Here is a 140,401-nt window from a genome sequence, read left to right as displayed (position 1 = left end):
AGCGGAGTTTGTGGAAGAGCGCTCCGGAGAATCTCTGGTTACCACACAATCTGCCGCAGCCTCCTATTGATTTCATTGTGAGTGCAGCGGAGTTTGTGGAAGAGAGCTCCGGAGAATCTCTGGTTACCACACAATCCGCTGCAGCCTCCTATCGATTTCACTGTGAGTGCAGCGGAGTTTGTGGAAGAGCGCTCCGGAGAATCTCTGGTTACCACACAATCTGCCGCAGCGTCCTATTGATTTCATTGTGAGTGCAGCGGAGTTTGTGGAAGAGAGCTCCGGAGAATCTCTAGTTACCACACAATCTGCCACAGCCTCCTATTGATTTCATTGTGAGTGCAGCGGAGTTTGTGGAAGAGAGCTCCGGAGAATCTCTAGTTACCACACAATCTGCCACAGCCTCCTATTGATTTCACTGTGAGTGCAGCGGAGTTTGTGGAAGAGAGCTCCGGAGAATCTCTGGTTACCACACAATCTGCCGCAGCCTCCTATTGATTTCACTGTGAGTACAGCGGATTTTGTGGAAGAGAGCTCTGGAGAATCTCTGGATACCACACAATCTGCCACAGCCTCCTATTGATTTCACTGTGAGTGCAGCGGATTTTGTGGAAGAGAGCTCCGGAGAATCTCTGGATACCACACAATCTGCCACAGCCTCCTATTGATTTCACTGTGAGTGCAGCGGATTTTGTGGAAGAGAGCTCCGGAGAATCTCTGGATACCACACAATCTGCCACAGCCTCCTATTGATTTCACTGTGAGTGCAGCGGAGTTTGTGGAAGAGAGCTCCGGAGAATCTCTGGATACCACACAATCTGCTGCAACCTCCTATTGATTTCAATAAGAGGTGGAGAAATGACAGTTTACGACACGTTTCTTCCTCCAGTTTAAGGCAATGGGAGGCTGCGGCGGATTCCGCTGAAATATAGCGCGTGTTGCTTAATGTTTCCTCTCCAGGCTTTTTCCTAGCGCAGATAAATGTAAGCAACATGCGCTATATTTCAGCGTCATCTGCTGCGGCCTCCCGTTACAGACATGCGCCAGATCTGCATTTCTGCCGTACCAGGGGATCTCTCTCCTGCGGAATTCACGGGTCTCCCATTGAAGTGAATGAGATGTGGATTCCACCAAAGAAACCGCTACTTCATGGTGTGAAAGAGCCCTGACAGCTGCCATGCTGTGCAGAAACCGCTACTACGTGTGAAGGAGCCCTGAAAGCTGCCATGCTGTGCAGAAACCGCTACTACGTGTGAAGGAGCCCTGACAGCTGCCATGCTGTGCAAAAACTGCTACTCCGTGTGAAGGAGCCCTGACAGCTGCCATGCTGTGCAGAAACCGCTACTACGTGTGAAGGAGCCCTGACAGCTGCCATGCTGTGCAGAAACCGCTACTACGTGTGAAGGAGCCCTGACAGCTGCCATGCTGTGCAGAAACTGCTACTACGTGTGAAAGAGCACTGAAAGCTGCCATGCTGTGCAGAAACCGCTACTACGTGTGACGGAGCCCTGACAGCTGCCATGCTGTGCAGAAACCGCTACTACGTGTGAAAGAGCACTGACAGCTGCCATGCTGTGCAGAACCGCTACTACGTGTGAAAGAGCACTGAAAGCTGCCATGCTGTGCAGAAACCGCTACTACGTGTGAAGGAGCCCTGACAGCTGCCATGCTGTGCAGAAACCGCTACTACGTGTGAAGGAGCCCTGACAGCTGCCATGCTGTGCAGAAACCGCTACTACGTGTGAAAGAGCACTGACAGCTGCCATGCTGTGCAGAACCGCTACTACGTGTGAAGGAGCCCTGATAGCTGCCATGCTGTACAGAAACCGCTACTACGTGTGAAGGAGCCCTGACAGCTGCCATGCTGTGCAGAACCGCTACTACGTGTGAAAGAGCACTGAAAGCTGCCATGCTGTGCAGAAACCGCTACTATGTGTGAAGGAGCCCTGACAGCTGCCATGCTGTGCAGAAACCGCTACTACGTGTGAAAGAGCCCTGACAACTGCCATGCTGTGCAGAAACCGCTACTACGTGTGAAGGAGCCCTGACAGCTGCCATGCTGTGCAGAAACCGCTACTACGTGTGAAAGAGCACTGAAAGCTGCCATGCTGTGCAGAAACCGCTACTACGTGTGAAGGAGCCCTACGTGTGAAGGAGCCCTGACAGCTGCCATGCTGTGCAGAAACCGCTACTACGTGTGAAGGAGCCCTGACAGCTGCCATACTGTGCAGAAACCATTGCTACGTGTGAAGGAGCCCTGACAGCTGCCATGCTGTGCAGAAACCGCTACTACGTGTGAAAGAGCCCTGAAAGCTGCCATGCTGTGCAGAAACCGCTACTACGTGTGAAAGAGCCCTGAAAGCTGCCATGCTGTGCAGAACCGCTACTACGTGTAAAGGAGCCCTGACAGCTGCCATGCTGTGCAGAAACCGCTACAACGTGTGAAGGAGCCCTGAAAGCTGCCATGCTGTGCAGAAACCGCTACTACGTGTGAAGGAGCCCTGAAGGCTGCCATGCTGTGCAGAAACTGCTACTACGTGGGAAGGAGCCCTGAAAGCTGCCATGCTGTGCAGAAACCGCTACTACGTGTGAAGGAGCCCTGAAAGCTGCCATGCTGTGCAGAAACTGCTACTACGTGTGAAGGAGCCCTGAAAGCTGCCATGCTGTGCAGAAACCGCTACTACGTGTGAAAGAGCCCTGAAAGCTGCCATGCTGTGCAGAAACCGCTACTACGTGTGAAGGAGCCCTGACAGCTGCCATGCTGTGCAGAACCGCTACTACCTGTGAAAGAGCACTGACAGCTACCATGCTGTGCAGAACCGCTACTACGTGTGAAAGAGCACTGAAAGCTGCCATGCTGTGCAGAAACCGCTACTACGTGTGAATGAGCCCTGACAGCTGCCATGCTGTGCAGAAACCGCTACTACGTGTGAAGGAGCCCTGAAAACTGCCATGCTGTGCAGAAACCGCTACTACGTGTGAAGGAGCCCTGACAGCTGCCATGCTGTGCAGAAACCGCTACTACGTGTGAAAGCTGCCATGCTGTGCAGAAACCGCTACTACGTCTGAAGGAGCCCTGAAAGCTGCCATGCTGTGCAGAAACCGCTACTACGTCTGAAGGAGCCCTGACAGCTGCCATGCTGTGCAGAACCGCTACTACGTGTGAAAGAGCCCTGACAGCTGCCATGCTGTGCAGAAACCGCTACTATGTGTGAAGGAGCCCTGACAGCTGCCATGCTGTGCAGAAACCGCTACTACGTGTGAAAGAGCCCTGACAACTGCCATGCTGTGCAGAAACCACTACTACGTGTGAAGGAGCCCTGACAGCTGCCATGCTGTGCAAAAACCGCTACTATGTGTGAAGGAGCCCTGACAGCTGCCATGCTGTGCAGAAACCGCTACTACGTGTGAAGGAGCCCTGACAGCTGCCATGCTATGCAGAAACCGCTACTACGTGTGAAGGAGCCCTGACAGCTGCCATGCTGTGCAGAAACCACTACTACGTGTGAAAGAGCCCTGAAAGCTGCCAAGCTGTGCAGAAACCGCTACTACGTGTGAAAGAGCCCTGAAAGCTGCCATGCTGTGCAGAACCGCTACTACGTGTAAAGGAGCCCTGACAGCTGCCATGCTGTGCAGAAACCGCTAATAGTGTGAAAGAGCCCTGAAAGCTGCCATGCTGTGCAGAACCGCTACTACGTGTAAAGGAGCCCTGACAGCTGCCATGCTGTGCAGAAACCGCTACAACGTGTGAAGGAGCCCTGAAAGCTGCCATGCTGTGCAGAAACTGCTACTACGTGTGAAGGAGCCCTGAAAGCTGCCATGCTGTGCAGAAACCGCTACTACGTGTGAAAGAGCCCTGAAAGCTGCCATGCTGTGCAGAAACCGCTACTACGTGTGAAGGAGCCCTGACAGCTGCCATGCTGTGCAGAAACCGCTACTACGTGTGAAAGAGCCCTGACAGCTGCCATGCTGTGCAGAAACCGCTACTACGTGTGAAGGAGCCCTGACAACTGCCATGCTGTGCAGAAACCGCTACTACGTGTGAAGGAGCCCTGACAGCTGTCATGCTGTGCAGAAACCGCTACTACGTGTGAAGGAGCCCTGACAGCTGCCATGCTGTGCAGAAACCGCTACTACGTGTGAAGGAGCCCTGACAGCTGCCATGCTGTGCAGAAACCGCTACTACGTGTGAAAGAGCACTGACAGCTGCCATGCTGTGCAGAAACCGCTACTACGTGTGAAGGAGCCCTGACAGCTGCCATGCTGTGCAGAAACCGCTAGTACGTGTGAAGGAGCCCTGACAGCTGCCATGCTGTGCAGAAACCGCTACTACGTGTGAAAGAGCACTGACAGCTGCCTTGCTGTGCAGAACCGCTACTACGTGTGAAAGAGCACTGAAAGCTGCCATGCTGTGCAGAAACCGCTACTACGTGTGAAAGCTGCCATGCTGTGCAGAAACCGCTACTACGTGTGAAGGAGCCCTGAAAGCTGCCATGCTGTGCAGAAACCGCTACTACGTGTGAAGGAGCCCTGACAGCTGCCATACTGTGCAGAAACCGCTACTACGTGTGAAGGAGCCCTACGTGTGAAGGAGCCCTGACAGCTGCCATGCTGTGCAGAAACCGCTACTACGTGTGAAGGAGCCCTGACAGCTGCCATACTGTGCAGAAACCATTACTACGTGTGAAGGAGCCCTGACAGCTGCCATGCTGTGCAGAAACCGCTACTACGTGTGAAAGAGCCCTGAAAGCTGCCATGCTGTGCAGAACCGCTACTACGTGTAAAGGAGCCCTGACAGCTGCCATGCTGTGCAGAAACCGCTACTACGTGTGAAAGAGCCCTGAAAGCTGCCATGCTGTGCAGAAACCGCTACTACGTGTGAAAGAGCCCTGACAGCTGCCATGCTGTGCAGAACCGCTACTACGTGTGAAGGAGCCCTGACAGCTGCCATGCTGTGCAGAAACCGCTACAACGTGTGAAGGAGCCCTGAAAGCTGCCATGCTGTGCAGAAACTGCTACTACGTGTGAAGGAGCCCTGAAAGCTGCCATGCTGTGCAGAAACCGCTACTACGTGTGAAAGAGCCCTGAAAGCTGCCATGCTGTGCAGAAACCGCTACTACGTGTGAAGGAGCCCTGACAGCTGCCATGCTGTGCAGAAACTGCTACTACGTGTAAAGGAGCCCTGAAAGCTGCCATGCTGTGCAGAAACTGCTACTACGTGTGAAAGAGCCCTGACAGCTGCCATGCTGTGCATAAACCGCTACTACGTGTGAAGGAGCCCTGACAGCTGCCATGCTGTGCAGAAACCGCTACTACTTGTAAAAGAGCACTGAAAGCTGCCATGCTGTGCAGAAACCGCTACTACGTGTGAAAGCTGCCATGCTGTGCAGAAACCGCTACTACGTGTGAAAGAGCCCTGAAAGCTGCCATGCTGTGCAGAAACCGCTACTACGTGTGAAAGAGCCCTGAAAGCTGCCATGCTGTGCAGAACCGCTACTACGTGTAAAGGAGCCCTGACAGCTGCCATGCTGTGCAGAAACCGCTACTACGTGTGAAGGAGCCCTGAAAGCTGCCATGCTGTGCAGAAACTGCTACTCCGTGTGAAGGAGCCCTGAAAGCTGCCATGCTGTGCAGAAACCGCTACTACGTGTGAAAGAGCCCTGAAAGCTGCCATGCTGTGCAGAAACCGCTACTACGTGTGAAAGAGCCCTGAAAGCTGCCATGCTGTGCAGAAACTGCTACTACGTGTAAAGGAGCCCTGAAAGCTGCCATCCTGTGCAGAAACTGCTACTACGTGTGAAGGAGCCCTGACAGCTGCCATGCTGTGCAGAAACCGCAACTACGTGTGAAAGAGCCCTGACAGCTGCCATGCTGTGCAGAAACCGCTACTACGTGTGAAGGAGCCCTGACAGCTGCCATGCTGTGCAGAAACCGCTACTACGTGTGAAAGAGCCCTGACAGCTGCCATGCTGTGCAGAAACCGCTACTACGTGTGAAGGAGCCCTGACAACTGCCATGCTGTGCAGAAACCGCTACTACGTGTGAAGGAGCCCTGACACCTGCCATGCTGTGCAGAAACCGCTACTACGTGTGAAGGAGCCCTGACAGCTGCCATGCTGTGCAGAAACCGCTACTACGTGTGAAGGAGCCCTGACAGCTGCCATACTGTGCAGAAACCATTACTACGTGTGAAGGAGCCCTGACAGCTGCCATGCTGTGCAGAAACCGCTACTACGTGTGAAAGAGCCCTGAAAGCTGCCATGCTGTGCAGAAACCGCTACTACGTGTGAAAGAGCCCTGAAAGCTGCCATGCTGTGCAGAACCGCTACTACGTGTAAAGGAGCCCTGACAGCTGCCATGCTGTGCAGAAACCGCTACTACGTGTGAAAGAGCCCTGAAAGCTGCCATGCTGTGCAGAACCGCTACTACGTGTAAAGGAGCCCTGAAAGCTGCCATGCTGTGCAGAAACCGCTACAACGTGTGAAGGAGCCCTGAAAGCTGCCATGCTGTGCAGAAACCGCTACTACGTGTGAAGGAGCCCTGAAAGCTGCCATGCTGTGCAGAAACTGCTACTACGTGTGAAGGAGCCCTGAAAGCTGCCATGCTGTGCAGAAACCGCTACTACGTGTGAAAGAGCCCTGAAAGCTGCCATGCTGTGCAGAAACCGCTACTACGTGTGAAGGAGCCCTGACAGCTGCAATGCTGTGCAGAAACTGCTACTACGTGTAAAGGAGCCCTGAAAGCTGCCATGCTGTGCAGAAACTGCTACTACGTGTGAAAGAGCCCTGACAGCTGCCATGCTGTGCAGAAACCGCTACTACGTGTGAAGGAGCCCTGACAGCTGCCATGCTGTGCAGAAACCGCTACTACGTGTGAAAGAGCACTGACAGCTGCCATGCTGTGCAGAAACCGCTACTACGTGTGAAAGAGCACTGAAAGCTGCCATGCTGTGCAGAAGCCGCTACTACGTGTGAAAGCTGCCATGCTGTGCAGAAACCGCTACTAAATGTGAAGGAGCCCTGACAGCTGCCATGCTGTGCAGAAACCGCTACTACGTGTGAAAGAGCCCTGACAGCTGCCATGCTGTGCAGAAACCGCTACTACGTGTGAAGGAGCCCTGACAACTGCCATGCTGTGCAGAAACCGCTACTACGTGTGAAGGAGCCCTGACAGCTGTCATGCTGTGCAGAAACCGCTACTACGTGTGAAGGAGCCCTGACAACTGCCATGCTGTGCAGAAACCGCTACTACGTGTGAAGGAGCCCTGACAGCTGTCATGCTGTGCAGAAACCGCTAATACGTGTGAAGGAGCCCTGACAGCTGCCATGCTGTGCAGAAACCGCTACTACGTGTGAAAGAGCACTGAAAGCTGCCATGCTGTGCAGAAACCGCTATACGTGTGAAAGAGCACTGAAAGCTGCAATACTGTGCAGAAACCATTACTACGTGTGAAGGAGCCCTGAAAGCTGCCATGCTGTGCAGAAACCGCTACTACGTGTGAAGGAGCCCTGACAGCTGCCATGCTGTGCAGAAACCGCTACTACGTGTGAAGGAGCCCTGACAGCTGCCATGCTGTGCAGAAACCGCTACTACGTGTGAAGGAGCCCTGACAGCTGCCATGCTGTGCAGAAACTGCTACTACGTGTGAAGGAGCCCTGACAGCTGCCATGCTGTGCAGAAACCACTACTACGTGTGAAGAAGCCCTGAAAGCTGCCATGCTGTGCAGAAACCGCTACTACGTGTGAAGGAGCCCTGACAGCTGCCGTGCTGTGCAGAAACCGCTACTACGTGTGAAGGAGCCCTGACAGCTGCCATGCTGTGCAGAAACCGCTACTACGTGTGAAGGAGCCCTGACAGCTGCCATGCTGTGCAGAAACCGCTACTACGTGTGAAGGAGCCCTGACAGCTGCCATGCTGTGCAGAAACCGCTACTACGTGTGAAAGAGCACTGAAAGCTGCCATGCTGTGCAGAAACCGCTATACGTGTGAAAGAGCACTGAAAGCTGCAATGCTGTGCAGAAACCATTACTACGTGTGAAGGAGCCCTGAAAGCTGCCATGCTGTGCAGAAACCGCTACTACGTGTGAAGGAACCCTGACAGCTGCCATGCTGTGCAGAAACCGCTACTACGTGTGAAGGAGCCCTGACAGCTGCCATGCTGTGCAGAAACCGCTACTACGTGTGAAGGAGCCCTGACAGCTGCCATGCTGTGCAGAAACCGCTACTACGTGCGACGAAGCCCTGAAAGCTGCCATGCTGTGCAGAAACCGCTACTACGTGTGAAGGAGCCCTGACAGCTGCCATGCTGTGCAGAAACCGCTACTACGTGTGAAGGAGCCCTGAAAACTGCCATGCAGTGCAGAAACCGCTACTACGTGTGAAAGAGCCCTGACAGCTGCCATGCTGTGCAGAAACCGCTACTACATGTGAAGGAGCCCTGACAGCTGCCATGCTGTGCAGAAACCGCTACTACGTGTGAAGGAGCCCTGAAAACTGCCATGCAGTGCTGAAACCGCTACTACGTGTGAAGGAGCCCTGACAGCTGCCATGCTGTGCAGAAACCGCTACTACATGTGAAGGAGCCCTGAAAGCTGCCATGCTGTGCAGAAACCGCTACTACGTGTGAAGGAGCCCTGAAAGCTGCCATGCTGTGCAGAAACCGCTACTACATGTGAAGGAGCCCTGAAAGCTGCCATGCTGTGCAGAACCGCTACTACGTGTGAAAGAGCACTGAAAGCTGCCATGCTGTGCAGAAACTGCTACTACGTGTGAAGGAGCCCTGAAAGCTGCCATGCTGTGCAGAAACCGCTACTACGTGTGAAGGAGCCCTGAAAGTTGCCATGCTGTGCAGAAACCGCTACTACGTGTGAAGGAGCCCTGAAAGTTGCCATGCTGTGCAGAAACCGCTACTACGTGTGAAAGAGCCCTGAAAGCTGCCATGCTGTGCAGAAACCGCTACTACGTGTGAAAGAGCCCTGAAAGCTGCCATACTGTGCAGAAACCGCTACTACGTGTGAAAGAGCCCTGACAGCTGCCATGCTGTGCAGAAGCTGCCGTGTGTCCTACGATATAGTTCACACTGTTCTGGAAATAACCAGATCCATTAGTGAAGCGTGTGAATGCGGCAATGTCAGTCTGCAGCGTTGTGTATGGGAGGTTCGGGGTCTGCGGCGTTGTGTATGGGAGGTTCGGGGTCTGCGGCGTTGTGTATGGGAGGTTCGGGGTCTGCAGCGTTGTGTATGGGAGGTATGGGATCTGCGGCGTTGTGTATGGGAGGTTCGGGGTCTGCAGCGTTATGTATGGGAGGTATGGGGTCTGCAGCGTTGTGTATGGGAGGTTCGGGGTCTGCAGCATTGTGTATGGGAGGTATGGGGTCTGCAGTTTTGTGTATGGGGCCTGCAGCGTTGTGTATGGGAGGTTTGGGGTCTGCAGCATTGTGTATGGGGTCTGCGGCGTAGTGTATGGGAGGTTCGGGGTCTGCGGTGTTGTATATGGGGTCTGCAGCGTTGTGTATGGGAGGTTTGGGGTCTGCAGCGTTGTGTATGGGGTCTGCGGCGTAGTGTATGGGAGGTTCGGGGTCTGCGGTGTTGTATATGGGGTCTGCAGCGTTGTGTATAGGAGGTATGGGGTCTGCAGCGTTGTGTATGAGAGGTATGGGGTCTGCAGCGTTGTGTATGGGAGGTATGGGGTCTTCAGCGTTGTGTATGGGAGGTATGGGGTCTGTAGTGTTGTGTCTGGGAGGTATGGGGTCTGCGGTGTTGTGTATGGGAGGTATGGGGTCTGTAGCGTTGTGTCTGGGAGGTATGGGGTCTGCGGTGTTGTGTATGGGAGGTTTGGGGTCTGCAGCGTTGTGTATGGGAGGTATGGGGTATGCGGCGCTTTGTATGGGAGGTTTGGGGTCTGCGGCATTGTGTATGGGAGGTATGGGGCCTGCAGCGTTGTGTATGAGAGGTATGGGGTCTGCGGCGTTGTGTATGGGAGGTATGGGGTCTGCGGCGTTGTGTATGGGAGGTTCGGGGTCTGCGGCGTTGTGTATGGGAGGTTCGGGGTCTGCGGTGTTGTGTATGGGAGGTTTGGGTTCTGCAGCGTTGTGTATGGGGTCTGCAGCGTTGTGTATGGGAGGTATGTGGTCTGCGGTGTAGTGTATGGGAGTTTCGGGGTCTGCGGTGTTGTATATGGGGTCTGCAGCATTGTGTATAGGGGAGGTATGGGGTCTGCGGCGTTGTGTATGGGAGGTTCTGCGTCTGCGGCGTTGTGTATGGGAGGTATGGGGTCTGCAGCGTTGTGTATGAGAGGTATGGGGTCTGCAGCGTTGTGTATGGGAGGTATGGGGTCTTCAGCGTTGTGTATGGGAGGTATGGAGTCTGTAGCGTTGTGTCTGGGAGGTATGGGGTCTGCAGCGTTGTGTATGGGAGGTATGGGGACTGCAGCGTTGTGTATGGGAGGTATGGGGTCTGCGGCGTTGTGTATGGGAGGTATGGGGTCTGTAGCGTTGTGTCTGGGAGGTATGGGGTCTGCAGCGTTGTGTATGGGAGGTTCGGGGTCTGCGGCGTTGTGTATGGGAGGTTCGGGGCCTGCAGCGTTGTGTATGGGGTCTGCGGCGTTGTGTATAGGAGGTTCAGGGTCTGCGGTGTTGTGTATGGGAGGTTCAGGGTCTGTGGTGTTGTATATGGGGTCTGCGGCATTGTGTATGGGAGATATGGTGTCTGCAGCGTTGTGTATGGGAGGTATGGGGTCTGCGGCGTTGTGTATGGAGGTTCGGGGTCTGCAGCGTTGTGTATGGGAGGTATGGGGCCTGCAGCGTTGTGTATGGGAGGTTCGGGGTCTGCGGTGTTGTATATGGGGTCTTCGGCGTTGTGTATGGGAGGTATGGGGTCTGCAGCGTTGTGTATGGGAGGTATGGGGCCTGCGGCGTTGTGTATGGGAGGTATGGGGCCTGCGGCGTTGTGTATGGGAGGTATGGGGCCTGCGGCGTTGTGTATGGGAGGTATGGTGTCTGCAGGATTGTTTATGGGAGGTATGGGGTCTGCAGCGTTGTGTATGGGAGGTATGGGGTCTGCAGCGTTGTGTATGGGAGGTATGGGGCCTGCGGCATTGTGTATGGGAGGTATGGGGCCTGCGGCGTTGTGTATGGGAGGTATGGGGTCTGCGGCGTTGTGTATGGGAGGTATGGGGTCTGCGGCATTGTGTATGGGAGGTATGGGGACTGCAGCGTTGTGTATGGGAGGTATGGGGTCTGCGGCGTTGTGTATGGGAGGTATGGGGTCTGCGGCGTTGTGTATGGGAGGTATGGGGCCTGCAGCGTTGTGTATGGGAGATTCGGGGTCTGCGGCGTTGTGTATGGGAGGTTCGGGGTCTGCAGCGTTGTGTATGGGAGGTTCGGGGTCTGCGGTGTTGTATATGGGGTCTGCGGCGTTGTGTATGGGAGGTATGGGGTCTGCGGTGTTGTGTATGGGAGGTATGGTGCTGCGGCGTTGTGTATGGGAGGTATGGGGTCTGCAGCATTGTGTATGGGAGGTATGGAGCCTGCGGCAATGTGTATGGGAGGTATGGTGTCTGCAGCATTGTGTATGGGAGGTTCGGGGTCTGCTGCGTTGTGTATGGGGTCTGCGGCGTTGTGTATGGGAGGTATGGGGCCTGCGGCATTGTGTATGGGAGGTATGGGGCCTGCGGCGTTGTGTATGGGAGGTATGGGGCCTGCGGCGTTGTGTATGGGAGGTATGGTGTCTGCAGGATTGTTTATGGGAGGTATGGGGTCTGAAGCGTTGTGTATGGGAGGTATGGGGTCTGCAGCGTTGTGTATGGGAGGTATGGGGCCTGCGGCATTGTGTATGGGAGGTATGGGGCCTGCGGTGTTGTGTATGGGAGGTATGGGGCCTGCGGCGTTGTGTATGGGAGGTATGGGGTCTGCAGCGTTGTGTATGGGAGGTATGGGGTCTGCGGCATTGTGTATGGGAGGTATGGGGCCTGCAGCGTTGTGTATGGGAGGTATGGGGTCTGCGGCGTTGTGTATGGGAGGTATGGGGCCTGCAGCGTTGTGTATGGGAGATTCGGGGTCTGCGGCGTTGTGTATGGGAGGTTCGGGGTCTGCAGCGTTGTGTATGGGAGGTTCGGGGTCTGCGGTGTTGTATATGGGGTCTGCAGCATTGTGTATGGGAGGTATGGGGCCTGCGGCAATGTGTATGGGAGGTATGGTGTCTGAAGCATTGTGTATGGGAGGTTCAGGGTCTGCGGCGTTGTGTATGGGGTCTGCGGTGTTGTGTATGGGAGGTATGGGGTCTGCAGCGTTGTGTATGGGAGGTATGGTGTCTGCGGCATTGTGTATGGGAGGTATTGTGTCTGCAGCATTGTGTATGGGAGGTATGGTGTCTGCGGCGTTGTGTATGGGAGGTATGGGGCCTGCAGCGTTGTGTATGGGAGGTTCGGGGTCTGCGGCGTTGTGTATGGGAGGTATGGGGTCTGCAGCGTTGTGTATGGGAGGTTCGGGGTCTGCGACGTTGTGTATGGGAGGTATGGGGCCTGCAGCGTTGTGTATGGGAGGTTCGGGGTCTGCAGCATTGTGTATGGAAGGTATGGGGTCTGCGGCGTTGTGTATGGGAGGTAAGGGGTCTGCAGCGTTGTGTATGGGAGGTATGGGGTCTGCAGCGTTGTGTATGGGAGGTTCGGGGTCTGCGGCGTTGTGTATGGGAGGTATGGGGCCTGCGGCGTTGTGTATGGGAGGTATGGGTCTGCGGCGTTGTGTATGGGAGGTATGGGGTCTGCGGCGTTGTGTATGGGAGGTATGGGGTCTGCGGCGTTGTGTATGGGAGGTATGGGGTCTGCGGCGTTTTGTATGGGAGGTATGGGGCCTGCGGCGTTGTGTATGGGAGTTATGGGGCCTGCAGCGTTGTGTATGGGAGGTATGGGGCCTGCGGCGTTGTGTATGGGAGGTTCGGGGTCTGCGGCGTTGTGTATAGGAGGTTCGGGGCCTGCAGCGTTGTGTATGGGAGGTATGGGGTCTGCAGCGTTGTGTATGGGAGGTTCGGGGTCTGCGGCGTTGTGTATGGGAGGTTCGGGGTCTGCGGCGTTGTGTATGGGAGGTTCGGGGCCTGCAGCGTTGTGTATGGGGCCTGCGGCGTTGTGTATGGGAGGTTTGGGGTCTGCGGCGTTGTGTATGGGAGGTATGGGGTCTGCAGCGTTGTGTATGGGGCCTGCGGCGTTGTGTATGGGAGGTTCGGGGTCTGCGGCGTTCTGTTTGGGAGATTCGGGGTCTGCGGCGTTGTGTATGGGAGGTTCGGGGTCTGCGGCGTTGTGTATGGGAGGTTCGGGGTCTGCGGTGTTGTGTATTGGAGGTTCGGGGTCTGCGGTGTTGTATATGGGGTCTGCGGCGTTGTGTATGGGAGGTTCGGGGTCTGCGGCGTTGTGTATGGGAGGTTCGGGGTCTGCGGCGTTGTGTATGGGAGGTTCGGGGTCTGCGGTGTTGTGTATGGGAGGTTCGGGGTCTGTGGCGTTGTGTATGGGAGGTTCGGGGCCTGTGGCGTTGTGTATCGGAGGTTCGGGGTCTGCGGTGTTGTATATGGGGTCTGCAGCGTTGTGTATGGGAGGTATGGGGCCTGCGGCGTTGTGTATGGGAGGTATGGGGCCTGCGGCGTTGTGTATGGGAGGTATGGGGCCTGCGGCGTTGTGTATGGGAGGTATGATGTCTGCAGGATTGTTTATGGGAGGTATGGGGTCTGCAGCGTTGTGTATGGGAGGTATGGGGTCTGCAGCGTTGTGTATGGGAGGTATGGGGCCTGCGGCATTGTGTATGGGAGGTATGGGGCCTGCGGCGTTGTGTATGGGAGGTATGGGGTCTGCGGCGTTGTGTATGGGAGGTATGGGGTCTGCGGCATTGTGTATGGGAGGTATGGGGACTGCAGCGTTGTGTATGGGAGGTATGGGGTCTGCGGCGTTGTGTATGGGAGGTATGGGGTCTGCGGCGTTGTGTATGGGAGGTATGGGGCCTGCAGCGTTGTGTATGGGAGATTCGGGGTCTGCGGCGTTGTGTATGGGAGGTTCGGGGTCTGCAGCGTTGTGTATGGGAGGTTCGGGGTCTGCGGTGTTGTATATGGGGTCTGCGGCGTTGTGTATGGGAGGTATGGGGTCTGCGGTGTTGTGTATGGGAGGTATGGTGCTGCGGCGTTGTGTATGGGAGGTATGGGGTCTGCAGCATTGTGTATGGGAGGTATGGAGCCTGCGGCAATGTGTATGGGAGGTATGGTGTCTGCAGCATTGTGTATGGGAGGTTCGGGGTCTGCTGCGTTGTGTATGGGGTCTGCGGCGTTGTGTATGGGAGGTATGGGGCCTGCGGCGTTGTGTATGGGAGGTATGGGGCCTGCGGCGTTGTGTATGGGAGGTATGGGGCCTGCGGCGTTGTGTATGGGAGGTATGGTGTCTGCAGGATTGTTTATGGGAGGTATGGGGTCTGAAGCGTTGTGTATGGGAGGTATGGGGTCTGCAGCGTTGTGTATGGGAGGTATGGGGCCTGCGGCATTGTGTATGGGAGGTATGGGGCCTGCGGTGTTGTGTATGGGAGGTATGGGGCCTGCGGCGTTGTGTATGGGAGGTATGGGGTCTGCAGCGTTGTGTATGGGAGGTATGGGGTCTGCGGCATTGTGTATGGGAGGTATGGGGCCTGCAGCATTGTGTATGGGAGGTATGGGGTCTGCGGCGTTGTGTATGGGAGGTATGGGGCCTGCAGCGTTGTGTATGGGAGATTCGGGGTCTGCGGCGTTGTGTATGGGAGGTTCGGGGTCTGCAGCGTTGTGTATGGGAGGTTCGGGGTCTGCGGTGTTGTATATGGGGTCTGCAGCATTGTGTATGGGAGGTATGGGGCCTGCGGCAATGTGTATGGGAGGTATGGTGTCTGAAGCATTGTGTATGGGAGGTTCAGGGTCTGCGGCGTTGTGTATGGGGTCTGCGGTGTTGTGTATGGGAGGTATGGGGTCTGCAGCGTTGTGTATGGGAGGTATGGTGTCTGCGGCATTGTGTATGGGAGGTATTGTGTCTGCAGCATTGTGTATGGGAGGTATGGTGTCTGCGGCGTTGTGTATGGGAGGTATGGGGCCTGCAGCGTTGTGTATGGGAGGTTCGGGGTCTGCGGCGTTGTGTATGGGAGGTATGGGGTCTGCAGCGTTGTGTATGGGAGGTTCGGGGTCTGCGACGTTGTGTATGGGAGGTATGGGGCCTGCAGCGTTGTGTATGGGAGGTTCGGGGTCTGCAGCATTGTGTATGGAAGGTATGGGGTCTGCGGCGTTGTGTATGGGAGGTAAGGGGTCTGCAGCGTTGTGTATGGGAGGTATGGGGTCTGCAGCGTTGTGTATGGGAGGTTCGGGGTCTGCGGCGTTGTGTATGGGAGGTATGGGGCCTGCGGCGTTGTGTATGGGAGGTATGGGTCTGCGGCGTTGTGTATGGGAGGTATGGGGTCTGCGGCGTTGTGTATGGGAGGTATGGGGTCTGCGGCGTTGTGTATGGGAGGTATGGGGTCTGCGGCGTTTTGTATGGGAGGTATGGGGCCTGCGGCGTTGTGTATGGGAGCTATGGGGCCTGCAGCGTTGTGTATGGGAGGTATGGGGCCTGCGGCGTTGTGTATGGGAGGTTCGGGGTCTGCGGCGTTGTGTATAGGAGGTTCGGGGCCTGCAGCGTTGTGTATGGGAGGTATGGGGTCTGCAGCGTTGTGTATGGGAGGTTCGGGGTCTGCGGCGTTGTGTATGGGAGGTTCGGGGTCTGCGGCGTTGTGTATGGGAGGTTCGGGGCCTGCAGCGTTGTGTATGGGGCCTGCGGCGTTGTGTATGGGAGGTTTGGGGTCTGCGGCGTTGTGTATGGGAGGTATGGGGTCTGCAGCGTTGTGTATGGGGCCTGCGGCGTTGTGTATGGGAGGTTCGGGGTCTGCGGCGTTCTGTATGGGAGATTCGGGGTCTGCGGCGTTGTGTATGGGAGGTTCGGGGTCTGCGGCGTTGTGTATGGGAGGTTCGGGGTCTGCGGTGTTGTGTATTGGAGGTTCGGGGTCTGCGGTGTTGTATATGGGGTCTGCGGCGTTGTGTATGGGAGGTTCGGGGTCTGCGGCGTTGTGTATGGGAGGTTCGGGGTCTGCGGCGTTGTGTATGGGAGGTTCGGGGTCTGCGGTGTTGTGTATGGGAGGTTCGGGGTCTGTGGCGTTGTGTATGGGAGGTTCGGGGCCTGTGGCGTTGTGTATCGGAGGTTCGGGGTCTGCGGTGTTGTATATGGGGTCTGCAGCGTTGTGTATGGGAGGTTCGGGGTCTGAGGTGTTGTGTATGGGAGGTATGGGGTCTGCAGCGTTGTGTATGGGAGGTATGGGGTCTGCAGCGTTGTGTATGGGAGGTATGGGGCCTACAGCGTTGTGTTTGGGAGGTTCGGGGTCTGCGGCGTTGTGTATGGGAGGTTCGGGGTCTGCAGCGTTGTGTATGGGGTCTGCGGCGTTGTGTATGGGAGGTTCGCGGTCTGCGGTGTTGTATATGGGGTCTGCAGCGTTGTGTATGGGAGGTTCGGGGTCTGCGGCGTTGTGTATGGGAGGTTCAGGGTCTGCAGCATTGTGTATGGGAGGTATGGTGTCTGCAGCGTTGTGTATGGGAGGTTTGGGGTCTGCGGCGTTGTGTATGGGGTCTGCGGCGTTGTGTATGGGAGGTATGGGGTTTGCAGCGTTGTGTATGGGAGGTATGGGGTCTGCAGCGTTGTGTATGGGAGGTATGGGGTCTGCGGCATTGTGTATGGGAGGTATGGGGCCTGCGGCGTTGTGTATGGGAGGTATGGGGCCTGCAGCGTTGTGTATGGGAGATTCGGGGTCTGCGGCGTTGTGTATGGGAGGTTCGGGGTCTGCAGCGTTGTGTATGGGATGTTCGGGGTCTGCAGCGTTGTGTATGGGAGGTATGGGGTCTACGGCGTTGTGTATGGGAGGTATGGGGTCTGCAGCGTTGTGTATGGGAGGTTCGGGATCCGCGGCGTTGTGTATGGGAGGTATGGGGTCCGCGGCGTTGTGTATGGGAGGTATGGGGTCTGCGGCGTTGTGTATGGGAGGTTCGGGGTCTGCGGCGTTGTGTATGGGAGTTATGGGGCCTGCAGCGTTGTGTATGGGAGGTATGGGGCCTGCGGCGTTGTGTATGGGAGGTTCGGGGTCTGCGTCGTTGTGTATAGGAGGTTCGGGGCCTGCAGCATTGTGTATGGGAGGTATGGGGTCTGCGGCGTTGTGTATGGAAGGTTCGGGGCCTGCAGCATTGTGTATGGGAGGTATGGGGTCTGCGGCGTTGTGTATGGGAGGTTCGGGGTCTGCGGTGTTGTGTATGGGAGGTTCGGGGCCTGCAGCGTTGTGTATGGGGCCTGCGGCGTTGTGTATGGGAGGTTCGGGGTCTGCGGCGTTGTGTATGGGAGGTATGGGGTCTGCAGCGTTTTGTATGGGGCCTGCGGCGTTGTGTATGGGAGGTTCGGGGTCTGCGGCGTTGTGTATGGGAGGTTCGGGGTCTGCGGTGTTGTGTATGGGAGATTCGGGGTCTGCGGCGTTGTGTATGGAAGGTTCGGGGTCTGCAGCGTTGTGTACGGGAGGTATGGGGCCTGCAGCGTTGTGTATGGGAGGTTCGGGGTCTGCAGCGTTGTGTATGGGAGGTTCGGGGTCTGCGGCGTTGTGTATGGGAGGTTCGGGGTCTGCGGCGTTGTGTATGGGAGGTTCCGGGTCTGCGGTGTTGTATATGGGGTCTTCAGCGTTGTGTATGGGAGGTATGGGGTCTGCAGCGTTGTGTATGGGAGGTTCGGGGTCTGCGGCGTTGTGTATGGGAGGTTCGGGGCCTGCAGCGTTGTGTATGGGAGGTTCGGGGTCTGCGGTGTTGTGTATGGGAGGTTCGGGGTCTGCAGCGTTGTGTATGGGAGGTTCGGGGTCTGCAGCGTTGTGTATGGGAGGTTCGGGGTCTGCAGCGTTGTGTATGGGAGGTTTGGGGTCCGCAGCGTTGTGTATGGGAGGTTCGGGGTCTGCAGCGTTGTGTATGGGAGGTTCGGGGTCTGCGGCGTTGTGTATGGGAGGTTCGGGGTCTGCAGCGTTGTGTATGGGAGGTTCGGGGTCTGCGGCGTTGTGTATGGGAGGTTCGGGGTCTGCAGCGTTGTGTATGGGAGGTTCGGGGTCTGCAGCGTTGTGTATGGGAGGTTCGGGGTCTGCGGCGTTGTGTATGGGAGGTTCGGGGTCTGCGGCGTTGTGTATGGGAGGTTCGGGGTCTGCAGCGTTGTGTATGGGAGGTTCGGGGTCTGCGGTGTTGTGTATGGGAGGTTCGGGGTCTGCAGCGTTGTGTATGGGAGGTTCGGGGTCCGCAGCGTTGTGTATGGGAGGTTCGGGGTCTGCAGCGTTGTGTATGGGAGGTTTGGGGTCCGCAGCGTTGTGTATGGGAGGTTCGGGGTCTGCAGCGTTGTGTATGGGAGGTTCGGGGTCTGCGGCGTTGTGTATGGGAGGTTCGGGGCCTGCAGCGTTGTGTATGGGAGGTTCGGGGTCTGCGGTGTTGTGTATGGGAGGTTCGGGGTCTGCAGCGTTGTGTATGGGAGGTTCGGGGCCTGTGGCGTTGTGTATGAGAGGTTCGGGGTCTGCAGCGTTGTGTATGGGAGGTTTGGGGTCTGCGGCGTTGTGTATGGGAGGTTCGGGGTCTGCGGCGTTGTGTATGGGAGGTTCGGGGTCTGCAGCGTTGTGTATGGGAGGTTCGGGGTCTGCAGCGTTGTGTATGGGAGGTTCGGGGTCTGCGGCGTTGTGTATGGGAGGTTCGGGGTCTTCAGCGTTGTGTATGGGAGGTATGGGGTCTGCGGTGTTGTGTATGGGAGGTTCGGGGTCTGCAGCGTTGTGTATGGGAGGTTCGGGGTCCGCAGCGTTGTGTATGGGAGGTTCGGGGTCTGCAGCGTTGTGTATGGGAGGTTTGGGGTCCGCAGCGTTGTGTATGGGAGGTTCGGGGTCTGCAGCGTTGTGTATGGGAGGTTCGGGGTCTGCGGCGTTGTGTATGGGAGGTTCGGGGCCTGCAGCGTTGTGTATGGGAGGTTCGGGGTCTGCGGTGTTGTGTATGGGAGGTTCGGGGTCTGCAGCGTTGTGTATGGGAGGTTCGGGGCCTGTGGCGTTGTGTATGAGAGGTTCGGGGTCTGCAGCGTTGTGTATGGGAGGTTTGGGGTCTGCGGCGTTGTGTATGGGAGGTTCGGGGTCTGCGGCGTTGTGTATGGGAGGTTCGGGGTCTGCAGCGTTGTGTATGGGAGGTTCGGGGTCTGCAGCGTTGTGTATGGGAGGTTCGGGGTCTGCAGCGTTGTGTATGGGAGGTTCGGGGCCTGCGGCTTCATACATCTCGCGGACACTCCCAGTAGAATTTCTTATCTGGAGGAAGGAATGTGTCTTGCTGGAACCTGTCTCCTCCCGGTCCCACCCTCTACTGCTCTGTGCATAAAGCCTCCACCTTTCTCTGCAGCTCCAAAGTGACAGGAAACAAGCTGCAGGTAATGAAGCTTTGTAGTGACCTAGAGAGACCTTGTGGCGTCTCCTCTGCGCCATTGTGGCTTTGTGGCTTCCCGTCTGTCGCGGTGTCCTTCCCTGCGTCTGTCTGTCCTGCTGTCCTCTGCTGAGTCTTCAGAACCTGTCATGCAGCTTGTCACCGTGCAGGGGGTGGGGGAGGCTGCAGGTGTGGACATGGATTTAGTCTGTATCGGCCCTAATAAGGGTTATCCTATGAAGTCATCGCTATGACGGGATATTTAGGCCACGTTCACACCTTTAGTATTTGTAGCACTTTTCCTCTGATTGTTCCTCTTCTGAGTTTGGATTCCTAATCCTGCGTGAACGTGTCCTACATGTAATGACCCCAGTGCTTGTGACTATTAGGTCATAGCTGCTACAGTCTTGTGAATAGATCTCCACTAGTCGGGTCATTTACTTGCCTAAATGCTACATACCCTCTGGTTCCTCCTATTCTGGGGTATCCGGCCCTGGCGTCCCCTATGGGGGTCTCACGGTGGTATTTGTCCACCCCTGCAATCATGAGAGCTTACTAGCCTCAACTGTACAATGTATAGAAGGAAGGTTTGGCAGCAGTATCCTTGTGTAACAAGTAGACTATTGGAGGCGTGAAGACTTTTGCAGCAGTGATGGTGTTTAAAAAGTTGCCAAAAAGTAATTCTTCGCCTCCAGTGCAAAAGTGGAGAGATCATTTTATACAGATTTAGATTTATTTAAAATGCACCAAACATTGTGCGACATTTTGATAGATTTGGCACAAATTAGCCAACATGACTATAAGCGTCTCCAATGGCCGGTGACTCCCGAGCACCGGGGAACGGCGGAGGAGCTGCAGATCCTGCTGATTGCAATTTAATGTTTCTTCAATGGTTATTCTTCTGCAGTTGTGAACTGGGAATCATGGAGCCAGCAAAGAATATAGTGAAGATTGCAATCCAGATGATGGGCGCATACCCTCAACTTATCGAGCTTAACCAGGTGAGCATGCAGATGTAGCTCGGATACATGCGATACCACACGGTCAATGGTAAAACTCTCCAGCATGGCACTCAGAGATCTCAACGTTAGGACTCTTCCAGACATCTGTGACCAACAGTCCGATCTCAGACCACCATGCACAGACTGGCCGCGCGTCTCCCGAGTGAGACAGCTTCATATATTTCTATAAAGCTTGGCTCAGGAGACGCACGGCCAGTCCGTACATTGTGATCCGAGAGTCAACCAATGATCAGAGGTGTCTGAAGGAGCCCTTACACAAAATCGGACATCTCCAAGGTTATGAACTGACATTTAGTCATCACTTTATTCATTACATTTGTTGTATAGGAGACATAATCCATAACGCAGTGGCATACAAACGTTTGGGAACCCCCGGTCAAAATGACTATTATTGTGAACAATTAAGCAAGTTAAAGATGAACTGATCTCTAGAAGGTATAAAGGAAAAGATGACACATTTCCTTAGTATTTTAGGCAACAAAATTAAAATCATTTTCATCTTTTACATTTTAAAATGAAAATGTGCTGATGAAAAAGTTTTGGCACCCTGCATGGTTATTACATAGCAGCACCCACTTTGGCAAGTATCACAGGTAGTAAATGCTTTTTGTCGCAGCCAAGAGTCTTTCAATTCTTGTTGGGAGAGTGGATTTTCATCCATTCTTCCTTGGAGAAGTCTTCCAGTTCTGTGAGATTCCTGGCTCGTCTTGCATGCACTGCTCTTCCTTGGAGAAGTCTTCCAGTTCTGTGAGATTCCTGGCTCGTCTTGCATGCACTGCTCTTCCTTGGAAAAGTCTTCCAGTTCTGTGAGATTCCTGGCTCGTCTTGCATGCTCTGCTCTTCCTTGGAGACGTCTTCCAGTTCTGTGAGATTCCTGGCTCGTCTTGCATGCACTGCTCTTCCTTGGAGACATCTTCCAGTTCTGTGAGATTCCTGGCTCGTCTTGCATGCACTGCTCTTCCTTGGAGACGTCTTCTAGTTCTGTGAGATTCCTGGTTTGTCTTGCATGCTCTGCTCTTCCTTGGAGACGTCTTCCAGTTCTCTGAGATTCCTGGCTCGTCTTGCATGCACTGCTCTTCCTTGGAGAAGTCCTCCAATTCTGTGAGATTCCTGGCTCGTTTTGCATGCACTGCTCTTCCTTGGAGATGTCTTCCAATTCTGTGAGATTCCAGGCTCGTCTTGCATGCACTGCTATTCCTTGGAGACGTCTTCCAAATCTGTGAGATTCCTGGCTCGTCTTGCATGCACTGCTCTTCCTTGGAGACGTCTTCCAGTTCTGTGAGATTCCTGGCTCGTCTTGCATGCACTGCTCTTCCTTGGAGACGTCTTCCAGTTCAGTGAGACTCCTGGCTTGTCTTGCATGCTCTGCTCTTCCTTGGAGACGTCTTCCAGTTCTGTGAGATTCCTGGCTTGTCTTGCATGCACTGCTCTTCCTTGGAGAAGTCTTCCAGTTTAGTGAGACTCCTGGCTTGTCTTGCATGCTCTGCTCTTCCTTAGAGATGTCTTCCAGTTCTGTGAGATTCCTGGCTCGTCTTGCATGCTTTGCTCTTCCTTGGAGATGTCTTTCAGTTCTGTGAGATTCCTGGCTTGTCTTGCATGCACTGCTCTTCCTTGGAGACGTCTTCCAGTTCTGTGAGATTCCTGGCTCGTCTTGCATGCTCTGCTCTTCCTTGGAGAAGTCTTCTAGTTCTGTGAGATTCCTGGCTTGTCTTGCATGCTCTGCTCTTCCTTGGAGAAGTGTTCTAGTTCTGTGAGATTCCTGGCTCGTCTTGCATGCGCTGCTCTTCCTTGGAGACGTCTTCCAGTTCTGTGAGATTCCTGGCTTGTCTTGCATGCACTGCTCTTCCTTGGAGATGTCTTCCAGTTCTGTGAGATTCCTGGCTTGTCTTGCATGCGCTGCTCTTCCTTGCAAAAGTCTTCTAGTTCTGTGAGATTCCTGGCTTGTCTTGCATGCGCTGCTCTTCCTTGGAGAAGTCTTCTAGTTCTGTGAGATTCCTGGCTTGTCTTGCATGCGCTGCTCTTCCTTGGAGAAGTCTTCCAGTTCTGTGAGATTCCTGGCTTGTCTTGCATGCGCTGCTCTTCCTTGGAGATGTCTTCCAGTTCTGTGAGATTCCTGGCTTGTCTTGCATGCTCTGCTCTTCCTTGGAGAAGTCTTCTAGTTCTGTGAGATTCCTGCCAGTGACACAAGTTGCTGATTAGCATCAGGGCTCAGTTTTTGTCGCAGGCTTATTTTCCTTTGAACCACCTCTGTGTTTGCGTCCTGCAGCCACTGACCAAAACTGAGGCAGCAGTGTTCCACCTTTTGAGCAGGACATTTTCTCTTTCATTTGTGTATTTGCACCACTTCCGTGTGTGTCCTGCTGCCACCGAGCGCTTATCAGTGACACATCACTGATTGGTAGCCACGCTCAATTTGTGGTACATGACTTATTTTTTTTGTTATTTGTTTACCTTGTGACATTGATTGTTATTTTATCGTCAGCACCACTTCTGTGTGTTCAACCTGTGGCCGCCATGGTCTGATCACTATTGGGTTAAGAAGGTGAAGAAAATTCCCATGAAAATCTACAAACTTTATTGACATGCATTAAAAATGGGAATCAAACAAAAACCCCGTTAAGAGAATAAAATTGTTACTGGATGAGAAGGGTTAAGGGATATAGTACAGCACACAATTTGATTCCATGCATAGTGCCAAAGAAGCCCCTAATATGCTCCAGCAGCAGCACAGGAGACACTGGAGCAGCAGCAACACAGGAGAACCTGGAGCAGCAGCAACACAGGAGACCCTGGAGCAGCAGCAGCACAGGAGACCCTGGAGCAGTAGCAACACAGGAGACCCTGGAGCAGCAGCAGCACAGGAGACCCTGGAGCAGCAGCAGCACAGGAGACCCTGGAGCAGCAGCAGCACAGGAGACACTGGAGCAGCAGCAACACAGGAGACCCTGGAGCAGCAGCAGCACAGGAGACCCTGGAGCAGCAGCAGCAGCACAGGAGACCCTGGAGCAGCAGCAGCAGCACAGGAGACCCTGGAGCAGCAGCAGCAGCACAGGAGACCCTGGAGCAGCAGCAGCAGCACAGGAGACACTGGAGCAGCAGCAGCAGCACAGGAGACACTGGAGCAGCAGCAGCAGCACAGGAGACACTGGAGCAGCAGCAGCAGCACAGGAGACACTGGAGCAGCAGCAACACAGGAGACACTGGAGCAGCAGCAACACAGGAGACACTGGAGCAGCAGCATCAGCACAGGAGACTGGAGCAGCAGCATCAGCACAGGAGACACTGGAGCAGCAGCATCAGCAGCACAGGAGACACTGGAGCAGCAGCATCACAGGTGACACTGGAGCAGCAGCAGCAGCAGCACAGAAGACACTGGAGCAGCAGCAGCACAGGAGACACTGGAGCAGCAGCAGCAGCACAGGAGACACTGGAGCAGCAGCAGCACAGGAGACACTGGAGCAGCAGCAGCACAGGAAACACTGGAGCAGCAAAAGCAGCACAGGAGACACTGGAGCAGCAGAAGCAGCACAGGAGACACTGAAGCAGCACAGGAGACACTGGAGCAGCAGAAGCAGCACAGGAGACACTGAAGCAGCAGAAGCAGCACAGGAGACACTGGAGCAGCAGAAGCAGCACAGGAGACACTGGAGCAGCAGAAGCAGCACAGGAGACACTGGAGCAGCAGAAGCAGCACAGGAGACACTGGAGCAGCAGAAGCAGCACAGGAGACACTGGAGCATCAGCATCAGCACAGGAGACACTGGAGCAGCAGCAGCAGCAGCACAGGAGACACTGGAGCAGCACCAGCACAGGAGACACTGGAGCATCAGCACAGGAGACACTGGAGCAGCAGCAGCACAGGTGACACTGGAGCAGCAGCAACACTGGAGCAGCAGCAGCACCACAGGAGACACTGGAGCAGCAGCAGCACAGGAGACACTGGAGCAGCAGCAGCACAGGAGACACTGGAGCAGCAGCACAGGAGACACTGGAGCAGCAGCACAGGAAACACTGGAGCAGCAGCACAGGAGACACTGGAGCAGCAAAAGCAGGACAGGAGACACTGGAGCAGCACTAGCACAGGAGACACTGGAGCAGCACCAGCACAGGAAACACTGGAGCAGCAGCAACACAGGAGACACTGGAGCAGCAGCATCAGCACAGGAGACTGGAGCAGCAGCATCAGCACAGGAGACACTGGAGCAGCAGCATCAGCAGCACAGGAGACACTGGAGCAGCAGCATCACAGGTGACACTGGAGCAGCAGCAGCAGCAGCACAGAAGACACTGGAGCAGCAGCAGCACAGGAGACACTGGAGCAGCAGCAGCAGCACAGGAGACACTGGAGCAGCAGCAGCACAGGAGACACTGGAGCAGCAGCAGCACAGGAAACACTGGAGCAGCAGAAGCAGCACAGGAGACACTGGAGCAGCAGAAGCAGCACAGGAGACACTGAAGCAGCACAGGAGACACTGGAGCAGCAGAAGCAGCACAGGAGACACTGAAGCAGCAGAAGCAGCACAGGAGACACTGGAGCAGCAGAAGCAGCACAGGAGACACTGGAGCAGCAGAAGCAGCACAGGAGACACTGGAGCAGCAGAAGCAGCACAGGAGACACTGGAGCAGCAGAAGCAGCACAGGAGACACTGGAGCATCAGCATCAGCACAGGAGACACTGGAGCAGCAGCAGCAGCAGCACAGGAGACACTGGAGCAGCACCAGCACAGGAGACACTGGAGCATCAGCACAGGAGACACTGGAGCAGCAGCAGCACAGGTGACACTGGAGCAGCAGCAACACTGGAGCAGCAGCAGCACCACAGGAGACACTGGAGCAGCAGCAGCACAGGAGACACTGGAGCAGCAGCAGCACAGGAGACACTGGAGCAGCAGCACAGGAGACACTGGAGCAGCAGCACAGGAAACACTGGAGCAGCAGCACAGGAGACACTGGAGCAGCAAAAGCAGGACAGGAGACACTGGAGCAGCACTAGCACAGGAGACACTGGAGCAGCACCAGCACAGGAAACACTGGAGCAGCAGCACAGGAGACACTGGAGCAGCAAAAGCAGGACAGGAGACACTGGAGCAGCACTAGCACAGGAGACACTGGAGCAGCACCAGCACAGGAGACACTGGAGCAGCACCAGCACAGGAGACACTGGAGCAGTAGCAGCACAGGTGACACTGGAGCAGAAGCAGCAGCACAGGAGACACTGGAGCAGAAGCAGCAGCACAGGAGACACTGGTGCAGCAGCAGCACAGGTGACACTGGTGCAGCAGCAGCACAGGTGACACTGGAGCAGCAGCAGCACAGGTGACACTGGAGCAGCAGCAGCACAGGTGACACTGGAGCAGCAGCAACACAGGAGACACTGGAGCAGCAGCAGTAGCACAGGAGACATTGAACCAACAGCAGCAGTACAGGAGACGCTGGAGCAGCAGCATCAGCACAGCAGACACTGGAGCAGCAGCATCAGCACAGGAGACACTGGAGCAGCAGCATCAGCACAGGAGACACTGGAGCAGCAGCATCAGCACAGGAGACACTGGAGCAGCAGCACAGGAGACACTAGCGCAGCAGCAGCACAGGAGACACTGGAGCAGCAGCAGCAGCACAGGAGACACTGGAGCAGCAGCAGCAGCACAGGAGACACTGGAGCAGCAGCAGCACAGGAGACACTGGAGCAGCAGCAGCACCACAGGAGACACTGGAGCAGCAGCAGCACCACAGGAGACACTGGAGCAGCAGCAGTAGCACAGGAGACACTGGAGCAGCAGCACCACAGGAGACACTGGAGCAGCAGCAGTAGCACAGGAGACACTGGAGCAGCAGCAGTAGCACAGGAGACACTGGAGCAGCAGCAGCACAGGAGACACTGGAGCAGCAGCAGCACAGGAGACACTGGAGCATCAGCATCAGCACAGGAGACACTGGAGCAGCAGCAGCACAGGAGACACTGGAGCAGCACCAGCACAGGAGACACTGGAGCATCAGCACAGGAGACACTGGAGCAGCAGCAGCACAGGTGACACTGGAGCAGCACCAGCACAGGAGACACTGGAGCATCAGCACAGGAGACCCTGGAGCAGCAGCAGCACAGGTGACACTGGAGCAGCAGCAACACTGGAGCAGCAGCAGCACCACAGGAGACACTGGAGCAGCCGCAGCACAGGAGACACTGGAGCAGCCGCAGCACAGGAGACACTGGAGCAGCAGCAGCACAGGAGACACTGGAGCAGCAGCACAGGAGACACTGGAGCAGCAGCAGTACAGGAGACACTGGAGCAGCAGCACAGGAAACACTGGAGCAGCAGCACAGGAGACACTGGAGCAGCAAAAGCAGGACAGGAGACACTGGAGCAGCACCAGCACAGGAGACACTGGAGCAGCACCAGCACAGGAGACACTGGAGCAGCACCAGCACAGGAGACACTGGAGCAGCACCAGCACAGGAGACACTGGAGCAGTAGCAGCACAGGTGACACTGGAGCAGAAGCAGCAGCACAGGAGACACTGTAGCAGAAGCAGCAGCACAGGAGACACTGGTGCAGCAGCAGCACAGGTGACACTGGAGCAGCAGCAGCACAGGTGACACTGGAGCAGCAGCAGCACAGGAGACACTGGAGCAGCAGAAGCAGCACAGGAGACACTGGAGCAGCACCAGCACAGGAGACACTGGAGCATCAGCATCAGCACAGGAGACACTGGAGCATCAGCATCAGCACAGGAGACACTGGAGCAGCACCAGCACAGGAGACACTGGAGCATCAGCACAGGAGACACTGGATCAGCAGCACAGGTGACACTGGAGCAGCAGCAACACTGGAGCAGCAGCAGCACCACAGGAGACACTGGAGCAGCAGCACCACAGGAGACACTGGAGCAGCAGCAGCACAGGATACACTGGAGCAGCAGCAGCACAGGAGACACTGGAGCAGCAGCACAGGAAACACTGGAGCAGCAGCACAGGAAACACTGGTGCAGCAGCACAGGAAACACTGGTGCAGCAGCACAGGAAACACTGGAGCAGCACCACAGGAGACACTGGAGCAGCAGCAGCACAGGTGACACTGGAGCAGCAGCAGCACAGGTGACACTGGAGCAGAAGCAGCAGCACAGGAGACACTGGAGCAGAAGCAGCAGCACAGGAGACACTGGAGCAGCAGCAGCACAGGTGACACTGGAGCAGCAGCAGCACAGGTGACACTGGAGCAGCAGCAACACAGGAGACACTGGAGCAGCAGCAGTAGCACAGGAGACACTGAACCAACAGCAGCAGCACAGGAGACACTGGAGCAGCAGCTGCACAGGAGACACTGGAGCAGCAGCAGCAGCACAGGAGACACTGGATCAGCAGCAGAGGAGACACTGGAGCAGCAGCATCAGCACAGCAGACACTGGAGCAGCAGCATCAGCACAGGAGACACTGGAGCAGCAGCATCAGCACAGGAGACACTGGAGCAGCAGCATCAGCACAGGAGACACTGGAGCAGCAGCATCAGCACAGGAGACACTGGAGCAGCAGCATCAGCACAGGAGACACTGGAGCAGCAGCATCAGCACAGGAGACACTGGAGCAGCAGCATCAGCACAGGAGACACTGGAGCAGCAGCAGCAGCACAGGAGACACTGGCGCAGCAGCAGCACAGGAGACACTGGAGCAGCAGCAGCACAGGAGACACTGGAGCAGCAGCCCAGGAGACACTGGAGCAGCAGCACCACAGGAGACACTGGAGCAGCAGCAGCACCACAGGAGACACTGGAGCAGCAGCAGCAGCACAGGAGACACTGGAGCAGCAGCAGTAGCACAGGAGACACTGGAGCAGCAGCAGTAGCACAGGAGACACTGGAGCAGCAGCAGTAGCACAGGAGACACTGGAGCAGCAGCAGTAGCACAGGAGACACTGGAGCAGCAGCAACACAGGAGACACTGGAGCAGCAGCACAGGAGACACTGGAGCAGCAGCAGCAGCACAGGAGACACTGGAGCAGCAGCAGCAGCACAGGAGACACTGGAGCAGCAGCACAGGAGACACTGGAGCAGCAGCAGCAGCACAGGAGACACTGGAGCAGCAGCACCACAGGAGACACTGGAGCAGCAGCAGTAGCACAGGAGACACTGGAGCAGCAGCAGCACAGGAGACACTGGAGCAGCAGCAGCACAGGAGACACTGGAGCAGCAGCAGTAGCACAGGAGACACTGGAGCAGCAGCAGTAGCACAGGAGACACTGGAGCAGCAGCAGCAGCACAGGAGACACTGGAGTAGCAGCAGCAGCACAGGAGACACTGGAGTAGCAGCAGCAGCACAGGAGACACTGGAGCAGCAGCAGCACAGGAGACACTGGAGCAGCAGCAGCACAGGAGACACTGGAGCAGCAGCAGCACAGGAGACACTGGAGCAGCAGCACAGGAGACACTGGAGCAGTAGCACAGGAGACACTGGAGTAGTAGCACAGGAGACACTGGAGCAGCAGCAGTAGCACAGGAGACACTGGAGCAGCAGCATTAGCACAGGAGACACTGGAGCAGCAGCAGCACAGGAGACACTGGAGCAGCAGCAGCACAGGAGACACTGGAGCAGCAGCAGTAGCACAGGAGACACTGGAGCAGCAGCAGTAGCACAAGAGACACTTGAGCAGCAGCAGTAGCACAGGAGACACTGGAGCAGCAGCAGCACAGGAGACACTGGAGCAGCAGCACAGGAGACACTGGAGCAGCAGCAGCACAGGAGACACTGGAGCAGCAGCAGCACAGGAGACACTGGAGCAGCAGCAGCAGCACAGGAGACACTGGAGCAGCAGCAGCACCACAGGAGACACTGGAGCAGCAGCACAGGAGACACTGGAGCAGCAGCAGCACAGGAGACACTGGAGCAGCAGCAGCACAGGAGACACTGGAGCAGCAGCAGCAGCACAGGAGACACTGGAGCAGCAGCAGCAGCACAGGAGACACTGGAGCAGCAGCAGCACCACAGGAGACACTGGAGCAGCAGCAGCACAGGAGACACTGAAGCAGCAGCAGTAGCACAGGAGACACTGGAGCAGCAGCGGTAGCACAGGAGACACTGGAGCAGCAGCAGTAGCACAGGAGACACTGGAGCAGCAGCAGTAGCACAGGAGACACTGGAGCAGCAGCAGCACAGGAGACACTGGAGCAGCAGCAGTAGCACAGGAGACACTGGAGCAGCAGCAGTAGCACAGGAGACACTGGAGCAGCAGCAACACCAGAGACACTGGAGCAGTAGCAACAGCACAGGAGACACTGGAGCAGCAGCAGTAGCACAGGAGACACTGGAGCAGCAGCAGCACAGGAGACACTTGAGCAGCAGCAGTAGCACAGGAGACACTGGAGCAGCAGCAGTAGCACAGGAGACACTGGAGCAGCAGCAGCAGCAGCACAGGAGACACTGGAGCATCAGCATCAGCACAGGAGACACTGGAGCAGCAGCAGTAGCACAGGAGACACTGGAGAGTGGAAGAATGCCCATGGAACAACCCTCAGCGATGGCAGATTGTAGCCATGTAGCAGGGGACACATAATAATCAGTCCATTCAGCGCAGAACTGAGCACCAGAGGATACATCGGGCATACACAATGAGAAGGAAAGACACTCACCATCCCATGAGAACAGTCTATGGCCTGGCACACACCTGTACATGATGTCTGTATATGTGAGGGCCGGCTAGGCACCTACTGCCAGGATCATGGTACTGAACCTGCTTTTGCTTTGGCTAGACACCCCCTTTTAAGATTTTGGTGCTGATTCCTCTCCAGATGGACTCCCCCCTTTTAAGATTTTGGTGCTGAATCCTCTCCAGATGGACTCCCCCTTCCAAGATTTTGGTACTGAATCCTCTCCAGATGAACTCCCCCTTCCAAGATTTTGGTACTGAATCCTCTCCAGATGGACTCCTTCTTCCAAGATTTTGGTACTGAATCCTCTCCAGATGGACTCCTCCTTCCAAGATTTTGGTACTGAATCCTCTCCAGATGGAGACCGTCTTGCTAACATCCTAGCACTAAACCTTCTCCTGCTGGTCATCCTTTAGCCAAGATTCTGGTATTAAATCCTCTCTTCTGGAATAGCAGCAGACGAAAAATTCAAATAAGACAAAATATGTAATTACCCGTTAACACGAGTCGATAATCGTGGAATGACAATTTTCATGAATGCTCATTCCTAATAATTGCCAACCAAGCACAAATTGTATTAGCCACTTTGCTGTCCTCACCATTGCTTGCCAGCATTTTACAAACAAGTAAATAAGCAGCAAACGACTTGAATTGGTTGGTACGTATTACTATCCTGAAATTGGCTCATGTAAATGGCTATAAAGCTGATTCCTGGATTATCAGCTGGTATAAAATGGCCATTAGCGCTGCGGATTATGCAGCGGGGGGGGGGGATAAGCCTGAAGAATGTGACCGGGGGGAATGGAGCTAAGACATTTAGCTGGATGTATGATGAGGGCTTCTCGGTGAGGGTGCTGATGATGATATGAGCTATTGCTTTGCAGATTGTCCATCCTCGGATGAGCTTCATAGCTGCTGCTGCCGATGATGAATAAAGCGTCTGATGTTTGTTAATTGCGCATGTTCTATTTCTTACTCATGTTTTATTCTCAGTAATCCTAATCTCGGACTCTTCGTTGTCACCTTATTCTGTCTGTTTTTCAGAGTAAACCCCTGTCAGCGGTTCTGAAGGACGTGTGTGACGCGTAAGTGATGGGACTTGTGGGGCGTCAGTATTGGTCACATACATGTCTATTTGCAGACAGTTGCACTCTGCAATGCTAAAGCATGCAAACCATGAATGTCAAAATCTAGGCACGCATTACTGCTAAAGGGAATCTAGGGAAAAGTGAGATATTTAACTCAAAAATGGCCATCTCTATATCTGCTGTGAGGTAGTGACCACCTATGTCATAAGCAGCCGCTATGTACCGCAGTGGAGGAGGTCCAATGTAAAACCTGAAATGTTTACTATGGGACTTAAGGCTTCTTTACACGTTACAATTTGGTGTGCCATCACATTAGCGATCGCACCCGCCCCCATCATTTGTGCGGCACGGGCAATTTCTTGCCCGTGTCGCACAATCCTGTAACCCCCGTCACACGTACTTACCTTCCAAACGACCTCGCTGTGGGCGGTGAACATCCACTTCCTGAAGGGGGAGGGACATTCGGCGTCACAGCAACGTCACACAGCGGCCGCCCAATAGAAGCGGAGGGGCGGAGATGAGCGGGACATAAACATCCCGCCCACCTCCTTCCTTCCGCATTGCCGGCGGGACGCAGGTAAGCTGTGTTCATCGTTCCCGGGGTGTCACGTGTGCTGCCTCGGGAACGATGAACAACAGAACGTTCGATTTTTAGAAAATGAGCGACATGTCAGCGATGAACGAGAAGATGAGTATTTCTGCTCGTTCATAGCTGTCACACGCGACGATATATCAGACGATGCCGGATGTGCGTCACTACCGACGTGACCCCGACGACATCTTGTTAGATATATCGTAGCATGTAAAGCCCGCTTAAGTCTCGTTAAATGCGTTATGGACCAGGTGTACAATAGCGATGTGTTGGTCGTGAACGATCCAACATAAAGATCCGGCTCCCTGTTGTGACTGACAGGAGTCAACAGTGTGAGCCACTAAAATCTCTAAACTGCTCTTTTCGACACTGAAACCCCGCCCACCCGCTGCTAAACTCTGCCTACTCAACAATCTAATTGGTCACTTGTAAGTGGGCGGGTTTTGGCGGCGTTACTATAATCTTAAATATCTGTTCACCTGGGGTGAACACATGTAATAAGGAGCCGAGAACGATCTGAAAGATCCGGCTTTTTGGTGAGCGGAGCCATGGGAACCGGATCACCAAAAAGAGCCGGACTGTCCATCACTAGTGTACAAGTTGTCAGAGTGCTGGGCGGCTCTGGCTGTTGTCATACCTCCACCCATGGGTGTGCCTGGTGTGATATATGAGACTGTCTGTTGGCCACATGGTCTCTGGGTGCTTGGAAACAGTTCAGTTCCTGTAGGCCCCCTGTGTGCAGACCATGTGGGTTTACAGCCAGCTGCAGACTTCCCTGGAGGTTGTATACTGGCCGCGGTCAGTGAGTGGACACTGCTATACTTCCACTGGGATACTGCTGTGTAGTGATGTGTCGGTCGCTAACGATCCAACACAAAAGTGGGTTTTACACACAGCGACATCGCTATCGATGTCGCTGGTGAAAGCACCCGCCCCCGTCGGTTGTGCATCACGAGCAAATCGCTGCCCGTGGCGCACAACATTGCTAGGACCCGTCACACATACTTACCTTCCTAGTGACGTCGCTGTGGCCAGCAAACCGCCTCCTTTCTAAGGGGGCGGTTCGTTCGGCGTCACAGCGGCGTCACTAAGCGGCCGACCAATAGAAGCGGAGGGGTGAAGATGAGAGGGCCGAACATCCCGCCCACCTCCTTCCTTCCTTATTGCGGGCGGCCGCAGGTACGGTGTTGTTCCTCGTTCCTGGGGTGTCACACGTAGCGATGTGTGATGCCGCAGGAACAACGAACAACCTGCGTCCTGCAACAGCAATGATAATCGGGATTAGAACGACGTGTCAACCATGAACAATTAGGTGAGTAATTTTGATCGTTAACGGTCGTTCCTGCGTTTCACACGCAACAACGTCGCTAACGAGGCCGGATGTGCGTCACAAATTCTGTGACCCCCAACGACATCTCGTGAGCGATGTCATTGCGTGTAAAGCTCCCTTAAGATTCGTCTCCCTGCTGTGACTGATAGGAGCCGAATCCCCGGTGAGAGCCACTAAATTCTCTTAAGGCCAGAATCACACTTGCTAGTGCCTCGCGTGAGTCTCTCATGGTAGAACCCGGCATGGCCGCACACTATGCATACAGGAGCGTCTGAGCTGCATAGAGATACATGCAACCGACCCGCTCCTGTCTTGGGAGTGTGCGGCCATGCCGGGTTGTACCATGAGAGACTCGCGCGAGAAACACGCGAGGCACTAGCAAGTGTGATTCTGGCCTAACGGCTCTCATTGGGAATAAATTTTGGTGTTTGGTGGGCAAAACCACCCCCACCCACCTGAACAAAACCCCGCCCACTCTGCAAATTAATTGGCCCGTTATGAGTGGGCGGGGATTTGGCGGCATTAACACTAGATTAAATATGTGTTCAACTGCAGTGAACACATATTTAACAGAGAGCCATGAATGATCCGAAAGAGCCGCCTCTTTTTGGTGAGCGGAGCCATGGGAACTGGATCACCAAAAAGAGCCGGACTACCCATCACTACTGCTGTGTGGGAATTGTATCCGAGGCCATGCGGGCGTACCCCCGGATGAAACAGACTGTAGGTCATATACGTTTCTGTAAAGCTGGAGGAAGGCTCATGTTTGTGTTACGCTACTTTCACACTTCAGTGTTTTTCCATCAGTCACCATCCGTTGCCTTGAGAAAATACGTAATCCTGCAACAGATTTTACAGTTTTTTCCCCATAGACTTGTATTAATGACAGATTGTGACTGATGGCCTTACATTGCATCCACCGCGTGCCGGATCACTGGTAGAATGACTGACCCTCCGGCAGAAGGAACTGACACTGTAACGTTTTTTTGGAGCGTCAAAAAAACGCACTGCGCAGGATTCCGTCCCAAACCGTCACGAGGTATAATGGCTGTCTATGGGGCTGGATTCTGCCATGTTCTACTGAGCATGCCCAGTATGTACACAGTCACATTGCGAGGCTCCAGATAGGGATATTCCACACACAATTTTAGCTATAACAACATCTATTCTGCCCCTTTCTCTACAAACTGTCACAGATGTCCTATGAAAACGCAGTAACAAGTCACCAAAATGTCTGGCACTCCCATTGGGCTGTACCAAAAACAAACGGATCATGACAGATCCATCGTAAAACGGACGCACAACGGATGTAACGGACGCTGACGTATCAGTTATTTCACAGGATTCCTGTGAACTGAATCCTGGGAAATAACACATCCATTGCGTCCGTTGACAGCTGAAAAACGATGGATCCGTCACAAAGAGAGACCTGACAGATTTGAAACGACTGAAGTGTGAAAGTAGCTTAAACCAATTGGACTGTTTAAATAGAAAACCGTTCCTGTGTTCTTAATCTAGCAGCCAAACAAGTGTCCCCCATTACGTTCAGGGAGCGCAGCCTCACACCGCCACCATACAGTGACTGCTTTGGAAGAAATCTCCTGGTCTTCATCCATAACAGTTCTTTCACGATTATACATTTTTATGTAACTGATTTTGTTCTCTTATCACCTTCATCTTAATATTTGTGATCTGAAAAGTATACAATCATGTGGAAAGATGCTCCCACATCACTCAGGACGCAGATCTTAAATCCTCAAATTAGAGAGCAGCAATGATTGTAGCACAGAGAGAGATGATCAGTAAATGTTCTGCCAGTAACAACAGTCGCAATCAGTAGGACGTGCACCGGCCATCGCTGTGAATGACTTCAGTACATCTGCGGCCTCAGGACATCACTAGTCTCTAACAATGCTCTGGGGGGATTTTGGTCCACTCTTCTTCCAGTCTCTTCCACAGGACATCACTAGTCTCTCACACTGCTCTGGGGGGATTTTGGTCCACTCTTCTTCCAGTCTCTTCCACAGGACATCACTAGTCTCTCACACTGCTCTGGGGGGATTTTGGTCCACTTTTCTTCCAGTCTCTCCACAGGACATCACTAGTCTCTCACACTGCTCTGGGGGGATTTTGGTCCACTCTTCTTCCAGTCTCTTCCACAGGACATCACTAGTCTCTCACACTGCTCTGGGGGGATTTTGGTCCACTTTTCTTCCAGTCTCTTGCACAGGACATCACTAGTCTCTCACACTGCTCTGGTAGGATTTTGGTCCACTCTTTTTCCAGTCTCTTCCACAGTTCTTTGACTCTTCTGGGTTTCTTGGCCATAACTGTCACCAAGGATTTTCCAGAGGTTTTCTATTGGGTTTAGATCAGGACTCTGGGCTGTGGCCATTTCATTGTTTCCAGGATCTGCTTTCCCCAATTTGCTGTGTGACAGGGGGCATTGTCCTGCATGAAAATTGCTGTCTGATTGATAAATATGGTGCAAAGAGGGGCGTGGCCAGCAGGCAGCATGAGCGGTCGCATCTGAGAGCAGCTCCGCAGTCCGACGCTGATATATACTATTAATCCTGCCGAAATTGGTGCCTAAATACACCTCTGGATTACCTGTGGTGCGGTGAGCATTCGGATCGGTACCATGAGTAGAGGTCGCAGCGCAGCGGCGGCTGAGAAGCTGAAGAAGTTTGCTCGGGACTCCCAGCAAGATGGCGCCGGCAAGCAGGCAGAGCGGGAATCCAGTGAGGCGGAGGAGGAGGAGAGCATGGAGGCCGGATCCAAGGAATCGCAGGAGCTAACCTTACAGCAGGTTACGTCGCAGTTACTTGCAGCGATCCAGGATTCAAAAGTGTCGCTGACGGGTAAAATCGAGGAGGTTAAGATTGATGTGGGTCTCCTCCGGCTGGACTTGCAAAACCTGAGAGAGCGGGTAAAGGAGACCGAGCAGCGGATCTCCACGCTGGAAGACGACGCAAGAGCGACGCCGGGCAGACTGTCCTCTCTGGAAAGCGTGGCAAACAACTGGGCGCAGAGGGCTGATGACCTGGAAAATCGCCTGCGTCGTAATAATTTAAGAATTCTAGGGATGCCGGAGAGGGCAGAAGGGAGCGACCCATGTAAGTTCATGGAAAAGTGGCTCTCCGAAACTTTCCCTGATGCGACGCTGTCAGCGGCATTCGCCATAGAAAGAGCTCACCGGGTACCGGCCAGACCTCCTCCTCCGGGAGCGCAGCCTAGACCTCTCCTGGCCCGACTGTTGAGCAGCAGAGATAGAGATGCGATCCTTGGTGCGGCGCGGCGCAAGGGCCCGATTTTACACAACGCCACCATATTGATCTTCCCTGATTTTCTCTGCGTCGCTCCAGAAAACGAGGGCATCCTTCATTCAGGTGAAAAAACGCCTCAGAGAGCATCAAATTGCTTACTCCATGATCTTCCCAGCCCGTCTTAGAGTGGTTCATCAAGAGCGATCCCTGTTCTTTCCTTCTCCTGCGGAAGCGGATGACTGGATCAACACATTGAAGAGGAAGCGCTGATGCGTCACGGTCATGGGCGCTGCCTGGAGGGTCGCGGTTGTGATGGCGTCGCGGTTCTGATTCACTTATCTCATCCTCTTTGGAGCAAGGTCGGTGATGCGACTCCAATCCTTGGGACGTTGTGTTTGAAATTACTGTTGAGATCACTTTAGGATCATCCTATGCAGGTACTCGGCGTCCCTCGATTCTGAAGGCGCGAAAGACTCTTGTTTGTTTCATCCCTCCTGGCATGTGAGTGGAGCGGGACCGCAATTGCGTTCGCGTCCTGATCTCATGGTCCCTGTTAGTTGAGAAGTTGATGATCTCATCTGGAGACGCTGGTGCGCTTGTGGCCTTCCCGGAGGCATGAGAGTTTCCGGATGTGTCTATTATTGGTTTTCCATTGAACTGGCCTCCGGGTTTGGCCCTCGTCGTAGGCGGATGGCTGCGGCGTTCTCCGGGATCATTGCTTAGCCCAGTCTGCGCTCCGGATTACTCGTCGCTGGTGGGGCCGGACCGAGATGACACCAAACGGGACATGGGTCAGACCGCTGTTGCGACGCCCTGAACTCCTTCATGCGATCTTGTTTTATCCTATACTTTTTTGGATCCAAATTGGAACTCTACTTTGGGCTCGCAGTATTGGCAACGCACTTCAGTTCATAATGTTGAATTTTGCTCTTTTAGTGCGATATTAAGTTTCTAAGGTTACCAGATGTCATAATATCCTACAGTCTAAGATTACCTGCCAATCCTTCTTCTATCTCCTTCACACTCCCATCTCTTCCCCCCCCTCTAACTCCCTATCAGCATAATTCCTCATCCCCCTTCACTTCGCCCCCCTACTTCCTCATTGTTCTTTCTCTTTCCCCTCAGTCTCCCCACTTTTTATCCATCTCATATCTCTATATTCCTTCTCTTGCCCCCGCTTTATCTCCTATTCTAATTTCTCTCCTTTTCTCTTTCTCTCTTCTACCCTATTTTTCTTTCTTCCTCCTTACCTCCCTCTTCTCCCCCTTTTCTTTTTTTTTTTTTTCTCTCTCCTCTTTTTCTCTCTCTCTATCCTCTTCTCTCTCTTTCTCTTACTTCTCTCCCATCTACTCTTGGTCCCTTCACTTATGCACGATTAAAGGCTATGCTGCAGGGTAATTCATTTATTGGACTGCAGGAGAAGCTCAAGTCCTTGTTTGAGGACACCCCCATACCAAGTACACCATCTAGCCACGTTGGTTCACCCTAGTCGTTGCTAGGGAAAATCTTTCCTGGTCGCACTACTGGACCAGTTCTTGTCGGTTGTGTGTGCGCAACCGATAATTTGTATTTAAGGGTACGTTTACCCAAGTTCTACTGTAGGTTAAGTTTTTGACATTTTTCTAGCAATTCAGCAAGTGGCATCTTTCAATGGCTTTAAGCTTGATGACATGGAATGTTAGAGGACTGGGCACATCCAGGAAACGGGCGGCAGTATTCGCCCATATCAAAAGATCCAAAGCTCAGATTGTGTGTTTACAAGAGACCCATTTATTGTTGGACACCACTAGAGTGCTTCAAAAGCCTTGGGTTCAATGGTCAGCTCACTCTGTTCATTCCACATATTCTAGGGGAGTATCGGTACTAGTCCACAAAGCACTGCGGTGGGACCCGGGTAAGATTTTAAAGGATACTGATGGGAGGTATGTGTTTATCCAGGCTCACATCGATGGGGTTATGATAGTGATCTTAGCCATATACATCCCCCCTGCAATGGGAATCTCGATTCTATATGAGGCGGCTAAGTTTGCCTCACAATTCCCACAAGCCTTGGTGCTCTGCATGGGGGACTTCAATTTGATTAATAACACGGGACTGGACAGATTCAACACCCGACAGGTCCCGATCTCCCCCACGATACAAACTAGATTGAGTATATTCTTACAGGAAGTGGGATGGCACGATATGTGGCGGTTTTTTAACCCAGCACTGAGAGAATATACATGTGATACTCCAGGGAAAAACTCATTATCTCGAATTGATTACATCTGTGGAAATGAAAGAGTCTGTGCCCATATACAATCGGTCTGTCATTTGCCCAGATCAGTGTCAGATCACTCTCCGGTATTTGTAGGCATTAAATGGGAAGGATGTAAATCTCATAAATTGTCAAGGAAAATTAACCCTTGGTGGCTGTCACTCTTTGGTGCCAATGACAGGATTCCTGATCAGCTTAGGGCATACACGGAAATGAACTCCGTGGAAGAGAATCACTCGGCCTATTGGGACGCGCTTAAGGCGTATCTGAGGGGATGCTGTCACTCCTCTATCTCCTATCACAAGAAACAGGCGGCCAAAGAGGAGGAGGAACTGGCCACCCAAAATAGAGTGCTTGAACATAGATTCACCTCGGACCCCTCTGAGGAAAACAGATCTCAGTGGCTTCAGGCTGGGAGGAAATATCTGTTGTATTTGCAAGATAAGGCTAAGAGACATGTATTCTTCACGAGCCAGAGGTATTTTGAGCAAGGGAACCAATCCAGTAGCTTACTAGCGTTCTTGGTGCGTCAATCCAATAGCCCACCTGCGGTCCTTAAGATCAGAGACCCTCGTGGCGAATCAATTACTTCCGTCAATGGTATATTGGAGGTGTTTTTGGACTTCTATAGGAACCTGTATGAGTCCAGGCTGACCGTGTCAAGGGAGGAGATTGTTGAGTACTTATGAGATCTGGAGTTTCCCAGGTTGACTTTGGCTCAGAGATCGGACTTGGATGAGCCCATTAGTATGGAGGAGATGGTGGAGGCGATGAAGACCCTCAATAAGGGTAAGGCGTCTGGGCCAGACGGACTCCCGATTGAGATCTTTGACAAATATCGGGGGGAGCTGGCCCCAGCCCTCCTGGAAACGGTTGAGGCTTCGTTCCGCAAGGGACGGTTGCCTGATTCCTTTTATGAGGCAACCATTGTCCTGCTATTGAAACCAGATAAGGACCCATTGGATTGTGGCTCGTACAGACCGATCTCTTTGTTAAACTCTGATTATAAAATTCTTACCAAAATTCTAGCAACTAGACTCAACAAAGTGATCTCCTCTATAGTACATGAGGATCAGTCGGGATTCATCCCGGGTAGGAGTACCTCGGATAATCTGAGGAGAGCGCAGGTGGTCTTACAGATGGGCACCAAGTTAGAGGAGGATTGGGCTCTGGTCTCCCTGGATGCGGCCAAAGCCTTCGATTCTATAGAATGGCCATACCTGCTGGAGGTGCTGCGGGCATTTGGTTTCGGCAACGAATTTATCAGATGGATTGAGATCATATATAAAGCTCCATCTGCTAACATTCAGGTGGGTGGCGGTGTGTCGGAAACTTTCCCTTTGGGGAGGGGAACCAGTTAGGGATGTCCCCTATCCCCTCTCCTGTTCGCTCTTGCCATGGAACCGCTGGCGGTGCGCATTCGAGCGGACCCAGTCTACCGGGGGGTGAGACATAGTAAGGGAGATGAACGGTTATCTTTGTACGCAGACGACTTGTTACTGTTTGCATCTGATCCGGATTCCTCCATTCCTAGAGCCGTGCAATTGATAGATCGATTTGGGGAGTTCTCCGGTCTGTCAATAAACTGGTCAAAATCGTACCTCCTCTTTCTGTCTCGGCACAGAGAGGATCTGGTGCACGACCACATATGCAGGGTGCCGGTGGTGGATCATTTTAAATATCTCGGAATTATACTGGCGGGAAGCCCTTCGGAGATGATAGCGAGAAATATTGCCCCCTTATTATCATACTTCGGGGAGAAATTTAATAGATGGAGCCAACTCCCGCTATCAGTGGCGGGAAGGATTAACCTCCTTAAAATGATAGTGCAACCAAAGTGTCTCTATATTACCCAGCATGTATTTGTACAGATTCCTCGCTCTTTCTTCCGGTCCCTGGAATCTTTAATGATTACCTTTGTCTGGGGTACGTCCAGATCAAGGGTCCAATTGGCCAAATTACAAAGACCCAAGGATATGGGGGGTATGGCCCTTCCTGATCTTTATATTTACTATCTGGCCGGACAATTGAAATATTTGGGTCCATGGACACTCCCCCGGGTTGGGGGTTCTCCGGAGGGACTTCTGGCAGAGTTCACAGGTGTGGATCTCCTGTGGCCGTTACTGACGGATCACAGGAAGGCCCCTGAGGGTCGTGTCCTCCCGATGCACAAATTGGGGGCCAGGATCTGGAAAGAGGCTAAAGCCGTATTTGGATTTCATGATGTACCAACTGAAACGCCCATATGGGATAACTTGGACCTTCCACATTTTTGTGGGTTGCCGGGGTTTGGTGAATGGAGGAATCGCGGAATAATCTCCCTGGGATCACTGGTCCGGGATGGTGAACTCCGCCCCTTTGCACAACTGCGGTCAGAATTCGACTTGCCGGAATCTCATGGGTTTCAGTATCTCCAGATTAGGCACGCCTTTCGAGCTCAGTTCTCTGGCCGTGGGGTTAGATTCTCTTCCTTCCCAGTCATTGGAATTATTAGATCACAGGGCCCTGGTGGTCTTATTTCTAAACTATACTCCTCCCTCATCCGGGCCAAGGCTATGAATAATCCTCTTTCTGTCTGTGAGAGGTGGAGTGCCAGGATCCCTGAAATTGATGACGTAGTGTGGGACGACATTGTCGAATCCCACACGTTGGTCTCTCCTGCTGTTAACAATAGACTGAACCAATTATATATAATACACCAAAGTTATATTACTCCCCAGAGACTGAACAAAATGAAAAAGCTGAATAATTCGGTGGGGATGGGCTGTCCGAGATGCGGGAGAGATGGTGCTGATTTTTGGCACATGATATGGGACTGCCGAGTCATTCTCTCCTATTGGAGTGAGGTTGTAACGACTCTTTCCGCCATACTTCAAAAAGCGGTTGCTATGTGCCCAGTCCTGTGTCTATTTGGGGTGGTAGATGTACACTCCTGGTCCCAAGATGAGAATTTATTAATAAAAAAGGTCCTTTTTCTGGCCCGGAAGGGCATTATACTAAATTGGATGAGCACTCATCCCCCAACTAGAGCCTCTTGGATCGCATTGGTAAATGCTATAATCCCGTCTGAACAATTTGTTTATAAGACAAGAGGCTCTTCAACTAAATTTGACAAAATTTGGGGTAGATGGATGAGGTCGCCCTTGACTGGCGGATCTCCTGGTTCTCTTGCTGATAACCTACAATCGGTATTATCGCAATAATAGCCAGTAGTGCCCCGGTAGGCAGAGAGGAGACACATGTGATTCATGATACACTATATCAGGGATACCACAAGTTCCCCGAAACTTGAGTTGCACTCTCCTGGATAATATGGGTTTCTTGCCTTAAGATGGATGTGTCCCGCGAGCTAACACCTTTGCTATATTTGATGCTTTATGGATATGCTGAAAGTAATGGACGCTGATTTGATTGTTGCTGCTATATTCTCCTGATGACCAACCAGTTTACATGTACTCTGTTTTACTGTACAATTTGCTGATTTATTCTTCAATGTAATGTATTACTTACCTTTCAATAAAACGAGTTTAAAAAAAAAATGGTGCAAAGAAGCTGTGATACCAATGTGATATGACTGAAGAATGAGTGTGATTAGATAGGAATCCTAGTCAAAAGATAGTGATCACAGGTCTTATTTGATCCATCCAAACTCAGTATCAGAGAGATGTCCTCTGGTTGACCCGATTTCACCATGATGAAGAGTATGTGTTAGCAGGTCTTGAACAAACCACTATTATGAGGAAGGAACGCTTACAGTTCAACATATGCAGGAAACTAGTGGTTAATTATCAACATGTGTAGGAAGCTAGCGATGTAAAATTCACAGCTCATTGCAACATATGCAGGAAACCAGAGGTTAAGCTAGCAACATGTGTAGGAAGCTACTGGTGCCCACAGCAGCATGTGGTCAGGTTATATGACCATGACTCAGCAATCACATGCTGGTCACCAATTGCAATACTCAATGCACACGACGACCACAATGTACGAAGTTTGGTATAAAAATACAGGGCTCGCTCAGTGAGACAGGGACATTTCCAGGATGCTCAAAGTGGACGCACTGCGCCTGTAATGCAGAGGCCGGGTTGTTTTCCTTCTCACTAATCGAGTCCCTCCGATGAGGAAGGAATGCTACAACATATGGTAATGTTGATGCATATTTCTGTTATTGTATAAGATTCTATGACTATAAAGTAGTGCTAATGCCTATGTACCATTGATATTCATGTGCTATTAAAATAAATAATATCTTGCTATAAAGAATCTTAGTATTCGTGCCTGATTAGGATAGCAGTGAGCGCTTCGTAAGTACAGGCTTTCAGCCCTTTTTTAGGAGAATTTAGCAAGACATAAATCATAAGATGTGTCCCATGAGGTGACTTGCTTTGGTCATGGTGGTGTCATGTGAGCTACTTATATCAGAGATTCTTGATGTGGCTGACTGTCCTCTACTCTTCTGTAGGTGGAATATCAGCAGCTCCGAGCTGTACGCTCTGCAGTACGTGGACGGACATCAAGCCTACATCACTGAACTGGTGAGGAATGAGCAGACGGGAAGGAAAGTGGGAAAAGTCCAACAAAGCAATGCAGGCTCTGACCTAAGTAATGGGAATATTCCTTATCCTGAATTTTATCTTCGCCTCACAGAACAGAATGGAAATAAAGAACGGCAGCATCCTGAAACTGACCACCTCTCCGGTGAGAGAAAATGGCAAATCCTGACTGCCAGAATTCACCCACTACTGGGGAGCAAAATGTCACATACCTCAAAGAAACAACCGGAAAAAATGGCTTCACTACTACACATGAGAGAACTGACTGATCCTCTATATACTATACTATACATGACCTATCCTCTACACACTCCACCACCCAGGAGAGCTGACAGATCCTCTATAAACTACACTATAAGGGACATATCCTCTACATACTCCACCACCCAGGAGAGCTGACAGATCCTCTATATACTACACTATACAGGACATGTCCTCTACATACTCCACCACCCAGGAGAGCTGACTGATCCTCTATATACTACACTATACAGGACCTATCCTCTACACACTCCACCACCCAGGAGAGCTGACAGATCCTCTATAAACTACACTATAAGGGACACATCCTCTACATACTCCACCACCCAGGAGAGCTGACAGATCTTCTATATACTACACTATACAGGACATGTCCTCTACATACTCCACCACCCAGGAGAGCTGACAGATCCTCTATATACTATACTATACGGGACATATCCTCTACATGCTCCACCACCCAGGAGAGCTGACAGATCCTCTATAAACTACACTATAAGGGACATATCCTCTACATACTCCACCACCCAGGAGAGCTGACAGATCCTCTATATACTACACTATACAGGACATGTCCTCTACATACTCCACCACCCAGGAGAGCTGACTGATCCTCTATATACTACACTATACAGGACCTATCCTCTACACACTCCACCACCCAGGAGAGCTGACAGATCCTCTATAAACTACACTATAAGGGACATATCCTCTACATACTCCACCACCCAGGAGAGCTGACAGATCCTCTATATACTACACTATACAGGACATGTCCTCTACATACTCCACCACCCAGGAGAGCTGACAGATCCTCTATATACTATACTATACGGGACATATCCTCTACATGCTCCACCACCCAGGAGAGCTGACAGATCCTCTATATACTACACTATACGGGACACATCCTCCACACACTCCACCACCCAGGAGAGCTGACAGATCCACTATATACTACACTATACAGGACATAGCTCTCCTGGGTGGTGGAGTATGTAGAGGATATGTCACGTATAGTGTAGTATATAGAGGATCTGTCAGCTCTCCTGTGCGGTGGAGTATGTAGCGGATATGTCCCGTATAGTGTAGTATATAGAGGATCTGTCAGCTCTCCTGGGTGGTGGAGTGTGTGGAGGATATGTCCCTTATAGTGTAGTTTATAGAGGATCTGTCAGCTCTCCTGGGTGGTGGAGTATGTAGAGGATGACAGATCCTCTATATACTACACTATACGGGACATATCCTCTACATACTTCACTGCACAGGAGAGCTGACAGATCCTCTATAAATTACACTATAAGGGACATATGCTCCACACACTCCACCACCCAGGAGAGCTGACAGATCCTCTATATACTACACTATACACGACATATCCTCTATTTACTACACTGCACAGGAGAGCTGACAGATCCTCTATATATTACACTATACGGGACATATCCTCTATATACTACACCGCACAGGAGAGCTGACAGGTCCTCTATATATTACACTATACGGGACATATCCTCTATATACTACACCGCACAGGAGAGCTGAGAGATCCTCTATAAATTACACTATACAAGACATATCCTCTACATACTCCACCACACAGGAGAGTTGACAGATCCTCTATAAACTACACTATAAGGGACATATCCTCTATGTACTACACCGCACAAGAGAGCTGACAGATCCTCTATATACTATACCGCACAGGAGAGCTTGTAGAGCTGTAGGGGGAAAAAGTGCAATAGGGTCTTACCCGGTATGAGGGTAGAGAGACAGAAAGAGGTACACTCACCTGGCAGGGTTCTGCAAGTCACAACTATTTATGATCGCATGTGAGTGCCTTTTTGTGGTTTAGCAGCGGCCCCGGAATGCAGTGTATAATATACAGGTCAGGTAAAGAGAAAACCGGTGTATATGCCGCGCTAAAAACCACTGATGCTGTAGGTGAAAAGGATTTCCTTTATTTCATAATTCTACGCGTTTCAGAGACATCTCCGTCTCCTTCCTCAGGAAAAGAAATCATATTACAAAAAAGGGGCAGCAGAGCCTATATAAAGGAAAACCAGTAGCCAAGTAATATGATTTCTTTTCCTGAGGAAGGAGACGGAGATGTCTCTGAAACGCGTAGAATTCTGAAATAAAGGAAATCCTTTTCACCTACAGCATCAGTGGTTTTTAGCGCGGCATTTAAACCGGTTTTCTCTTTACCTGACCTATATATTGCACAGGAGAGCTGACAGATCCTCTATATACTACACTGCACAGGAGAGCTGCCAGATCCTCTATATACTACACTATACAGGACATATCCTCTATATACTACACAGGACAGGAGAGCAGACAGATCCTCTATATACTACATTATACAGGACATATCCTCTATATACTCCACCACCCAGGAGAGCTGACCGGTCCTCTATATAGTACACCCCACAGGAGAGCTGACAGGTCCTCTATATACTACACTATACCGGACATATCCTCTATATACTACACCGCACAAGAGAGCTGACAGATCCTCTATATACTACACTGTACATTAGAGTTGACAGATCCTCTATATACTACACTATACGGGACATATCCTCTATATCCTACACTGGACAGGAGAGCTGACGGATCCTCTATATACTACACTGCACAGGAGAGCTGACAGATCCTCTATTTACTACATTATACAGGACATATCCTCTATATACTACACTGCACAGGAGAGCTGCCAGATCCTCTATATACTACACTATAAAGGACATATCCTCTATATACTACACAGGACAGGAGAGCTGACAGATCCTCTATATACTACATTATACAGGACATATCCTCTACATACTCCACCACCCAGGAGAGCTGACCGGTCCTCTATATACTACACCCCACAGGAGAGCTGACCGGTCCTCTATATACTACACTATACCGGACATATCCTCTATATACTACACCGCACAGGAGAGCTGACAGGTCCTCTATATACTACACTATACCGGACATATCCTCTATATACTACACCGCACAGGAGAGCTGACAGATCCTTTATATACTACACCGCACAGGAGAGCTGACAGATTCTCTATATACCCCACCGCACAGGAGAGCTGACAGATCCTCTATATACCACACCGCACAGGAGAGCTGACAGATCCTCTATATACCACACCGCACAGGAGAGCTGACAGATCCTCTATATACTACACCGCACAGGAGAGCTGACAGATCCTCTATATACTACACTATACCGGACATATCCTCTATATACTACACCACACAGGAGAGCTGACAGATCCTCTATATACTACACTATACCGGACATATCCTCTATATACTACACCGCACAGGAGAGCTGACAGGTCCTCTATATACTACACTATACCGGACATATCCTCTATATACTACACCGCACAGGAGAGCTGACAGATCCTTTATATACTACACCGCACAGGAGAGCTGACAGATTCTCTATATACCACACCGCACAGGAGAGCTGACAGATCCTCTATATACCACACCGCACAGGAGAGCTGACAGATCCTCTATATACTACACCGCACAGGAGAGCTGACAGATCCTCTATATACTACACCGCACAGGAGAGCTGACAGATCCTCTATATACTACACTATACTGGACATATCCTCTATATACTACACCACACAGGAGAGCTGACAGATCCTCTATATACTACACTATACCGGACATATCCTCTATATACTACACCGCACAGGAGAGCTGACAGATCCTTTATATACTACACCGCACAGGAGAGCTGACAGATCCTCTATATACTACACTATACCGGACATATCCTCTATATACTATACCGCACAGGAGAGCTGACAGATCCTCTATATACTACACTATACCGGACATATCCTCTATATACTACACCACACAGGAGAGCTGACAGATCCTCTATATACTACACTATACCGGACATATCCTCTATATACTACACCGCACAGGAGAGCTGACAGGTCCTCTATATACTACACTATACCGGACATATCCTCTATATTGTCACGGCCAGGTGTACGGGCAGGCCCAGGAGGTGGATCCACTGGACCGAACTCCTAGATGGTAGGAAAGAGTCCGGCAGCTGGAACACTAGAAACAGCAGAACAGTCCTTGCACACGGGAATAGCGGAGAAGTCCCTGGGACCACAGAGTTATGGGTGGTAGTCCGGGTGACGCAGCTCAGGTTCGGAAGCCGAGATGATGTCAGGCGGGGTCCGGAACCTTGGGAGCAAGATGACGGGTCACCGCAGGGATCCGAGATGGTGCGGACTGTCAGGATGGCAGAAGGACAGCGTTCGGGGTTCAGGATACGGCAGACTGGATGGCGAGGCAAGCACGGCTCTACAAAGAGAGATAGGTGAGTACATGCACTGAAACACCAGGAGACCTGACTCCTAGCTTAGGGAACACGAAGATCAGGCCCCGCCCCCTTGGACAATACACCCCTTTATACCCTGTACCTGATTAGCCTCATTACCTGTTAATGGACGCTGGCCCTTTAAGAAAGGGTCAGTGACCGCGCGCGCGCCCTAATGCGCATGCGCGCAGCCCGGGTGCCAGAAGCCAGGGAAGGAGGCTGAGAAGAGGACGCAGGGGAGCCGGCCAGGGCCTGGGAAGCCGTCGGGCGCCGTGATCGGGGACCAGGGGGCCTGGGAAGGACGGGGACCGGAGGCTGGAGAGCGGGGAGCGTGGCAGGTGAGCCGGGGAGCGGGGCTGAGGACCCGGGGAGCGGAGCAGGGGACCCGGGGAGGGAAGCCAAGGACCCGGGGAGCGTGACAGTACCCCCCCCCCCACGCCCCCCTCCCCGCAACCGGGACATGAAGGCACGGATCAGAGGAGTGCCCACGTTCTCCCTGGGCTCCCAGGACCTATCCTCAGGACCATACCCCTCCCAGTCCACCAGGAAGAACTGACGACCTCGAACGGTCTTCATGGCCACGATATCCCTTACCGCATAGATGTCGTCATCGGCAATAGGTGGAGGAGCCGGACAGGCAGCAGCGGAGAAGGGACCAAGGACGACCGGCTTGAGCAGGGAGACGTGGAAAGAGTTGGGAATCCTCATCGTGGCCGGGAGCTGTAGCTTGTAGGAGACCTCATTGATCTTGCTGAGGACCTTAAACGGCCCGATGTAGCGAGGACCCAGCTTGTAGGTAGGTATCTTCAATCGGATGTACTGGGAAGCAAGCCAGACCAGGTCACCAGGAGAGAAACACGGAGGGTCCAGACGCCTCTTGTCAGCGTGTTTCTTCATCCGCTGGGAAGCGCGTCCAAGGGACGCCTTGACAGAGTCCCAAATGGTAGCGAAGTCACGGGCTACAGTATCAGCCGCAGGGACATCCGAAGAAGGGGATATAGGCAATGGAACGGAGGGCTGAAGTCCGTAAACGACATGGAAGGGAGATTTGGAGGACGACTCACTGATATGGTGGTTATGTGAGAATTCAGCCCAAGGCAGAAGCGTGGACCAGTCGTCGTGATGGGCGTTGACATAGTGACGTAAGAAGGATGTCAAGATTTGATTGACCCTCTCCACTTGGCCATTAGACTGAGGATGGTAAGCAGAAGAAAAGTCCAGAGTCACTCCCAGATGCTTGCAGAGCGCCCTCCAGAAGCGGGAGGTGAACTGAGTTCCTCTGTCGGACACGATGTGGGATGGAAAGCCATGCAAGCGGAAGATGTGATGTATATAGGCTTCCGCGAGTTCCTGAGCAGAGGGCAGTCCGGCCATAGGGACGAAGTGAGCCATTTTGGAGAACCGGTCCACCACGACCCATATGACTGTGTGTCCGGAGGATAATGGCAAGTCCGTAATAAAATCCATCGCTATGTGTTGCCACGGAACTGAGGGTATAGGCAGAGGCAGAAGACGGCCATAGGGCAGGTGTTTGGGCGTCTTGTTCCTGGCACAAGAGGAGCAGGCAGAGACATAAGCAGCGACGTCCGTGCGAAGGGATGGCCACCAGTAATGGCGTACAATCGCACCCCATGTTCTCTTCTGGCCTGCATGACCGGCTGTTTTGGAGGCATGACCCCAGTGTAACACTTTTTGCCTGTCAGTCTCAGAGACATAGGTCTTCCCGGGCGGTATCTGGGCCAGAGTGACAGGAGCCACCGGAATAATCTTGCTAGGAGGGATGATAGGTTGGGTAGTCTCTTCCTCCTGCTCCATGGGCACGAAAGACCTAGACAAGGCATCAGCGCGTACATTCTTGTCCGCGGGTCTGAAATGGAGCTGGAAGTCAAACCTGGCAAAGAATAAGGACCACCTGGCTTGCCGTGGGTTCAGTCGCTGAGCGGACCGCAGGTATTCCAGGTTCTTGTGGTCCGTGTAGATAATCACGGGGTACACTGCTCCTTCCAGGAGGTAGCGCCACTCCTCCAGAGCCAGTTTGACCGCCAATAGTTCTCGGTCACCGATGGTGTAATTACGTTCCGGCGCTGAGAAGCTCTTGGAGAAGAAACCGCAAGTCACCATCTTGCCGGAGGAGGATTTCTGCATGAGCACTGCTCCAGCCCCCGAGGAGGAGGCATCCACTTCCAAGGTGAACTGGCGGTTTAACTCCGGACGGTGGAGTACAGGAGCGGAGGCAAATGCTCGCTTCAGGGAGCAAAACGCGGCGTCGGCCGCAGGTGACCAGTCCTTTGGATTAGCCTCCTTTTTGGTCAAAGCGGAGAGAGGAGCAGTCAGGGCAGAGAAGTGAGGGATAAACTGGCGGTAGTAGTTGGCGAATCCCAGGAACCGTTGGATTGCCTTCAGTCCAGAAGGAGGAGGCCAGTTGAGTATGGAGGAGACCTTCTTTGGATCCATCTGCAGTCCAGTGCCCGAGATGATGTATCCCAGGAAAGGGAGAGAAGACTGCTCAAAGACGCACTTCTCATATTTGGCGTAAAGACGATTCTCCCTCAGTCTTTGCAGAACCAGCTGTACGTTCTCTCTATGGGTCTGGAGGTCCGGAGAGAAGATAAGGATGTCATCCAGATAAACTACGACACAGACGTAGAGGAGGTCCCGGAATATGTCGTTCACCAATTCTTGGAAGACTGCTGGTGCGTTACACAGGCCGAAGGGCATCACGCAGTATTCATAGTGCCCATCGCGAGTATTAAACGCGGTCTTCCATTCGTCCCCAGAGCGGATACGAACTAGGTTGTAGGCACCCCGAAGATCCAGCTTGGTGAACACACGGGCTCCTCTGAGCCGGTCGAACAATTCGGGGATGAGCGGCAGAGGGTACTTGTTTTTGACGGTGATCTGATTTAGACCCCGGTAGTCGATGCATGGGCGTAGGTCACCCTCTTTCTTCTTCACGAAGAAGAAGCCTGCTCCCGCAGGAGAGGAGGATCTCCGGATGAATCCTTTTGCCAGGCTCTCTGTGATGTAGGTAGACATGGCCCTGGTTTCGGCCGGAGACAACGGATATATCCGTCCTCGAGGTGGTGTTGTTCCTGGGAGCAGGTCGATGGCACAATCGTAGGGACGGTGTGGCGGAAGTACCTCAGACTCCTTCTTGTCAAAAACGTCTGCGAAGGACCAATAGGCCGAGGGCAGTTCCGGTAGGTTCTCTGGAACCGGAGGTCGTCGGATAGGTTGTATGGACTTCAGACACTTCTCATGACAAGCAGAACCCCATCGGGTGATTTCGCCAGTACCCCAGCTGACTGATGGTTCGTGTGTCCGCAACCAGGGAAGTCCCAGCAGGATCTGGTGGGACATGTGTGGAAGGACGTAGAGAGTGATGTTCTCGGTGTGCAGGGCACCGATACGCAGTTCGACCGGTCTGGTGACCCAGGAGATGGTATCAGAGAGGGGTCTCCCATCCACAGAGGCAATCACTAGGGGCTTCTCGAGTAGAGTAACAGGCAGCTGGTACTTGTCCACCGTGGCCTGCTGGATGAAATTGCCTGCTGCTCCAGAGTCGAGGTATGCCTCAGCCGTGAAGCGCGTCTCTCCCGTTGACACTTGCACAGTCCACATAACCGGGTCTGAGAGAGTCCCAGCACCTAGGGTGGCCTCTCCTACCAACCCTAGGCTTTGGAGTTTCCCGGCCTTTCCGGACAGGAGCGTAGGAGGTGAGTATCCTCTCTGCAGTAAAAGCAGAGGCCCTTGGCGAGCCGCTCTGCTCGACGTTGTTCAGATTGCCGTACTCGGTCGATCTGCATGGGCTCGTGGACGGGAATCCCAGCTGTTGATGACTGCGATACGGAGGGCTTCTGTGGAGGAGGGGAATGTCGTACCGGACGTCTCTCCCGAGACAGCTCTTTGGAGCGCTCCTGAAAACGAATGTCCACTCGAGTTGCTAGGGCAATCAGGGCATGTAGGGTGGAGGGCACGTCACGACCCGCCAACTCATCTTTGATGCGACTCGAGAGTCCTTCCCAGAAGGCGGCTGTTAGGGCCTCATTATTCCACCCGAGTTCAGAAGCCAACGTGCGGAAACGGATGGCGTATTGGCCCACCGTCAGTGTTCCTTGACGTAAGCGGAGGAGGGATGAAGCAGACGCAGAGGCGCGTCCCGGCTCGTCAAAGGTGCTGCGGAAGGCCTGCAGGAACTCTTGAAGATCCTTGGTCATAGGGTCCTCCTTCTCCCACAACGGGTTCATCCACGCCAGTGCCTCGCCCTCCAGGTGAGACATGATGAAGGCGACCTTGGCTTGGTCGGAGGCAAACAGATGTGGCAGCTGCGTGAAGTGGAGGGAGCATTGGTTTATAAACCCCCTGCAAGTCTTGGGATCTCCGGCGTACCGGGGTGGTGAGGCCAAACGCAGTCTGGAAGCATCCGAAGAAGCGGCCACGGGAGTGGGGGACGTGGCTTGACTAGTGGCGGCTTGGGATGTTGTAGACGTGACTGCCGCTTGTAGCATGGTCAGGCGGGTGTCTACGGAAGTCATGAAGTTCAGCATGCGGGTCTGGACTTCACGCTGGCGTTGGAGTTCCTCTTGCAAGGCCGCTAGTGCTGCAGCGGGATCCATGGCCTGATCTTACTGTCACGGCCAGGTGTACGGGCAGGCCCAGGAGGTGGATCCACTGGACCGAACTCCTAGATGGTAGGAAAGAGTCCGGCAGCTGGAACACTAGAAACAGCAGAACAGTCCTTGCACACGGGAATAGCGGAGAAGTCCCTGGGACCACAGAGTTATGGGTGGTAGTCCGGGTGACGCAGCTCAGGTTCGGAAGCCGAGATGATGTCAGGCGGGGTCCGGAACCTTGGGAGCAAGATGACGGGTCACCGCAGGGATCCGAGATGGTGCGGACTGTCAGGATGGCAGAAGGACAGCGTTCGGGGTTCAGGATACGGCAGACTGGATGGCGAGGCAAGCACGGCTCTACAAAGAGAGATAGGTGAGTACATGCACTGAAACACCAGGAGACCTGACTCCTAGCTTAGGGAACACGAAGATCAGGCCCCGCCCCCTTGGACAATACACCCCTTTATACCCTGTACCTGATTAGCCTCATTACCTGTTAATGGACGCTGGCCCTTTAAGAAAGGGTCAGTGACCGCGCGCGCGCCCTAATGCGCATGCGCGCAGCCCGGGTGCCAGAAGCCAGGGAAGGAGGCTGAGAAGAGGACGCAGGGGAGCCGGCCAGGGCCTGGGAAGCCGTCGGGCGCCGTGATCGGGGACCAGGGGGCCTGGGAAGGACGGGGACCGGAGGCTGGAGAGCGGGGAGCGTGGCAGGTGAGCCGGGGAGCGGGGCTGAGGACCCGGGGAGCGGAGCAGGGGACCCGGGGAGGGAAGCCAAGGACCCGGGGAGCGTGACATATATACTACACCGCACAGGAGAGCTGACAGATCCTTTATATACTACACCGCACAGGAGAGCTGACAGATTCTCTATATACCACACCGCACAGGAGAGCTGACAGATCCTCTATATACTACACCGCACAGGAGAGCTGACAGATCCTCTATATACTACACTATACTGGACATATCCTCTATATACTACACCACACAGGAGAGCTGACAGATCCTCTATATACTACACTATACCGGACATATCCTCTATATACTACACCGCACAGGAGAGCTGACAGATTCTCTATATACCACACCGCACAGGAAAGCTGACAGATCCTCTATATACCACACCGCACAGGAGAGCTGACAGATCCTCTATATACTACACTATACCGGACATATCCTCTATATACTATACCGCACAGGAGAGTTGACAGATTCTCTATATACCACACCGCACAGGAGAGCTGACAGATCCTTTATTTACTACACCGCACAGGAGAGCTGACAGATCCTCTATATACTACACTATACCGGACATATCCTCTATATACTACACCGCACAGGAGAGCTGACAGATCCTTTATATACTACACCGCACAGGAGAGCTGACAGATCCTTTATATACTACACCGCACAGGAGAGCTGACAGATCCTCTATATACTACACTATACCAGACATATCCTCTATATACTACACCGCACAGGAGAGCTGACAGATTCTCTATATACTACACCCCACAGGAGAGCTGACAGATCCTCTATGTAATACACTATACGGGACATATACTCTATAATCCTACACTGGACAGGAGAGCTGACAGATTCTCTATATACTACACTGCTTAGGAGAGCTGACATATCCTCTATATACTACATCGCACAGGAGAGCTGACAGATCCTCTATATACTACAGTATACCGGACATATCCTCTATATACTACACCGCTCAGGAGAGCTGACAGATTCTCTATATACTACACCGCACAGGAGAGCTGACAGATCCTCTATATACTACACCACACAGGAGAGCTGCCAGATCCTCTATATACTACACTATACGGGACATATCCTCTATATACTACACTGGACAGGAGAGCTGCCAGATCCTCTATATACTACACTATACGGGACATATCGTCTATATACTACACCACACAGGAGAGCTGACAGATCCTCTATGTACTACACTATACGGGAAATATCCTCTATATCCTACACCGCACAGGAGAGTTGACAGGTCCTCTATATACTACACTGGACAGGAGAGCTGACAGATCCTCTATATACTACACTATACCGGACATAGCCTCTATATACTACACCGCACAGGAGAGCTGACAGATCCTCTATATACTACACTATACGGGACATATCCTCTATATACTACACTGCACAGGAGAGCTGACAGATCCTCTATATACTACACTGGACAGGAGAGCTGACAGGTCCTCTATATACTACACTATACGGGACATATCCTCTATATACTACACTGCACAGGAGAGCTGACGGATCCTCTATATACTACACTGCACAGGAGAGCTGACAGGTCCTCTATATACTACACTATACGGGACATATCCTCTATATACTACACTGGACAGGAGAGCTGACGGATCCTCTATTTTTCCTTATGGCAGCTATGGGTTCAGTAATTGTTGCCCGGTGATTGTTGTCCTTTTCTCCATTGTAGGATAAGGAGGCGAGCAGCTTGTGTCAGGGGGTTCAGAGTCACAATGTGGACGTGAGATCCGAGTCTCTGAAGAAGCTGGCGGTCCTGTCCTGTGATGTCACATTCGCTCAGGAGTTCATTAGTCGCGATGGCCTGCAGGTTCTGTCTCGGGCAGTTGAAGATGAAGAGGAGTAAGGTTCAGTAAATTAGGACAGTAATCTGTCGCCATCACGTCACTGATGGTTTACACCAAGGTCTAGTTATGAACTGTCGATGTAGCTCTCCCCCTGACCCAATAATCATTTTTATTTCTATCGCGTCAACATATTCCTTTATAACTCAGGATGTACTTGTATAAACAATATCAGACATTATGGGATAACACACAGCTCAACATCTACCAACAGCAGTGAGGGTCCTGCCCGCAAAATAGAGGAGGAACCAAAGGTAAAAGGGACCCGGCTATCATCATAATAAACGGGCATTCGGTCACCGGCCAGAACTGTGAGAGCTTTGTGTGTAAGGCCAGCTTTACACGTGTCAATTTCGCATATGATATCATATGCGATCGTAACCGCCCCCATCGTATGTGCGGTACGTTCAATTTGTTGAATGTGTCGCACAAACGATTATTTGCTATCACATGTACTTACCCTTCCATATGACCTCGATGTGGGCGGCGAACATCCACTTCCTGGAGTGGGAGGACGTTCGGCATCACAGCGACGTCACGCGGCAGCCAGCCAATAGAAGCGGAGGGGCGGAGATGAGCGGGATGTAAACATCCCGCCCACCTCCTTCCTTCCGCATTGCCGTCGGGAGCCGCGGGACTCAGGTAAGCTGCTGTTCATCGTTCCTGGGGTGTCACACACTGCGATGTGTGCTGCCTCGGGAGCATTGAACAACCTCACGTTCAATTTTTAGCAATTGAACGACGTGCGTGCAATGAACGTTTTAATGTTCAATCGCAATCGCACGGAGGTTTCACACGCTACAATATAATTTACGATGCCAGATGTGCGTCACTTACGACGTGAACCCACCGACACATCGTAAGATATATTGCAGCGTGTAAAGCCCGATTAAGAGTGATAAGTTTATATTGGATTTTATTGTGGATGGGGAACCAGTGCAAAGACTGGCACATGGTGGCGGCATTAGTGTAGCAGCTGGACATAAATATGTTCCTGGCTGCTGCATTCAGGGTAGGTTGGAAAAGGAAAAGTTTAGTAAGAGGGAGACCGAACAGTAATGAGTTGCAGGAGCGAGAATGAATCAGAACAGTAAGAGCTTATAGAATTAAAGATTGTAACTTCTTTTTTTGATTTTGTCTGTCTTCAGTGGGGTTCACTTATATTTTGATATCACCTATTATCATCCCCTAAGGGGTCCCTCTCTTCTTTGGTCTTATTAGTAAGAGGAGAGTGATTAGGACTGAACCCACTCCTAGGGCAGTGACTGTGGCAGCTGACCCTCAGGACAGGGACACAAGGAAAGACTCAGGTGCAGGCGGGTACAGTCTCTACTGCAGACCTGTGCAACTGGGATGACTAAGGCAGACAGGACAACTGGAGCAGACAGGTACGATGGACACGATAGGGTCTGACAGGTATGGGAAGGCGGACACAGGTATAGGTAACTGGACATGAGCACAGGACCTGACAAGTAGCTAGCAGATATGTAGACTAACTAACTAAAGGTGTTGCACAGGCACCTCCCCTACTGGGAGGATGCCTTAAGTACCTGTCGCGGGTGGAGGGGATGCGCTCGCCACGCTCGGGTCCGGGGCTTCTGCTGCTGCTGCTCGGTGGCTCGAGCGGTGGGCCGGACCCGGGGACTCGAGCAGCGCTCCTCACCCGTGAGTGAAAAGGGATGGTTTGTTTGGGGAGAGAGTTCGTGACGCCACCCACGGGACGTGGTGATGATGGCACCACCGCTGCTGGTGACGGGGATCCCTGGAGAGATGGTAGGGAGCAACTAGGATGTTGTCCCCTCCGTGGGTAGGGGTTGGTGATCCCGGGGCCCAGTGGTATAACGGGGAGGCTGGATGGCTGGGGTGCAGGGTTGCAGGGGCAGCGCGGCATGGTGCCGGATGGCACTGGTGTACTCACTCAGACAATCAATCACAGAGTCTCTGGTAAACCAAAATGGCCGGATGGACGGGTCCCGCAGCCGGCTGCAGTGTTGTTGTGCTCTCCCCGGACGGCTGATGGTGGCTGTCTTTCCCTGCACCTGTTAGAATGTTCTGACTCCTGTGGTTGCCCACCGGTAGTCCGCTCCCCGGCGTATAGGTGCCATAGGAGCCCGTTTTGCCCGCAGGCGATGGCCCTTGGATCTCTAGCCTGTGGCGGTGGCTGTATATCCTCTCGGTGTGGACTTTTGCCTTATGTCGGGTCTTGGTTGTTGGGAAACCCCTGGGGTTCCTGTCACACTCGGATTTGACTATTGTCGGTGGCTCCAAGCCTGGTCGGGGTCCGATGGCCCTGCCTGTGTGCTTAACTTCACTCCGCTCCCCGATTCGGTACCGGTGGGCCACCGCCCAACCGCAGTCCTACGGTTCCGCAGAGATCCATTAACTCCTGCAGACGGCTACCACCGTCTGCCAACCTTGCTGTCAGTGCCTGGGCTCCAACCTAGACACTTGCAGTTTCTGACTTCTCACTTTCACCTCCAACCTCTAACTCCTCACTCCTCCACTCCTAAACTGAACTGACTGCTTTTCCCGCCTCCAGGCCTGTGAACTCCTCGGTGGGTGTGGCCAACCACCTGGCTCCGCCCCACCTGGTGTGGACATCAGACCCTGGAGGCAGGCAACAAGCGTTTTTGTCTGGCTGCTGTAACTGTCTAGGGTGGGGGTGTGTGTATGTTATGTCTGTGACTACCTGGCTAGTCCAGGGCATCACATACCTAGTGCATCTCAGCCATAGGCTGAGGGGCATTTCCTTTACGAGGAGGGCAGGTGTGCACCCCAAGCCCAAACAGGCCCTGGGAGGAGGAGACAGAGGAGCACAAGGACGGCCATGGGAATGCAGGGGAGGGTGCAGTCAGGCTATGGCGGTGAGTCAGCGTCCCTGCTATGGAGAGGCAAGGTAGTGCGAGGATGCCGGCGCTACATCACAACCACAACAGTAAGAGGAGGGGATCCAGCACTGAACACTGAGGAACCCCGATAGTAAAAAGAGGAGACCTAGGAGTGAACCCTGAGAACCCGCAATACTATGAGGAGGAAACCTAGGACTGAGCCCTGAGGAGGCACAACAGTAACAAGAGGGGGCCTAGGACTGAACCCAGAGAAATCATGACAGTAGGAGAAGGAAACCTAGGATTTAGCCATGAGAAGCTCCAACAGTTGAAGGAGGGGACCTAGAACTGAACACTGAGGAACCCTGACAGTTAAAGCAGGGGACCTAGGACTGAACACTGAGGAAGCCCAACAATAAGAGGAGGGTCTTAGGACTGTACACTGAGGATCCACGACAGTAAGAGGAGGGGTCCTAGAATTGAACCTTAAGGAACCTCGACAGTACGAGGAGGGGCCTAGGACTGAACACTGAGGAACCCTGACAGTAAGAGCAGTATACAGCATGATATCATTAAGTACAGTCCATGTATGCACCCACTGACCGTATACACCATGGTATCATTATGAACAGTCCATGTGGTTCACCCATATAGGAGAGGCCTCCATCCCGTGTAATATAGGAGAGGCCTCCGTCCTGTGTAATATAGGAGAGGCCTCTTCCTGAAAGAATGAAACCAGTGTATGTGTCCATGGAGTCTGCCATACTCTAGGCAATATGACCCCAGAATCATAGAGGAGCTCTGCATGGAGTCTGCCATACTCTAGGCAATATGACCCCAGAATCATAGAGGAGCTCTGCATGGAGTCTACTGTACTGGAGGCAATATGACCCCAGAATCATAGAGCAGCTCAGCATGGAGTCTACTGTATTGGAGGAAATATGGCCCCAGAATCATAGAGCAGCTCAGCATGGAGTCTGCCATACTCTAGGCAATATGACCCCAGAATCATAGAGGAGCTCTGCATGGAGTCTGCCATACTCTAGGCAATATGACCCCAGAATCATAGAGGAGCTCAGCATGGAGTCTGCCATACTCTAGGCAATATGACCCCAGAATCATAGAGCAGCTCAGCATGGAGTCTGCCATACTCTAGGCAGTATGACCCCAGAATCATAGAGGAGCTCAGCATGGAGTCTGCCATACTCTAGGCAATATGGCCCCAGAATCATAGAGGAGCTCTGCATGGAGTCTACTGTATTGGAGGAAATATGGCCCAAGAATCATAGAGCAGCTCAGCATGGAGTCTGCCATACTCTAGGCAATATGGCCCCAGAATCATAGAGGAGCTCTGCATGGAGTCTACTGTACTGGAGGCAATATGACCCCAGAATCATAGAGCAGCTCAGCATGGAGTCTACTGTACTGGAGGCAATATGGCCCCAGAATCATAGAGGAGCTCAGCATGGCGTCTGCCATACTCTAGGCAATATGACCCCAGAATCATAGAGGAGCTCTGCATGGAGTCTGCCATACTCTAGGCAATATGACCCCAGAATCATAGAGGAGCTCAGCATGGAGTCTGCCATACTCTAGGCAATATGACCCCAGAATCATAGAGGAGCTCAGCATGGACTCTGCCATACTCTAGGCAGTATGACCCCAGAATCATAGAGGAGCTCAGCATGGAGTCTGCCATACTCTAGGCAATATGACCCCAGAATCATAGAGCAGCTCAGCATGGAGTCTGCCATACTCTAGGCAGTATGACCCCAGAATCATAGAGCAGCTCAGCATGGAGTCTACTGTATTGGAGGAAATATGGCCCCAGAATCATAGAGCAGCTCAGCATGGAGTCTGCCATACTCTAGGCAATATGACCCCAGAATCATAGAGGAGCTCTGCATGGAGTCTGCCATACTCTAGGCAATATGACCCCAGAATCATAGAGGAGCTCAGCATGGAGTCTGCCATACTCTAGGCAATATGACCCCAGAATCATAGAGCAGCTCAGCATGGAGTCTGCCATACTCTAGGCAGTATGACCCCAGAATCATAGAGGAGCTCAGCATGGAGTCTGCCATACTCTAGGCAATATGGCCCCAGAATCATAGAGGAGCTCTGCATGGAGTCTACTGTATTGGAGGAAATATGGCCCAAGAATCATAGAGCAGCTCAGCATGGAGTCTGCCATACTCTAGGCAATATGGCCCCAGAATCATAGAGGAGCTCTGCATGGAGTCTACTGTACTGGAGGCAATATGACCCCAGAATCATAGAGCAGCTCAGCATGGAGTCTACTGTACTGGAGGCAATATGGCCCCAGAATCATAGAGGAGCTCAGCATGGCGTCTGCCATACTCTAGGCAATATGACCCCAGAATCATAGAGGAGCTCTGCATGGAGTCTGCCATACTCTAGGCAATATGACCCCAGAATCATAGAGGAGCTCAGCATGGAGTCTGCCATACTCTAGGCAATATGACCCCAGAATCATAGAGGAGCTCAGCATGGACTCTGCCATACTCTAGGCAGTATGACCCCAGAATCATAGAGGAGCTCAGCATGGAGTCTGCCATACTCTAGGCAATATGACCCCAGAATCATAGAGCAGCTCAGCATGGAGTCTGCCATACTCTAGGCAGTATGACCCCAGAATCATAGAGGAGCTCAGCATGGACTCTGCCATACTCTAGGCAATATGGCCCCAGAATCATAGAGGAGCTCTGCATGGAGTCTGCCATACTCTAGGCAATATGGCCCCAGAATCATAGAGGAGCTCTGCATGGAGTCTGCCATACTCTAGGCAATATGGCCCCAGAATCATAGAGGAGCTCTGCATGGAGTCTACTGTATTGGAGGAAATATGGCCCAAGAATCATAGAGCAGCTCAGCATGGAGTCTGCCATACTCTAGGCAATATGGCCCCAGAATCATAGAGGAGCTCTGCATGGAGTCTACTGTACTGGAGGCAATATGACCCCAGAATCATAGAGCAGCTCAGCATGGAGTCTACTGTACTGGAGGCAATATGGCCCCAGAATCATAGAGGAGCTCAGCATGGAGTCTACTGTACTGGAGGCAATATGGCCCCAGAATCATAGAGGAGCTCAGCATGGAGTCTACTGTACTGGAGGAAATATGGCCCCAGAATGATAGCGGAGCTCAGCATGGAGTCTACTGTACTGGAGGCAATATGACCCCAGAATCATAGAGCAGCTCAGCATGGAGTCTACTGTACTGGAGGCAATATGACCCCAGAATCATAGAGCAGCTCAGCATGGAGTCTGCCATACTCTAGGCAATATGACCCCAGAATCATAGAGCAGCTCAGCATGGAGTCTACTGTACTGGAGGCAATATGACCCCAGAATCATAGAGCAGCTCAGCATGGAGTCTACTGTACTGGAGGCAATATGACCCCAGAATCATAGAGCAGCTCAGCATGGAGTCTGCCATACTCTAGGCAATATGACCCCAGAATCATAGAGCAGCTCAGCATGGAGTCTGCCATACTCTAGGCAATATGACCCCAGAATCATAGAGGAGCTCAGCATGGAGTCTGCCATATTCTAGGCAGTATGACCCCAGAATCATAGAGGAGCTCTGCATGGAGTCTGCCATACTCTAGGCAATATGACCCCAGAATCATAGAGGAGCTCTGTATGGAGTCTGCCATACTCTAGGCAATATGGCCCCAGAATCATAGAGGAGCTCTGCATGGAGTCTACTGTACTGGAGGAAATATGGCCCCAGAATGATAGCGGAGCTCAGCATGGAGTCTACTGTACTGGAGGCAAAATGACCAGAGAATCATAGAGGAGCTCTGCATGGAGTCTGCCATACTCTAGGCAATATGACCCCAGAATCATAGAGGAGCTCTGCATGGAGTCTGCCATACTCTAGGCAATATGGCCCCAGAATCATAGAGGAGCTAAGCATGGAGTCTACTGTACTGGAGGCAATATGACCCCAGAATCATAGAGCAGCTCAGCATGGAGTCTACTGTACTGGAGGCAATATGACCCCAGAATCATAGAGGAGCTCTGCATGGAGTCTACTGTACTGGAGGCAATATGACCCCAGAATCATAGAGCAGCTCAGCATGGCGTCTACTGTACTGGAGGCAATATGGCCCCAGAATCATAGAGGAGCTAAGCATGGAGTCTACTGTGCTGGAGGCAATATGACCCCAGAATCATAGAGGAGCTCAGCATGGAGTCTACTGTACTGGAGGCAATATGACCCCAGAATCATAGAGGAGCTAAGCATGGAGTCTACTGTACTGGAGGCAATATGGCCCCAGAATCATAGAGGAGCTCAGCATGGAGTCTACTGTACTGGAGGCAATATGACCCCAGAATCATAGAGCAGCTCAGCATGGAGTCTGCCATACTCTAGGCAATATGACCCCAGAATCATGGAGGAGCTCAGCATGGAGTCTACTGTACTGGAGGCAATATGACCCCAGAATCATAGAGCAGCTCAGCATGGAGTCTGCCATACTCTAAGCAATATGGCCCCAGAATCATAGAGGAGCTCTGCATGGAGTCTACTCTACTGGAGGCAATATGACCCCAGAATCATAGAGCAGCTCAGCATGGAGTCTACTGTACTGGAGGCAATATGACCCCAGAATCATAGAGGAGCTCTGCATGGAGTCTGCCATACTCTAGGCAATATGACCCCAGAATCATAGAGGAGCTCTGCATGGAGTCTGCCATACTCTAGGCAATATGACCCCAGAATCATAGAGGAGCTCAGCATGGACTCTGCCATACTCTAGGCAGTATGACCCCAGAATCATAGAGGAGCTCAGCATGGAGTCTGCCATACTCTAGGCAATATGACCCCAGAATCATAGAGGAGCTCAGCATGGACTCTGCCATACTCTAGGCAGTATGACCCCAGAATCATAGAGGAGCTCAGCATGGAGTCTGCCATACTCTAGGCAATATGACCCCAGAATCATAGAGCAGCTCAGCATGGAGTCTGCTATACTCTATGCAATATGACCCCAGAATCATAGAGCAGCTCAGCATGGAGTCTGCCATACTCTAGGCAATATGACCCCAGAATCATAGAGGAGCTCAGCATGGACTCTGTTGTACTCGAGGCAATATGACCCCAGAATCATAGAGGAGCTCAGCATGGAGTCTACTGTACTGGAGGAAATATGGCCCCAGAATGATAGCGGAGCTCAGCATGGAGTCTACTGTACTGGAGGCAATATGACCCCAGAATCTTAGAGCAGCTCAGCATGGAGTCTACTGTACTGGAGGCAATATGACCCCAGAATCATAGAGGAGCTCAGCATGGAGTCTACTGTACTGGAGGAAATATGGCCCCAGAATGATAGCGGAGCTCAGCATGGAGTCTACTGTACTGGAGGCAATATGACCCCAGAATCATAGAGCAGCTCAGCATGGAGTCTGCCATACTCGAGGCAATATGACCCCAGAATCATAGAGGATATCAGCATGGAGTCTGCCATACTCGAGGCAATATGACCCCAGAATCATAGAGGATATCAGCATGGAGTCTGCCATACTCGAGGCAATATGGCCCCAGAATCATAGAGGAGCTCAGCATGGAGTCTGCCATACTCGAGGCAATATGACCCCAGAATCATAGAGGATATCAGCATGGAGTCTGCCATACTCGAGGCAATATGGCCCCAGAATCATAGAGGAGCTAAGCATGGAGTCTACTGTACTGGAGGCAATATGGCCCCAGAATCATAGAGGATATCAGCATGGAGTCTGCCATACTCTAGGCAATATGACCCCAGAATCATAGAGGATATCAGCATGGAGTCTGCCATACTCGAGGCAATATGGCCCCAGAATCATAGAGGATATCAGCATGGAGTCTGCCATACTCGAGGCAATATGGCCCCAGAATCATAGAGGAGCTCAGCATGGAGTCTGCCATACTCGAGGCAATATGACCCCAGAATCATAGAGGAGCTCAGCATGGAGTCTACTGTACTGGAGGCAATATGACCCCAGAATCATAGAGGATATCAGCATGGAGTCTACTGTACTGGAGGCAATATGACCCCAGAATCATAGAGGAGCTCAGCATGGAGTCTACTGTACTGGAGGCAATATGGCCCCAGAATCATAGAGGAGCTCAGCATGGAGTCTACTGTACTGGAGGCAATATGACCCCGAATCATAGAGGAGCTCAGCATGGAGTCTACTGTACTGGAGGCAATATGGCCCCAGAATCATAGAGGAGCTCAGCATGGAGTCTACTGTACTGGAGGCAATATGGCCCCAGAATCATAGAGGAGCTCAGCATGGAGTCTACTGTGCTGGAGGCAATATGGCCCCAGAATCATAGAGGAGCTCAGCATGGAGTCTACTGTACTGGAGGCAATATGACCCCAGAATCATAGAGGAGCTAAGCATGGAGTCTACTGTACTGGAGGCAATATGACCCCAGAATCATAGAGGAGCTCAGCATGGAGTCTACTGTACTGGAGGCAATATGGCCCCAGAATCATAGAGGAGCTCAGCATGGAGTCTACTGTACTGGAGGCAATATGGCCCCAGAATCATAGAGGAGCTCAGCATGGAGCTCCTAATACAAAGGCATATCCTCCTCCCACATCCCGACATATCACATGGTGGTTCTGCTCCTCACTATCCTCATGTCTCTTCTGTTTTCAGGCGTGGGGAGGTGATGTGTCACATCCTGAGGGCCATCTCGGAGCTGATGGAGCACGGCTTTGTGTCCTGGGAGACTTTCAGCACAACATTCATACGAAAGGTACACACAAATTTCAGAGACCACCAGATGGGCAGCACGGTGGCTCAGTGGTTAGCACTGCAGTTTTGCAGCGCTGGGGTCCTGGGTTCAAATCCCACCAAGGACACCATCTGCAAGGAGTTTGTATGTTCTCCCCGTGTTTGCGTGGGTTTCCTCTGGGTTCTCCGGTTTTCTCCCACACTCCAAAGACATACAGATAGGGAATTTAGATTGTGAGCCCCAATGGGGACAGTGTTCCTGATGTATGTAAAGCGATGCGGAATATGTTAGCGCTATATAAAAATAAAGATTTTTTTTTTATTTAGATGAAAAAACATGGGGGCCTTGTGGAGAGAACTGGGGAACATTACTGGGCCAGCATTTCTCCATGGCCCCGTCATCTGAACTAACTGAAACATACAGGGTGGTTTCAAAAAATTATGCAAAATTAGTGTTATGTTGTAACCTATGAAGACACTATGTATCCAGTGTTACCTAGCCACCACAAGTGTTCACGGTGATTTCCAGTGGTGACCCAGCAGATGTCCCGGGGTCGTCCAATGCCGTTCTGCCGCGTACCAGCATACCTTCAGATATGGACTGCACTGTCAGTAAGAGACTAGAGAGAGCCATTCCAGCAGACGGGGAACTTTATTACCAAAGATACAGTGGGTATGGAAAGTATTCACACCCCCTTTAAATTTTTCACTCTTTGTTTCATTGCAGCCATTGGTCATTTTTTTTCTCATTAATGTACACTCTGCACCCCATCCCCTATCTTGAAAGAACCCCCCTTCCCCCAGAAATGTAGAAATTTTTGCAAATTTATTAGACAAAAAAACCTGAAATATCACATGGTCATAAGTATTCAGCCCCTTTGCTCAGTATAACACATGGTGATAAGTATTTAGCCCCTTTGTTCAGTATAACACATGGTCATAAGTATTCAGCCCCTTTGCTCAGTATATCCCATGGTCATCAGTATTCAGCACCTTTGCTCAGTATATCCCATGGTGATAAGTATTCAGCCCCTTTGCTTAGTATAACACATGGTCATAAGTATTCAGCCCCTTTGCTCAGTATATCACATGGTGATAAGTATTCAGCCCCTTTGCTTAGTATAACACATGGTCATAAGTATTCAGCCCCTTTACTCAGTATATCACATGGTGATAAGTATTCAGCCCCTTTGCTCAGTATAACACATGGTGATAAGTATTCAGCCCCTTTGCTCAGACACTCATATGTAAGTCACATGCTGTCCATTTCCTTGTGATCCTCCTTGAGATGGTTCTCCTCCTTCATTGGAGTCCAGCTGTGTGTAATTACACTGATAGGACATGATTTGGAAAGGCGCACACCTGTCTATATAACACCTCACAGCTCACACTGCATGTAACACCAAAAGAGAATCATGAGGTCAAAGGAGCTCAGAGACAGAATTGTGGCAAGGCACAGATCTGGCCAAGGTTACAAAAGAATTTCTGCAGTTTACAGGGTTCCTAAGAGCACAGTGGCCTCCATAATACTTAAATGGAAGAAGTTTGGGACCAGCAGAACTCTTCCTAGGCCCGGCCGTCCAGCCAAACTGAGCAATCGTGGGAGAAGAGCCTTGGTGAGAGAGATAAAGAAGAACCCCAAGATCACTGCGGCTGAGCTCCAGAAATGCAGTAGGGAGATGGGAGGAAGCTCCACAAAATCACATATCACTGCAGCCTCCACCAGTCGGGCCTTTATGGCAGAGTGGCCGACGGAAGCCTCTCCTCATGCAAGACATATGAAAACCGCATAGAGTTTGCAAAAAGCACATGAAAGATCCTAGACTATGAGAAATAAGATTCTCTGGTCTGATGAGATGAAGATAGAACTTTCTGGTGATAATTCTAAGCGGTATGTGTGGAGAAAACCAGGCACTGCTCATCACCTGCCCAATACCATCCCCACAGTGAGACATGGTGGTGGCTGCATCATGCTATGGGGGCAGGGACAGGACGACTGGCTGCAATTGAAGGAAAGATGAATGTGGCCAAGTACAGAGATTTCCTGGAAGAAAACCTCCTCCAGATGCTCTGGACCTCAGACTTGGCCGAAGGTTCACCTTCCAACAAGACAATGACCCTCAGCACACAGCTAAAATAACAAGGGGGCGGCTCCGGAACAACTCTGTGACCGGCCCAGCCAGAGCCCTGACCTAAACCCAACTGAGCATCTCTGGAGAGACCTGAAAATGGCGTCCACCAATGTTCACCATCCAACCTGATGGAACTGGAGAGGATCTGCAAGGAAGAATGGCCGAGGATCCCCAAATCCAGGATCCCAAGAAGAGTCATGGCTGTACTAGCTCAAAAGGGAGGCGTCTACTCAATACTGAGCAAAGGGGCTGAATACTTATGACCATGTGATATACTGAGCAAAGGGGCTGAATACTTTTGAACATGTGATATACTGAGCAAAGGGGTTGAATACTTATGAACATGTGATATACTGAGCAAAGGGGCTGAATACTTATGAACATGTGATATACTGAGTAAAGGGGCTGAATACTTATGACCCTGTGAATTTCAGTTTCTCTTGTTCAATAAATTTGCAAACATTTCTACATTTCTGTTTTGTTCTGTCAAGATTGGGGGATGGGGGCAGAGTGTACATTACTGAGAAAAAATACCAAATGGCTGCAGTGAAACAAAGAGGGAAAAATGTAAAGGGGTGTGAATACTTTCCGTACCCACTGTATATTTACTAAGAAAATTGCTGGTCAATACTTATTTCACCTGCTGTATGGATCTGATCTAATCCCAGTGACATGTAGGCATCTCCTCTAATCCCAGTGACATGTAGGCGTCTCTTCTAATCCCAGTGACATGTTGGTATCTCCTCTAATCCCAGTGACATGTTGGTATCTCCTCTAATCCCAGTGACATGTAGGTGTCTCCTCTTATTCCAGTGACATGTAGGCATCTCCTCTAATCCCAGTGACATGTAGGTGTCTCCTCTAATCCCAGTGACATGTAGGCGTCTCCTCTTATTCCAGTGACATGTAGGCGTCTCCTCTAATCCCAGTGACATGTAGGCATCTCCTCTAATCCCAGTGACATGTAGGTGTCTCCTCCTGTCCCAGTGACATGTAGGCATCTCTTCTAATCCCAGTGACGTGTAGGCGTCTCCTGTAATCCCAGTGACATGTAGGCATCTCCTCTAAACCCAATGACATGTAGGCATCTCCTCTAATCCCAATGACATGTAGGCGTCTCCTCTAATCCCAGTGACATGTAGGTGTCTCCTCTAATCCCAGTGACATGTAGGTGTCTCCTCTAATCCCAGTGACATGTAGGTGTCTCCTCTAATCCCAGTGACATGTATGTGTCTCCTCTTATACCAGTGACATGTAGGCATCTCCTCTAATCCCAGTGATGTGTAAGCGTCTGCTCTAATCCCAGTGACATGTAGGTGTCTCCTCTAATTCCAGTGACATGTAGGTGTCACTTCTTATTCCAGTGACATGTAGGCATCTCCTCTAATCCCAGTGACATGTAGGTGTCTCATTTTATTCCAGTGACATGTAGGCATCTTCTCAAATCCCAGGGCATGTTGGCTTCTCCTTTAATCCCAGTGAAATGTAGGCATCTCCTCTAATCCCAGTAACGTGTAGGCATCTCCTCTAATCCCAGTGACATGTAGGCATCTCCTCTAATCCCAGTGACATGTAGGCATCTCGTCTAATCCCAGTGACATGTAGGCATCTCCTCTAATCCCAGTGACATGTAGGCATCTCCTCTAATCCCAGTGACATGTAGGCATCTCCTCTAATCCCAGTGACATGTAGGCATCTCCTCTAATCCTAGTGACATGTTAGCATCTCCTCTAATCCCAGTGACATGTAGGCATCTCCTCTAATCCCAGTGACATGTAGGCATCTCCTCTAATCCCAGTGACATGTAGGCATCTCCTCTAATCCCAGTGACATGTAGGCATCTCCTCTAATCCCAGTGACATGTAGGCATCTCCTCTAATCCCAGTGACATGTAGGCGTCTCCTCTAATCCCAGTGACATGTAGGTGTCTCCTCTAATCCCAGTGACATGTAGGTGTCTCCTTTAATCCCAGTGACATGTAGGTGTCTCCTCTTATACCAGTGACATGTAGGCATCTCATCTAATCCTAGTGACATGTTAGCGTCTCCTCTAATCCCAGTGACATGTAGGCGTCTCCTCTAATCCCAGTGACATGTAGGTGTCTCCTCTAATCCCTGTGACATGTTGGCGTCTCTTCTAATCCCAGTGACATGTAGGTGTCTCCTCTAATCCCAGTGACATGTAAGTGTCTCCTTTAATTCCAGTGACATGTAGGTGTCTCCTCTTATACCAGTGACATGTTGGCGTCTCTTCTAATCCCAGTGACATGTAGGCATCTCCTCTAATCCCAGTGACATGTAGGCATCTCCTCTAATCCCAGTGACATGTAGGCATCTCCTCTAATACCAGTGACATGTAGGCGTCTCCTCTAATCCCAGTGACATGTAGGCGTCTCCTCTAATCCCAGTGACATTTAGGTGTCTCCTCTTATTCCAGTGACATGTAGGCGTCTCCTCTAATCCCAGTGACATGTAGGTGTCTCCTCTAATCCCAGTGACATGTTGGTACCTCCTCTAATCCCAGTGACATGTAGGTGTCTCCTCTTATTCCAGTGACATGTAGGCATCTCCTCTAATCCCAGTGACATGTAGGTGTCTCCTCTAATCCCAGTGACATGTAGGTGTCTCCTCTAATCCCAGTTACATGTAGGCGTCTTCTCTAATCCCAGTGACATGTAGGTGTCTCCTCTTATTCCAGTGACATGTAGGCATCTCCTCTAATCCCAGTGACATGTAGGTGTCTCCTCTAATCTAGTGACATGTAGGCATCTCCTCTTATTCCAGTGACATGTAGGTGTCTCCTCTAATCCCAGTGACATGTAGGCGTCTCTTCTAATCCCAGTGACATGTAGGTGTCTCCTCTTATTCCAGTGACATGTAGGCGTCTCTCTAATCCCAGTGACATGTAGGTGTCTCCTCTAATCCCAGTGACATGTAGGTGTCTCCTCTAATCCCAGTGACATGTAGGCGTCTCCTCTTATTCCAGTGACATGTAAGCGTCTCCTCTAATCCCAGTGACATGTAGGCGTCTCCTCTTATTCCAGTAACATGTAGGCGTCTCCTCTAATCCCAGTGACATGTAGGTGTCTCCTCTAATCCCAGTGACATGTAGGTGTCTCCTCTAATCTCAGTGACATGTAGGTGTCTCCTCTAATCCCAGTGACATGTAGGTGTCTCTTCTAATCCCAGTGACATGTAGGTGTCTCCTCTTATTCCAGTGACATGTAGGCGTCTCTCTAATCCCAGTTACATGTAGGCGTCTTTTCTAATCCCAGTGACATGTAGGTGTCTCCTCTTATTCCAGTGACATGTAGGCATCTCCTCTAATCCCAGTGACATGTAGGTGTCTCCTCTAATCCCAGTGACATGTAGGCGTCTCCTCTTATTCCGGTGACATGTAGGCGTCTCCTCTAATCCCAGTGACATGTAGGCGTCTCCTCTTATTCCAGTGACATGTAGGCATCTCCTTTAATCCCAGTGACATGTAGGTGTCTCCTCTAATCCCAGTGACATGTAGGTGTCTCCTCTAATCCCAGTGACATGTAGGTGTCTCCTCTAATCCCAGTGACATGTAGGTGTCTCCTCTTATACCAGTGACATGTAGGCATCTCCTCTAATCCCAGTGACGTGTAAGCGTCTGCTCTAATCCCAGTGACATGTAGGTGTCTCCTCTAATTCCAGTGACATGTAGGTGTCACTTCTTATTCCAGTGACATGTAGGCATCTCCTCTAATCCCAGTGACATGTAGGTGTCTCATTTTATTCCAGTGACATGTAGGCATCTTCTCAAATCCCAGGGCATGTCGGTGTCTCCTCTAATCCCAGTGACATGTAGGCATCTCCTCTAATCCCAGTAACATGTAGGCATCTCCTCTAATCCCAGTGACATGTAGGCATCTCCTCTAATCCCAGTGACATGTAGGCATCTCCTCTAATCCCAGTGACATGTAGGCATCTCCTCTAATCCTAGTGACATGTTAGCGACTCCTCTAATCCCAGTGACATGTAGGCATCTCCTCTAATCCCAGTGACATGTAGGCATCTCCTCTAATCCCAGTGACATGTAGGCATCTCCTCTAATCCCAGTGACATGTAGGTGTCTCCTCTAATCCCAGTGACATGTAGGTGTCTCCTCTTATTCCAGTGACATGTAGGCATCTCCTCTAATCCCAGTGACATGTAGGTGTCTCCTCTAATCCCAGTGACATGTAGGCGTCTCCTCTTATTCCAGTGACATGTAGGCATCTCCTTTAATCCCAGTGACATGTAGGTGTCTCCTCTAATCCCAGTGACATGTAGGTGTCTCCACTAATCCCAGTGACATGTAGGTGTCTCCTCTAATCCCAGTGACATGTAGGTGTCTCCTCTTATACCAGTGACATGTAGGCATCTCCTCTAATCCCAGTGACGTGTAAGCGTCTGCTCTAATCCCAGTGACATGTAGGTGTCTCCTCTAATTCCAGTGACATGTAGGTGTCACTTCTTATTCCAGTGACATGTAGGCATCTCCTCTAATCCCAGTGACATGTAGGTGTCTCATTTTATTCCAGTGACATGTAGGCATCTTCTCAAATCCCAGGGCATGTCGGTGTCTCCTCTAATCCCAGTGACATGTAGGCATCTCCTCTAATCCCAGTAACATGTAGGCATCTCCTCTAATCCCAGTGACATGTAGGCATCTCCTCTAATCCCAGTGACATGTAGGCATCTCCTCTAATCCCAGTGACATGTAGGCATCTCCTCTAATCCTAGTGACATGTTAGCGACTCCTCTAATCCCAGTGACATGTAGGCATCTCCTCTAATCTAGTGACATGTAGGCGTCTCCTCTTATTCCAGTGACATGTAGGCGTCTCCTATAATCCCAGAGACATGTAGGCGTCTCCTCTTATTCCAGTGACATGTAGGTGTCTCCTCTAATCCCAGTGACATGTAGGTGTCTCCTCTAATCCCAGTGACATGTAGGCGTCTCTTCTAATCCCAGTGACATGTAGGTGTCTCCTCTTATTCCAGTGACATGTAGGCGTCTCCTCTAATCCCAGTGACATGTAGGTGTCTCCTCTTATTCCAGTGACATGTAGGCATCTCCTCTAATCCCAGGGCATGTTGGCGTTTCCTCTAATCCCAGTGACATGTAGGCATCTCCTCTAATCCCAGGGCATGTTGGCGTCTCCTCTAATCCCAGTGACATGTAGGTGTCTCCTCTTATTCCAGTGACATGTAGGCATCTCCTCTAATCCCAGTGACATGTAGGTGTCTCCTCTTATTCCAGTGACATGTAGGCATCTCCTCTAATCCCAGGGCATGTTGGCGTCTCCTCTAATCCCAGGGACATGTTGGCGTCTCATCCACAGGTCTTTCTTTGTCTTTGTCAGGTGGTGACCTTTGTGAACCTGAATCTGATGCTTGTGGAGATCACCCGGTTGGCGCTGATCATCCTGGAGAGTGTGGTTCAGAGTAACACCACGCTGGGGACCTTGGTCAGACAGGAGGTTCCTCCGGATAGACTCCTCGCCCTTCTGCAGCTGTACGGCTTTTTGTGATGAGAATGAGGCTTATTAGAGAGACGTGTTTCTGGCACATGGCGCAGGTCCTCTCTGTAGACTCAGGCTTTTCTGCTGTCTTGTAGACCCGATCAGGAGACACAGATTAAGGTGATGGCGCTCCTTGTGGCCTTACTACAGACGGTCGGGGGACGCGACAGAGCGGTAAGACACTGCTTGGATGTGTGCTCGTGTTCTTGTCACCTACTGTAACCGTCTGATCTCATTTACCAGGAAATGCTGGAATATCTGTGGAAGAAGAGTATGAGGCAGTTTATCCATAAGGTGAGCTCTGCAGGCATGGAGGGCGGCAGTGCGCTAGACCCCGGTCCAGATGGGCGTTTTATGTATTTCAGAGCATTATCCATGGCTGGCCACAACTTGGGGATGAAATGCGTCACTACCTGTATGTGCTGCAGTGTCTGAGCCTGGGCCTGCTGGACGGACGGATGAGAATCGCCATGGATCCCAACGATGCGGTAAGACAAAGCTCACCTTCTATATTTTACCCATTAGATCCATGAGGGTCGGCCTAAATTCCTTACATTGCTCACGTCTGACGATAACAAGAATCTAATAGTGGTCACAAATCCCTCAAATCTTCATTCATACAGTATTCATACAGCGTGAACTGTGTCACATTTGTTACGTTACACCCACATACGTAAAGGTATTTGTGGAGACACGGGGCTCAGTGGGCGCTCTTGTCCACTAAAACCCGCCGCCTTTAGAAAGACAGCGTGGCTCAGGGCTCATCCCAACTGAACGCCGGCCTCCTTAACCGTGGGCGTAACACTACTCAGACAACACAGGGTGAGGGAACCACAATAATTAGACTTTATTGGATCCCCAAACAATTAACGGCACATAACACATAACCAGCAAAACACACAAATGTAACCGGCAACAGAGTCTCACCCTTCCGCTGGCTCACCAGGGATTAAGAATGTCCATGCCTCACAGGTTCCAAGCTGTCTGAGGTCTGAAAAGTCTGTAACAGGTGACTGAACTGTCCCAACCTGAGTGTCCTCCTTAGGTAGTCCTGGGTTGATGATAAAATCCTGGCAGCCGGAGTCGAAATGCCTAGGCTGTGGATATGGTCTCCAACCGGGTCCGGAGTCCCTAGATTGAAGCCATAAGATATCCTGATCCTCTAGTCAGCTCCAAAGAGCTTAGACTGGATCCATCAGCATCCATCAACAACCCCTGGTGGCTTAAAGAAGTCCTTTTTATAGCCACAACCTTCCACTTGGATACACTGCGTCCTCATCGATTGGTTGGACAAGATTGCTTCTCCCATTGGAGGAATTTCAAGCTGCATGGACAATGTTCATTTAAATGATGTGCATAGAAAGACTGAGGGTGTACATGTAAACTGGGAGTCACCGACTAGACAATGACTACTAAGGTAATCACATTAGCAATACACAACTACAATACAATGGTTACTGGAAATGTCTGGAGAACAATACCTCTGGCTTTCAATGGCCAACACAATTACATTGAGTCAACAAGAGTCTTGTAAAAACAATGAGGGACTTATTTTAAGAAACTTTAACCCATGAGAGTCCATGTCGTTACAGTATTGTATAGGGATTATCTGTGATATTTAGCGGTACTTCTCACATAGCGAGATCGCTGCTGAGTCTCAGGTTTTGTGACGTACCAGTGACCTTGTGAAGCCCCGAGAACGCTGTGTCGGTGCATTACCTTCAGGGACTCCACTCGGCTGGATCTGGTCACAGGTAGGAGATCTTCTTCTTGTCGTGACGCCACTCTCAGTATTGCGGCCAGTAGGGACCGCCACTGCAGGTTGAGGGTCGCCTGGGGCTGATGGTATGTGCAGTTAGTTGGAATAGCCTCCTGAGAGTGAGGCAAGCCCCAGGGCCCGATGTAGGTGCGTAGTACCACAAGGCGCAGAATAACTCCACACAGGCAGAATGTCTTTCAGGGTTTTTACTCACTTCAGGTGGCAGGGTGAGTAACCCGGGCGTAGCTGGGATGAACCAGGCGGGAACCAGGTGTCCTTCAGGCTGACTTGTGAGGGTGACTACTAACTCGCCTTCCTTAGCCCTTGGTGGTTTGGGGTGACCCCGACTTTGAGTCCCTATGGGGGTCACCCAGGGAAGTTGCTGAAGCCTCACTCCCCTTCGTTTGCCGTGTGCTTGTTGCCTGGGCCAGATCACTCCAGCTTCTTGCCTCCTGTGAGCTATGGGCCCTAACTGTGGCTACGTGGCTGCGGCTTTTTGTGGTGTTGTGGCGTGGGCTTTGAGAGCCCCACACCGGCAGGTTTAGCAAAAGAAAGCTGGATCTATCTCCGCTTCGGGATCTGCCGCCCGTTTGGGCCTGGTTCTCCCTAGCAGTCTCCTTACTTCCCACTCCGTGCTCTTCTCTCTAGCTGAGATGGGTTTCGGGTAGCACTCCTAGTTGACCGTTCTCCCCCGTCAGTAGCCACTGCGCGGGCGCTGTTAGACAGCAACAGCCCCACAGGTCTGCTCCTCACTGAGCCCTATGGAGTTCGGCTCTAACTGACTCACTGCCCCTCCTCTCCTGTTCTTGCCTACGCCACCTAGCAACCAGCTTCTCTTACCACACCCCTTGAGAGGAGATGGAGGCTTTTGGCCCCCTCCACTATTCCAGTGAAGGTCAAGGCTTTTCCCCCTCCTGGGATCCCCAGGGGTCCTCTCATGGGTACATGTGTGAGAGCTGATTACTATGCGCCTGTGTTCCACACCCCGGTCAGCCTTCTGGATTACCTGTATTGTACTGTCTCCAGCATGGGTGCAGTACTCAGTGGTGCCTGACTAGGTCAGGGGTGCCACATTCCCCCTTAGTTATCACCAGCACGTCCTCGGGCTGCAAGACAACATTTTAAAATGCATAAAACATTAAAACATGTAAAACATTTTTAAAAGCACCAGGTACCATACATCACCACCCTCCACCCACAAGTCCGTTAACCCACCCAAAACCCTTTCACGTTGGCCGCGGCTTCAGCCACTTCTGGCAGGATGTAGAGGCGGCTTTCATGGGCTGGTGGTTTCAGGGTATACCTGGCTTGGTGGATCCGCGCCTTCAGCCTCTTCTGGCAGGATGCAGAGGCGGCCTCCACAGTTGGTGCTGACCAGGTACCCTCTTTGTGGTGGAGAGCCAGGCCCCATAAACAGGCATGCTCTCTGGTCGCAGGTGAGCCAAGGCCCTATATACGGACGGGCTCCTCCTGGTTGCAGACGAGCCAAGCCCCTAAACAGGCTGACTCTGGTGGTGGTGGTGCCCTTTTGGTGTAACTATTTACACTGCGAGAGTTTGTGGCTATAGCCAGTTCATAGCCTTAAGGTTTATGGTTTTCTCACAATAGTTTTTGTGGGCACATGCTTAAACGTAAACGTTGCAAAACAAACTTTTCAAAACTTTAACTTTCTAACTGCTGACTTCTTACTTTCCTTTACTCCTCCATTTCAGGGCTTTGGCCTGTTGGGCTGCGGCACCTGCTGCTTTCTTGCTCTTTGTCGTCGTCTGAGGTAGTTTCATCTGTAGGTTCCTTGTCTCTGCTTTCTCTATCTTCATCTGTTTCCTTTCCTGTATCTGTTTCTCTTTCCTGTAGCATGGGGTGGCTGTAAGGTTTGCTGGTACATAGTGCTACGTCAAGCGCGTACAGTCCTCTTTCGCCTTGATGCATGGTAAACTGTACTGAATCCCCCATCTTTAGGTTTCTGCCAGGGTGTCCTCTAGGCAGATGAGCGCTCACATCTCTTCGGTTGACAAATATCCCTTCCTTCACACCAGGTGCTACAATGAATCCATATCCACTTCTCAAATTGAAATCCTCCACTACTCCTCTGCAAAGGGGTCCTCTGACCTGGGCTTTGGCTCTTCTCAGGAACCTTTTCTCCTGTAGGTCTCTGGCTGTGACTTCTCTCTGCTCTGGAGACTGTGGTGCAGGGGACAGCGTTGTTCTGTTGCGACGCCTGGTCTTGCGGGCTGGGTTCTGCTGGGCTGTTACCTCAATGCCTGCAGGGCCCCAGGTGAGGTTTCTGGGCTGGTCTTCATCAGCAGACGGTGTCAAGTCCTCCTCATCCCAACGGGAATAGGGTAACATCTCCGGCTCTGAGTATTGCTCCACTGCCGGTGGCTCCGGAGTCAGCTCCTCAGCTTCCTGGCCTCCTCTCCCCCTTAGTTCTTCTTGGCACTCCTTTGGTGGCAGTGCTGGGGATGGGCTTTCTTCAGCAGGCTCAGGCAGGGGACTCTTTGGCGTGGTTGCTGCAGGGATTGCTGGAATCCTCTTGGGGGTGTGCGGAGGGAGCATGTACCGGTCCACCAACCATTGTGGAAACTTGGCCTCCATGTCAGCCTTCAGCCGCCAGTATTCGGGGTCCTCCCCCAGCGTGGGCTTTCCAGCAGGGACCTCTTTGGACTGGGGAGCGGTGTCTGCTCTGGCCTTGCAGGCCGGGGTAAATGGTGATGCAATCTCTTGGCGGGCCGCGCCCTGTATGGCGGCGACCTGGTCTTGGCGGGCCGCGCCCGGCATGGCGGCGGCCTGGTCTTGGCGGGCCGCGCCCTGTTTGGCGGCGGCCTGGTCTTGGCGGGCCGCGCCCTGTATGGCGGCGGCCTGGATCGGCGTCGCAGCTGCGATGGGATCTGTGCAGGCTGGGCTGGGCGTCGCTGCAGGGACCGGGTCTTGGTGGGCCGAGCAGGGCATCGCTGCGGCGGCCGGGGCTTGGCGGGCCGAGCAGGGCATCGCTGCGGCGGCCGGGGCTTGGCGGGCCGAGCAGGGCATCGCTGCGGCGGCCGGGTCTTGGCGGGCCGAGCAGGGCATCGCTGCGGCGGCCTGGGCTTGGCGGGCCGCACCTGGCGTGGCTGCGGCCTGGCTCAGCGTCGCCGCGCCGGGCGCCTCTTCAGGGACCGCGGGCGTGGCAGCAGGGGTCGGGGCATCCGGGCCGGCAGGGGTAATACTGGACTCACCCATCGGTGGCAGCATCGGGGTCTGAGTCGTCGCCGTCCGGTCTGGCACTCGTCGTGCGGTTCCCCTCTCATAGGCCTGAACCGCGGCAGCCATCTCCAGAAGTTCCATACGTTCTTCTCGGATCTGCTCCACGACCCGGGTCTCCAGTCGGTCGCAGAACTGGGCCAGCTCCCGATACCACCAGGCAGCGGAGCCCGGTTCTGGATTTCTGCGGTCAGACGCCATTTCTTCTGCGCCCTCTTCTGCACGACTCTCCAGCTGTGGACTCGCCGTTGCCTCTAATAGCAAGCTGTTCAGTTTCCGCTCTGCCTCTTTCAGCAGCTCCTCTCCCAGCAGCAGGCTTCTGGCTCCCTTTCTGTCCCGACGTCTCTGGACGCTTCCACTCTCATAGCTGGCAAGGTCAGAACTCTGCAGGGGATCTCTGGGTAGCCACACCTCTTCGTGGGCGGTAACTTCTTCCAGCGCGGGCTGCTGTTGTTTTTCAGCGCGCTTTTCATGGTGGCAATATGGCGGCGCTTCCAATTTTTCAAGCGGACCGCCCAGGCACATGGTCACCTGTCTGAACAGGTCTAGTCCTTATCCTGTTCGTGACGCCAGATGTGAAGCCCCGAGAACGCTGTGTCGGTGCATTACCTTCAGGGACTCCACTCGGCTGGATCTGGTCACAGGTAGGAGATCTTCTTCTTGTCGTGACGCCACTCTCAGTATTGCGGCCAGTAGGGACCGCCACTGCAGGTTGAGGGTCGCCTGGGGCTGATGGTATGTGCAGTTAGTTGGAATAGCCTCCTGAGAGTGAGGCAAGCCCCAGGGCCCGATGTAGGTGCGTAGTACCACAAGGCGCAGAATAACTCCACACAGGCAGAATGTCTTTCAGGGTTTTTACTCACTTCAGGTGGCAGGGTGAGTAACCCGGGCGTAGCTGGGATGAACCAGGCGGGAACCAGGTGTCCTTCAGGCTGACTTGTGAGGGTGACTACTAACTCGCCTTCCTTAGCCCTTGGTGGTTTGGGGTGACCCCGACTTTGAGTCCCTATGGGGGTCACCCAGGGAAGTTGCTGAAGCCTCACTCCCCTTCGTTTGCCGTGTGCTTGTTGCCTGGGCCAGATCACTCCAGCTTCTTGCCTCCTGTGAGCTATGGGCCCTAACTGTGGCTACGTGGCTGCGGCTTTTTGTGGTGTTGTGGCGTGGGCTTTGAGAGCCCCACACCGGCAGGTTTAGCAAAAGAAAGCTGGATCTATCTCCGCTTCGGGATCTGCCGCCCGTTTGGGCCTGGTTCTCCCTAGCAGTCTCCTTACTTCCCACTCCGTGCTCTTCTCTCTAGCTGAGATGGGTTTCGGGTAGCACTCCTAGTTGACCGTTCTCCCCCGTCAGTAGCCACTGCGCGGGCGCTGTTAGACAGCAACAGCCCCACAGGTCTGCTCCTCACTGAGCCCTATGGAGTTCGGCTCTAACTGACTCACTGCCCCTCCTCTCCTGTTCTTGCCTACGCCACCTAGCAACCAGCTTCTCTTACCACACCCCTTGAGAGGAGATGGAGGCTTTTGGCCCCCTCCACTATTCCAGTGAAGGTCAAGGCTTTTCCCCCTCCTGGGATCCCCAGGGGTCCTCTCATGGGTACATGTGTGAGAGCTGATTACTATGCGCCTGTGTTCCACACCCCGGTCAGCCTTCTGGATTACCTGTATTGTACTGTCCCCAGCATGGGTGCAGTACTCAGTGGTGCCTGACTAGGTCAGGGGTGCCACAACCTCATCAGCGATCTCGCTGTGTGTGACAAGCAGCAGCGAGCGGAGCCCTGCTGCGAGGTCGCTGATCGTGACAAAACGATCAGGACCATTTTTTGCTTGTTGGTCTCCCGCTGTGCAGCAAGCATCGGCGTGTTTGACCAACAAGCACCAAGCGTCAGACTGGCTACTGGAGGAATCTCCAGTAATGCCAGGCCTGAATTCAGTTACCTGCGTTGCACTCCAGAGCTCTCACCTAAGCTCCAGACTGCAGCCTAGACTGCACCGCGAGCGCCGAGTGATTGATTCCCCGGCGATTGCAGCCTAGACTGCACCGCGAGCGCCGAGTGATTGATTCCCCGGCGATTGCAGCCTAGACTGCACCGCGAGCGCCGAGTGATTGATTCCCCGGCGATTGCAGCCTAGACTGCACCGCAAGCGCCGAGTGATTGATTCCCCGGCGATTGCAGCCTAGACTGCACCGCGAGCGCCGAGTGATTGATTCCCCGGCGATTGCAGCCTAGACTGCACCGCGAGCGCCGAGTGATTGATTCCCCGGCGATTGCAGCCTAGACTGCACCGCGAGCGCCGAGTGATTGATTCCCCGGCGATTGTAGCCTGGACTGCACCGCGAGCGCCGAGTGATTGATTCCCCGGCGATTGCGGTTCAGTTCATGACAGCTGAAGACAGGCTGGGCTGATCTCCAGAGCTCTCACCTGAACTCCGGATTGCAGCCCGGCCTGTCCACAGCTGTTATAAACTGAACCGCAATCATCGGGGAATCATTCACACAACACAGAGCAGTCCTGCAAACTCTGAGATCAGTCCAGGCTGCAGCTGAGAGCTCCAAGTGCAATGCAGGTAACTGAATCCAGGCCTGGCATTACAGGAGAGTCCTCCGGTAGCCAGTCCGACGCTCGGAGCGCCCGTTCTGAATGAGCCGTCGTTACACGGGTCGCTAGTGGCTGGTAGCTGATCTCTGATCGCTGTAGAGATCTGCCTGATTGACAGCTCACCAGCAACCATGCAGCGACGTTCCAGCGATTCCTGCCAGGTCGACTCGCTGGTCGGATCGCTGGTGTGTCGCTACATGTAACGGGACCCTTAGGCTCATGTCTGGAATAACCAGGCGCTGCAGACCAGGCGCTGCAGACCAGGCGCAGAGTTATGACTGCGTGATATCACAGAGAACATTTCCTCTTCATACTTTTAGGAACAGAGACAGCAGCTACAGAATCTGCGACTAGTGGCTTTTCCAAATGAAGTTGACGAAGGCGGACATATGACGTCGGAGCGACGTCGCTCTCTCTCTGCCAAAGAATTCCGCAAACTTGGATTTACGGTGAGTTATTCTGTGCAGAATCCTGAAAGTCGCCATTCTAGTGCTCCTCACAAATCCTATTACTTTACTGGCTTTCCTTCCTTCTCATGTTGTCTCATCCAAGTCTTTGAACCATTCTAGAATATTTGGTCCTGGAAATTGCAGCAATTCTATGGCAGCTAAACATTAATACAATTTCAGTATTTGTGATGGGATCATTAGGAACAGTAGAGCCTAAACTGACCCTCAGGCTAGGGGAACCCATCGCCAGCCCTGATCCAAAAGATACGCCTGAAGGTGATGGTGTTTGGGCTGCCTTCCTTACCCTAGCTCCTGAATAACCCTGGTCTAGTGTCTCCCTCCCTCCACCCAGGAGAGCGCCGGGACAGGAGTGATTAATCCCACAACAATAAACAGATGGGGGAACCAAAACTCAACTCACATCAATCACTCACAGAGGTATATAGAGTACGAGCTCAGGAAGAAACTAAAGCAAGGAAATAATCAGACACTATGGGTTACTTTGCACGCTGCGACATTGCTAGCCGATGCCAAGCGTGATAGTACCAGCCCCAATCGCACATGCGATATCATGGTAATAGCTGCCATAGCGAACATTATCGGTACGGCAGCGTCACACGGACTTACCTGCCTTTCGACGTCGCTCTGGCCGGCGACCCGCCTCCTTCCTAAGGGGGCGGGTCGTGCGACGTCACAGCGACGTCACACAACAGGCGGCCAATAGAAGCAGAGGGGCGGAGATGAGCGGGACGTAAACATCCCGCCCACCTCCTTTCTTCCGCATTGCCGTCGGGACGCAGGTAGGAGATGTTCCTCGCTCCTGCGGCTTCATACACAGTGATGTGTGCTGCCGCAGGAAAGGGAACAACATCGTACCTGCGGACGCACCGACATTATGAAAATGAACGACGTGACACAGATCACCGATTTTTGACTGTTTCACGCTTGTTCATCTTCTCTCCTAGGCTTTACACATTGCGACATCGTTACCGGCGCCGGATGTGCGTCACTTTCGATGTGACCCCAACTATATCGCAGGTGCAAAGTACCCCTTAAGGTACCGTCACACTAAGCGACGCTCCAGAGATCCCACCAGCAACCTGACCTGGCAGGGATCGCTGGAGCGTTGCTACACGGGTTGCTGGTGAGCTGTCATACAGGCAGATCTCACCAGCAACTAGTGACCAGCCCCCAGCCAGCAGCGACGCGTGGAAGCGATGCTGCCCTTGGTAACTAAGGTAAATATTGGGTAACCAACCCGATATTTACCTTGGTTACCAGCGCACACCGCTTAGCGCTGGCTCCCTGCACACCTAGCCACAGTACACATCAGGTTAATTACCCGATGTGTAGTCTGGCTATGTGTGCAGGGACCAGGGAGCCGGCACTGGCAGCGTGAGAGCGGCGGACGCTGGTAACTAATTTAAATTCGGGTAACCAAGGAAAGGGCTTCTTGGTTACCCGATATTTACATTGGTTACCAGCGTCCGCAGAAGCCGGCTCCCTGCTCACTGCACATTCAGTTGTTGCTCTGTTGCTGTCACACAAAGCGATGTGCGCTTCACAGCGGGAGAGCAACAACTAAAAAATGGTCCAGGACATTCAGCAACAACCAGCGACCTCACAGCAGGGGCCAGGTTGTTGCTGGATGTCACACACAGCAACATCGCTAGTAACATCGCTGCTACGTCACAAAAGTCGTGCCTCAGCAGCGGTGTTGCTAGCGATGTTGCTTAGTGTGACGGTACCTTTAGAGAACACAGAAGCTCACCAGCAGCTGGACATCAAAGTGCAAGGACCGGGCTTACTTAAAGCTATCATCGGCATGGGAGAACAGGCTCCATCAGATTAGAAAGGGAGGAGGCGACCATGATAGGTCTCCTGCATCGTGTGACTCAAGCAGTAATCCACAGGCTATCAGAAATTAACTTCTGCAAGCCTGATTACCAACAAGACTAGCCCCTAAACACTATGTCTCTCAGTCAACATAGTGTTACCCAAAAATTACAGTTTGCTGATCCCTAACTAAAGACTATTAACCCCTTCACGACCTTGGACGGATCTATCCATCAAGGATCGTGTCCCGTTAAGCCCTGCCCCCTGCCGCGGGCAGGCGGCGGCGGTCGGCACACATATCAGCTGTTTTCAACAGCTGACATGTGTGCCTGTATGTTGCGAGTGGAATCGCTTCCACTCGCAACATTTAACCCCTTAAATCTTGCTGCCAAAGTCTGGCAGCGAGATCTATATGTGCACGGCCATGTTTTTTACTTACCGCCACCCCCACCGGAAGTCACGTGAGTGATCACGTGACGTTCGGTGGTTGCTATCGTAGCACAGGGTCATGTGATGACGCCTGCAGCTACGAAGTTTCACTTTCGTTTTTCCTCGGCACGGAGCAGAGGGAAACCGGAAGTGACTGAATCTGATGTTTACAGCTGTATAGCTGTGATCAGCAGATAGATAAGAGCAATCGGATTGCTGATCGCTATTGCCCCCTAGGGGGACTAGTAAAATAAAAAAAAAAGAAAAAAAAAGTTTTAAAAAATAAAAAAAAAAAACAAAAAACCTAAAAGTTCAAATCACCCCCCTTTCACCCCATTGAAAATTAAAGGGTTAAAAAATAAATAAATATACACATATTTGGTATCGCCGCGTTCAGAAATGCCCGATCTATCAAAATATAAAATCAATTAATCTGATTGGTAAACGGCGTAGTGGCAAAAAAATTCCAAGCGTCAAAATTACGTTTTTTGGTCGCCGCATGTTTTACGCAAAATGCAATAACAGGCGATCAAATGTAGCATCTGCGCAAAAATGGTACCATTAAAAATGTTAGCTCAAGACGCAAAAAATAAGCCGTCACTGAGCCATAAATACCGAAAAATGAGAACGCTACGTGTTTCGGAAAATGGCGCAAAACATACGCCACTTTTATTGGACAAACTTGTGAATTTTTTTTAACCCCTTAGATACAAGTAAACCTATACATGTTTGGTGTCAACAAACTCGCACTGACCTGAGGCATCACATAGATACATCAGTTTTACCATATAGTGAACACGGTGAATAAAACATCCCAAAAAACTATTGTGCGATCACACTTTTTTTGCAGTTTTTCCACACTTGGAATTTCTTTGCTGTTTTCCAGTACAATATATGGTAAAACCTATGGTTTCATTTAAACGTACAACTCGTCCCGCAAAAAACAAGCCCTCATATGGCAAGATTGACGGAATAATAAAAAAGTTACGGCTCTCGGGAGAAAAGGAGCAAAAAACAAAAACGCAAAAACGGAAAGTGCCCGGGGGCTGAAGGGGTTAAAACATAACTTTTAATTAACTATTGATTAGAACACATTTGAAAACACGTACTGTGCAGAGAGTAGTACACCAATAAGCCAGAATCATACTGCGAGATGATCAGTATTTATGGCCGCGGACCACTATGGTTAATATTAATTCCCCCGCACTAGGAATGCTAATAAAATTCTGCCTCCGGGGGGCTACAGCCTGAAGTCTTTTATTACTATTATTATTATTATTATTATTATTATTATTATTATTGAGATTGTTTGGAGCACCCAGCACCTGGATCAGTCACCTTTATATTCCCTTCTGTAGGATCTATCCTTCCAGCACAGACTCGCCTGCCTTCAGAATACACATATAGGGAGTTGTGGGGTTAAATAAATATTGTTTTTTCTTTCTTAACAACCGATCACCCACAATCTGCACAACTTGAGCAGTTGAGATGCAGGTGAGAGGCGCAGGTGAGAGACACAGGTGAGAGGCACAGGTGAGAGACACAGGTGACAGGCACAGGTGAGAGGCACAGGTGAGAGGCACAGGTGAGAGACACAGGTGACAGGCACAGGTGAGAGGCGCAGGTGAGAGGCACATGTGAGAGGCACAGGTGACAGGCACAGGTGAGAGGCGCAGGTGAGAGACACAGGTGAGGCGCAGGTGACAGGCACAGGTGAGAGGCGCAGGTGAGAGACACAGGTGAGAGGCACAGGTGAGAAGCACAGGTGATCGGCACAGGTGAGAGGCACAGGTGAGAGGCGCAGGTGAGAGGCACAGGTGAGAGGCGCAGGTGAGAGGCGCAGGTGAGAGACACAGGTGAGAGGCACAGGTGAGAGGCGCAGGTGAGAGGCGCAGGTGAGAGGCGCAGGTGAGAGGCACAGGTGAGAGGCACAGGTGAGGCGCAGGTGAGGGGCACAGGTGAGAGGCGCAGGTGAGAGGCGCAGGTGAGGCGCAGGTGAGAGGCGCAGGTGAGAGACACAGGTGACAGGCACAGGTGAGAGGCGCAGGTGACAGGCACAGGTGAGAGGCGCAGGTGAGAGACACAGGTGAGAGGCACAGGTGAGGCGCAGGTGACAGGCACAGGTGAGAGGCACAGGTGAGGCGCAGGTGAGAGGCGCAGGTGAGAGGCGCAGGTGAGAGGCGCAGGTGAGAGACACAGGTGAGAGGCACAGGTGAGAGGCGCAGGTGAGAGGCGCAGGTGAGAGGCACTGGTGAGAGGCACAGGTGAGGTGCAGGTGAGGGGCACAGGTGAGAGGCGCAGGTGAGAGGCGCAGGTGAGAGGTGCAGGTGAGAGGCGCAGGTGAGAGACACAGGTGAGAGGCACAGGTGAGAGGCACAGGTGAGGCGCAGGTGAGAGGCACAGGTGAGAGGCACAGGTGAGAGGCACAGGTGAGGCGCAGGTGACAGGCACAGGTGAGAGGCGCAGGTGACAGGCACAGGTGAGAGGCGCAGGTGAGAGACACAGGTGAGAGGCACAGGTGAGAAGCACAAGTGAGAGGCACAGGTGAGAGGCACAGGTGAGGCGCAGGTGAGAGGCGCAGGTGAGAGACACAGGTGACAGGCACAGGTGAGAGGCGCAGGTGACAGGCACAGGTGAGAGGCGCAGGTGAGAGACACAGGTGAGAGGCACAGGTGAGGCGCAGGTGACAGGCACAGGTGAGAGGCACAGGTGAGGCGCAGGTGAGAGGCGCAGGTGAGAGGCGCAGGTGAGAGACAGGTGAGAGGCGCAGGTGAGAGGCGCAGGTGAGAGGCACAGGTGAGAGGCACAGGTGAGGGGCACAGGTGAGAGGCGCAGGTGAGAGGCGCAGGTGAGGCGCAGGTGAGAGGTGCAGGTGAGAGGCGCAGGTGAGAGACACAGGTGAGAGGCACAGGTGAGGCGCATGTGAGAGGCGCAGGTGAGAGGCACAGGTGAGAGGCGCAGGTGAGAGGCGCAGGTGAGAGGCGCAGGTGAGGCGCAGGTGACAGGCACAGGTGAGAGGCGCAGGTGAGAGACACAGGTGAGAGACACAGGTGAGAGGCACAGGTGAGGCGCAGGTGACAGGCACAGGTGAGAGGCACAGGTGAGGCGCAGGTGAGAGGCGCAGGTGAGAGGCGCAGGTGAGAGGCACAGGTGAGAGGCACAGGTGAGAGGCGCAGGTGAGAAGCACAGGTGAGAGGCACAGGTGAGAGGCACAGGTGAGGCGCAGGTGAGAGGCGCAGGTGAGAGGCGCAGGTGAGGCGCAGGTGAGAGGTGCAGGTGAGAGGCGCAGGTGAGAGACACAGGTGAGAGGCACAGGTGAGAGGCACAGGTGAGGCGCATGTGAGAGGCGCAGGTGAGACGCACAGGTGAGAGGCACAGGTGAGAGGCGCAGGTGAGAGGCGCAGGTGAGAGGCGCAGGCGAGGCGCAGGTGACAGGCACAGGTGAGAGGCGCAGGTGAGAGACACAGGTGAGAGACACAGGTGAGAGGCACAGGTGAGGCGCAGGTGACAGGCACAGGTGAGAGGCACAGGTGAGGCGCAGGTGAGAGGCGCAGGTGAGAGGCGCAGGTGACAGGCACAGGTGAGAGACACAGGTGAGAGGCACAGGTGAGAAGCACAGGTGAGAGGCGCAGGTGAGAGACACAGGTGACAGGCACAGGTGAGAGGCGCAGGTGACAGGCACAGGTGAGAGGCGCAGGTGAGAGACACAGGTGAGAGGCACAGGTGAGGCGCAGGTGACAGGCACAGGTGAGAGGCACAGGTGAGGCTCAGGTGAGAGGCGCAGGTGAGAGGCGCAGGTGAGAGACACAGGTGAGAGGCGCAGGTGAGATGCGCAGGTGAGAGGCGCAGGTGAGAGGCGCAGGTGAGAGGCACAGGTGAGGGGCACAGGTGAGAGGCGCAGGTGAGAGGTGCAGTTGAGAGGCGCAGGTGAGAGACAAAGGTGAGAGGCACAGGTGAGAGGCACAGGTGAGGAGCATGTGAGAGGCGCAGGTGAGAGGCACAGGTGAGAGGCGCAGGTGAGAGGCGCAGGTGAGAGGCGCAGGTGAGGCGCAGGTGACAGGCACAGGTGAGAGGCGCAGGTGAGAGACACAGGTGAGAGACACAGGTGAGAGGCACAGGTGAGGCGCAGGTGACAGGCACAGGTGAGAGGCACAGGTGAGGCGCAGGTGAGAGGCGCAGGTGAGAGGCGCAGGTGAGAGGCACAGGTGAGAGGCACAGGTGAGAGGCGCAGGTGAGAGGTGCAGGTGAGACACTGCACTCGCCATTACCATCTGGAGTCCATACTCGCTGAGCTCAGTGCTATCTCATCTCCCATTCCCTCAGTTTTTTCCACATTTATTTCTGGGTACAGAATGTCGCTGGAGAGATGTTATGTGGATGAGTGTCTTTTCCCAGTGGCCGCCCAGGTCCTGTCCTCACCTCACTGATGACTCCACACTAGCTTTACGTGGTTCTGTGTCTCTCCTGCAGTCACCGGCTGTATCTGTCAGTTAATACTTGGAACAGTATTTCATCGTCACACAACCCACAGGATATTTTTTCCTTCTCAATATAAAGAATCCAGACATTAAAGTCAGGAGTAGGTCACTATGGACGTGTGTGATGTCATATATTGTGTATGTCATGTATCGTGTGTGTCATGTATCGTGTGTGTTATGTATCGTGTGTGTCATGTATCGTGTGTGTCATGTATCGTGTGTGTCATGTATCGTGTATGTCATGTATCGTGCGTGTCATGTATCGTGTGTGTCATGTATCGTGTGTGTCATGTATCGTGTGTGTCATGTATCGTGTGTGTCATGTATCGTGTGTGTCATGTATCGTGTGTGTCATGTATCGTGTGTGTCATGTATCGTGTATGTCATGTATCGTGTGTGTCATGTATCGTGTGTGTTATGTATCGTGTGATGTCATATATCGTGTGTGTCATGTATCGTGTGTGTCATGTATCGTGTGTGTTATGTATCGTGTGTGTCATGTATCGTGTGTGTCATGTATCGTGTGTGTCATGTATCGTGTATGTCATGTATCGTGTGTGTCATGTATCGTGTGTGTTATGTATCGTGTGTGTCATGTGTCGTGTGTGTTATGTATCGTGTGTGTCATGTATCGTGTGTGTCATGTATCGTGTGTGTCATGTATCGTGTGTGTCATATATCGTGTGTGTCATGTATCGTGTGTGTCATGTATCGTGCGTGTCATGTATCGTGTGTGTCATGTATCGTGTATATCATGTATCGTGTGTGTCATGTATCGTGCGTGTCATGTATCGTGTGTGTCATGTATCGTGTATATCATGTATCGTGTGTGTCATGTATCGTGTGTGTCATGTATCGTGTGTGTCATGTATCGTGTGTGTTATGTATCGTGTGTGTCATGTATCGTGTGTGTCATGTATCCTGCGTGTCATGTATCGTGTGTGTCATGTATCGTGTATATCATGTATCGTGTGTGTCATGTATCGTGTGTGTCATGTATCGTGTGTGTTATGTATCGTGTATATCATGTATCGTGTGTGTCATGTATCGTGTGTGTCATGTATCGTGTATATCATGTATCGTGTGTGTCATGTATCGTGCGTGTCATGTATCGTGTGTGTCATGTATCGTGTATATCATGTATCGTGTGTGTCATGTATCGTGTGTGTCATGTATCGTGTATATCATGTATCGTGTGTGTCATGTATCGTGTGTGTCATGTATCGTGCGTGTCATGTATCGTGTGTGTCATGTATCGTGTGTGTCATGTATCGTGTGTGTTATGTATCGTGTGTGTCATGTATCGTGTGTGTCATGTATCGTGTGTGTCATGTATCGTGTGTGTCATGTATCGTGTGTGTCATGTATCGTGTGTGTCATGTATCGTGTGTGTCATGTATCGTGTATATCATGAGAAAATTACTTTCCAGCACATACACCACCATGATAACCCAATTACACCATCATTTATATCCGTGACATGGTGTGTGACATAATAGGACCATGGAAAAATCGCCAGCCAACAACACACACAGGAAAAGAAGCGATCAGACTTCCAGTACAATTGATAAATATTTATTGTGAGCAATTAGATAAGGCACAGTGACAAGCATACAACAGAGGTGCACAATCCGGTGGGACCAATGTGGATTGTTGGGAAAGAAGGAAAGGATAGTAAACAACCCCCAATCCGTATCACAGTGGTTACTCAGAACCTAATGTGATAGTTGTATACTCCAGGAGTACTCAATAGGCTGATCTCCATATCACATTGGTTACTATGAACCTAATATGCCAGTTGGGACTCAAGGAGTATACCATAATCAAAAGCTCCCATGTGAGACAATACCACTATTAAACCCCAATGGTAGTGTAGTGTTGTATAAGGAGTTGTGAACAACTTACCAGGGAAGGAGTCACAGGTCACACCGGATGGCACCCCCACCCGACGAACGTCCGTTTCGGCGGATGCCTACGTCAGGGGTGGTGTCATGCCAGAGATTGTGCGTGTGTTAAAAGGACCCGCCGGCCAATCAAATGCGCGATGTATCTCCGTGACGCAGGCGAGCCCAGAGCAGCTGACCATCCACTTCCGCCGCCGCGTCAAGGGCTAAGCTCCGCCCACCCGACCAAGGAGGTCACATGATCGGACAGGTAGAGCCGCCCCTGGAGACACGGCCAGGGAAGGGAGGAACATGACGGCGCTGGGCGCGCATGCGTCTGAGTGATCACAGCGATACTTAGTGAATCAAGCATATAAACAGCAGGCAATGTATACGCAATACAACCATATCAATAACAATAATAAGCGCAACATGCAGTATTGATCTAGGCCTAGAGCAATGTTAGTGACAACTGTCACCAATGTCACAACCACTTAAAATCAATATTAACAAAACATTATATCACAACACAAAGGGATCACAAAGGTATAACGCTGTGTAGTCCATATAACAAGGATTTCATGTCGGTGGAAAAGATGGAAGTCGCATATCATGTCGGCCATAGTTTGGAATTCCAGAAAGATAAATTCCAGGACGGGCAAGGACTAAAAATAATAACCAAAATTGAGAAGAGTTAAAAACACATAAAAAACACATAAAAGAGACATGACATAGAAAGTGATCATAATGAATGATCATAAAAAAGCAGAGAAACCACTATTTTCATTTAAGCCCATAGGTTGTAGGGTTTTTAAACGCCAAATCCACTTGGCCTCAAGGCGCGCCAAATTAGTACCAACTCTCCCTCCTCTAATGTTAGTCTCAATGGAATCAATCCCGCGAAATCTCAAAAGAGTCCCATCAGACTGATGATGTAACTTAAAATGTTTAGGCAACGTTTTAAGACTGGAAATGTCCCCTTCACTTAATGCGGAATTGATTCCATTGACATGTTCCCTAATCCGAATTTTAAATGGACGTGTGGTCAAACCAACATATATTTTCTGGCAAGGGCAAACCGCATAATACACCACCGCACAAGTGGTGCAGGTGATGGATTTTTTTATCTTAAAGGTTTTTGTCCCTGATGAATCGACAAAATGATCGTGTCGGTCCATATTAGCACAAGCCAGACAATGTCCACAAGGTCTGGAACCAGACGGTCGTTTACTGACATCAAGAAAAGATGAAATCGATTCCTGAGTTTCATAGTGACTCGTAACTAAAAGATCACGTAAATTTTGGGATCTTCGAATAGAGATAAGTGGTCTATTAGGTAAAATTTTTGACAGTACTGGGTCCGTCAACAAGATAGGCCATGCCTTCTCTAAACATTTTCTCATCTGAGAAAATCTGGAATGGTATGTAGTAACAAACCTGAGTGGTTCCGGACCCCCGGATTTTTTAGGGGTGTAAAGGAGGGTATCTCTGGACGCATATTTTGCTTTATTATAGGCACGTTTGATAGAACGCCTACTATATCCACGTTCCAAAAACCTGTTTTTTAATTCCTGTGCACGATGATTGAAGTCAGAATCAACCGAACAAATCCTTCGCAACCGAAGGAATTGTCCGGTCGGAACCGAGTCAATCATATATCGGGGATGAGCAGAAGAGGCATGGAGCAACATGTTACATGATGTGGCCTTCCTAAATATGTCTGTTTGAACAATATTTTGATCATCCCTCCGAACCGCAACATCCAAAAAGTCCAAAGAGTTAGCGCTAAATTGATATGTAATTTTAATGTTCCTATCATTGATGTTAAGTGTCCCCATAAACTCATTTAATTGATCCTCAGACCCCCGCCAGATCAGGAAGATGTCGTCAATGTACCGCGTCCAAAGGAGGACACGGCCCATTGACGACTCCAGATCAGGCAGGGGGAGGTCCCTCTCCCACAGCCCCAGGAACAGGTTGGCATAGGAGGGGGCAAAAGAGGCCCCCATCGCTGTTCCCTGGAGCTGCAGATAGAAGGACCCCTTGAACACAAAATAATTATGGGTCAATGAAAATTCCAAGAGTTGCATAACCAATGATATGAACCCTGAGGACAGGTTGGAGCCCCGGAGAAAATATTGTACAGCTAAGAGACCGTCGGCGTGGCGAATACTGGTATACAGTGATTCAATATCACCCGCAACCATCAAAGCATCATCCTCAATGAAGAGTCCATCCATTCTCCTCAGGAAGTCACTTGTATCTTTGATAAATGAAGGCAGTGCTTCCACAAAAGGGTGTAATACCGATTCTATCCATTTGTTAATGTTTTCCAAAAAGCTCCCTCTACCCGAAACAATGGGTCTTCCAGGAGGTGTTTGTAAGTTTTTGTGAACTTTTGGTAATAAATACAAGGTGGGGGCTACGGGCTCAGCCACCAACAGTGCCGAAGCCAGGTCTTTCGTGATCACATTATTGGATACAGCAGAATCTAAAATCGTTCTTAACTGGGCCGAGAATGTGGTGAGAGGGTTGTAGGTTATCTTCTTATAACATGATTTATTGTTAAGTTGTTTAAAAGCTTCCCTCTCATACAACACTCTCGGCCAAATAACCACATTTCCTCCTTTATCTGCGGGCTTCAGTACTATATCCGGCAGAGACCGCAGCTCCCTCAACCTTGCACGTTCAGTTCGAGACAAATTGTCATTGGCAATGGAGGTGGAAATCTTCTCAAAATCACTGCTAACTATTTTGACAAATAAATCAACACAAGAGCAGGTAGAGAGAGGACAATATCTTAAATATGCAGCGCCTTTTAGTTAAACGCACTAAACTATGGTGGAACAGGGCGTTCCTCAGTAAATATCTATCCAAAAACCTCGTACCCAGAGGTCTCAGGGTACGGGTTATTCCTACGTTTCCTGTTGCAGATGAGGAATTCATGAACAAATGGGAAGAGGCATGTGACAAATGTTCTAAAATATTTCTGGAGCTACTTATGGAGTTAAATTCTAAAACGATTGCTGATTTAGATAAAGAATTAGACACCATACAGGCCAAATTTAGGTCTGATTGTCCTAGTGAAAAATTGTCCTCGTATGAGAGCCAATTGGAAAAAGTCTTAGACTCTGTGGTAAAGAAAATTCAACAGACTCAGACAAGTAAATTTGGCCGTGACCAACGGGATTACCAACAAAAACTGGTATATTTTTGGAGGAAACCCACCATGGATAATTCTGCATCTATCACATCAGGGTCCTCAGTAAGTGATGTATCTGATTCCAATCTATCATCACTCTCCATGAGATCTGGTCGCCAAGTCCATAGGGGGATGACATCCCCCTCTGTGAAAAATCGGAATTATAAATTATTTGACCGTCCGCATGGAAACAATAACAAGGTAATTAATCTGAGCAACCATCAATTATCTTCAGCTGATCTTGCTCTGTTGGAAAGGGGTTTTACCTTTTCCCCGGCTGCTAGATTTGATGTATTCTCAGCAGTGAAGGATCTTAATTTATTTGCTCGATCCATGATCTTTAGGAGGCACTTCTTTGATCCTAATATTGAAATCCTCTTCCCTACAGAGGAGGAACAAGCAGCATTACGCGAATTAGAAGAACTGGCGATTGAGCACAATTCCACGGAAGGAGGTAAGATCCCTCTGTCCATTCGTCCTAAATCCAAAAAGTTCCCTCCTCTCTCTACCTGCTCTTGTGTTGATTTATTTGTCAAAATAGTTAGCAGTGATTTTGAGAAGATTTCCACCTCCATTGCCAATGACAATTTGTCTCGAACTGAACGTGCAAGGTTGAGGGAGCTGCGGTCTCTGCCGGATATAGTACTGAAGCCCGCAGATAAAGGAGGAAATGTGGTTATTTGGCCGAGAGTGTTGTATGAGAGGGAAGCTTTTAAACAACTTAACAATAAATCATGTTATAAGAAGATAACCTACAACCCTCTCACCACATTCTCGGCCCAGTTAAGAACGATTTTAGATTCTGCTGTATCCAATAATGTGATCACGAAAGACCTGGCTTCGGCACTGTTGGTGGCTGAGCCCGTAGCCCCCACCTTGTATTTATTACCAAAAGTTCACAAAAACTTACAAACACCTCCTGGAAGACCCATTGTTTCGGGTAGAGGGAGCTTTTTGGAAAACATTAACAAATGGATAGAATCGGTATTACACCCTTTTGTGGAAGCACTGCCTTCATTTATCAAAGATACAAGTGACTTCCTGAGGAGAATGGATGGACTCTTCATTGAGGATGATGCTTTGATGGTTGCGGGTGATATTGAATCACTGTATACCAGTATTCGCCACGCCGACGGTCTCTTAGCTGTACAATATTTTCTCCGGGGCTCCAACCTGTCCTCAGGGTTCATATCATTGGTTATGCAACTCTTGGAATTTTCATTGACCCATAATTATTTTGTGTTCAAGGGGTCCTTCTATCTGCAGCTCCAGGGAACAGCGATGGGGGCCTCTTTTGCCCCCTCCTATGCCAACCTGTTCCTGGGGCTGTGGGAGAGGGACCTCCCCCTGCCTGATCTGGAGTCGTCAATGGGCCGTGTCCTCCTTTGGACGCGGTACATTGACGACATCTTCCTGATCTGGCGGGGGTCTGAGGATCAATTAAATGAGTTTATGGGGATACTTAACATCAATGATAGGAACATTAAAATTACATATCAATTTAGCGCTAACTCTTTGGACTTTTTGGATGTTGCGGTTCGGAGGGATGATCAAAATATTGTTCAAACAGACATATTTAGGAAGGCCACATCATGTAACATGTTGCTCCATGCCTCTTCTGCTCATCCCCGATATATGATTGACTCGGTTCCGACCGGACAATTCCTTCGGTTGCGAAGGATTTGTTCGGTTGATTCTGACTTCAATCATCGTGCACAGGAATTAAAAAACAGGTTTTTGGAACGTGGATATAGTAGGCGTTCTATCAAACGTGCCTATAATAAAGCAAAATATGCGTCCAGAGATACCCTCCTTTACACCCCTAAAAAATCCGGGGGTCCGGAACCACTCAGGTTTGTTACTACATACCATTCCAGATTTTCTCAGATGAGAAAATGTTTAGAGAAGGCATGGCCTATCTTGTTGACGGACCCAGTACTGTCAAAAATTTTACCTAATAGACCACTTATCTCTATTCGAAGATCCCAAAATTTACGTGATCTTTTAGTTACGAGTCACTATGAAACTCAGGAATCGATTTCATCTTTTCTTGATGTCAGTAAACGACCGTCTGGTTCCAGACCTTGTGGACATTGTCTGGCTTGTGCTAATATGGACCGACACGATCATTTTGTCGATTCATCAGGGACAAAAACCTTTAAGATAAAAAAATCCATCACCTGCACCACTTGTGCGGTGGTGTATTATGCGGTTTGCCCTTGCCAGAAAATATATGTTGGTTTGACCACACGTCCATTTAAAATTCGGATTAGGGAACATGTCAATGGAATCAATTCCGCATTAAGTGAAGGGGACATTTCCAGTCTTAAAACGTTGCCTAAACATTTTAAGTTACATCATCAGTCTGATGGGACTCTTTTGAGATTTCGCGGGATTGATTCCATTGAGACTAACATTAGAGGAGGGAGAGTTGGTACTAATTTGGCGCGCCTTGAGGCCAAGTGGATTTGGCGTTTAAAAACCCTACAACCTATGGGCTTAAATGAAAATAGTGGTTTCTCTGCTTTTTTATGATCATTCATTATGATCACTTTCTATGTCATGTCTCTTTTATGTGTTTTTTATGTGTTTTTAACTCTTCTCAATTTTGGTTATTATTTTTAGTCCTTGCCCGTCCTGGAATTTATCTTTCTGGAATTCCAAACTATGGCCGACATGATATGCGACTTCCATCTTTTCCACCGACATGAAATCCTTGTTATATGGACTACACAGCGTTATACCTTTGTGATCCCTTTGTGTTGTGATATAATGTTTTGTTAATATTGATTTTAAGTGGTTGTGACATTGGTGACAGTTGTCACTAACATTGCTCTAGGCCTAGATCAATACTGCATGTTGCGCTTATTATTGTTATTGATATGGTTGTATTGCGTATACATTGCCTGCTGTTTATATGCTTGATTCACTAAGTATCGCTGTGATCACTCAGACGCATGCGCGCCCAGCGCCGTCATGTTCCTCCCTTCCCTGGCCGTGTCTCCAGGGGCGGCTCTACCTGTCCGATCATGTGACCTCCTTGGTCGGGTGGGCGGAGCTTAGCCCTTGACGCGGCGGCGGAAGTGGATGGTCAGCTGCTCTGGGCTCGCCTGCGTCACGGAGATACATCGCGCATTTGATTGGCCGGCGGGTCCTTTTAACACACGCACAATCTCTGGCATGACACCACCCCTGACATAGGCATCCGCCGAAACGGACGTTCGTCGGGTGGGGGTGCCATCCGGTGTGACCTGTGACTCCTTCCCTGGTAAGTTGTTCACAACTCCTTATACAACACTACACTACCATTGGGGTTTAATAGTGGTATTGTCTCACATGGGAGCTTTTGATTATGGTATACTCCTTGAGTCCCAACTGGCATATTAGGTTCATAGTAACCAATGTGATATGGAGATCAGCCTATTGAGTACTCCTGGAGTATACAACTATCACATTAGGTTCTGAGTAACCACTGTGATACGGATTGGGGGTTGTTTACTATCCTTTCCTTCTTTCCCAACAATCCACATTGGTCCCACCGGATTGTGCACCTCTGTTGTATGCTTGTCACTGTGCCTTATCTAATTGCTCACAATAAATATTTATCAATTGTACTGGAAGTCTGATCGCTTCTTTTCCTGTGTGTATCGTGTATATCATGTATCGTGTGTGTCATGTATCGTGTGTGTCATGTATCGTGTGTGTTATGTATCGTGTGTGTCATGTATCGTGTGTGTCATGTATCGTGTGTGTCATGTATCGTGTATATCATGTATCGTGTGTGTCATGTATCGTGCGTGTCATGTATCGTGTGTGTCATGTATCGTGTATATCATGTATCGTGTGTGTCATGTATCGTGTGTGTCATGTATCGTGTATATCATGTATCGTGTGTGTCATGTATCGTGTGTGTCATGTATCGTGTGTGTCATGTATCGTGTATATCATGTATCGTGTGTGTCATGTATCGTGTGTGTCATGTATCGTGTGTGTCATGTATCGTGCGTGTCATATATCGTGTATGTCATATGTCATGTATGGGTGGGATCTGGAACCTCATCTGTCCTCTCTTGCTCAGAATAATGGCAGCCCATGGCAGGACCTCGATCACGCTCCTCCTGGACTTCTGGCTCTTGACAATATGGTGTATTTCTCCACACGCTGGCCGAGTGCATACAGTCGGGTGAGTGATTCTGGCTCATGCGGACACGTCCATCCACAGTAATACTTTCACATGAGCCACTAAACTTCCTCTTGTTGAATTTTCTATAGTTTGTGCTTGAAAATAGCAGCCGAGAAGACAAACATGTCTGTCCATTTGCCAGAAGCAGCATCCACTTAACACTGATCCTCTGTGAGATCCTACAAGTAGGAGAAGCCGGTACGACCATCCATCTTCAGAGATCTTATACTCTTGTCTACGCCGCATACAACATAGCATTAAAGGGAATCTGTCAGCAGGTTTCTGAGAGAAGCATAATATAGGGCAGGAAAGCCTGATTCCAGGGTTATATCACTACAATCCTTGTGTATCTGCTGTAGATGTATCAGAAGTAAAACATCCGGACTGTGTATAGCCCCGCCCACACCCCTGACTGGCAGATTCCTGTGTATAACTCCGCACACACCCCTGACTGGCAGCTTCCCGTGTATAACCCTGCCCACACCCCTGACTGGCAGCTTCCCGTGTATAACCCCGCCCACACCCCTGACTGGCAGATTCCCGTGTATAACCCTGCCCACACCCCTGACTGGTAGCTTCCTGTGTATAACCCCGCCCACACCCCTGACTGGCAGCTTCCTGTGTATAGCCCCACCCACACCCCTGACTGGTAGCTTCCTGTGTATAACCCCGCCCACACCCCTGACTGGCAGATTCCTGTGTATAGCCCCACCCACACCCCTAACTGGCAGCTTCCTCTATATAGCCCCGACCACACCCCTGACTGGCAGCTTCCTGTGTATAGCCCCGCCCACACCCCTGACTGGCAGCTTCCCGTGTATAACCCCGCCCACACCCCTGACTGGCAGCTTTCAGTGTATAGCCCCGCCCACACCCCTGACTGGCAGCTTTCAGTGTATAACCCCGCCCACACCCCTGACTGGCAGATTCCTGTGTATAGCCCCACCCACACCCCTAACTGGCAGCTTCCTCTATATAGCCCCGCCCACACCCCTGACTGGCAGATTCCTGTGTATAACTCCGCACACACCCCTGACTGGCAGCTTCCCGTGTATAACCCCGCCCACACCCCTGACTGGCAGATTCCTGTGTATAACTCCGCCCACACCCCTGACTGGCAGCTGTGTATAACTCCGCCCACACCCCTGACTGGCAGCTTCTCGTGTATACCCCGCCCACACCCCTGACTGGCAGCTTCCTGTGTATAGCCCCGCCCACACCCCTGACTGGCAGCTTCCCGTGTATAACCCCGCCCACACCCCTGACTGGCAGCTTCCAGTGTATAGCCCCGCCCACACCCCTGACTGGCAGCTTTCAGTGTATAGCCCTGCCCACACCCCTGACTGGCAGCTTCCCGTGTATACCCCGCCCACACCCCTGACTGGCAGATTCCTGTGTATAACTCCGCACACACCCCTGACTGGCAGCTTCCCGTGTATAACCCTGCCCACACCCCTGACTGGTAGCTTCCCGTGTATAACCCCGCCCACACCCCTGACTGGCAGATTCCTGTGTATAACTCCGCCCACACCCCTGACTGGCAGCTTCCCGTGTATAACCCTGCCCACACCCCTGACTGGTAGCTTCCCGTGTATACCCCGCCCACACCCCTGACTGGCAGATTCCTGTGTATAACTCCGCACACACCCCTGACTGGCAGCTTCCCGTGTATAACCCTGCCCACACCCCTGACTGGTAGCTTCCTGTGTATAACCCTGCCCACACCCCTGACTGGTAGCTTCCCGTGTATAACCCCGCCCACAACCCTGACTGGCAGCTTCCCATGTATTCTCTGCTGCCTCCGGCCCTTACAGGTTTCCCAGGTACAATGATGGTCATGCCAACACAACATGAGTACTGAGGTCAATCAGTGGATGCATTGGTGACCACGTTACCACAAGAATTGTCTGCAGCAGTCACGTGCTGACATGGCATGAGACTGGGTGGCACCAGGAAATGTTGGCCCAGCAGCAGATTAGTCGTGTGATTATTATCTACTATATAAATGAGTAAAAGGTGTAAGTTGGAAGCCCGTTAAAGCTGTTCTTCACATACCGTGCAGCAGTATCCCGCTCTAATATGTTTGTTTTTATGACATTTCAGCCTCGGAGACCGGGCAGCATTTCCTGACCCTGTTCTATGCACAAGACCACTTCCTCCAGGAACTGTTCTGTGTCTGCATCCAGGTGCTTAATAAAACGTGGAAGGAGATGAGAGCCACCCAAGAGGACTTTGACAAGGTGTGGTAACTGGATAGGTGATCTATACTGCTGGGGAGGGTGGTATACAGTTTAATGCTTACTGAGCACTGGAGACACCATGTAGAAACAATATAGAAAAACTCGATGTCCCATCACCTGACATTTCACGTTGGTCAGGGTTAGTCCATGCTGAATGGCTGCACGTGTTCTGCAACATAGACATCAAAGTATCTTCATTTACATTCAAATCACAAATGTGAAATAATCAGGAGACAAGTTACACAAATATCATTGCTGAAGTGACTTGTCCGAGATACAGACCTGGCCTATGAATACCATATGTTGTAATAAAACGCTCTTCTTGGCACCCTCTGTCTAATGACCTCCTCTAATGACCTCCTCTACTCATGTTTTCCTTTGTGTAATGACCTCCTCTACTCATGGTTTCCTTTGTGTAATGACCTCCTCTTCTCCTGGTTTCTCTGTTATAATGACCTCATCTGATTTCCTCTGTTTAGACTTCCTATTCTCCTGGTTTCCTCTGTGTAATGACCTTCTCTTCTCCTGGTTTCCTCTGTGTAATGACCTTCTCTTCTCCTGGTTTCCTCTGTGTAATGACCTCCTCTTCTCCTGGTTTCCTCTGTGTAATGACCTTCTCTTCTCCTGGTTTCCTCTGTGTAATGACCTTCTCTTCTCCTGGTTTCCTCTGTGTAATGACCTCCTCTTCTCATGGTTTGGTTTCCTCTGTGTAATGACCTCCTCTACTCATGGTTTCCTCTGCGTAATGATCTCCTCTTCTCCTGGTTTCCTCTGTGTAATGACCTCCTCTTCTCCTGGTTTCCTCTGTGTAATGACCTCCTCTTCTCCTGGTTTCCTCTGTGTAATGACCTCCTCTTCTCATGGTTTGGTTTCCTCTGTGTAATGACCTCCTCTACTCATGGTTTCCTCTGTGTAATGACTAGAGTTGAGCGCGGTTCTAGGTTCGTGGTTCTCCAGTTCGCGGCTCGAGTGATTTTGGGGCCTGTTCTAGATCGAACTAGAACTCGAGCTTTTTTGCAAAAGCTCGATAGTTTTAGATACGTTCGAGACGATTCTAGCAGCAAAAAAACAGCTAATTCCTAGCTGGCTTTCCGCTGTAATAGTGTAAGTCACTCTGTGACTCACACTATTATGAAATTTCAGTGTATAGTGTGCGGGAACAGCGCCTTCAGATCACTGCTGCATGGATAATGGCGATCGCCATTTTTTTTTTTTTTCCTTGCCTTCCTTCCCTAAGCGCGCGCGTGTAGTGGGGCGGGCCAGCATGTCAGCCAATCCCAGACACACACACAGCCAAGTGGACTTTTAGCCAGAGAAGCAACGGCATGTGTGATAGGATGTCCATGTCACATGTCCCTGCATTATAAAACCGGACATTTTCCTCCAGCACGCCATTATCTGCCTTCTGCGTCCTTGGTGTCAGACATCACTGGCGCAGCTCCGTCCTGAGTCTTATCGCCGATACTGCTGTATGCGCTCCATACACAGCGCTGGACAGCTTAAGGAGAGCACTTTCTATCAGTCCTTTTAAGGGCTCGTATCGGCAGGGTCAGAGCCATAGGTGACAGGTCCTGAAAACAGAGTTTAACAGCTACACAAGATGACAGCGTCTGTTTAGCTAAGGTGAGGGATTTCCTCGCTGCATTTCCCCATTAGGAGGGAATAGAAAGGCAGGCTTCCATTCCTCTACCCAGAGCCCCACAACCCTGGCACTGTACCTTCCTGTCCTCTGCACACTCTAACTCATTATAACTAAGCCATTATACTAGCAAACACTGAGTGAACTTAGTGGCATCCTAAACGTGGCTATTGGACTTCTGTATTGTCCCACTAGTGCACAGATATTTGCAGCACGTCTGCCTGCATTGCACACGCCAACTCATTATAACTAAGCCATTATACTAGCAAACACTGAGTGAACCTAGTGGCATCCTAAACGTGGCTATTGGACTTCTGTATAGTCCCACTAGTGCAAAGATATTTGCAGCACGTCTGCCTGCATTGCACACTCCAACTCATTATAACTAAGCCATTATACTAGCAAACACTGAGTGTACCTAGTGTCATCCTAAAAGTGGCTATTGGACTTCTGTATTGTCCCACTAGTGCAAAGATATTTGCAGCACGTCTGCCTGCATTGCACACTCAAACTCATTGTTACTAAGCCATTATACTAGCAAACACTCAGTGAACCTAGTGGCATCCTAAACGTGGCTATTGGACTTCTGTATTGTCCCACTAGTGCAAAGATATTTGCAGCACGTCTGCCTGCATTGCACACTCAAACTCATTGTTACTAAGCCATTATACTAGCAAACACTGAGTGAACTTAGTGGCATCCTAAACGTGGCTATTGGACTTCTGTATAGTCCTAGTAGTGCACAGATATTTGCAGCACGTCTGCCTGCATTACACACTCAAACTCATTGTTACTAAGCCATTATACTAGCAAACACTCAGTGAACCTAGTGGCATCCTAAACGTGGCTGTTGGACTTCATTAGTGTCCCACTGGTGCCAAGCTATTTTCAGCACCTCTGCATTACACCCTCCTGCACACTTTTACTAAGCTATTATACTAGCAAACAGAGCTGAAACTTAGTGGCCTCCAAAAAGTGGCTGTTGTACTCCATTATTGTGCCACTTGTGCCAAGCAATCTCAAGCACCTCTGCATTCTACCCTCATGCACATTTTGCTATGCTAATTTTATAGAGAACTCAGGGAATTCCTTGCTGCATTTGATCATTAGGAGGGATAGAAAGTGAGGCTTCCTTTACTGTCCTGGTACCCACAGAACATGGCCACTGTACCCACCTGTCCACTTTTGCCACGCTATTTAATTAAGAGCTGATTTTTTTTCTGCCATCCTAAAATTGTCTGGAATACTAAGTTAGTGTTCCTTTGCTGCCAAACAAGGTACAACACATGTGCTTTTTACACTCCTTTCCATTTCTAGAACGCAATTATTAACTGCAGATAGTCCAGCCAATCTGTGACGAAGGTGCAGGCGTGGATATAATGTAGCCTGCATCCAATGGTGGTTCTCTCGATGTCTGACAGCTTAACAATACCATCTGTTTCCACTTCCAAAACAAGTTATGACCTGCCAATCACACTCCCTGTTACGGGTATAGGGGTGGAAGTTCAGTTTGAAAAACCATGTGTGACTGCTGTCCCCACAGTCACAGAAGATGAAGAGCACGCAGATGCACTTGATGGGGCAGGCGGTGGTTGCACAGGCACGCTAGGCCGCATTGTAGCACAGTGAAATTCACATTGCGACTTATGCTTCATTTTAAGTCGTGTACAGGGTGGGCTCCCCAGTATGCAGCAAAACCAGGCAACAGGAAAAGGACTCTAGGCAGTTGGGTTGATAAATGATTGTTTAACTTTACCAAAACAAACAATAAGAACCATGCATACAATTGAAATAATTGAACAATCTATTCTGTTGCCTACTACCTGCTAATCCCTCTGCGTAGCAGTAATTGAGTGTTTGTGCGTGCGTGCGTGTGTGTGTGTGTGTGTGTGTGTGCGAACACGACTTACCAGTGGTGCATCACAAGAGCTTCAAAGTTATCTACCTAAACATAGACAAAACACATTACCCCCCTGAATACCCTTGTTAGCTGAAGCCTCACAGATAAGGCAGATGATAATGTTGGGGATGTTTGTTGGGATACAAGTGATCCCTCTTTCCGATCTGACCGTTGTTCCAAATTAAAGATATCGTGTGTGCACGGCGAAAAAGAATAATAATTAATTGGAAATCAATTATAACTCTTCCTCTCATGACCAAGGCTGAGGCAAGACTGAAAATCTTTATTCTCGGACAATTAGACCACGAAGTAAAAGGGGTGTAAACAAAAGTTTTAGTCCAATCAAGTATCGTAGGTCAGGGCTTCATGACGTAGAGAGATCTGCATATCCTCCTTGGATTGGTCAGTCCAGGCTCCAGGAATTTCTTTTGTCCATCTGTCTTGGGTGCAGGACAGGAAATAGCAGCCATCTTCAAGCTATACATATATATATATATATATATATATATATATATATATATATATATCCTAGTATATACTGAGTCTAAGGAAAATACACTGAATATGCAATATACTTATATACATGTTAGTAAGAAACAAAAGCATTCACAAATATGTGAGTTAGTTCACATCTACTGAACTATATAACTGAGTCTATGAAATGGCTGAATTAAGTATTTTTGGATACTCAATTCTTTATCCTCAACAGTCCCCCCTAAAGACTTACTTCTGCCATTTCTAAATTCTAAGGGTACTGTGTTCCCTTAGGAAGAGAGGTAGAAAGATCTGTTGAAAAACCTGCCTAACTGAACGTTGAAACATGGGCGGAAAGGGGAAAGGGGTTTTCTTCACCGGTTTGAGACCAAGGACTCCTAGGCGAGTCCTCACCCTTTGTAGTTGGACTTTCCCATGTCTCAAGGTTCTCTAAGTCCTCTCTTCTAACTGTTCTGGCAATGCTGGTCTAAGACTGTACAGGGTTTTCTGAAAAGGATAAGTATGAGCATAACGCTCAGTGCAGCTCTGGTTGATTAACCCTTCTACAATGCGAGGTGTGGATCCATAGATGTTTCTGTGGTTGGATTAGCTCCTCTAGTGTTGACTCATGGCTCTTTCTCGCTTGTCCTTTAGGATCAATCAGTCTCCTGACTGGAGACCATATGCTAATAGCTCTGATTTAAGATCTGGAATTGGAAAATACACCTGTTTAGCACACTATTCAGTCAATTATATAAAAATATACATGTCTGTGCTAAACCAAAAACATCTTACATAAAAACCTGTTTATTACGAAAAGAAAACAAAACATATACATTTTATACATGATTTACTAGTTTCCACTTTTCTATAAAATATACACTTTTTGTAAACACATTTTTCTTTACATACCACCTTCATGTGCTTCTCAACAATAATATCGTTTTCTGCACTGGAATGCCTCTGACCAAACCTGGAGAAAAACTTACACAACACGCACAGACTTGCATACAACGTGCTCATGATATACATCTATAATCCGTTTGCAGTCTCTAAGAATGGGTAGAGTAGGTGCAGGGTGTTTCTACGGACTCTTTACAGTTTTTTCTCACTTCGTTCTAGGCACATGTCTTACAAGACTGGGTGAATCTGCCCACCTGGGTACTGAACCCTGGCGTCACCAAAGCACACACTGACAATTGTCTTTCACAGATGTTACCTGGGCCATCATTAAGAAGAGCTCTCATGGCAGAGAAAGCTTACCACCCTTTATCCACAGACCTTCCTCAGTCAGCTGGCTCCCTGCATGTCACACTCCATTCCTTGTTGATTTGCTTGTTCCTGTAGGGATTTAAGAACACAAGGAGTGACAGAAGTCACTGACGTGACCGGTGTCACCAAGGCATGGTCGGTATTGGTGAAAGACTCTCAACTCTAGGCCCGTTCACTGCTTCTTGGTCAGATGCACCTGTGCGAGGATCTCCATCCGAATCCATCAGCTCAGATCTAGACTTTCTTTTCGGCATACCTAATTCATTTGACAACAGGAAAAAATCTACAACCTACATACACCTCTAAAGACTCTTACCCACTCCTGTTCTACCCATCAAGAGAGGCATTAATGCATCACTGTCTCCTGTATCATTAGGATTGGAGGGAGTGGTCGAATTTAGACTACCTCATGTTGTGCAAACCGCAGCATATCCAGTGCAGAATCGACCACCATCTGGTTTCATCTATAAAAACAAAAACTAAAAAATATACATTAGATCATTCTTATAACTTCATCTCTGATCATAATACAGTTAGTGGTCATCTATACCTCACATGACTGAGAATACTAAATAAATAAACAAACAAATAAACATATAAGACAAGACTTTCCTATTTCAGTTAACAGATATACCTCATAGTAATCTAATAAACATAGCCTGTGGGAAAAAGGTCAGCTTCAAAACCTATCTAATATGCCTACTGCACCCTCGAAGAAACTGGAGAATATAATTAATACCTTATTCCCCCCTTGTTTAATTGTTTATTTACCAATATGGCAAAATTCAGAGTTTTTATACTGGTATGCCCTAAAAGAAAAGATAAAACAGCAGGTAATAAATTAGCCACATACTAAAACTTAAAAAGAACAAACACTGAAAATAACGTATATCTCACAACAATATACATTACTGGGAAATTTTAAAACCTTACAATAAACACTGTATCCATAAAGAAAAGAAAAACCTTTCATAGTAGAAACAACTGAGACATGATTAAATGACAGCTGTGACTGGGCGACTAACCTGCAAAAATATATGAATTGTTTAGAAATAATCGTAAAAATAGAAAAGGTGATAGAGTCACAAAATAAAAATATATTGTTCAAATAAATCGCCATTAAAAACAAAACAACACAAATTATATCGCACATCCCATGAAATCTAATATTCCCTATTCAGGTATAAACAGCAAACTAAAAATGGGAAATCCTGAACTCCAAGGGTTAAACCAAACTTACGTCACTATTGGGGAAAGACACATTCCATCAAGACACATTCCATCCTTATCTCTTAAAAGTGAGAGAGGAAGAAGAAAAAAAAAACCTCATCCTTTGTTATAACAAAGACGTAGCAGTGAACACATCCATTTCCCATATCTACATTGGATGCATGATACATTTTTCCTAATTCCTTTTTACAAATGGATTTGATACATTTTGACATCAGTAGGGGTAAGTCGTTTACAATTTTTGTTTTAAATTAACTAACACAGTACAAAGATATATATATTTACCTTCCTCTATTTTATTTTATGATATAATGCTGCAGGACTTCTAAAATACCAATTGATTTTATGTAAACAGATATCTTTCCACTCATCAATTTTGTAAAAGTTTTACTTACTTATCTTTGACTTGCATTTATGGGATAGCTGAGTAAACAAATATACTATTTATACTTATTCAAATGTGTTAGTCATTTATACCACAGAACACCTCCCACCGGGGATGGGTGGAGAATCTTAGACAAAGAGCCATTGCGAGGGGTGTGGCTTATGAGGTGTACTGCCATCAGTGGGTGTAGCAAGACGGCTGCCACAGGAAGTTCCAGGCATCTGACTTCCGGGTGCAGCATCCATGTTGTGACTCCCTGGGTGTACTGGGAGTGGCTGGAACTACGTAGTAAACCAGGGATACTTTTAGTGCCTGTAAATTTGCATTTCAGCATACAAAAGAGAGATTTGATTAGCACCAGATATGAGGACTTCTAAAGGAAAACCATGAGGCACAGCTAGAGAAAAACATTTAGTGATTCTACAAACAGCAACAGACAGTGAATGGGGTCTTTGTTCTTCATTATAAACTCACTAGAGAGTAATCTGAACTTCAATACATGGGTTGCAGCCTGCCATCTAGTGGTAGTCCAACGATTTTACACAACTTTTTGCAATCTTTTATATTTTTTCCCTTCTCGTTTTCCAACTAGAATACTAGCGCTCTCGGCATCCTCCGGAAGAACCGTTTTCCTTCTGAACAGAGTATACATAGTGCTTAATTGGACCGGCCGTTCCAACGGAGTCCTTTCTCGCCTCGTCCGCGTTTGTAATGCGCTGACAGTGACTCGCGTCTAATACGCAGGAGAATCCGCTAACTCCAGCACCCTTGCCTTAACTAAAGTGAAATTCTTTCCCGCCTCGTCTGCCACGCAGACAGTGACATGCGCCTGAACCGCAGGGGAATACGCTAATTCCACTTTAAGTTAACAGAACCCTTCCCGCCTCGTTTATTATCTATCCAATATTCAATATTCAATATTTAATATCTAACAAACAGTGGCTGTGTTATCCGCAACACAGGGGAATCGCTAGTTCTCATACTTATGTTCAAAAAGAAAACAATTTAAAAAGACTGAAAAACGCATGAACCCGTTAATTTCTCTCAAATCCAAACCAAAATAACACTTGTCTTTCTTTCAAATCATTACAACTCTGTTTTCTTTACTATACAAAGGCTGCAGCCATCTCCTGTATGTTAGCCCACTGACCCCTCCTCTCTCCTCACTCCAAAGAGCTGCGCTGTTTTAACCCCCGGTGTCTGCCTCTTCACTCCTCGACCCCCCTTGCTTCTCAGCTAAAAGACAGCAGGGACGTAGCTATGTAATTCGATCTCTGCTCTTTCTCAAGCAGCCGGTGGACAATGGCCAACACACACTGACCCCCCTTCTCCTCCACAGAACAAAGACAGCAGCTGCGTCTGTGTGGGCTCTATCAACCCCCCTTCTCTCTAACACAGCGAAGAAATGCAGGGGGGGTAGGCTGCGTCTGTGGACTTCTACACTCTCGCTTCCTTTATTCACAGCGAAGAAGAAAAAAACTAAAGGCAATTAACTCTTTGAAAACTAAATCAGAGCGTAGAATCTACAAGCTATCTATGAAGCTAAAAACTCCGTTCACAATTAGCAATAAAAAAACAAACGATCAGATCGTATGACCCACGGACCCTATGACGCTATGGGGTCTGGGTCCGTCTCTTTGTTCTTAAACTACCGGCGAAAGATTCAAGCCCGCTAAGGGTCAATAGCGTCAACCACTTCCTCAGTTCAGGGATCAGACCTCTCGCCACAAATCGCCGAAATCGCAGGCAGTACTCATATACATTATATATGACACTTACCTGCGATTTTGAGTGATCAGCTCCGGCGGCCTGTGGGTACTAGGAAACGATCCCTCGGATCCGAGATAGAAGTTCGGCCAATCTTTCTTACAGTATCTCAGCAGTGCCTCCAATTTGTTGGGGATGTTTGTTGGGATACAAGTGATCCCTCTTTCCGATCTGACCGTTGTTCCAAATTAAAGATATCGTGTGTGCACGGCGAAAAAGAATAATAATTAATTGGAAATCAATTATAACTCTTCCTCTCACGACCAAGGCTGAGGCAAGACTGAAAATCTTTATTCTCGGACAATTAGACCACGAAGTAAAAGGGGTGTAAACAAAAGTTTTAGTCCAATCAAGTATCGTAGGTCAGGGCTTCATGACGTAGAGAGATCTGCATATCCTCCTTGGATTGGTCAGTCCAGGCTCCAGGAATTTCTTTTGTCCATCTGTCTTGGGTGCAGGACAGGAAATAGCAGCCATCTTCAAGCTATACATATATATATATATATATATATATATATCCTAGTATATACTGAGTCTAAAGCCCGCTACACACGCTTCAATATATCTCACAATCCGTCGTTGGGGTCAAGTTGTAAGTGACGCACATCCGGCATCGTTTGTGAGGTATCTGCGTGTGACAGCTACATGCGATCAGGATTGAACGCAAAACCGTTGATCGCAAACACATCGTATCATTCTCTAGAATTGAGCGTTTTGTTGCACGAACCTAGTCAATTGTAACGTGTGACATCCCTCATACGATTTTGTTGTCTGATGCTATGTGCGCAGGTGTGCGCTCTGCACCGCAGCTTAAAAAAGGTCTGCTTCAGAGCGCAGCTGAAAAGCTGCGTTCTGAAGCGCCTCACAATGTCTGTCATGCACTAATCTCTGTCAGTCCGTCACTATCTCTGTCCCTCACTCTCTGTCCATGTCAGTCTATCCCCCTCTCTCATATACTCACCAATCCCCGATCCCCGGCGCTGCACGGCATTCACACTGCTGCGGCGGCTTTTACTGTTTTGAAAAAGCCGGCCGCCCATTAAACAATCTCGTATTCCCTGCTTTCCCCGCCCACCAGCGCCTATGATTGGTTACAGTGAGACACGCCCCCACTCTGAGTGACAGGTGTCACACTGCACCCAATCACAGCAGCCGGTGGGCGTGTCTATACTGTGTAGTGAAATAAATAATTAAATAATTAAAAAAAACGGCGTGCGGTTCCCCCCATTTTTAAAACCAGCCAGATAAAGCCATACGGCTGAAGGCTGGTATTCTCAGGATGGGGAGCTCCACGTTATGGGGAGCCCCCCACCCTAACAATATCAGCCAACAGCCGCCCAGAATTGCCGCATACATTATATGCGACAGTTCTGGGACTGTACCCGGCTCTTCCCGATTTACCCTGGTGCGTTGGCAAATCGGGGTAATAAGGAGTTATTGGCAGCCCATAGCTGCCAATAAGTCCTAGATTAATCATGTCAGGCGTCTATGAGACACCCTCCATGATTAATCTGTAAGTTACAGTAAATAAACACACACACAAGAAAAAATCCTTTATTAGAAATAAAAACACACACATATACCCTGGTTCACCACTTTAATCAGCCCCAAAAAGCCCTCCTTGTCCGGCGTAATCCAGGATGATCCAGCGTCGCATCCAGCGCTGCTGCATGGAGGTGACCGGAGCCGCAGCACACACCGCCGCTCCGGTCACCTCCACACAGCAAATGAACACAGCCGCGCGATCAGCTGCTGTCACTGAGGTTACCCGCGGCCACCGCTGCATCCACCGGTGGCCGCGGGTAACCTCAGTGACAGCAGCTGATCGCGCGGCTGTCTTCATTAGCTGTGTGGAGGTGACCGGAGCGGCGGTGTGTGCTGCAGCTCCGGTCACCTCCATGCAGCTGCGGTGGAAGCGACGCTGGATCATCCTGGATTACGCCGGACAAGGAGGGCTTTTTGCAGCTGATTAAAGTGGTGTATATGTTTGTGTTTTTATTTCTAATAAAGGATTTTTTCGGGCGTGTGTGTTTATTTACTGTAACTTACAGATTAATCATGGAGGGTGTCTCATAGACGCCTGACATGATTAATCTAGGACTTATTGGCAGCTATGGGCTTCCAATAACTCCTTATTACCCCGATTTGCCAACGCACCAGGGCAAATCGGGAAGAGCCGGGTACAGTCCCAGAACTGTCGCATATAATGTATGCGGCAATTCTGGGCGGCTGTTGGCTGATATTGTTAGGGTGGGGGGCTTCCCATAACGTGGAGCTCCCCATCCTGAGAATACCAGCCTTCAGCCGTATGGCTTTATCTGGCTGGTTTTAAAAATGGGGGGAACCGCACGCCGTTTTTTTTAATTATTTAATTATTTATTTCACTACACAGTATAGACACGCCCACCGGCTGCTGTGATTGGGTGCAGTGTGACACCTGTCACTCAGAGTGGGGGCGTGTCTCACTGTAACCAATCATAGGCGCTGGTGGGCGGGGAAAGCAGGGAATACGAAATTGTTTAATGGGCGGCCGGCTTTTTCAAAACAGTAAAAGCCGCCGGAGCAGTGAGAACGCCGTGCAGCGCCGGGGATCGGGGATTGGTGAGTATGAGAGAGGGCTGCTAACTTCAGTTACTCAGGAGATTAGCGGTCACCGGTGAGTCTTCACTGGTGACTGCTAATCAGGACGCGACACAGACAGAGCCGCAGCATGACAATGAAGTCGGGTGAAGTTCACCCGAGTTCATTCTGACAGTGCGGCTCTGTCTGTGTCTGCTGTCATCTGCCATTCAGCTCTGCTACATGGCTGTCTGTGTCTGCTGTTAGCGGCCATGTAGCAGAGCTGAATGGCAGATGACATAGTAAAAACGCATCCCTACACATTACACACGCTTGGCAAGTCAATAAATAAAAAAAAAAAAAAAAAGGTGCCCAATGCATACGTCACAGAACACATGATCTAAAGGATCGCACACAAAATTGACCAATTTAACATAGACTACTAACGCTCGTGTGACAGCAAATGAACGACCAACGTGAAATCTCATAGATCCCGTATGCAACCTGGGCGTGTCACATCGCAAATGCGATTGTACAACTAATTGCAACGTGTAAAGTGGGCTTAAGGAAAATACACTGAATATGCAATATACTTATATACATGTTAGTAAGAAACAAAAGCATTCACAAATATGTGAGTTAGTTCACATCTACTGAACTATATAACTGAGTCTATGAAATGGCTGAATTAAGTATTTTTGGATACTCAATTCTTTATCCTCAACAATAACAGTGTCAATGCAAACCACACAGCTCTGCAACACAGTCATGGAAATCTTGAAAAGCAACAGTCAATGCAAACATGTGTCGCTGTCCCTCTATGATTTAAACTGTACGTGACAATTTGACAGTGCAGAGGCAGCAAGTCTTATTGTCTATATAGTCGGCCTACCCAGAACAGATATGTGTTTTGCTAATAAAACAAAGTGTTGCGTGCCCGCATTATTGTCTGGGCACAGCCTACCGTACCCGGGTACTGTGATGTCCAGTTGCCAGAAATACAGACTTTACGCTCCTCTCACGGTAAACAGTATAGACAGCACTGTAAGAATGTTGGTCTGTGGCACAGGATGCTGCTCACTGACGTTACAGTGCTCATCATCAAAGTACAACACAACTCCCCTCACAATTGAACGAACTGTTTCCGCGGTGGCTCCTTGCTGTAACACACACCTTTAGCTTTTCCTTCTGTTCATAGACAGCATCTCCAAGTCCACACCCGAAGAGCAATTTTATATTGCTATAGTGACCAAAGGCAGATCCAAAAAAAACAGCAGCCCCTTGTGTGTAGTCTGCAACAATGCATGCAATGAACAGCAAATAAGCATATTGCGTTGACAGTTGCTAAAGCTGAGCAATACACCTTCACGCTGTCAATTCATATCCATGTGATACTTCATGGAGGAAGTACTCAAAAGTGTGAGTTTTTGCCTTCTACTTACAGATTGTTGACAAATCTTACAGATTCCATGACTTGGGTGATCCTTTGCGATGTCCAAAAATTCACAGGCTAGGCAAGGCTTACAGCCCATGCGACCTGCATAGCCAACACGACTTCTGCTCAGAGGCAAAGTTGTGGCCCATGATTCAGTTGTTGACGTGCTTCCAGTATTTTGTCTCTGGCCAGGAAGACGCAACGTAACCTCGTCGTCAGTAGCATCCTCCTCCACCTCCTCTGCTGACCTCATCGACTGGCTGACTTTGGTTTGACAGTAAGTGTGGTCTCCAACCTCATCAATCACCCTGTGTGTTTTCATTCCCCTCGTCCCGAGTCCTCCGAGACAACCTCTTCCTGCCCTGACCGAATAGTAAAGTTGTCGTTTTAATGAGGTATCTGTGCTCCTCATCATGTTCCCCATTGTCTCCACCAGGAGGATTTACTTTGTGGAAATGATGGTGTAGATTAGGCTCAGCACCTTCTTCATCGGGGCCTGGATCCCACTCATAAAGCTTCTGGTTATCTGCGCAGATCATTTCCCCTGTCTCATGGAACTCGCTACCTCAACACGTCAGATTATCTGCTACACCCGCAAGCTTCAAACTGAATCTGAAAACTCATCTGTTCAGAAATGACTATAACCTTCAATGACACCACCACCATACGTACCTGACGCTCAACCTACACCACTCCTACTGTCTCCTCCCAAAAATCCTTTAGAATGTAATCCAGCAAGAGCAGGTCCCTCTTCACCAGTCTGTCTATAGTTACTTGTATATTTATTCTGTATGTAACCCCCTTCTCATGTACAGCACCATGGAATCAATGGTGCTCTATAAATCAATAATAATAAAAATAATAACTTCCTTGTCTGTACTCACTGCAGCTTTGGAGCAGACTTCTGATTCCCAGGCTATAGTGTGACTGAACAGCTATGCAGACTCAACCATCTCTGTTACCCCATACTCAGCAGGGCTGGTGGAAACTTGAGAGCTGTTAGGAAGCCAGTGCGATTGGGTTGACACCACAGAGGAATGGAGTATTTGGGATCTTGAACTTGAGGTGGAGGAGAGGCCACTTTATGGAGCACTTGAGATCCATTGAAGCAGCTGCTGTTTTGGCCTCATCTACATTTGTTAGCGATGGTCGTGTCCATGAAAAAAGGGATCATATCAGATAATCCATGGGAAGAAGTACACCTGTTCTTTTGGATGGTATTTGTTGTTACAAAACGGTGACGCCTTAAACGCAAGCAGCCTGCTGCGGTTTCAGTTGCGCCCAGGCATCAGCTGCCATTTAGGCCTGTGCCTCGGGTTGTCCAGCTGGCTGCTTTCTCCTCCACGTCTAAGTGTGGAGAGGCAGCTAGTGCGCATGCGTGTGCCAATTTACCCCAGCCGCAGCCTAACTCCAGTGTTTTGCCTAGTGAGTATGCTCAGCCTGACTGTGCCATTCCTGAGGCTAAGTCTTCATTTCGGGCTACAGCGCATGCTCCCACACTTAGTGCGAAAAGCCTCTTTGCACAGGTACTTGCACTCCGTGCCGGGTCTAAGTCCTGTGTTGTGCCTAGACACCATGCTAAAGCTGATAGTCTTTTTTCAGAGACTGTATTTCATGCAACTGACCATGGTCAGGCACTTACTGGATCAGAAACTAGGTCCGGTAATGAACTCTTTGGCCTTGCCCCTGATGTGGGGGGCCCATTTAGACCACAGGGCATCAGGTGTCCTGACGATGTGGCCAGGCCACTCCCAAATGGCTTGCAGAGGCCCGCCCCTATGACTTGTCACCTAATTATTGATGGTCAGACGATGACTGGTGAGGTGTTTGGGTCATGACAGCCATGAGGTCATCATTGAAGTTGCGCTTCCAAATAGGACGCTAGTTATGCCACTCATGACGTATCACTCTGCTTTTGTCTCCAGGAGGTGCATTGTGGTCCACCCTGGTTTGGGGCGGACCCAGGTTATAAAAGGGGCTGGAGACAACAAGGAGGTGCGCAGTCTTCTATTATGCTCCGAAAGAGCACACCTCCATGTGTTGAACCCATTGCGACTTTAGGTCAGAGGTAGGCAGGGATAGGGCGTCGATGCAGGCCGCCACCACAGTTGGTAACGCAGAACGGTTAAGACCAGCTCCTGTCCTACAAGTCCTGCTTGTGCAGCCCAGTGGCATTAACAGGCCTGCTGCTGCTGATGCGCCTGCTGTCCACAGGTGTGGCCCCAATGCACACGGTCAGCGTACTGAATGGCCCCTGTGATGTTAACAGGGAGTTCCTGGGCTGGGTGGGCGTGTGGACCCTGTGACGCTAACAGGGCTCCCAGTTTCAAGATCCGAGTGGCGTCTAACTTGGTTCAGGCTACTATTAGTTTCATAGCCACACAGCTCTGTATCCTCCACCTAACCTTCCAGTTGCCAACCTCTCCTTTTCCATCAGGGAGCACGGTGGACACTGACTGCTGATGGGGATATATACCTTTCTCTTTCTTTTCGTTATATAGCGGTAACATAGTATATACCACCTTATCTAAATCTGCCAGTCCCACCGTAACAGATGGTGTTTCTTCAGCAAATGTTACTTTTGCTTAACCACCAAACCCACGGACAAAAACTTTTTTCCCCTTTCCAACACACCTGTTCCCCTTTCCACCAGCATCTGTCCTTTTTCAACTCATTTTGTATATGACCAAAAGTGCAACTCTGCAGGGACACCGTACTCAATGCCATCTCAGCACAGCAGCCAGCCCTCGGTCCCTCAGATGTGGACAAGTAAAAGACCATTTCCTCCTATCCATGACAAAGCAGTTGAGATTCACTCTGTGCAGCACTGGTGTTTAGTGGAAAAGCAGATCTAAGATTGCGTACCACCTTCTGCAGATACTCCTGTATACGTGCGTCCCTTTCTATGGCAGGAATTATTTCGCCAAATTTTGTCTTGTACCGGGGATCTAACAGTGTGGCAACCCAGTAGTTAGCATTACTTCGAATTCGTACAATCCGAGGGTCATGTTGTAGGTAGTGCAGCAAGAAGACGCTCATGTGTCTTGTGCATCCAGGAGGACCAAGTCCTTGGTGTGTTGGTGGCAGAGAGGTGAGAATCGTGCCTCCTTCCTCTGCCCTCTCCCCCCAACCTCGCACAACCGAAATGTGAGCAAGCTCTCACTCATCTGCTGAGTCTTCCATGCCCATCGCAAGTTCGTCCTCCATTTCTTCATGGCTCCTGCACCTTCCTCAACAATTTTTGCTGATACTATGCGCCCTTGTTAATCCCTATCCCCCACCATAACTGCTGCCTAGGTGCCGCTCCCCGTATGGACCTTGTACATCTTATTATCCCTTCTGCATATGACTCCTCCTGTACTTCCTCACCTTCCTCTTGGACCAATACCTGACTCCGAATAATTCTTACAGTGTGCTCCATCTTGTAGATGACCAGAATTGTCACGCTGAGAATGGCATTGCCAGTGCTAAACATCTTCGTCGACATTTGTAAACTGTGTAGAAGGGTGCATAGGCCCTTGATCTGACACCACTCCAGCAGCGTGATCTGCACCACCTCTGGATCAAGTTAGCCCAGGGCATACGTCATACCGTATTTCAGCAGGGCTCTGCGGTGCTGCCACACACGCTGCAACATGTGCAGATTCCAATTCCTGTGTGTCGGAACATCGCATTTCCGGCGTTTAACTGCCAGACCCTAAGACTTCCGGAGCGATGAAAGTTGTTGAGCTGCTGTGTGCGAAGGATGAAAGTGAGCACATAGCAGCGTGCCCGCTGCACAAGGCCATGTAGGCCGGGATGGTATTTTAAAAATTGCTGGAGAATCAGATTCAACACGTGAGCCATACAAGGCCCGTGTGTCACATTGCCCTGACGAAGGGCCGCAGACAGGTTTGCATCATTGCCGCACACGGCTGTTAAGTCACCAACGTAGTCCACTCAATCAATTTGTACTCTGGTCCCAATGGGAAGACACCACACCCTTTTTTAGGCCCCTCCTGTCTGCAGACCACTGCTAGACAAAGCTATGAACCTCTTGTTACTGTTACCCCCAGTTCAGTTTTATGAGTTTGTGTGCTTGTTACCTGACTACGTTTCCTGCTTGCTGTTTATGTACCTCGTTCGCCGATCCGCATTTCACCTCTGCTTGTTTTCTGATTAAGTCCTGGCCATCCCATTCTGTTCCTCTTCCTCAATTAATGTTTTTAACCCTGCATGACTACTATTCTCTGGAACTGCAGCCTTCCACAGGTATTGATCAACTTGGGCCCTGTGTAATTCCAAATCACTGTATAGGGGTTAAAGGGTTTCAGGGTTCTGGGTGTCCAGCTTGGTGAGTGGCTTGCCTCTAGCCTATCCTTTACAGCCCATCTGAGTGTGTTGATCCAGGCAGGCGTTACACCGTGCCCTCTGCAGAAGGCCATGTAGGCCGGGATAGTGTTTTAAAAAATTGCTGGAAAACCAGGTTCAACACGTGAGCCATACAAGGCACGTGTGTCACATTGCCCTGAAGAAGGGTCGCAGACTGGTTTGCATCATTGTCGCACCCGACCTTCCCTGACTGCTGGTTGAGTGGAGACAACCATTGATGAAACTCGGTCTCACTCTCCGGAGCTAACCGTCCACAATTCCTCAGCGGTGTCTCACATTTCCCCTACATTTCAAAGTAAACATTTGACCGCCTGATGGCCTTGAGCTCTGCTGCCAGCATAGTAAGGAGGTGTGTGGGATTCCTTGGGCGCAGTTACAAGGAAGGGTGGCCTGACCACACAGGGTTTGGGCCGAGGTGGAGGACCCACACGAGGTTGAGGAGGCAGAAGCAGTGGAGGAACTTGTACATACAGAGGAAGGATTGACACACAAGTCGTGGGGACGGCAAGACTTGTACAGCAAACCCTTCTCCATCTCTCACCATAGTTACCCAGTGCCCAGTCAGCAACATGTAACTCCCCTGTCCATGCTTACTGGTCCAAGTATCTGTGTTGAAATGCACCCTGTCACACACAGAGTTTCTCAAGGAATCGGTGAGGTTGTGTGCGACCTACTGTGGTAGCGCGGGCACGCTTTTCTTGGAGAAGGAGTGACGACTGGCCATCGGCTCTTGGGGCACTGCAATGGGCATAAGGTCTCGAAAATCCTCGGTCTCAACAGGGTGTAAAGGCAGCCTTTCTGTTGCCAACAAGTTGCAGATGATGAAACTCAACCTCTTAGGCATGTCATGCCCTTCGAAAATCATGTAAAACACAGCGAGGGGACTCCAACCACAGTCTCCCTCGTTGCCACTAATTGGGCCACACACACCCCACTTGACTGGCATCAGTTGACCCAATTTTCAAGATGAAAAAGATGCTTTGCATGAAGCACTCTCAAAAATACGCATGCCTTTCCCGTCCCCTGGCTGACCCAGGGGAAGAAAAGTCCTCTGAGAGCCATGTCCACATTGTCAGTGGACAGACGCGTGTGCTTATCTGCCAGCAGACCCCCAGCAGCACTGAAGACAGGTTCCGAGAGAACGCTGGCTGCAGGACATGACAAGATCCCCAAGGTGTACGTGTCGAGCTCAGGCAATTTATCCAGATTGGAAGCCTAAAATGAGCAGGGCTCAAGTTGCACAGTAATGGCATCGATGTTTCCTTGCATATACTCATATATCTGTGTCTCCTCCTCTTTTTCCTTGTCCAGCTGTTTTGTTTTCGCATGAGTATATGTCCTTGTCACTTTCCCATGTGTTTGTGTTGTGTTGTGAGTTGTTTATCACCTTTTGGACACCTTTGAGGGTGTTTTCTAGGTGTTTTTATGTGTTTGTGATTGCCTGCCATTGTTTCCTATGCAGTTCGAGTTCGGTTCGTCGAACGTTCGACGAACCGAACTCGAACGGGAGCTCCGTTCGGCGAACCAACCTCGAGCCGAACCGCGACCGGTTCGCTCATCTCTAGTAATGACCTTCTCTTCTGCTGGTTTCCTCTGTGTAATGACCTCCTCTTCTGCTGGTTTCCTCTGTGTAATAACCTCCTCTTCTGCTGGTTTCCTCTGTGTAATGACCTCCTCTTCTCATGGTTTTCTCTGTGTAATGACCTCCTCTTCTCATGGTTTCCTCTGTGTAATGACCTCCTCTTCTCATGGTTTCCTCTGTGTAATGACCTCCTCTTCTCCTGCTTTCCTTTGTGTAATAACCTCCTCTTCTCCTGATTTCCTCTGTGTAATAACCTCCTCTTCTCCTGGTTTCCTCTGTGTAATGATCTCCTCTTCTCCTGGTTTCCTCTGTGTAATGACCTTCTCTTCTCCTGGTTTCCTCTGTGCAATGACCTTCTCTTCTTCTGGTTTCTGCTATGTAATGTTCTCTACTTCTGATTTCCTGTGTAATGACCTCCTCTTCTCCTGGTTTCCTTTGGGTAATGACCTCCTATTCTGCTGGTTTCCTCTGTGTAATGACCTCCTCTTTTGCTGGTTTCCTCTTTGTAATGACCTCCTCTTCTCCTGATTTCCTCTGTGTAATGACCTCCTCTTCTCATGGTTTCCTCTGTGTAATGACCTCCTCTTCTCCTGGATTCCTCTGTGTAATGACCTCCTGTTCTGCTGGTTTCCTCTGTGTAATAACCTCCTCTTCTGCTGGTTTCCTCTGTGTAATGACCTCCTCTTTTGCTGGTTTCCTCTGTGTAATAACCTCCTCTTCTCCTGATTTCCTCTGTGTAATGACCTCCTCTTCTCATGGTTTCCTCTGTGTAATGACCTCCTCTTCTCCTGGTTTCCTCTGTGTAATAACCTCCTCTTCTCATGGTTTCCTCTGTGTAATAACCTCCTCTTCTGCTGGTTTCCTCTGTGTAATAACCTCCTCTTCTCCTGATTTCCTCTGTGTAATAACCTCCTCTTCTCCTGATTTCCTCTGTGTAATGATCTCCTCTTCTCCTGGTTTCCTCTGTGTAATGACCTTCTCTTCTCCTGGTTTCCTCTGTGAAATGACCTTCTCTTCTTCTGGTTTCTGCTATGTAATGTTCTCTACTTCTGATTTCCTGTGTAATGACCTCCTCTTCTCCTGGTTTCCTTTGGGTAATGACCTCCTCTTCTGCTGGTTTCCTCTGTGTAATGACCTCCTCTTTTGCTGGTTTCCTCTTTGTAATGACCTCCTCTTCTCCTGCTTTCCTCTGTTTAATGACCTCCTCTTCTCCTGATTTCCTCTGTGTAATGACCTCCTCTTCTCATGGTTTCCTCTGTGTAATGACCTCCTCTTCTCCTGGTTTCCTCTGTGTAATGACCTCCTCTTCTCCTGGTTTCCTCTGTGTAATGACCTCCTCTTTTGCTGGTTTCCTCTTTGTAATGACCTCCTCTTCTCCTGCTTTCCTCTGTTTAATGACCTCCTCTTCTGCTGATTTCCTCTGTGTAATGACCTCCTCTTCTCATGGTTTCCTCTGTGTAATGACCTCCTCTTCTCCTGGTTTCCTCTGTGTAATGACCTCCTCTTCTCCTCTGTGGGGTGACCTCCTCTTCTCTGCTTTCCTCTGTGGGGTGACCTTCTCTTCTGCTTTTCTCCGTGGGGTGACTTCCTCCTCTCCTGCTTTCCTCGATGGGGTGACCTCCTTTTCTCCTGCTCTCCTCTGTGGGATGACCTCCTGTAACGCATGCCTGGATTCACAGACTCAGACGGGCTGTAATGGTCAGGCTAGATGGAAGCCACTCACCAAGCAGGACCCTTAGAGAAACCCTTTAACCCCTATACAGGGATTTGGAATTACACAGGGCCCAAGGTGATCACTACCTGTGGAAGGCTGCAGTCCGATGAGAGTAGTAGTCAGGCAGGGTCGAACCAGGAAATGCAAAACAGGGACAGAATCGTCAGGCAAGGACGTAATCAGCAAACAAAGCAGAGGTGAAATCCGGATCGAGCAGCGAGGTACATAAACAGCAGGCAGTAGGGTAGTCAGAAAACACGCAGAAGTCAGAACACCAGAATCACTAAACAGAACAGGGTGGAACAGGGACCAGGAATTCAGAACTATCTCTGGCAGTGGTCAGCAGACAGGAGGGGAATTAAGAAGGGTGTGGTGTCTTCCCATTGTTTGTAGCTGAATGATGGTAACTCCAGCTGGAAGAGACACGCCACCTACAGTCAGCCAGTGGTACTGCAGATCCCAAGGAACCCCAGCCCAGTGGATGAGCGGAGCCTGCGCCCACCGGTGCTGCTTGCATCGACTCCTCTCCCATCATCAGCACTATCCACGGCAGGAACACGGCGTCGCTTGGTGATCGAAGTAGAAGTCGCTGGAGCAGACTCCGGTGGTGACGTAACAGTACCCCTCCCACCTCCACGAAGGGCCTCTGGAACCTTAAAACCCATCTTTCCAGGGAATTGGAGGCGAGACTGCCGGACCAGACCCTTAGCATGAATATCGCTCTATGACCTCTCCTCAGGGCCGTAACCCCTCCAATGCACCAAATACTGTACCACCCCTCTGACAATATGCGAATCAAGTATTCTCTGTACCTCATACTCCAAGTTACCTTCAACCAAAACAAGAGCAGGGGGGGCCCTGACTGGGTGAATGGGGACACGATATAACTTCAGGAGGGACTTGTGGAACACATTTAATATCTTAAAGGATGGGGGGAGTTTCAGGTGGAAAGCTGTAGGATTAATGACCTCGAGTATCTCGTAAGGTCCAATAAATCTGGAACCCAGCTTAGCAGAAGGGACCTTGAGTTTAATATTCCGTGTGGATAACCATACCTTGTCCTCAACTCCAAGGCTTGGGCCCTTGGAACGTCTCTTATTAGCAGAGGAGGTTTGACCAACCTTTGCCTTCTTTAAGTTCTCTTTCACCTCAGACCAGATAGCCTTCAGCTTGTCTACAGTTATTTCAGCCTCAGGAGTATCCACCGCAGTGGAAGAAAAAGAACCAAAACGTGGATGCAACCCTAAATTTTAGAAAAAGGGGGTTGTCTGGATGGATTCCTGATACTGATTATTGATGGCGAACTCAGCTAGCGACAGATATTCCACCCAGTCAGACTGACGGTCAGACATAACACCAGAGATATTGTTCAAGGGTTTGACTGGAACGTTCAGTCTGACCATTGGTCTCTGGGTGGTAGGCAGAAGAAAAAGATAACTCTATATTGATCCTTTTACAGAACGCCCTCCAGAATTTCGAGACGAACTGTGTTCCTCGGTCAAAAACAATATTTTCCACAAACCTGTGTAACCGCACAATATGCCTAAATCAACAACCTGCTAAGTTTCAGAATTAGGTAATCCGGACCAAGGAACAAAATGACACTGTTTGCTGAATCTATCCACTACTACCCAGATACAAGTCTTCCTTTCTGAGGGTGGGAGGTCAGTGATGAAGTCCATGGAGATATGTGTCAAAGGGCTTACTGGAGTAGGTAGGGACTGGAGAAATCCAGTAGGGCGGGTACGGGGTGTCTTGGCTCGAGCACAAGTTTCACAAGCCAGTACATATTCCTTACAATCCTTCGCTGCGGTTGGCCACCAAAAATTTCTGGTTACTAGTCGGAGGGTATTGCCTATACCAGGGTGACCTGCAAGCACAGAATTGTGGGATTCCTGGAGTACCCGTAGGCGAAGTGAGGGGGCGACAAACAGTTTACGGTCAAGAGTGGTTTCAGGAGCTTGGTCTTGGGTATTATGGATCTCTTCTATCAAATCTAAGGAAACAGATGACACAATAATGCCTTTAGCTAAAATATGAACTGGTTCAGAGTTTTCAGACTGAGAGGGACAGAAGCTATGGGAAGGTGCATCAGCTCTTGTGTTCTTGGTACCGGGCCGTAATGTTACCACGAAATCAAATATGGGAGAAGAACAATGCCCACCTAACTTGCCTAGGATTGAGTCTCTTAGTAGATTCCAGATAAGTGAGGTTCTTATGGCCTGTGATGATTGTGACCTTATGTTTGGCGCCTTCGAGGAAGTGGCGCCATTCCTCGAAGGCCCATTTAATTGCCAACAGCTCTCAATTACCAATGTCATAATTTCTCTCCGTGGGAGAAAACGTGCGGGAAAAGAAGGCACAAGGACAAAGCTGAGTGAGAAATGGAGTACCTTGTGATAGCCCCGCTTCTACTCCAACCTCAGATGCATCGACTTCTTCTATAAACGGACGCATAAGGTCAGGCTGAATCAGAATCAGATCTGAGGAAACACATTCTTTTAATTATGAGAAGGCGTGGATCGCCTCTGGCTTCCAATTAACCAAATCAGCCCCCTTTTTAGTCAAATCGGTGAGGGGTTTGTCAATTTTGGCAAAATCTCTAATAAATTTGCGATAATAATTAGCAAACCCAAGGAAACGCTGCAAGGCTTTCGCCAGCACTATCTACGGCAGGAACACAACGTCGCCTGGTGATCGAAGTAGAAGTCGCTGGAGTGGACTCCGGTGGTGACGTAACACCTCCTCTTTTGCTCTGTGGGGTGATCTCCTCTTCTCTGCTTTTCTCTGTGGGGGTGACCTTCTCTTCCCCTGCTTTCCTCGGTGGGGTGACCTCCTCTTCTCCTCTGTGGAGTGACCACCTCGTCTCCTGCTTTCCTCTGTGGGGTGACCTCCTCTTCTCCTGCTTTCCTCGGTGGGGTGACCGCCTCCTCTCCTGCTTTCCTCTGTGGTGTGATCTCCTCCTCTCCTCTGTGGAGTGACCACCTCGTCTCCTGCTTTCCTCTGTGGGGTGACCCCCTCTTCTCCTGCTTTCCTCCATGGGGTGACCTTCTCCTGCTTTCCTTTGTGGGGTGACCTCCTCTTCTCGTATATTTTGTATAATGACTTTCTCTTGTCATGGTTTTCTTTGTGTAATTTCTGGGGATTTTTTTTGTACAGGTGATGCATGTGGTAAAGGAACAGATTTCTCGTACTCTCGGTCATGCTCCAACATCTCTGGAATTTTTTCGAACAAAAATCTCATCTCTTAATTATAGTGAGATTCTCCGAAGACGTCAAGAAGAAAGATTGAACCAGGATGAAGCTCTCTCCCCACCTGTCATGTAAGAAACAAACATCAGTCCAGGGGCGGACACTGACAGTTTGGGGCCTCTGTGCAAGAAATTGTGTCTGGGCACCCTCTTCTTCTTTGGTGACACAGCTTCAGATACAGTGTGTATATATTACATAGCACCCTCTCTTTTTATGTACAATACTGTCCCTAACATATTGGATTCTCTTGTCATTTTTGTTATTTATAGCGCTCTGTCTTTATTTCATAGTGTCCTCTCTTGTTAGATATAACATGACAGGACTGATGATGGAACATGGTAAGGCTTAATTTTTAACAGAGAAGCTGATGGACTGGTCTTCTGGTCAGATGCTGCTCCTTCATTTTATATCTAACAAGAGAGGATTAAGTAACAAAGAGGGCACTGTGAATAACAAAAATAACGAGCATATGCTATATAAGAGACGTTGCTATACATAACAAGAGAGGACACTATATAATAAGGGACAAAACTATATAATAAGTGACATATATAACTAGCAAGGATGCTAATAGGGGACAGTGTTATACATAATAAAAAGAGAAACTATGTAATTAAGGATGGCGCTTTACATAGTGAGTATAATAAATACTAATGGACGGTGTTATACATAATGAGGCTACATTCCTGCATCCGTGTGTAGTGTTACTGTGATGCCTGACTTTTCTTTTCCTCCGACAGCGCACAGACCCATGGAGTATGTGCTATTCCTCATAATTGGATCAGAACAGCACATGCTCCAAGTCTCACAGATCTCATTCCCGGAACTGTGATTTTCACAAATATGTGAATAGATCTATGAAACTCTAGGAGTCTGCGTGCCATCTGATAAAAAAAGTCTGGCAACACACGGAAATGTCACACAAATGTGAGCATATGGCCTAAGGAGTTTAACATATAACAGCATTACTCCAAGTCATACAGTACAGAATAAATACTTCCATAAAGTTACTTACCGCTGCTGTCTTATCTGCTTAGTTTTCTGTTGTTTCTTCTGATCAGAACTTCATGTCACCATCTTCCAGCCACTACTTGTCTTGTCACACATCATCACAGCCCTAAATATAACAAGGTCACATATATTGTATATATGCATTTGCCTCCTGAACAAAAAATCCCCCAGACTGCGAGGTTATCAGTGCCAACTCATGAATTGTGGGGTGAGGAGGACACTATGAGGGCCATATAACGAATTGTGGGGTAGGGGACGATGCTATGAGGGCCATAAAATGAATTGTGGGGTGGGGGGAGGATGCTATTGTTTCATTGGCTATTTCCCACATTCCCCTACGTCTCAAGGTTAATTTAGTATTTGATCCAGAAGCCCTCCTTAACACTTTGAGGGCCATATCATTTGTGGGGTGGGGAATCGGTATTATTTTAATTCAGTCTGTATAGGAGAAATATTAGAAGAGTAAAGTAAAGGTGTCTGGCTTTTTGACAGGTGGACCCTGCAGCCCATCTGGAAAGGTGTATAGTGTTACTTCCATAGGTCACTGCAGGTCAGGACAACCCCTGACGAGGACACAAACATGGAGGCAAGATGCAGGAATGATCTGATAGAAAATACCCTGCATTCCCCTGGCAGTAGATACCGCCACTCTGGACAAAAACTGTATTTTTAGGTAGAGGATTATAATGCCAATAAGTATATTGATTGGCGCCTACCCTAAAGGCCGCTTTACATGCAACGATATCGCTAGCAATCTCGTTAGCGATGTGACACGCCCAGCTCGTTGCTATGATTTGCCGAGATTGCTCATAGGTCATTTTGTAGCGGTTACACGTACCCATTTCACAAACGACGCTACATCGTTCAGCGATATATTGTTTGACCAAAGAGGTCGTGTGGACACAGTCATACAGCATTCCTCCCAACGATTCTGGCAACGACAGAGGTGTATAATTGTCCATAGCATACACCCTGGCGTGACACCAATCAGAGCGGAGGAGGCATGGAGCATTGCTCGTTACGACACGTCCGCGTCGCTGATGACGGACGCACTAACGATGTTGTTAGTCGTTGGCAGGATGTCAAATGTAGCAATTTGTCTGCTGCGTTCAAAAGGACGAACAATATTTTGAACATGAACGACGTGTCAACGATCAACGATTTCGCTAGTTTTACGATTATTTTTAAGGTCGTTCGTAGTCGCTCGTAGGTGTCACATGCAACGTCGTCGCTAACGACGACGAAAGCGCGTCACGAAAAACGTGACCCCGACGACATATCGTCATTTATATCGTAGCGTGTAATGGGGCCTTTACTTTACAATTTGACTGGGATATGTAATAAGAAAATGAAGGTGTCCCATGATCAGCTGTCCAAAATAAATACATACAAATAATAAAAAAAAGCATGTAGCCAATGTGGAGACACGGGGCTCAGTGGGTGCTCTCGTCCACTAAAACCCGCCGCCTTTAGAAAGACAGCGTGGCTCAGGGCTCATCCCAACTGAACACCGGCCTCCTTAACCGTGGGCGTAACACTACTCAGACAACACAGGGTGAGGGAACCACAATAATTAGACTTTATTGGATCCCCAAACAATTAACGGCACATAACCAGCAAAACACACAAATGTAACAGGCAACAGTGTCTCACCCTTCCGCTGGCTCACCAGGGATTTAGAATGTCCATGACTCACAGGTTCCAGGGCAACTTACTCCAATCCAGCAGCACCCACCGAGAAAGGAATAACGCCAGATTTAGGAAGCTGTGTGAGGTCTGCAAAGTCTGTAACAGGTGACTGAACTGTCCCAACCTGAGTGTCCTCCTTAGGTAGTCCTGGTTTGATGTTACAATCCTGGCAGCCGGAGTCGAAATCCCTAGGCTGTGGATATGGTCTCCAACCAGAACCGGAGTCCCTAGATTGAAGCCATAAGATATCCTGATCCTCTAGTCAGCTCCAAAGAGCTTAGACTGGATCCATCAGCATCCATCAACCTTCATCAACCCTGGTGGCTTAAAGAAGTCCCTTTTATAGCCATAACCTTCCCTTAGGATACACTGCGTCCTCATCGATTGGTTGGACAAGATTGCTTCTCCCATTGGATGAATTTCAAGCTGCATGGATAATGTTCATTTAAATGATGTGCATAGAAAGACTCAGTATATCTACATGGAGTCGGCAAGTCACCGACTAGACAATGGCTACTAAGGTAATTACATTATCAATAAACAACTACAATACAAGGATTACTGGAAAAGTCTGGAGAGCAATAGCTAAGCAAACATGACTTAGCACACATAAGAACAATAGTCTGGCTGAATGTTAAGAAACGTTAACCCATGAGAGTCCATGTCGTCACAGCCAACACACCTCACTTTACATGTGACATTAATTATATGCAAAGGGAAGGGGTGCTGGAAACAATTAAAAGGAGGAGGAGGTGAGATTTGATGATAACAGTTAAAGCATGGGAGATGTGCCACATTTATAGGAGAAGGTGACATGTGCAGGTCCAGATGTGTCTTGGACATAGACCTTCATCTTAGGCTTACTTGTCCTTGTCCCTGTGGTTTCCCAGTTTTCACAAATACTACATGCACTCATAATTTATGGGGCTGCTCACATGTCCATTTTTTTCTGGCTGCACAGATGAGGACCAATAGAAGTCTATGGGTCTGTAAAAAACACGTGCAACACACGTATGATGTGTGCCATCCGAATGCTGAACGTGTTTAACATTGCAAATTATAGGAGAAGCTTTGTAGTTTCTTTAACCATCCGTAACAAACGCTGATGACTGTGATGGTAAAAGCAGACGCCCTGATGCAAAGCCCCGAGAAACACTGCTACCATTATTTCACATACTTCTTTGATACGGATGTGTGAATGAGGCCTTAGATTTCTCTTTTGTGAAATTATTCAGGGATCTGAGGAAGCAGTTACAACCGGAGCTGCTGGACCTGATCAAACAACATCGGCTTCACTACCTTTGTGAAGGCACCAAGTTCCGGAAGATCAGCAGTCGCCGGAGACAAGGTAACCCATCAATTTGCTTTTCTTTACATGATTTACTAATAATCTGATGATGTCTTTCCACTAATTGACAGATCTCCTCGCTCCTCTACAGCCATGTTCCAACTTAACAACACATGGCTTTATTATAGGGCCTCACGCCTCTTCTGTCCACCACACGCCTCAGACTTCCTATAATCCAAGGGTGTTCATTGTTAATAAAAATAGTGGCATTCTTTTCCAGATAAATTGTGGTTTTGTCGTCTTTCTCCAAACCATAAAGTTCTGCACTATGGAGATGTGGAGGACAAAATAGACAACCCACCTATAGAAATACTCGCACAAAAAAGTAAGTGTTTGTGACCGGCTGATGACATTTAATAGATCCTCAGTACTCAAGCTCTGATAGCAAGATGTATCCACTCTAGAACACCTCCTCCAGGTGAAGTCATTTACCAGGGTGGGACCATGAGGCTGATGTCACATGTGCAAGGGTGGGATCAATAGTCTAGTCATGTTACACGTCAGAGTAGAACTGAGTGTATGGCATTGTCACACATGGCAGAATAGAATTGAGTGTCTGATTCCACCATGCTACATGTGAAATCACCAGATACCTGGTGATTTTTTTCACTTGGCATGGTGGAGGCAAGTCTGGTGGTGTCACACGTAGCATTATAGGATTAAAGGGTGCTTTACACGCTGCAACATCGCTACCGAGATATCGTCGGGGTCACATTGCTAGTGATGCACATCCGGCGCCGGTAGCGACATCGCAGCGTGTGACACCAAAGAGCGACGATCAACGATCGCAAAATCGTTCAAAAACTGTGATCGTTGACACGTCGCTCCTTTCCTTAATATCATCGCTGCCACAGGTACAATGTTGTTCGTCGTTCCTGCAGCATCACACATCGCTGTGTGTGACACCGCAGGAACGACGAACATCTCCTTACCTGCGTCCACCGGCAATGAGGAAGGAAGGAGGTGGGCGGGATGTTACGTCCCGCTCATCTCCGCCCCTCCGCTTCTATTGGCAGGCCGCTTAGTGACGCCGCAGTGACATCGCTATGATGCCGAACGCACCTCCCCCTTGAGGGAGGGATTGTTCGGCGGTCACAGCGACGTCGCTGACAAGGTATGTTCGCGTGACGCTGCCGTAGCGATATTGTTCGCTACGGCAGCGATCACCAAATGTCGCACGAGTGACGGGGGCGGGTGCTATTGCGCTTGACATCGCTTGCAATTGCTAGTGATGTCGCAGCGTGTAAAGCACCCTCAAGTGATAGTGATGTCACACGTGACAGGGTTGGATCAGGAGTCTGGTGATGTCACACATGACAGGGCTGGATCAGGAGTTTGGTCACACATCAGCGTAGAATCAGATGTAAGTTGATGTCACATGGCATAGTGGTATTGATCGGGGTTCTAGTGATGTCACATGTGGCATGGTGAGATGTGGAGTCTGGGGATGTTACACAAGGCATGTTGGAACCAAGAGTCTGGAAATGTCATAGGGTCTAGTGTAGTCACACGTTGCAGGGCAAGATCAGGAGTCTGGCTGGGATGTGGCATCGGGAGTCTGGCTGGGATGTAGGATCGGGAGTCTGGCTGGGATGTAGGATCGGGAGTCTGGCTGGGATGTGGCATCGGGAGTCTGGCTGGGATGTGGCATCGGGAGTCTGGCTGGGATGTGGCATCGGGAGTCTGGCAGGGATGTAGGATCGGGAGTCTGGCAGGGATGTAGGATCGGGAGTCTGGCAGGGATGTAGGATCGGGAGTCTGGCTGGGATGTGGCATCGGGAGTCTGGCTGGGATGTGGCATCGGGAGTCTGGCTGGGATGTGGCATCGGGAGTCTGGCTGGGATGTGGCATCGGGAGTCTGGCTGGGATGTGGCATCGGGAGTCTGGCTGGGATGTGGGATCGGCAGTCTGGCTGGGATGTGGGATCGGCAGTCTGGCTGGGATGTGGGATCGGCAGTCTGGCTGGGATGTGGCATCAGGAGTCTGGCCGGGATGTGGCATCAGGAGTCTGGCCGGGATTTTGGATCAGGAGTCTGGCTGGGATGTGGCATCAGGAGTCTGGCTGGGATGTGGCATCAGGAGTCTGGCTGGGATGTGGCATCAGGAGTCTGGCTGGGATGTGGCATCAGGAGTCTGGCTGGGATTTTGGATCAGGAGTCTGGCTGGGATTTTGGATCAGGAGTCTGGCTGGGATTTTGGATCAGGAGTCTGGCTGGGATTTTGGATCAGGAGTCTGGCTCTGATGTAGGATCAGGAGTCTGGCTCTGATGTAGGATCAGGAGTCTGGCTCTGATGTAGGATCAGGAGTCTGGCTCTGATGTAGGATCAGGAGTCTGGCTCTGATGTAGGATCAGGAGTCTGGCTCTGATGTAGGATCAGGAGTCTGGCTCTGATGTAGGATCAGGAGTCTGGCTCTGATGTAGGATCAGGAGTCTGGCTCTGATGTAGGATCAGGAGTCTGGCTGGGATGTGGCATCAGGAGTCTGGCTGGGATGTGGCATCAGGAGTCTGGCTGGGATGTAGGATCAGGAGTCTGGCTTGGATGTAGGATCAGGAGTCTGGCTGGGATGTAGGATCAGGAGTCTGGCTGGGATGTAGGATCAGGAGTCTGGCTGGGATGTGGCATCAGGAGTCTGGCTGGGATGTGGCATCAGGAGTCTGGCTGGGATGTGGCATCAGGAGTCTGGCTGGGATGTGGCATCAGGAGTCTGGCTGGGATGTGGCATCAGGAGTCTGGCTGGGATTTTGGATCAGGAGTCTGGCTGGGATTTGGCATCAGGAGTCTGGCTGGGATTTGGCATCAGGAGTCTGGCTCTGATGTAGGATCAGGAGTCTGGCTGGGATGTAGGATCAGGAGTCTGGCTGGGATGTAGGATCAGGAGTCTGGCTGGGATGTGGCATCAGGAGTCTAGCTGGGATTTGGCATCAGGAGTCTGGCATGGATGTAGGATCAGGAGTCTGGCTTGGATGTAGGATCAGGAGTCTGGCTGGGATGTAGGATCAGGAGTCTGGCTGGGATGTAGGATCAGGAGTCTGGCTTGGATGTAGGATCAGGAGTCTGGCTTGGATGTAGGATCAGGAGTCTGGCTGGGATGTAGGATCAGGAGTCTGGCTGGGATGTAGGATCAGGAGTCTGGCTTGGATGTAGGATCAGGAGTCTGGCTTGGATGTAGGATCAGGAATCTGGCTGGGATGTAGGATCAGGAGTCTGGCTTGGATGTAGGATCAGGAGTCTGGCTGGGATGTAGGATCAGGAGTCTGGCTGGGATGTGGCATCAGGAGTCTGGCTGGGATGTAGGATCAGGAGTCTGGCTGGGATGTAGGATCAGGAGTCTGGCTTGGATGTAGGATCAGGAGTCTGGCTGGGATGTAGGATCAGGAGTCTGGCTTGGATGTAGGATCAGGAGTCTGGCTGGGATGTAGGATCAGGAGTCTGGCTGGGATGTAGGATCAGGAGTCTGGCTGGGATGTAGGATCAGGAGTCTGACTTGTATGTAGGATCAGGAGTCTGGCTGGGATGTAGGATCAGGAGTCTGGCTGGGATGTAGGATCAGAAGTCTGGCTGGGATGTAGGATCAGGAGTCTGGCTGGGATGTAGGATCAGGAGACTGGCTTGGATGTAGGATCAGGAGTCTGGCTTGGATGTAGGATCAGGAATCTGGCTGGGATGTAGGATCAGGAGTCTGGCTTGGATGTAGGATCAGGAGTCTGGCTGGGATGTAGGATCAGGAGTCTGGCTGGGATGTAGGATCAGGAGTCTGGCTGGGATGTGGCATCAGGAGTCTGGCTGGGATGTGGCATCAGGAGTCTGGCTGGGATGTGGCATCAGGAGTCTGGCTGGGATGTGGGATCAGACCTTTATTTGCGGTTTTGCAATGCATGGAGACTTTTTTAATGTTTGTATTTCAGTTTCAGTTGTCGACATCAAATATGTGTTAACAGGAAAAGATTGTCCACACATGAAAGAGAAGAACTCCGGGAAACAGAATAAAGTGAGTGATAAGGCTCCATGATGATACTGCATATGTGAGGGGGATCACTTGTGATTCTTGTCCTGTCTCGTTGCAGGACCTCATGGACCAAGCATTTTCTGTCTGCTATGATGTGGACTGCTGTCTGAATTTCATTGCCCCCTCTTCTACTGACGTAAGGCTTAGTATTTTGATGAGTGTAAGATCTTCTGGGAAACAACAAAGGTCAGAAGGAAGAAAAATAGTAGTGAAGGTCTGCCAGGCTGGCAGACATCAGATAACTGGAATAACTTTACAAAGTATCCCAGCTCACAATAGAAGCTTCATATGCAGAATGTAAAGATAATATACCTGGTTACTTCCCATACAATACTAGTCTTATCTTCATTTACGGAATATAAAGTATCCATCAGATTCTCAGACTACCCTATGCACATTTGGAGAGATTTGGTGGTCTGAGAAACTCTACCTTGCTCTTGGGCCTAGAGGGAGACTGACACAGTGCTTACATAATCAGTGCTGGTCTACCCCTGGAGGCGCATCATACCATATAATGGTCCCATCCCTAAGTCCAGCATTGGGCTGAAGATTATGGTTGAAAGCCTGGTGAAGACTTGGGTTGGTACTCATTTAAGCTGTTCATCTCCTTTCTTCTCATTTATCTGCAGTTTTGCTTGTGGCTGGATGGCCTAAATGCACTGTTGGGTCGGGAAATGCCCAGTGAGCGGACACGCACAGACCTGGATCTCCTGCTGAACACTGAACTGAAGCTGCGATTATTGGACCTGGAGAACATATCTATCCCAGACCAACCACCACCCATTCCTCCACGTCCGAAGAACTTTGACTACTGCTACCAGTTCACCTCCACCGAGGCCTAAAGCATCTCTGGGACTGAGAGCAGAATTTGCTGACTCCTAGTACAATGACCCTATGGCCTGGTCTATGATGCACTGATCTATTCACAGATGACAATAAAGCATGGTTCTGCCATGTGTGTCTGCAGTCATGAACCCAGAATTAGGTATGGAACTCAGAGCCATCGCCACTCTCGTCTGTGCTAACTACACAACTGATACATTCCGGCTGCTCTTAAAATATCTATTAATAACTTAATGTAGAGACTATAAAGTTGATATATTGGAGATGGACAGACAATGTTTAGCCATTTATGACCAATGATAAATATACAGAGGGTGAAATAAGTATTGAGCACCTCACCAATTTTATAAGTAAGGCGGGCTTTACATGCTGCAACATCGCTAGCGATGTCGAGCACGATAGCTCCCGCCCAGTCGTTGTAACGATATGTGGTGATCGCTGCCGTAGCGAACATCGCTACGGCAGCGTCACATGCACATACCTGTTCTGCGACGTCGCTGTGATCGCCGAACAATCCCTCCCGCAAGGGGGAGGTGCGTTCGACGTCACTAAGCGGGCGCCCAATCGAAGCGGAGGGGTGGAGATAAGTGGGACGTAACATCCCGCCCACCTCCTTCCTTCCTCATTGCGGGCGGCCGCAGGTAAGGTGAGGTTCCTTGTTCCTGCGGTGTCACACGTAGCGATGCGTGCTGCCGCAGGAACGACGAACTACATCGTTATTGCAGCAGCAACGATAATTGGGAAGAGGGGGATGTCACCGATGAGCGATTTTGAACGTTTTTGCGACGATTCAAAATCACTCATAGGTGTCACACGCAACGACATCGCTAAAGCGGCCGGATGTGCATCACAAATTCCGTGACCTCAACGAGATCGCTTTAGCAATATCGTAGCGTGTAAAGCCACCCTAAGTATATTTCTAAAGGTGGCACTCCCCAATGCATAAAAACGTCCTTTATTCTTTTAATCCATAAAACATGTGGACTGTGGATATTGATCACATGTGGACGACAGCCGCTTCACACACGGCCGCGCAAAACCGGTCCTGACCTGTTGAAGCACGATCGCGCACTAAACCGCCATCGTCCAGACGTGGCCCGCATCCACCGCCCGCATGTTTTATGAATTAAAAGAATAAAGGACATTTTTATCATTTTTAAGCATCAATGAGTGCCATCCCCTTTTCTATCTCTGAAAATTGATTAGATGTTGCAGTACTGTGCACGGATTGAGCACCACCATTGTTGCACGTGTTGGGGCTTCTATTAACCAGTCCAATTTCAGTCAGTCAGCAGTACTATCGGGATTTTGTTGCTGAACAAAGTCCTTCTTGTTTGTATATTTCTAAAGATGCTATTGACATGAATTTCTCATCAGATGTTGGTAATAACTAGTGATGAGCGAGTACGCTTGTCACTACTCGGTACTCGCACGAGTATCACTGTACTCGGGCTACTCGGCAGGTACCGAGTAATCTCTCGATACTCGTGCTGTACTCGTGGTCTTCATCCCTGCATGTTGGCGCTGTTTTGAGAGCCAGCCCTCATGCAGGGATTGGCTGGCAGACCACTGCAATGCCACAGCCCTGTTAGTTGTGGAATTGCAGTGATTGGCCGGCCCGCACAGCGTGACCGAGCCTTTATACCGGCGGGCGCGCTGTGCTCTGCACACAGCCATCCAGACAGTCAGTGCAGGGAGAGTGTTGCTGCTTCAGGGAAAGGTTTGCGGCCCTTTATAGTTAGTTCCGGAGCAGGGCTGCAAACAGTGTGACCAGAAGTCCTTCTCAGGACTATTGAAATAAATAATTAAAAAAAACGGCGTACGGTCCCTGAAGTTTTCCCCCCCTCTCTCATACTCACAGATCCCCGGCGCGGCGCTGCACGGCGTTCACACTGCTCCGGCGGCTTTTACTATTTTGAAAGGGTTGTCAGGGAGATCAATACAATGTTGCAATCTGAGCTGGGGAGCAGCCTGTGTTTGCAGAATGTATTTGCAGAGTCTCTGGCTGCAGCTTACAATTAGCTTATGGGTGATTCTAGGTTTATAGCTGCACACAGTTCTGATAACAGGTTAATACTTTACAGGGCACTTTCTGTCTGCAAGCTGCTATAAAGTTTTATGCTGTGGCTTGTTATCAGCCCCTTGGGTTAATCCTTTCTCTAGATTGTATGCAGTATAGCACTCCTGGTAACTGATTCTTTACTGATATATGTATACTAATCCCGGTCACAGCTAGTCCTTTTCACTTTCACTATTCTGTCTCTTCCTGGTAGCTGTGAATCCCAAGCGCTCTAATTATCAGTCCCTTAGATAACTGCATGCTTGTACTCACACTATAGGCATCCACAGATAGTTTTAAACTCAGCCAGAAACGATGACTTGTAGGAAGACGCTATAGTTTTCTTCTAGAATCTTGTATTAAGTACAAGGTAAAGGCAGGTGAAAAGGAATAATCTGTACAGTGTGTACACGTGTCTTCAATGGTTCCTCTAGACAAAACTGAAGAAGAAGGGAGGAGCATTCTATATAGAAGCCAACTAAGGGAGGAACATAGGGACAATCTTCATACAGTCTAAATCTACATAGTAACAATAAAGGAATTTCCTGATAGGAGGAAAATATGCAATGCAAGAAATATATACAACAGGTTGTTCCCATTCATGGGACACAACAGGAGCGCGTGTGAAGAGAAAAATGAGCCAAATGTGTAAATGTGGTAGAGACATACTCCCAAACAACTAGCAGCAGTAATTGCAGGGAAAGGTGGTCCGACAAACTATGACTCCAGGGGGTTGAATACTAATGTAAGACAGAGGAAGGTGGTCCTACAAAGTGCTGACTCCGGGGGGCTGAATACAAATGCAAGACAGAAGAAGGTGGTCCTACAAAGTACTTACCCCAGGGGGCTGAATACAAATTCAAGACAGAGGAAGGTGGTCCTACAAACTGCTGACCCCGGGTGCTGAATACAAATGCAGGACAGTGGAAGGTGGTCACAATATGTAGATTTATATTTTTAAAACATTTAGAAAACCAGGTATGATTTCCTTTACACGTCACAAATCCTTGCTCCTTCGTGTATCACATAAAATCCAATTAAATGCATTTTACGTTTTTGGGTGTAATGGGAAAAAATTATGGAAAAGTTCACGGGTTATGAATACTTTTTCAAAGCACTTTAAATCTATAAATACAACAAGTGAACTATGTGTTGATCATGTCATCAATTTTCTAAGTAAATATATTCCTAAATGTGCTATGGACATGAATTTCTCATCTGCGTCGCTTCCAGCTCTGCTGCATGAAGGTGACCGGAGCAGCAGCAGACACCGCCGCTCCTGTCAGCTCCACGCGGCAACTGAAGACAGCCGCGCGATCAGCTGAGCTGTCACTGAGGTTACCCGCGGCCACCACTGGATACAGCTGATCGCGCTACTCACCTCAGTTGCCGCGTGGAGCTGACAGGAGCGGCGGTGTCTGCTGCTGCTCCGGTCACCTTCATGCAGCAGAGCTGGAAGCGACGCTGGACCATCCTGGATTACGCCGGACATGGAGGGCTTTTTGGGGCTGATTAAATTGGTGAACCAGGGAATGTGTTTGTGTTTTTTATTTCTAATAAAGGATTTGTTCGGGTGTGTGTGTTTATTTACTGAAACTTACAGATTAAATCATGGAAGGTATCTCGGGGAGACGCCTGACATGATTAATCTAGGATTTAGTGGCAGCTATGGGCTGCCATTAACTCCTTATTACCCAGATTTGCCAACGCACCAGGGCAAATCGGGAAGAGCCGGGTACAGTCCCAGAACAGTGGCATCTAATGGATGCGGCCATTCTGGGCGGCTGCTGACTGATATTGTTAGGCTGGGGGGCTCCCCATAACGTGGAGCTCCCCATCCTAAGAATACCAGCCTTCAGCTGTATGGCTTTATCTGGCTGGTATTAAAATTGGGGGGGAACGCACGCCGTTTTTTTTTAATTATTTATTTCAATGCACAGTATAGACACGCCCACCGGCTGCTGTGATTGGGTGCAGTGAGACACCTGTCACTCAGCGTGGGGGCGTGTCTCACTGTAACCAATCATAGGCGCCGGTGGGCGGGGAAAGCAGGGAATACGAGATTGATTAATGAGCGGCCGGCTTTTTCAAAATAGTAAAAGCCGCCGGAGCAGTGTGAACGCCGTGCAGCGCCGTGCCGGTGATCGGGGATCGGTGAGTATGAGAGAGGGGGGGAAACTCAGTCACTCGGAGGATTAGCGGTCACCGGTGAATCCTTCACAGGTGACCGCTAATCAGTACTTGACACAGACTGAGCCGCGGTATGAGGATTAAGTCGGTGAAGTTCACCCAAGTTCATTCTCATAGCGCAACTCTGTCTGCTGTCAGCCGACATTTATAAACGACATTGTGCATCACACACACGGACATTCCACACGGTTTCTGCATGCTGCCGGGGGGTCATTTCATAAAAATACTCGGGTCTCCCATAGGATAACATTGGGCTCGGTGCTCGGGCCAAGTACACGAGTATCTTGGGATGCTCGGCCCGAGCCTCGAGCACCCAAGCTTTTTGGTACTCGCTCATCACTAGTAATAACCCATCCAATCCACACAGGCAAAGAAATCAATCCATAGAGGTCAATAAATTAAGTGATGTCTATCAATGAGAAATAACAGGGAAAAATATTGAACACATGAAACAGAGGTGCAAAATTCATGGAAAGTCCTGACACCAGCTGAAATTTGGCAGTAATTAGAAATCAATCCTGCCACTTAGTGAAAAATATCAACAAAAGATAAAGGAGTTTCGTTATCAAGATATAGATATCGTTTCGTTATCAAGTGAAGGAAAAGTCCTGCACCGCCAGCCCTCAGGTTACCTTATGGTTTCCTTCTTTCCTTATATGGACTATATTCGTTATCAAGATGCCATACAAGAAACATCTCATAATGGGAAAAACCAGTGAGCTGCCTCAAAACCTTCACAACCTTATTGTTGCAAAACATACTGATAGCATTAGTTACAGAAGAATTTCTAAAATACTGAAGGTTCCAATGACTGTTGGGGCCAGAATTCAGATGTAGCAAGAACATTATTTCACCACGACCAGGTGCACCCTGCAAGATTTCAGACAGAGAAGTGAAAACCATTTTCAGAAGCGTTATCTGAGAGCCATGAACCACTATGGAGAGCATCAGAAAGATCTGGAATTAGCAGGTACAAAACCTCAGAGTTAATAGAAGGAGCCTGGGACCTGCAGGATGTGAGGAGCGTGTGTGTGTGTAAGAATGGGCCAAAATCCACCTGAACAATGCAGATGACTAGTGCCCCAATACAGGTAGCATTGTGAAGCTTCATCACCAACAAAGGATTTTGTATGAAGTGTTAAATAAATCTCAGTAAGTATGTTCAATACTTTTTTCCTGTGGGTTATCGACATCAGATGAGAAATTCATGTCCATAGCACATTTAGGAATATATTTACTTAGAAAATTGATGACATAATCAACACATAGTTCACTTGTTGTATTTATAGATTTAAAGTGCTTTGAAAAAGTATTCATAACCCGTGAACTTTTCCATAATTTTTTCCCATTACACCCAAAAACTTAAAATGCATTTAATTGGATTTTATGTGATACACGAAGGAGCAAGGATTTGTGACGTGTAAAGGAAATCATACCTGGTTTTCTGTTGAGGAGAGCCATAAGATGAAATACTTAATTAACTTCTGGACATAGAGCACTGTGAGAAGTGTGTTCAATGAAATGAATTCTCTATACATAAGCCAGTCACTCTTAAGAGAAAGCCAAGATGGCCCCCGATGACATCACAGACCCTACCATCAGCATGGATCCACCAGATGATGTCCCTCCCATCACCATGGATCCATCCGATGACATCATAGACCCGCCTACAATGACGCCCACCAATCAGCTCATGGACTAACACATTGTTCAACCCACTGACCAATGGACACATCCAAGTATGCTCACTGTGGGGCTGACCATGCCCCTTTGCAAGGTCATATCAGAGCAAGCTCAGTTGTAATAAAGCAGAGCATGAGCTGACTTCTGTCGAGGAAAGATGAATATCCGACTGTGTCTGATCTCATTTTTCAAGCATGCACTCGATCCACACCAATTAGACCAGGCAGTAGGCAACTAGTGATCTCTGATTAAGAGTTCACCCTAACATTAAATGGCGCCCAACGTGGGGCCAGTATAGGAGAAACTCTACAATCTTGAGGACCGGCGATTGGAATGGCAGGTCGTGCTGGATACCCTGAACCAAGAGTCTGATCAACTCTTATACAAGAACACATGGTAAGTCTGCTGATTTTTATAATCTGAAGTCTTACTTGTGTGTCTCAGGGTATGTGGCAGTGATTGCCTGACCGTGTCCGGTTTTTGCGATCTCTGTGATGGCAGAAGAGATTCTCCGCTGCTGGCCATATTTAATTGTGGAAGAACCGTCACAAATTCAGTTGCCTGCTGCCTGTTGTGTGTATTTGTGTTGAGGGGAGATTGACTGGTAGTTAGGATAGCAAGTGGGTTTTTGAGCAGTGTTTGGAAACGTGGAGGACGCTCCATGTGGTACGGTTTTTGGTTGTTGCCGGTCATATGTTTTGCGGTTCTGGTGGAGATTTAAATAGAGTTGTGGCTCGAGGCCTAGAGTGAATGACTCGGCAAGAGGCCTAGAGATATAGTGCAGGTTTTAATTGGTCAGGTTAGGCACGTGTTTTTCACGGGCTCTCAAATTTGTTAATATGGTGAAGGATATTGTCTGTGGTATAGTATACGATTGTCGCCTGTGGTACAGTTTATGGCTTTGTGAGGAAATACGTGAGACTGCTGGTACGTGGTAATCTTGGGGCCTAGCGCAGTGTAGCGTGGAATGGCTGGTATGGATGCCATTGGGGCATAGTGTTTAAGTTGCGCATTGTGGCTGGTACGTGGTAGTCTTGGGGCCTAATGCTGGACGTGAAATGGCTGGTACGGATACCATTGGGGCTTAGCGCAAGCTTGGGTGATATAATTGGTATGAGGTGTCTTGGAGTCTAGAAAGAGCGCTGGATGTGAATCGGCTGGTACGGGCACCTTGTAGCCAGGGGTGACACCATTGGTGTCTTTATGAATTACAGATCATGTAGAAACTGGGCAGGGACACCGTGAAGAGGCGCCTGCTGCAGACTTAACAAAAACTTTACTTAGTGTTCAAGTTGTGTGTCAGTTGTGAGTCATCTACTCCTGTGTTTGTTTGTTGGTTTTGTTGGTGTTGTTTATCTTGAGAGAAAGATGGTGAATTTGATGAAGTTGTGTGTAGTTGTGGTCGGAAAAAATCCGGATGAGTGGACTGTGTTGAGATGTGGGGACTCTAGGCCGCAATCCTGTGATAAACCATGTGCTATTTTTGGTGGCAGCCATTTTAGGTAAGATTTTAAAATGGTGGATGAAGCACATGGCTGAGGCAAGCATGGTTTAAACAAAGAAAAGGAAGTGAGTCGGGGGATGTGTGAAGATCATGTGCTCTGTAAATGTTTGAACAATGGATTGGATGGAGTACTATATACTTAGACAGAAAAATAAGTGTTTTTATCTATAATTAGACTTAGATCTGGGACATCTGAATGTGTGTGTATATGATATATATAAATGTATGTGTGGTTTGTATGTATAAAATCCAGACTATGGAACATAGGGGGAAATAGTTGAGAAAAAAAAAAAGTTTACCTTCCCCTCCCCCCACATGATGCTGCAATCCCAACAAAGAGAAGGAAGTCACGTGCTGTGGGGCCATTTTCTATAGGCCTCAGTGGAGCTGACAAAACTGCAGCCACTGAATAACATGAAGTGTTAGTAAATGTTTATAGCACTAAAAGATGGAATATTGAATGATTGGGTAGTTGTGGAAAATACTAAATATAAATCCAGTGTGCAGGTTGGATTGAGTCAGGACAGTCACAAGGAGCAATATCTTATTAATTAGTAAGCAATAAAAGAAAAGAGAAAAACCTTAAAATAAACGTACCTTAAAACAGATCTGATGAAAATAAATAAATATTCCAGTTATGGATCTGATAGACTGATCCTGAGAGTTGCATGTTTTTTTTAAAAAAAAAAAAATAAAATAAATAAAAATAAATAAATAAAAAATAAATAAATAGAAATGGACCCCAACTTGCATCTTGCAGAGAGAGGAAAAAAAAAATAATGCTTGTCTGTGGCTTCAGAGAGAGGAGGGAAATACAGGCTTTTCCACTAGAGTATCCGATTACGGGGGGGGGGTGGGGGGGTTAGTTCTATCTATTTAAGTTTACACCTTCAAGAGCAGCCCAAGCAAAAAAAAAAAAAAAAAGAGCTTTCTGCATTTAATTCATTGCAAATTATACTGGAAAAAGGTATAATTTATTTTACTAATTTTATCCCAAAGAAATAAAAGTTAACTGTGGACATGTTTAGATTCATTGATAGCTTTTCAAGCATAGAAGTCTGTTAGATAATTTTTCTATGGCAAATCAACCTTTTGTTTTCCCACATGGCCAGTTTATTTGTTCTAGATTCTTTTATCCCTTCAAGTTATAGGACAGTATCAATGAGATGCTGATAATCTCCTCAATGTTTCAAATATGAACACCTCTACATTCAATATCCAGAGGTTGTGCTACGTTATTATTATAGTTATTATTATTAATAATAATAATCATAATAATAATTTATTAATAATTACAATAATTTGATTTAAGGAATGTGGATGATTTATGGAATTCTGTGTTTTATATTTAATGTATTGAATAATCTGCTTTCTTTTTATAGAAAGAATGATTGCAATGCAGTTTTCTGTGGTCCAAGCAAAGGTTATAAAAGCCATTGAAAGGGTTTTCCATTATTAAGTTACAGATAAAAACAATATTTCTGGTGTTACCGATTAGGTACAATCTATACAATGTGACTTTTATGCCTAAATGTAAAGCTCCGGGGCCACACACTTTTTGAATCTAATTATGTTTTGGATAATAGATTCAAAAAGGGGGGGAAAGATGATGTGGAAAATCACACATATTATTTAAGGTTTTAATTTGTTCATTGATTCAATTTTTCTATTAAGTTTTCTTTATATTTTTATCTGTAAGGAGGATACAGCAGACAGACATATATCTCATGATTGCTCTGATGTAACAAGAATTGTCAGGTTTTGAACATGTCTCAGAAGAGCCCATTGCTAATGCAGATTTTGAGTTTTTTCGTAGATGGATCCAGATACCAAGATGCTGGTTGATTC

General features: G+C 49.9%; 1 protein-coding gene across 1 annotated transcript; it reads left to right on the top strand.

Annotated features, from left to right (window-relative positions):
- The first annotated feature begins 19,396 nt into the window (after nucleotides 1-19,396).
- Nucleotides 19,397-131,228, top strand: ELMO3 (engulfment and cell motility 3). Its single transcript, XM_075326275.1, has 21 exons — nucleotides 19,397-19,477; nucleotides 20,378-20,471; nucleotides 31,173-31,213; nucleotides 43,124-43,196; nucleotides 43,309-43,359; nucleotides 54,928-55,097; nucleotides 64,605-64,704; nucleotides 72,188-72,339; nucleotides 72,442-72,520; nucleotides 72,590-72,640; nucleotides 72,712-72,834; nucleotides 80,257-80,385; nucleotides 96,292-96,396; nucleotides 96,486-96,594; nucleotides 98,500-98,636; nucleotides 122,124-122,287; nucleotides 126,152-126,264; nucleotides 126,485-126,589; nucleotides 130,174-130,256; nucleotides 130,333-130,410; nucleotides 130,904-131,228. The coding sequence occupies exons 2-21, from the start codon at nucleotides 20,394-20,396 to the stop codon at nucleotides 131,114-131,116; spliced, it is 2,154 nt and encodes a 717-aa protein (XP_075182390.1). The 5' UTR covers nucleotides 19,397-19,477; nucleotides 20,378-20,393; the 3' UTR covers nucleotides 131,117-131,228.
- Nucleotides 131,229-140,401: the final 9,173 nt, after the last annotated feature.

The sequence above is a fragment of the Anomaloglossus baeobatrachus genome, chromosome 10 (assembly GCF_048569485.1).
Source record: "Anomaloglossus baeobatrachus isolate aAnoBae1 chromosome 10, aAnoBae1.hap1, whole genome shotgun sequence".
Classification (NCBI taxonomy): domain Eukaryota; kingdom Metazoa; phylum Chordata; class Amphibia; order Anura; family Aromobatidae; genus Anomaloglossus; species Anomaloglossus baeobatrachus.
Note: the sequence above shows the minus strand (reverse complement) of the source record. Positions and strands in the feature narration are given on the sequence as shown.

Coding starts and splice junctions, on each gene's coding strand:
- ELMO3 (XM_075326275.1), top strand. CDS start 20,394: ATGGAGCCAGCAAAGAATATAGTGAAGATTGCAATCCAGATGATGGGC. Junction 96,397..96,485: donor GGCCGAGTGCATACAGTCGG/GTGAGTGATTCT, acceptor AATTTTCTATAG/TTTGTGCTTGAAAATAGCAG. Junction 122,288..126,151: donor GCTCTCTCCCCACCTGTCAT/GTAAGAAACAAA, acceptor GAAATTATTCAG/GGATCTGAGGAAGCAGTTAC.